This window comes from Rhinopithecus bieti, unplaced genomic scaffold (genome assembly GCF_001698545.2).
Source record: "Rhinopithecus bieti isolate Rb0 unplaced genomic scaffold, ASM169854v2 scaffold_22522, whole genome shotgun sequence".
Lineage (NCBI taxonomy): Eukaryota > Metazoa > Chordata > Mammalia > Primates > Cercopithecidae > Rhinopithecus > Rhinopithecus bieti.
Genome location: NW_016811454.1, coordinates 787,708 through 931,886, shown reverse-complemented (window position 1 = coordinate 931,886; position 144,179 = coordinate 787,708). Strand labels below are relative to the sequence as shown.

The window sequence follows — 144,179 nt, the reverse complement described above, 5'->3', positions numbered from 1 at the left end:
TGAATTGGGTTAATTCAAAGACTTTGTCTTCAAACTCTGAATTTCTTTCTTCTACTTGTTCATTTCTATTGCTGAGACTTTCCAGAGCATTTCACATTTCTATAAATGTGTCCAAAGTTTCCTGAATTTTCTGTTGTTTTTTCTTTAAGCTACTATTTCCATGAATATTTCTCACTTCACTTCTTGTATCATTGTTTGGATTTCCTTGCTTTGGGCTTTGCCTTTCTCTGGTCTCTCCCTGAGTAGCTTAATAACTAACCTCCTGAAATTCTTTTTCAGGTAAATCAGGGATTTCTTCTTGATTTGGATCCCTTGCTGGTGAACTAGTATGATTTTTTGGAGGGTGTTGAAGAGTCTTGTTTTTGTCATATTACCAGAGTTGTTTTTTTGGTTCCTTCTCATTTGGGTAGGCTCTGTCAGAGGGAAGGTCTAGGGGTGAAGGCTGTTGTTCAGATTCTTTTGTCCCACGGGTGTTCCCTTGACATAGTACTGTCCTCTCCTTTCCTATGGATATGGCTTCCTGTGAGCTGAATCGCAGTGATTGTTGTCTCTCTTCTGGGTCTAGCCACCCAGTGAGTGTACGCAGCTCCTGGCTGGTACTAGGGGTTGTCTGCACAGAGTTCTGTCATGTGAACCATCTACGAGTCTCTCAGCTGTGGATACCAGCGCCTGTTCCAATGGAGGTGGCAGAGAGTGCAATGGACTCCATGAGGGCCCTTAGCTTTGGTGGTCTAATGATCTATTTTTATGCTTGTTGGCCTCCTGCCACAAGGTCATGCTTTCCGGAAAGCATCAACTGTAGTAGTGTGGAGAGGGATTGGCGGTGGGCAGGGCCCTAAAACTCCCAAGATTATATGCCCTTTGTCTTCCACTATAATCACCTCTTCAGTTTGTGTGGGAGTTGCATGAGGCCTGTGACTGCTGGCTTTCCCCCACTTTCCTGACAACCTGCATGACTCAGCAGAGGCAGCCATAATCCTCCTAGGTCGGGATCTGGGAATCTCACCCCCATCCCCCACAGCAACCACAGCAAGACCCGCCCAAGGAGAGTCTGAGCTCAGACACGCCTAGTCCTGCCCCCACCCGATGGTCCTAGCTTCAAGAAAAAAGGGCTTTGGTTCTTCCCCGGCCTGTGAAGTCTGCACACCCAATTGGTGCCCTCCCCCGAGTGATGGCCAGGAGGCTTCTCACCCAGTTCAAATTGTTACAAAGTTCAGCTAGAGAATTCCTTCTCCCTGTGGAGTTTTACCCCTGCTCCTCTGGCCACCCTCCCTATGGATCCCTGTGGTGTCTGGTAAGAATGGGCTGCTCGGGGACCCAGTGAACTCCTGAGCCTTTCTGCTGCTTCCTCTACCCCTGTATTTGGCTCGGCTCTCTAACTTGACTCAGCTCCAGGTAAAGTCAGAAACTTCTCCTGCAAACAGACCTTCAGCTTCTCCAGTGGGGGTGTGTGTTCCCCCTTCCGCAGTTGGGGCACTCACAGTATTTGGGTGTCTCCTGGGTCCTGCAGGAGCAGTCTGCTTCCTTCAGAGGGTCTGTAGGTCCTCTTGGGATTGCTGGTTTGTTCTTGCAGTCGATCTGGAGCTAAAGTTCACACTGCAGGCCTCCGCATGCTGCTCTGTCCAGAGCTGCAATCTAGTCCTGCCTCCTGTCCACCATGATCCCTGTCACTGGTTGCATTAGTTTTAGAGTGAGTGAATAATTAATGATAGTTGATTATTGAGAAAGTGATTGCATTTTGAGTGACTCTGGATGGATGAAAGAAACCACAGGGATTTCTGCTTTTGTGTAGTTGTGTATTTCTGCTTTTTAGTGCTGATCCCTTGAATACTCACCAGATTGAAAAGCTGTGGCGAATGAAACTTGTATGAGAGTCAGTTATTCTTTAGAAAGGTGTAGAACCAAAGCATTTGCCTTGGAATGTTAGGAAATTACTGCTTCTTAGGAATGCTAAATCAGTTCTGTTATCTTTCTGTGGTGAACTTGATAAATGGCTCAATATGTGCAGCATAGAATAACATAGTGGTATCTGGTTATTGGGCCATGCGTTTATGTTCTCTGGCTGTTCACAGTACTTGCACACCTGCCACATGCGTCGTGGTGTTGTAGGTAATAGGGCAGCAGTAGGAAACAAAACATAGAATCCTGCCTGCATGGAGCTCATATTATGATGGGGCAACAACGAACAAACAAGTAAGTAAGACATGAATTGTCAGTTCGTGATAAGTGCTTTGGAGAAGAAAAAAACAAAAAACAAACAAAAAAAAAAACAAAATTGTAGACTTCTCTAATAATAATAATAATAATAATAATAATAATAATAATAAAAAGCCCTTAAAGCCCTTATCCTAAATTGGCACAGCCCCAGAGAGTGCCAACATTGGAGGGGCTGCAGCTTTGAAGAGCATGGGTTCTACGAAGGCCTCTTTGGGATGATGATATTTGAGCAAAGCTCTAACAAAGGTCAGGGAATGAGCCATGCAGAAATCTGGAGTGACAACGGGAAAGCAAAGGCAAAGGCTGTGGGTGGCAGCATGCCTGGTGTGTCCACATGGAGTCACATCAGCCATGAGTGAGCAGAAAATGATGTCTCAGAGATGACAGGATGTGAGAGTTTAGGAGCAAATCATGTTGAGCTTGTAAGGTTGTTGAGTAAGTTGGGAAACAGAAGATCGATGTGATTTAGTATTTACCTTTTTAAAGAGATCACTCTGATAGCAATGTAAACTCTAAGGTGACTAGGGTAGAAGCAAGGGACTCAGGTGGAAGGCTGTTACAGTAATCCAGGTGAGAGGTGGTGGTGCCTTGGACAGGGTATGAGCAGTGGGGGTGGAGAAAAGGGGTCAGATTGGAATTATATTTTGAAGATAGAACTAGCAGGATTTATGGACAGACTAGATGGAGGGAGAGTGAGAGAGGAGAGGAATAGAAGATGACTATGGCCTTTGGCTTGAACAATTGGATGGAACATCATTTACTGAGAAGGTGAAGACTGAGGGAGGACCTCAGTGCACACTGCTGTTTCTTATTTATTTGCCATGCCTGCATATTTTTTTCTTTTTGTATTTGTTTTAAACACTGTAGCAGAGCCTTTGACTTGACCTTTTTACATTCTCTTAAATGTGGTCAATACAATGTACAGAGAGTAACTTTGGAGGGAAATGAAGTATTTCTTTTAAAAATGATTTGATACATAGACCTATAAAAAGCAATAACCATCACATCACAGACTGTTCTAGTAACATGTCTGTAGTTTGAAGAGGTCAGAACTATTAATATAATGGAGATATAGCACTTACTTTGCGTTGAAAGGCAAAGTATTTCTTCTGTTTCACTAAAGTAGCCTATAGGTAAAATGTCATGATGTCAAATGCAGATTTGACATTTTCAGAGAGCTGAGCAAGTTCTTGTAAATTAGTTTCTTGAATGTGTCCCTTCCTATGTACCACGCTGATTCATTTCCTTCATTGTCCATTTTAATCTCTTCTACTTTTAACTCTGTAGGCAAGTGAATGTGACTTGTTATTCTGGTCCACCTCACTATAAACAGAAGAAACATATAAAATGCATGCACTGTGTGGCCCTTATTTACGTATTTTACCAATAATAGCATAAATAATTGGAATTAATAATCTATGGAGTTGCATGTGTTTTTCTCAATGTTTCTAGTTATATATATCCACCATGCTTGCATTATATATAGTATACACATTATCTGAAGGTACCTAGCATGCTGAATATTCACTAAAAAGATAATATTTTGCAGTGCCCACCAAATCTTCATAAGCAAGACGGATATGCATGCAATCAAAATCAGGTATGCTGGGCTATAAATTTTAACTGTAATTTAAAAAGGATTCATTGGAAATTTTTTTCCTTTTTTGATCAGTATTAATATAACTTCAAAGGGAATTTTACTCAAGTAAATGATTATAGTGGGATTCTAATTTAGAGTTGCTTCATGTGATGCCAAATATTAAATATATTTACCTCTGGTGACAAATTGCCCAGATTAAGAGAGAAAAAAAAAAAAAAGAATGTAATGGCTGAAGAACTGGGAGTCTCATTTATTGAGTTGTGGCCATCTTTCAGTAATTTCAACCTGCCTGGTGTGGGAAAGAAAATATGACAATCTGTCATGAGTTTTTTTGTTCCCTGAAGCCATATTATAACCTACAGGTAAGTATCATTATGTCAGATGCAGAGCAGATTTGATGTTTTCTAACCATCCATACACAAAAGAACCTAAAAATCATTTTGGTTCTCTCACAGAAATATACCAATTTTTGTTTACTGTAAAATTTCAAATTTTAGATGTTTAGTTTACATTTAGAGAGCTGTACAATGAGTTCTGTTTAGAGTTTTAAATTTTTAACTGTTATTCTTAAGATGTTTGTGATTCTTATTGGTCACTATAAAAATATTAGAGTATGAAATGAAAAAACTTTATCCAAGTGAACCAGAAGGAGACATTGTAGTAAAAAGATTGGGGAAAACAAACTGACTCTGTGTGCCTCACATGTGTGCTCCTGTCCCCAGGGCCGCTGCTACAATGGCGAGTGCAAGACCAGAGACAACCAGTGTCAGTACATCTGGGGAACAAGTAGGTGGCATCTCCTTGCTTGGTGGTTACACATACCATTTTCTCTTATAGTGTTCTTCTCTGCCAGTCTTGCTGGGAGAGATGCACAGCTTGGAGTGATGTTTTTAAAAAAAATCTAGAAAGGATGAGAATAAAGAGAACTGTGAATCTTAGTCACAAAAACTATAGAAAACAATTGCTTAAGCTAGGCACTTGTCAGAACTGAGCAGTGCCATTTAGTGGCTGTGGCTCTCAGAGAAGGGGTGTTGCATTCATTTGCGAAGTTTGGGTTGAGTACAGTGTGATTATCCAGCCACTTGTGTGATTTATTTTGTACCTTGGCTTTAACATTTGACCCCCTTTTTTCCATTAACACACACAAGTTAGCTTTCTGGTTTTTACCCTGGGAAAATACCAGACTTATTTTTTAAATTTTATCATTTACTGTCTCACTTCAAAGTGAAGAGATGCATGTACTTCCTGAGATGCAGACAGGTACATGGCTATGATTCTTAGTACATTCCCTTAAAGTTCATGCACATATCCTCTTCCTGACATTTACATTGCCTTTCTAATAATATCAGTTCATGAGGGCCAGACGGGGGGAAGAATGAGAAATGAGTCTGCCTTTCTAGCCAAGGCCGGATTCACCCCAAAGGAAAAGAAAGCACACAAAAGGAAAACGGGGCTCCGGCACGAGTGATTTTAGAGTTTGGCAAATATCATTTATTTGACTGATTTACATTCAGTACTTTAGTTTTGACAGAGAAAAGATAATGGAGACATTTGTATTTTGAAAGATTTAATTATCAAAACTCTGGTGCCAACATAAAATCTCAATGGGCTACAACTTTGTAATAAATTTCCTAATATTGATATAAAACAAGATTAAGAATGTTAGTTGCCTGTGTGTCACTTCACCAATTCCTGCTGATAATAATCATTCGCACCTTCCATCCTCAAACTCACCAACAAGCATTGGAGAGAAATTTGTCTCAGGCTAAAACCAGTGTTGTGTTGGAACTTTTTCGTATTAGCCTGCGAGAGCCAATTGTTAAATTTTTAGGAATTTTGCAAGCCCGTGGACATCACGTTGAGTGTGAAATCAGCCATGGAGAATTTATGCCATGGAAACTTGCAAATGCTACAAATCAGGATGTTCTTTTTCCTTGTTCTGGAGAATCAGGTGTTAAACACTTACTGGCACATTACTGGTTATGGATAACAAAGAAAATGAAAATTAATTTTCTTCTCTTGCCTATCTCCAAAAGAGGCTGCAGGGTCTGACAAGTTCTGCTATGAAAAACTGAATACAGAAGGCACTGAGAAGGGAAACTGCGGGAAGGATGGAGACCGGTGGATTCAGTGCAGCAAACAGTGAGTGGTCAGCGCTGAGGGCGTCATCACTGGACTTGGAAGCCCTTATTATGCAAGTGCAAAATGAGCACAAAATAAATGCTAATGATTTTTTTCTAAGTGTTCACCTATTCAAAAATTTAAAGTATTTGTTTGTAATAGATATTATTATATCTAGAGGCAAATGGCTATAGATTAAACTGTTACTATGCTACAGAGTCATGCCATTTCTACAAAATTCAGAAAATTTCTCAGGTGCCACATTTTACTTCATTTTTGTTCTGACGAGATACTTTGCCAGAGCATTACAAATTAATACTAGCTTTTAATTTTCTACTTTTACTAGAATATATGGCCTATGAACGTAGTAGTATACATGTAGTTTAAAAGCAAACTATATAGACCATATATATTTTTGTGACGAACATGAAATCTTACTATTTTTTTTTTATCTTTTCACAAGTGTGGTAACATTTGATTTATTCAGATAGCTAATATTTACACTGGAGATTTTTTTCCTTTCCAAAAAGCATCTAGTTAGTACATATTAAAGGCATCTTTACTCAGGAAATGAAATGCTTTCAGAGCACATTGATATTTCTTTCTTTCTTTCGTTCGTTCGTTCGTTCTTTCTTTCTTTCTTTTCTTTTTTTTTTTTTTAAATCGAGACTGAGTCTCGCTCTATTGCCCAGGCTGGAGTGCAATGGCATGATCTCAGCTCACTGCAACCTCTTCCTCCTGGGTTCAAATGATTCTCATGCCTCAGCCTCCTTAGTAGCTGGGATTACAGGCACCTGCCACCACGCCCGGCTACTTTTTGTATTTTTAGTAGAGATGGGGTTTCACCATGTTGGCCAGGCTGGTCTCGAACTCCTGACCTCAAGTGATCCACCCTCCTCAGCCTCTCAGTGCTGGGATTACAGGTGTGAGCCACCATGCCCAGCCTGATATTTCTTTGATTAGTTGAAGAAAGTTAGAATTCTCATTAATTAGGTTATTAAGGTTAATTCAATTACTGTGGAACAATGAAATCATCCCTTCTAAAGCAATGAAAATTCTCCTAATTTTGAAGCAGAGCAAGAATTTAAGGGAAGCTTTATTCTCAGTTAATGATCTCTGTTATATTTTACGAAACTTTGCAATTCCATGTAGTCTTTGATGATGAATGAGGCCATAGTAGGCAACAAATCTTTGACTATAATTTTTAAAAAATTAAACCAAAATAATAGAGAACAGAGCTTCTTATCTGATGTCTCATGAGTGAAGCACAGATGTTCCAAGGTGTTGATCCTCAGTCCTTGAGGTGTCAGGGGATAGGAGCAAGGGGAGCCTGAAGTAGTCAAAATCCATGGGATTGGACACCTTGATTTTGATTAGCGTTATTCATTCACTCCATGTCCTAGAGAATCTGATTATCTCTCTCTGTTTCATGACCTCAAAAAGTTTGACAGGAATTGGATTAGATTATTGTAAAAGATAGCTTTTTAGTGTCTGGTAATAGAATACCCAGTCCCCAATAAGGTAAGGGAAATTCATGTGTTTGAAACTTGAAAAAATTGTGAAATATATGGCCAGACACGATGGCTCCTGCTTGTAATCCCAGCACTTAGGGTAGCTGAGGCGAGTAGATCGCTTGAGTCCAGGAGTTCAAGACCAGTCTGGACAACATAGTGAGACCTCATCTCTGTTTTTAAAAAATTGTTAAATGTATAAACATAAAAATAAACAACACATAAATATACATTTTACCAAATAATTATGAAGCGAACTCCCATGTCACTCCTACATGGGTCAAGAAATAGAACATTGCAGCATCATCCCAGAAATAGTGCAGATACCTTCATCCTGACTTTTCTTTAGAGTTTTACTGCCTAAGTTTTCATCCCTAATGCTTCATGTGTTATTTTATATTTTGTTTCTCAAGTCCAGCATTTTAAGAGTTTTCTGTAGTGTGTATAGCTGTCTGTTTTTCATTTTTATTATTTATTTATTTCACTTTTATAAATGTACAAATAAATGAATATACTATACTTTAGTTCTCCATTCTGTGTTGATAAACATTTAGACTGTTTTCATTTTTTGGCTATTAGGCATCATGCTGCTATGAATATTCTTGTATATGTAACCTAGTGCACATTTGTACCTCTTTCTGTAAGGCCTGTACATTAGCAGAAAATTTGCTAAGTCATAGGGGATGTTATCAGTGTTACCAAATGATGTCAGACTATTTTCTAAAATGGCTGAACTAGTAAATTCTACCATCAGTATTATGTATATAAGAATTTTGTTATACCATATTTCACCAACACTTGGTATTATCAGACTTTTAGCTTTTATCTGTTCTGGTGGATGTGACCTGCTATATTAGCATGGTTTTAATTTGCATTTCACCAGATTACAAGTGGAATTTAGCACATTTTTGTACATTTATTGGACATGGATATCCTTTTTTTGTGACTTGCCACTTCAATTCTTTGCCCATTTTTTAGGAGTCATTGTTTACTTAACAGATAGACTGGAGGTAGAGGTCCTTATGGTGCATGAATTTAACAAGGTCACCAAAGACCCAGATAATTTCTGCCCCTCCATCCTGCAACCCTTAGCATGTTGGCTTTTTGTCCTTATGCTTTGTGAACTCATGATTGTGAAGAGGATGCAAAAGCTACACATTCAAAGCTAGGAAGTAGGGATAGGAGCAAAAGGTCTTCTCCTTGTCAGTCTCTAACCTTTTATCCCAAAAACAAAATCCTCCCAGTCACTCCCTAGCCAGCTTTTACTCACGTCTTCACAGCCCAGGGGCCACTTTTAACTCTAAGAAGAGGAGAAGGGGGAATGGATAGGAAAGTGGGTGTCGAGAATGGGAGTACCAAGAATAGATGAGACAGCAGTCATGATCCATCTTTCAGGGCTGGGCACTTTGCTGTTCCAAACAAAGCTGTGATCCTCTTAGCAAAGAAGGAGGGGGTTATCACCTACCAATGTTATATGATCAAATGTTTTTGTTTAGAAAGAAAGAGAATATTTTAAAAATTTGAATAAATGTGGACCGAATCGTTTGGATTTTTTGAGCTTGATTCCTCTTGTCTGGTCTGTTTGTTTTCTTTACACATGTTCAGTGATGTGTTCTGTGGATTCTTACTCTGTACCAATCTTACTCGAGCTCCACGTATTGGTCAACTTCAGGGTGAGATCATTCCAACTTCCTTCTACCATCAAGGCCGGGTGATTGACTGCAGGTAACATATTAAATGTTGGAAGACCTAATAAGCCATGAGAATTACAAATTTCAGAAAACCAAATTTCAAAAAAATCAGAAATCAAAGATTTTCTAGTTTTACAAGAGGAAAGTTAATTTAGATTTTGTTATCACCTTTCATGTTGACAGTCACTTAAAAACAACAAAGTTGTATATTGACTTGCAGCTTACATTTGCTCAAAGTTATACTAGTTAGTAGTAATATACCCTTCTTTGTCATCATAATTTTAAGAGCAGAATTATGGTGTTCATTCTAACCCATTATTAAAGTTTTAAGCATTAGAGTATGTCACTATTTGAACACTGTGTGTGTGTGGTTTTTTTTTTTATGACTGAAGAGAAAAAGAATTTAAGCTACAGTTTATGCAGTTTATGTCTGATTTGGAAGATGGCTTAACAAATACCTAATCACATATAGAAAATATTTATTAAAATAGTAGGTATACCTATAAGCAAACATTTGATATCCAGTTGTCTGTGAGTACAAGGCATGTAGATACGAGGCTTATTTTTGTTTATCCAGGGAGTCATACTATATTCCAAGTAGGTATTGTTTCCTTCAAAATAGTCATAATTCTAAGATACTAGTCTCTTACTCAATGTTGTTGCTAAAACACTTTTGGCCTTCCCCCTACAGAATTGCCTTCAGTGTCTGCAAACTTTTAGTATCCTTAGAGTACCATATCTTCACCTTAAGTGAGATAATACAAGATTTGGGATGATCCAAAAGTAATTTTAGGAAATTGATTGGGTACTAAATTGGATAACACTATCTAGGTCAAATGGTTACTTCTTTTCTGGCTTTTAAATGGCTCTGAAGACAATTCTAACAGGGTCTTATACAGTGAGAGCCCTCCTGGAATAAATTTGTAGTCTCTAAAGCTAGTTACTTTGATGTATACAAGCTTTATTTGAATGTGTGTTTTCATGCCTTTAGATAAAATAGCCTTGTTAAATTATATTGTTGTATATACTAAACTAGCATATTTGTTAAATATTCAGCAAGATATTCTGTTCGTGACTATAGCATTATCATTCAAATTCAAATTATTCCCAACTTTGAAATTTTAGAAGTAAGCTCTAAAACACATGAAATAATCTTATGAAACCGCTGTCATATATGAGGACTGCCATTGACTGAAATTTTTTACACAATGGTAAGTACTTGCCTATCTAAACATATCTAAACATAGAAAAGTCATACTGCCCCTTTTCTGTATTTACATATGTTTACATAGGCAAGTACTTACCATTGTTTTATAATTGTCCACAGTATGCAGGACAGTAACATACTATACAGGAGTTTAGCCCAGCAGCAATAGACTCGACCATCTAGCAGTGTAGGTGTATAGTAGGCTATACCATCCAGGTTTGTGTAAGCTCATTGTATGACATTTGCACAAAGACGAAATTGACTAATGACACATTTCTTAGAATGTTATCCCCATCATTACGCTAGGCATGTCTGTAAATATCAATAGGAAATAACTGGTTTGTTTATTTTTTTCAATTATGGATAGTCAAATCTTCTGAAGTAAGGATAATATTTTTCAAAATATTTTTTATTTGCTGTTTTTGTTCATCATCTGCTTTTTTTTTTTTTACTATGCTACGTCTGAAAGCCTTGGAGAGCTACTAATATATTTGCTTCTTTTGTTCTCATACAGATACTTCTCCTTTAGTCTTAATGTTGGGTCTTGAAAACAAGTGAAGATTTAGCATATACTTTGTGCAAATGACATTTTTCTTGTTGATGTGTTTTCGAATAATGGTAATGAGTTTCTTTTTCATGCTTTTTTATTAAGGAAAGGTAGGGAAAGGGGAAGAAGAAGAGGAGTAAGAAAATGCTAGGAGAAATCCACATCCACTGACAGCCTCTTGAGTTTCCTGAAGAGCAAGTCTCATTCGTGTTGATGTTGTATTTCTAAGTGTGGTGCGAATGGTTATATGGATATCTTTCTTGTTTTAGTGGTGCTCATGTAGTTTTAGATGATGATACGGATGTGGGCTATGTAGAAGATGGAACGCCATGTGGCCCGTCTATGATGTGTTTAGATCGGAAGTGCCTACAAATTCAAGCCCTAAATATGAGCAGCTGTCCACTCGATTCCAAGGGTAAAGTCTGTTCGGGCCATGGGGTAAGTAGGTATCAATGTGACAGCTGGAACCTTCATGGTCTGGCATGGTCACAGTGGCTGGACTTTCATTTCAGCCATTCTCCTAGCCAACATGGTGAAACACCATCTCTACTAAAAATACAAAAAATAGCTGGGTGTGGTGGTGGGCACCTGTAGTCCCAGCTACTGGGGAGGCTGAGGCAGAAGAATCACTTGAATCTGGGAGGCGAAGGTTGCAGTGAGCCGAGATCAAGCCACTGCACTCCAGCCTGGGCGACAGAGCGAGACTCCATCTCAACAACAATAACAACAACAGCAACAACAACGAAAAGGCCACATTCAGCCTTGTTAATCGCAATCATGGTATTAGAATATTTCAGATTAAAAAGCTTCCTTGTTTGATTTTATCATCTCTAGTAATCTGTCCCTGAATGTATTTCTCAGGGAGATAAGGGTTTAAACATTCCTGTCTCTAGTTTGCTGATTGTTATTTATTTCATCTAGATTACAGTTCCATTCCAGCATGCTGGCGGGTCCCTGGAGAAAGAGGGAGGACACAAAGATCACTCTGGGGTCCTCAGCTTGGCTGACTGAGAAAAGAGGGTTACCAGGGTCTAGGGGTATGGGGATGGGGCTGGGGGGAATGCTTGTTGGGCAGGGAAAGTGCCACCAAGTGAATTTGGTGTTGGACATGGTGATAGTGAGGTCATACAAGGCATTGGTGATTTATATCTCCTGGCCTTTTATCTCCAGCAATGCTTTTGAGCCCACTATCTATTAATTTATTGAATGAAGTATTTATGTTTTTAAAGTATGTTCCTAGAAACAGCTACTTCTGAACAAAGTAGGAAAAAGTATCTTATCAGACATTTGTATACTTAAGTAATAACATGATTCAGTTTAAGAATAACATGAATAATTCAATTTAATTTGAGAATAATAATAAATAAGATAAATAATTGAAGAATTTCTTCCTTTTAATCTTTTTCTTTAATTAATGGAAAAAAATGTTACACAATATGATCTATGCATTATTACCTCATGTCTAGTGATCACAACCATGGGAAACTTTAAAAGAAATTCCAAATAGTTTTAAAGCTTCCTCCCTGCTCCCACGTCTCTTTTACATTTATCACCATTATTCTACAAAATACAGTGAAAATGCCATATCTGTTCCTTTTTCTTCACAGGTGTGTAGTAATGAAGCCACCTGCATTTGTGATTTCACCTGGGCAGGGACAGATTGCAGTATCCGGGATCCAGTCAGGAACCTTCACCCCCCGAAGGATGAAGGACCCAAGGGTTTGTGTGATTTCGGTTTCAATTCATGGAATACTGAATTCATCGACACTGTTCCAATGCATCAATATAACATTCTCATCGACTTAAGAGAAGACATATAAGGATATCTCTTTTTGCCTTTAAAGTACATAATTTATGTTACTGCAGAATTAAGGATTCTGTTATATCATATTTTTAAAATGTGTTTGAGTTACTTCTTAGTCCAGAACTGAGACTGGGAAGAAGTAAATACACACATTTTCTTTAATACAGTATTCTTTTTCTCTTTCAACCTTATTCTCTTTCCATAATCGTAAATTATTTTGTAGTTTGTCTAAGCTATGCCATTTTTCTAATAGATCAAATCTTTTTGGCTGCCATGAGACTCTGGTTACTTTTCAATGTTGGAATCTCCCCAGAAGGAAGTTGTCACCTTCCAAGCTCTTTTTGAACACTCTTTTGACTAGGAAGGAGTTGGAATTCTTCACAGAACTTTCATTCTTCAAAGAAAATGTGAAAGATCTGGACCTTTTGTTTTAATCAGTCATTAAGAGGAGATAAATTAGAATGTGGGGATTAGAAAGAGAAAGCCACTTAGGACCACTCTCTATTTTTGCAGATGAGAAGGCCCAGACCCTGAGGTCAGGTCACTTACTGTAGTCACCGACGTAGTGAGAGACAAGGCTGGGACCAGGACCCAAGTCCCAAGTGCCTGATCTCAGACTCTTGTTCTCTGCCCATCCATTATATCATTTTTTTTTTTTTTTTTTTTTTTTTACAATTTTTTTTTTTCTTTGACAGGATCTTGCTCTGTCACCCAGGTGAGAGTGCAGTGGCGCAATCATGGCTCACTGAAGCCTCAAACTGCAAGGCCCAAGAATCCTGCCACCATGCCCGGCTAATTTTTTTTATTTTTTGTAGAGAAAGGGTGTTGCTATGTTGCCCAGGCTGGTCTTGAACTCCTGGCCTCAAGTGATCCTTCCGCCTTGGCCTCTCAAAGTGCTGGGATTATAGGTGTGAACCACTGCGCCCGCCCCTCTTACATCATCTTTTTTTTGGGGGGGTGGAGGGGGAGACAAAGTCTCACTCTGTTGCCCAGGCTGGAATACAGTGGTGTGATCTTGGCTCACTGCAACCTCTTGCCACCCGGGTTCAAGCGATTCTCCTGCCTCAGCCTCCTGAGTAGCTGGGATTACAGGCACCTGCCACTGCACCTGGCTAATTTTTGTATTTTTAGTGGAGACAGGGTTTTACCATCTTGGCCAGGCTGATCTTGAACTCATGACCTCATGTTCCACCCACCTCGGCTGGGATTACAGGTGCGAGCTACCGCGCCCGGCCTCTTACATCATCTTATAATGTAGTCTGTGTTACCAGGAGTATGGTAATCATTTTTCATTATTCTCCCGATTCCCAGCCCCTCATACAATTTTCAAAGATCTAGAAAACCTATGAGTCACAAACAGGCTTACTATAGCATCTGTTACATTGTACCTGAGAAGCCAAGGAAATACTAGAACCAGTTTTTATATACAGGGATGACATTGTACATCAGCTTCTTTATCATGGTACTGCTAACAGTTTTTTTTTGTAAGTAACTGCCATGCTTTTCTCTGACAGGTTGGAAAATGCATATAGGATTAGTACTATTTTGATCAGCTTAGTTTTGGATGAAAATTTATTGAAACTCTCTGAACTTCAGTATCGTTTATGTGGGAAAAGATGATTTCAGATGCAGATAAAACTCTGTAGTCCTCAATTCCTGAAGAGATTTAGGCTGATTCAGACGCATGTGAATTGTTCAGTAATAGTGGGTGTGTTAAAACACATTTTATGCATTTGCTTAATATGCCCATGATATTAAAATTCTGTAAGAATCATAATCACACCATCACAGTCTATTTCTGTTTTCTTCCTTCTATTTCTAAAAGGGAACGTATTCCACTTTTACACTTAGTCTTTTGTTACTTTAAAACTAGAACAAAAAATTCTTGGATCCACCTTCTGAAGTTAGATTTAGAGAAGATTTAAGCTCTAACAAGAGAAGCCAAGGTTCATTCTTTCCAAATTTTCTCTCCACAGTGTGTCTGTGATTTTTTTTTTAAAGATCTAGATGCTATTTCCTCAAGTGATGTATAAAGATGCCTCAAAGGATGAGCAGAGCTAAATTTACTTAGACTCTGCCTTTTTTCTTTAAGTAGGGTACAGGATTATTAATTGTCTGGTTCTATAATATCTATTCCCTGTTCCTTCACGCACCCATGCCTAAAAATCTTTGGAGGCATTAAGTAAAGAAAGCCACGTGCTAGAGAAAGAGTACCCACAGCTGCCTTTTGTTTTGTTTTGCTTTGCTCTCTCCATTTAATGTGGTAGCATCCCACACTATCTTTAAAAACAAAAACAAAAAACTTTTTTGATCCTTCAAGGAATACGTACATAACTTATTGAAGAAAAATTTGAAAATACAGAAAATATTAAAACTCAGAGGTGCTCAAGATAAGCATTATTGGGCCTGGCGCAGTGGTTCGTGCCTGTAATCCCAGGACTTTGGGAGGCCGAGGGCAGGTGGATCACCTGAGGTCGGGAGTTTGAGACCAGCCTGGCCAACATGGTGAAACCCTGTCTCTACTGAAAACACAAAAATTAGCCGGTAATGATGGCATGTGCCTATAATCCCAGCTACTTGGGAGGCTGAGGCATGAGAATTGAGCTTGAACCCAGAAGGCAGAGGTTGCAGTGAGCCAAGATTGTGCCACTATACTCCAGCCTGGGTGATAGAGTGAAACACTGAGTCCCCTACTCATCCCCCAAAAAAGAGGCCAGGCACGGTGGCTTACACCTGTTATCCCAGCACTTTGGGAGGCCCAGGCAGGTGGATCTCCTGGGGTCAGGAGTTTGAGACCAGCCTGGCCAACATGGTGAAACCCCATCTCTACTAAAAATACAAAAATTAGCTGGGCGTGGTGGTGCATGCCTGTAATCCCAGCTACTCGGGAGGCTGAGGTAGGAGAATTGCTTGAACCTGGGAGGGGGAGGTTACAATGAGCCAAGATCATGCCATTGTACTCCAGCCTGGGTAACAGAGTGAGATTCCATCTCAAAAAAAGAAAAAAGAGATAAGCATTCTGGTATGCTGCTTTCCTGTTGCATGTTTTCTTTTTTCTTTCTTCATGAAGACAGTGTAGTCATTGTAAAGGTATCCATTGGTTCTAAAATTATTAAAAACCTTATGAATCTCTAATAATTTTGATTAAATTGAAAATAAGTCGTTAAATGAAATAAATGACCTAGTTATTTTACAAATGTTTAGATTTCCAGAAAATCAAGCAGTTTTAGTACAACTAAATAATGGCTTTTATCTATAATAGCTATCTATATCTTTTAACCTCTTTTAAAACTCCATTAATCTACTGGTAAAACAGAAACTAAAAAACTTTGTTGTAGATTATATTGTTTTGTTTTGATTGTCAGGTTAAAAGAAGATTCCAAGTGATAAATTATGTGCTTTTCTTTTTATTCAGTTAGCAAATATTTATTGACTATCTACTATTTAAAAGATAACATGCTTGGCACACAGACACTCCATAAATATTACACTCTTTCAAAACATGTAAAGGAAATGAGATGCAGCATGCTAGTGCCGCTTTTCAGTTTGTCCATATTCATTTGTTTTGTTGCCTTGCTGAAGAATAATAGGTAACGGACTCAAGTTATTAAAACAATCAGTGTTTTATTGACTGTAGGTTCAGCAGTGTGTGGGAGACTAAGATTTTTCTCAAAAACTGTATGTTGTGGCCCGGCGCGGTGGCTCACGCCTGTAATCCCAGCACTTTGGGAGGCTGAGGCGGGCAGATCATGAGGTCCGGAGATCAAGAGCATCCTGGCTAACACGGTGAAACCCCATCTCTACTAAAAATACAAAAAATTAGCCGGGCAAGGTGGCGGGCACCTGTAGTCCCAGCTACTCGGGAGGCTGAGGCAGGAGAATGGTGTGAACCCAGGAGGCGGAGCTTGCAGTGAGCCGAGATCACACCACTGCCCTCCAGCCTGGGCGACAGAGCGAGACACTGTCTCAGAAAACAAAAACAAAAACAAAAAACTGCATGTTGTGTCTTTTTTCTCATGATCCAACTGGTTTGGTTGGCACCTGCCTGATTGAGCACAGTGTTTGGGCCCTCCCCAAATGTTTGCCGTTTATAATGGGCACCACCCACAGTGGCCAATCATATCCATAGATGAAGGTTTTCTGTGTAGGTGCAGTAAGAGTATTAAAAATACTTAGTTTTATTTAATTTCAATGTGCTCCCATTACATAGAGAAAAAAATTCAAGAAGCAATATGGCCTTTTTAAAAATCGTGAACATGGACGTAAAAGATAAATTGTACCCGACTGCCCTTTGGATCAAGACCAAATTAGTAAAAATGAAGGCGAATTCTATGACTCCATCTTCGTTGATTTGAGAATGTCAGAAATGAACTGACATGTTTTGGGTATTTATTTTAACTGTAAGTTCCTGGAAGAATAGGAAATTCAACCTCTCCTGTTTGGGGACTGAAAGCATACCTGAAAGCATTGCCACTGTAGTCACCCTGTACTTGCTCTAGTTGTCCGCTATGGACCCATAATTTAAGGCATGCTGGATTATTCACGCCAATTTCTCAAACCAAACTATTGAAAGACAAGAAATAGGATCTCAAAGTGCAAACCATGTGAGCAAGGATTTTTTAAAAAGGATTTTTGTCACATTACTTTATTTATTTTTTCTACATTGTTGTTTATTTCACATACAAAACCCTGTCTTAATTTTATTTTAATTTTTTATATTTTAAAGCCTAGTCCTTCTCTCAACTTGTTTCCACTGAAATCATTATAGAAAATTATTTTGCTTTATTCTACAAGGACAGAATGTATTTTAACTCTGTTTAAAAGACCTAGAATTCTCTCCTGTTACAGGGAGATCCACATCAAGTACCCTAATTGTTGTCTGTATATAGACACCTTCTCAAGGTACTTACTATAGAATACAGTGGAACTTTTCTCATGTGATAGTTTACATCACCATTGTAAGAAGGAAGAGAAACTGGGACATAGCTGATGTTTTCAGTGGTATGTATGGGCAGAGATATTATTCCTGGGAAGCTTTGGTCAGACCTTTTTATCACAACCACACTCATCAAATCAGAGATAAAAAGGGCCTTAGAAACAATTCAGTCTAGACCCCTTGTTTTACGAATGAAAAAACTAAGTTAGTTTTCAGGGTTAACAGTGAGTGAGTGGCAGAGCCAAGAATATAGCATAATCACCTTATCTTGAGCCAAATGCTTTTTTCTGTTATTTCACACTCCTGTTTTGAAGTTGAATAATGAGGCTAGGCACAGTGGCTCATGCCTGTGATCCTGATCACAACACTTTAAGGAGGCTGAGGTGGGCGAATTGCTTGAGCCCAGGAGTTCCAGAGGCTCATGCCTGTGATCCCGATCACAACACTTTAAGGAGGCTGAGGTGGGCGAATTGCTTGAGCCCAGGAGTTCCAGACCAGCCTGAGAAACATGGAAAAACCCCATCTATACAAAAAAATAAAAAAATTAGCTAGGTGTGGTGGCATGTGCCTGTAGTGCCAGCTACTTGGGAGGCTGAAGTGGGAGGATCACCTAATCCCGTGAGGCAGAGGTTGCAGTGAGCCAAGATCACACCACTGCACTCCAGCCTAAGCAAGAGAGTAAGACCCTTCTCAAAAAAAAAAAAAAAAAAAAAAAAAAAAAAGCTGAATGTTAAGTTATTCTACTAGTTCTTATAACATAATAGCTAGTAGAAAGCAAAACAGTAACTAGGTAGTAATCAGGCTTATTAGCTGATCCATTACTTGTCAGTGGTGCTTTTTATGGAATTAGATAAGAAAGGAAGTATTATATTATTAGCATTTAGTATTTTTAAAACAATAGTTTTGAAATCTTGCTTTCTAAGGTATTAATCTTGAGGAGTATTTAGTGTTTACATTTACCTTTTGCAATATATCCTTTTGGTGACTGTCAGTGCACAAATCTTTGATTTTATAGTTTAGATGATTTGATATGAGAAGTTATCCTTATCATATATGATTATGCTTATGTATAATTATGTGCTACTTGAATTTTTTTTCAAATAACAGTGGCCTTATCAATAACCCAAGGATATATTCAGTTTAAAATTTTTTTAATAACTGTGAATTTATTTTGTTTCAGTTCAGAAAAACTATTTTCATTGACAGCATAAACTGAAATACATCCTTACATGAAATTATTTATTTTGCATCCTTTTAGACATTTGTCAATGTGTCTAAAAATGAACTTAAGTTTTTTTCTTTTTTGGAAAAGAGTAAGGAGATCAGATTGTATGTATAATGTATTGAAATATGGAGCTACATACCAATATTATACACTAGTACATAAAGAGTTTATTTAGTATTTACTTTTCTAGTCTTGAATTGTAGTGAAATAATAAATCCCTGAAGAAAGAACTTTGGTCCATGGAATACAAATGATGACTCTGGTGCCTCCTGCCTGTGAAGTATTAAATGATACAGGATTTTAACCCCCTTTGGAATCATGTGGGAAAATAATGCACCTTCTTATTTGAGAAACTCTCTAAAAATAAGGGAAAAAAACCCCACTCAATTTCAAAACAGCACATTTTCAAAATGTCTGAAGCATGACTTGTCTATAAAGGAATTCTACATATAAAGTAGAAAATCTTAAGAAAAGGATAAAATTTATAGTTTTGATATTTTATACTTATCAAAATTCTACTTTTAGCACAAGTAAACCTAGATAGCAGGGCCCAAGACTAAAAATAAACCAACAAGTAATGGAAATAAGCAAGTAAACAAAAATGAAAACATTCTGCTAGGTAATAAACAGATTCCACAAACACGTTATACTGAAAAGTAAGTGTATCAAAGAGTTAGGGAGCAAAGTTAAGTTCCTAATACAAGGATTGTGTTGTCAGCTAGAAGCTGTAAGAGTTCCGTCTCCAGGTTTGGTAGGATGAGAAGGAAAATAAGATATATCATCGTGTGTCCAGCATAGTTCCTTGAACAACAAAAAAAAGATATTTAGTAGGTAATGAATGAGTGAATTAATGAATAAATTACAGAATAGATAAATTAGTATAGAAGTAGATTTGTTTCAATGAGATCATAAATTCTTTGTAGCTATGAAAAGTAGCTGCAACCTTCATTTTCAAATATGTCCCCTGTAAAAATCCACCCACCCATGAGCTACTCAGTTAATTTATGTCGAGATGATGCACAAGTTCCTACTTGCCACAACAAAGTTCAGCGCTCTCTAAAGGAAGAGAACAAAAGCAAAGCAGGATAGACAAAAAGAAAATCTTCACATCTTTAAGAGATAACCATGTTCAGTACAATGACAAAGAATCAAATGGCACTTTACATGTATTTGCAGGATACTGTGTAACTCAAAGTAGTGGGAGGGAGAGAGAACAGGGAGGGTAGGGATGCTTTTGAGAAAGCTTTTTTTCCCACTTTTATCTTGCTTTAGCGTTGAGTACTTATCAGTTAAGAATGTAGAGATAATTATTCTTTCTCATTGGAGATTACAGACTATATCTGTTCATCTTGAACACCCATTTGAAGCCTCTGTAGAAATGTCTTGTTCCTCTGGTTGTATTTCGAAAACCTACATGATTTTGTCTTGTTTCTGCAGTGAGAAATTATATCCATAGCAAAGACAAAAGTCTTTTTAAATTATTTGTATTTATCTTTCATGTAGTTCTTACAATTTCTAAAAAATTAACATTCATTTAGTATCACAGTTTATGGGAGAGGGTTTTTTTCTATTATTTAGCATACGTGGCTTATATAAAAATTGCAGAAGTCACAGGACTGTCATGTATTGCAGCTCTGAGAACCAATGCCTAAAACTTAAGCAAAAAAAAAAAAAAGTTATGGCCGGGCACGGTGGCTCACACCTGTAATCCCAGCACTTTGGGAGGCCGAGGCGGGCAGACCACGAGGTCAGGAGTTTGAGACCAGCCTGGCCAATATGGTGAAACCCTGTCTCTAAAAATACAAAAATTAGCCAGGCGTGGTGGGGTGCACCTGTAGTCCCAGCTACTTGGGAGGCTGAGGCAGAAGAGTTGCTTGAACCCGGGAGGCAGAGGTTGCAGTGATGCAGTGAGCTGAGACCGTGCCACTGCACTCCAGCCTGGGTGACAGAGCAAGACTCCATCTCAAAAAAAAAGTTATATGTATTTTTAGTATTCTGAAAGCAAGGGTTTTCTAAGGTCTGTTTAAAAATGAGGCTTCATATTTGGAATACCTTTCAATCCCAGTATTTGCCTCCGTAACTTGAAAATCAAAGTAGTCCAGGTGATTTTGAGTCCTGACATATTGTCATAGTGGGGACATTGCTGCCACCCTCAGTGTTGGTCTTCTTCCCTTAGCCTTCACACTCTCAGGGGACTCTTCTGTTCTCTGTTGTGTCCCCATCTTTTTTTGTTTGTTTGTTTTTTTAAGAACCCAGGTTGTGCTTAGTCAATGATAAAACTAGAATTTCTCCCTCACATTATTATCTTGTGATAAGATGAAGCAGTATACAGTTGCTTAACAGGGTTAGAAATCCAAGATTCTCTCTCTCCCTCTGGGAGAATATTTAACTAAAAATGTCAGTGAGCCCAATTGTAAGCCTTAAAAAATGGTGGCTTTGAGTCGTGGATCTTTGTTTTGTTTCACTGTCTCAGAGCACGTAATACACGTGAAGGGCAGCCTTGTTGAAGCCAATCTCCGTTTTCATGGAAAAGGTGATCTGAATTTGATTCCTATAGAAATACGAGATAAAGTGTATGTATGTCCACACACTTGTGTGCACACAGGCACAGACACACAACTGCAAACAATTTGTCTTCCAACTTTAACACCAAACTTCATTTTGCCTTTGTAGGGGGAACCTTGGGGACCCCCACTCATTCCAGGCCCATTTTCCAGGATAGGAAAGGTGTACACAGAAGCAGTGACATAAAGTTATTCAGAGTGTCACTCTGGTAGTCATCTACCACTTGGTGGTCTGAAGCAATTAATATGGTCTCCCAGAGACCCTAACTTTCTATCACAGCATAGTTTATCCACTTGAGACTACTACTAAACAAAAAACAAAATGTCCAAATACTATGACAGAAATCCAAACATTGCAGACTTATTTGAAATACACTTTTCAATAACTTCCCAGGTAAACATGTATTCACTTTTAAAGCTATTCTGTCTTGAATTTCTAAGGATCTTCACAAAACTGAATGATATATTCTGACTTTTGAAAAGATGTAGCTTCTTAGGCATATTTTACAGTTTGAAAATTTTGTAAACAATTACCAATGGCTTATTACTTTTGTAATTAAAATACAGATTTGCTGTTATGCAATTTAAATTACTTTTTAATTTTACCTCACATCTGGTAGGAACTATAACAGATTGAATTATTTGTGTGTTTATAAGTATGTATAAGATAATTATGTTTTTTAAAAGTAGGGTGTGCGGAGTTTGAAGGTAAATTCACAGTTATCCTCAAATATCTTCAATGTGTATGTAGATCTTAATTTCAAATCTTATAGCAAAAAAAAATCAATATTTAGCCAACTTTCAAAGCATGTCCTGAATAGATTATTTTGTATGTTAGTGAAATTAGTGTGTAATTTCCTTTGTTAAAAAATCTCCGTTTTCCCTCCACACAGTGAATATGGCCACAAGCAGGCTAATAGGGGCCGTGGCGGGCACCATTCTGGCCCTGGGGGTGATTTTTGGAGGCACAGGGTGGGGAATAGAGTAAGCATCCTTGCCAGTTTCAGAGTGTTTCTGTGTGGTGCCTGGTGTGTGAGGCGATGCCTGTACCTGACCCCGTGTCTCGTCCTGTTGACCGTGTTTCCTGTGGTAGTGCACCTTGTGGTGTGACTTGGATATTGCTTGTGTCCTGTGGTTTTCTTGTGTCATGTAGAACCTTCTCCTGTCTGGAACAATGTGGGGCATAACATAACACTGGGTGTGCTTCCGATATCTTCACAATTAAGGCAAGAGTCCCAACACTTCCATTGCTCCTCCATTTTGTAAAAGTAATTTTAAAATACAGACTTTTTTTTTAACCATTTATTGGCAAAAATGCTTTTATGTGTGTGTTTTCTTAGGATTCTTGTAATAAAGTTAATCTGTGCCAGTCAAATAAACTTACATATATAACTAGAAATTATCAACAGTTATAGCACCTTTTAAAGTTGATAAAAATGATAGCTACTAATGTTTTCTTCATTTATTTAGAATGACATAGGAGACTGCAGTTTAACTTTTTAGAAAGGAGATATTTAGCATACTGTCTTCCTATTTTTCCTGTAAAATAGGTTAATACTTCAAAATTGAAGTCTACATAAGTATTTGGAAGCAAGGAGCATTAAGAATGAAAACATATTTAATCCAAACCTGTATAACCATAAGTGAACAGCTGCAAATCACCTGGTGGGTTGGTCTTAAAAGTAGCCAGGGTGTAAATAAATATATTGTGTGCCACTTGCCCATTAAGCTGTCACAGAAATACAGTTCTCCTGATGCTTTGATTTAGGGTGCTCTGTACTTGATCCACATCCTCAGAATAGCTGTCAGTTCTCCATGGGACACTGCTTCCTGAGATTGCTAATCTGTAGATTAAAATATTATCATGATTTTTTTCTTCTCTCTCTAATTAGAAAAAGAATATTTAAGAATGGCAGACATAACCCTTTACACAGTCTTTTCTATCTACTCTGGTGGTGGTAACACTTCAAAGTTGCCCAGGAGTGAATTACTAGTATCTTCAGGAATCACTAGATATCTTTTACTCAGCCACCCCAAATCATGGGCTTATTGTGAATATCAGACAAGTTTTTCTTTAGTTCCATTGGTTAAAACAAATGGGTGCTCCTCTTACGTACTGGAGTTGGGAGACCCAGGCACCAAAATAACATTAAGAGGGAAGCAGGTTCATAGTTCACACCTTGTGTTGAAGGTGACATGAGCCTTCTTTCTCCTGGATTCAGGGACTTTGACCAGACTTTGATCTTCCAACTCACATCTCATCACTATGGACTGTGAAGCTGGTTAGCACAGGGGAAGCTAGAAATACTAGAAAAGAGATTTTGTTTCTCCTTGTGTGTTAGAAAACAAAGACCATAACAGGGATAAAAATATTTAGAGACAAGAAGTTTGTCCTGTAAAATTTTCCCTTGGATCTGTTGACTGGGTTATATACAGAAGAAACAGTCCTTTTTCAGGGCCAACTCCATGCATGCATTTATGTGAAATTCCTCCTTGACGAATGGTAGTTTTCTGAAAATCATCCCAAATGCATTTTTTAACATTATACATTGACTGTAACTTTGGTGTCCTTAAATGTACTAATTGAAAGGATGAATTTAATAATCCTTCCTTTAAGTCTTAGAGATAGGTAAAATCAAAGAGGACTTTCTTGTAAAATATAGTCCTTGTTATCAGCATTTGTTTTCATCAGTCATTTCCAGTTTTGTTCGTTTGTGACTATTTCTAATTGTGACAGGTAAGTCTGTGTAAGTGTATATATATTTTTTCTAAAGATAGATTTGTTATTCCTAGTTTATGAGCACTAGTTGTCTCTTAGCTTACTGATTTTTTTCCCTTCAAATTCCAAGTTTTAGCATAATTGCTCAAGGAGTAAATACAGTTTTTTAAAAAATAATGTAATACAATATAGATTGTCTTAACATTTCTTAGTCAACATTTCTTAGTTTAACTGACAGAGTAATGTGCATCCAGTCACTAAGAATTCCATGGGCAGTTTTTTGTTTTTGTTTTTTTAATTTCTACTCCTTAGTTTATAAGTCAGGAATCATTTTTCATGAGTTATGTATTGATTCTAATCCTAGCCTCTGTTTTCTGAAGCTAACTAAGTGCAAATCATATCCAAAGCATAGAGTATGTACATGATTATATATTTTTAATGTTTGTTTTGAAATTTGATTCTCTGTTGAAATGTGGGGAGGAAATACATGTAAATGGAATAAAGTTTCATGAAAACAGAAGTTAGCAAACTTTCTGTAAAGGGCCAGATGGTAAATAGTTTTAGCTTTCAGCCTACAAGGTTGTCTGTCACAGCTTCTCAACAATGCTGTCTTAGCATGAAAGCGGCCATAAACAATATGTAAATGAATGCACATGGCTGGGTTCCGATAAAACTTTTTTGCAAAAACAGACAGTGGGACTAGATTTGGTCTGTGGGCTCTACTTTGCTGATCCTTGACTTATGGGATATGTTTTAGAGTCAAACAAATCTGTGTTCACATCTTGCCACTATCACTCACTAACTTCTAGAAGCCTCTGTTTCCTCATCCATTAAACAAGGATAGTCATAGTTCCCACCTCATATGATTTTTGTGAAGATCAAATGAGATACTATATGTCAAGTGCTCAGAACTGTGTCTGGCACATAGTAAGTGCACAATACAGTAGCTAAACTATTTTTATGGCTCTCATTATTATTATTATTGATGTAGCTCTAAAGGCAACTGGGATTCATTCTCTAGATGGTCAGCGGTTAGTCTTAAGAGCATGTCACAAGCCCAGGAGCCTGAAGAGACCTGCACCCCTGAGACTGTATTGCAGCTGTCCTCTACCTGCCTGCCAAGCCCTGGGTGGTCTCTGAGTAAAAACACATTATGCATATGCAATTTGAGTGCCGCCAAAAGTGACATCCATTTATGTACACAGTTGAGGGCACTGATGTGAGCAGAAAAGAGAATTTTTGTACACAGAAATTAATGTATACACAAAACTCAGGGATTTTAGAGAAACTGGCAACATTGACTTTGTGATTCCTGGAGCAAGGATAGATAGGACTGAAAGTATTTTGTTGTTAGGGGACGTTGTACCTGCATATTAGCATCCTGAAGGATGGGATATTTAAAGTAATTATTATACAAGGTTTAAAGTTGTTTAGATTTTAACATGCTGAGCTTAAGGAGAGGAGTGAGCAAGTGGACAGGAGTTACTAGAATATGGATTAGCTCTTACCCTTAGCAATTGATAGAAATGCCACCTTGTCTTTTCTTTCTTACTGTCCTTTGGCTCTCTGCTTTTTTATATCTCTAAGCCTCAAAGTTCTGTTAGTAACAGTGGGAACTTTAAAGCTATTATCAGTTGAATCTAAGGAATCTTTTTACCATTTCCCCAAAGTTACGCAAATGAGATTTATGCTTCCTTATATCTTGCATTTGGAACCCCATTTTGGTCTTTACCACTGTAAGGACCGTGAAGAAGTGTATCTTTGAGAGCAAGGCTTCAAAAGTCAGATCTGTAGTGATGACTTCCTTCTGACTGTTAAATTTTAACTGTCTCCAAGTGGGGAATTAAAAAGTTAGCATTCAGACCACTTTTAGGTGCTTTTTGGAAGGGCATTGTAGCAGAATGTGTTTCCTTTCCTCCGTGCCCCCGTTTGTCAGTCGGATGGAGCTAATCTGAATGCAATGGTGTTCTCTATGTGCTTTTACTTATTTGATACATGATACTTGGAAAAGGGAAGAGAAGAAGGATGTGTAAAGACAGTAAGTGGGGCCTATTTGCTTCAAATTCTGTGAAAGGTGAATTTAATGGAACTGAATTGTCAGTGGTACATAAACTTTAGATTTAAAGGCATGTAAATCCAAGTAACGCTCACCATGGCATCTAAAGTGCAATTAAGCTAAGTAAATAAAGGCAATTTTAAATGTTTAGCCGTCTTTTACACAGGATATTTACTTCCTGAAACTGCTTAACTGCCTTTGCCTTGTGGTAACGAAAGTGGTTGGTTCATATGACTCTCTTCCCATGATCCTTTGTCACAGGTCCTAGTGCCACCAATCTCATAATAGGCTCCATCGCTGGTGCCATCCTGGTAGCAGCTATTGTCCTTGGGGGCACAGGCTGGGGATTTAAGTAAGCAATGCCGCATGTCTTCTTCTCAGTGGCTCTGGCACTTCTCTTTTCTGCTTACATAACCAAGTTTTGAGTTCCTGCTACAAGAGCTTAGGTTCTATCAGTCAAACTGCAAAATATAAGTCTTTTTATTCAGAAATGGGTTAGAAATGAAGAAACACGGACCCTTAACTGTCATTTTCAGGCAAGTGGGAAATGTAGAAGGAATTCATATACACTGATTTTTAAGGAGAACAAAGAAGTTCTTCAGTAGAAGACAGTCCAGCTTATAAGACCAGGCACTCTGAGATACATTCATTTCTACACAGGAAATCGAGGAAACCATGTAGTTGGAAATAAATGGATGTAAATTGCTTGTATCTGTTTAAAACTTGTTTGTAGTCCACTGATATTTTGAAATTTTCACCACCTGAGTAATCACGCAATCATTACTTGTATTTTTCATATGTAACATAGTATATGTAGCTTTGTGATTTGAAAAGCTTTATAGTTTAATAAAAAGAGATTTAAAAGTATTTGTGTAATCCTCAATCAACTGAATTGGTTTTAAATCAGAATTTGAAAAATATGGCTTTGTGACAATATTTTTAATCAAGGACTAAATATTGACCTGACAGGTAGGCCTGGTGTGTTTTCTTAGTGACCTTTTAGTTTGGATTGCACACTGCTTACTGAACTAAGATTGTTTAAATAGACACACTGGGTATTCACAAATAAACTTTAACTGTGATCAAAATTTTGAAACCTGATTTATCCAGGCTGGGATTTCTACACTCCAGAATCATTGTATAATTGCTTTTTATACCTTTTCATGCTATAGTGGCTTGATGATTATGATTTGTATGTAGGGCCTCCTATGCCTTCTGTGATAAATTAAGTTTCAGCCAGATTTACAGAAACAAATTTAAGTGGGAAATAAGACCATTACCCAAATTCAAAACCCACTTTGCCTCCATCTGGTTACTCAAAAGAGGAAGTTTTTGCCCTGAGCTATCTGAATAATTGCCTTAATTATAAACTTTATATGTTTTATATTTGGGATTTTGGATTCAATATGTTTCAGCCAGCTAAAGTGTTGTTTTTAGAAGCTGATTAAAGAAACCAAAGATGATTTAAATACATTCAACATTTTCTGCTAATTTGTTATCATATTAAGATTTAATGAGTAAGCCTACAGTTTTTGAGTGCCTTTAACTTGAAATAGTATTATAAAATTATACATCTTTTCTCTTGGTATATTTATAGAGTTGAACTTGTTTAGTGAAATAGTTTTGGCATCAGTTTCTTTTCAAAAACACACACATAAAATGGACAACTCATATTTACATTTATTGTTTTGGTATTAATAAAATATTGCCCACATAGTAAGTCACGGATGTGGCATCTAGTAAGAAATATGTTTTTGTTTGGGCGGACCTAATTCAAGCAAAATTTTTCTTAGTGTTCTACTGCTACAAAAGTCATTGAACATTATAGTACTGTCATACTCTTACTTTATAATGCTTCCTTGAACTTTTTCATAAGTATGCCTCAAGAAAAATAAATTTGGATCATGCCCAGGCTTATGCCTCATTTGGCATTAAGAAATCCCGGTTTCAAAGGCCTGGAAAACAGTCTATTACACATCTTTGCCATCTAGCCACATGCAATGCCAAATTTATCATTGCAGTGTTTGGAGAGAAGAGCACACTTTCTGTAGCAGGACCTCAAAACAGTGGCCTGGCCTAGCTCACAGCTTGAATTGCATGTTTCTTTGGGGAAAAATGGAAAAGCCTTTATCACTGTGTATATAAGTGGATTAGGCCCTGTAACGATTATTTATATCTGAGAGAGAGAGAGATCTCATTATCACAAGAGCAGAAAACAAAAGGTGGGGGGATCAGCACTTGGTGAGATGAGAAACAGCCGTTGTTGACTGCTCCCTGGTTGTTGCTGTGTAGGGACCTGTACTGCTGAGCTAAGCCAAAGCCCCTTCCTGTGCCCTATAACTCTAAACAATCACTTTCAGGGAGAATTATGTGGAAAGCCACACAATAGGGTGAGGTATTTCATGCCCTGAAGCAAAGAAAACGATGAAGAATAATTCCAGAACATGTAACTTTAGGAGTTTAAATTTGGAGAATGTGCTACTCCTGGGTGACTATTGGTTGCTACGTGAGGATCTTAATTTGCTTTAGATTTTAGTAGTAGCTATGTGGTTTGTGTTCAGCTTTAAATAACACTTCTACCTTGTAATAAAAGGCTTTTGGTGCTGAATGATAATGTTTAGATTTTCCCACCACTTGGACAGTTCTGGAGATTACTAGTCTGGAGATAATTCATAAGTATAATTATTTGCTATTTGAACTGAAAGTCTTTGAGCTCAATGTAAATGTTTAATAAGAGATTCCTTTAGAATCAGAAGTTGAAAATAGTTTGTACAAAAGATTGTTCTAAATATTGCTATTGGGAATCCCTTCTGATATCAGGTTTTTGTTTCTAGAAGAAAAGTTGGTAAGGTAGCCTGAACAACTTGAGGGCATGTCAACTTTTTGATTAAAGGAAAATATAGTAACTGCTCAGGGAAAATACTAAGTTTTCCTAATGTCACATTTCTATAGGTGTACTAGTAAGTAGTTTAGATGTAGAAGTATCATACTATATGTGACCTGCCTAAGTATAAATGAGAAATACAGCTATGCTCTAAGCCATGACCTTGTCTGCCATTCTTTAAAGTTCTTTCCTTAAACCACTGTTTCCTCCGAAATAGGTGGTAAAAAAGCATGAAAATGTGTGCATGTGTGAATGTGTGCACATTTATGTGTGTGATGTTAAAGATGTATCAAGATTATTATAATCTGAAAATAATACAGATTTAAATTACATACTTCCTTTTAGTAGAGTAGTTGAGTCAGAGAGCTTTGGTTAATGCAAGCAAGATTTCCACAAGCAAGGTTGTGGATTTCCTGAAGAATTTTCAAATGCTTTATTTGGTAGATTTTAAAAAATATTCTGATTTTAAAAAATATTGTGTAATATTATGGGTAGTAACTTTGCTTAATTTCTTTTCTTTTCTTTTTTTGAGGCGGAGTTTCACTTTTATTGCCCAGGCTGGAGTGCAATGGTGTGACCTCGGTTCACCGCAACCTCTGCCTCCCGGGTTCAGGCAATTCTCCTGCCTCACCCTCCTGAGCAGCTGGGATTACAGGCATGCGCCACCACACCCAGCTAATTTTGTATTTTTAGTAGAGATGGGGTTTCTCCATGTTGGCCAGGCAGGTCTGGAACTCCCAACCTCAGGTGATCCGCCCGCCTCGGCCTCCCAAAGTGTTGGCATTACAGGCGTAACCCACTGCGCCCGGCTAACTTTGCTTAATTTCATACTCCAAAAGTATGAGGTTACTAAGGGTATGATTAGTCTGTAGAGTCCCAGGTATTGAGGGTCTTAGGATTTTACCTATGAAATCCTGTGAAAAACGAACATAGGCATGTGGCACACCAATTTGCTCTACTTCTATATCTGCATTTATTTTCATTCACCCCATGTTCCTGTTCTTCCCCATCACCCACACACACAGAATAAAGTTATGAGCTGTGGTGAAGAGGATTGCAAACCTCTGTCCTAGTTGACTCATGGAGACTCATGATACCTACCCAGCATGAATAATAATACTGCTTGATTCGACTGTTAGAGCTGTTGCTTTTACTGGACATTAGAAAAAGCTGGACCATTTTAGTAGCATCTTCCCTAAAGCTTAGGAAAGGTGAAAAGTGTATGAAAAGAGAATTTTATATCTCCATTTAAAAGTGAACAGGATTGCCTTCAGCGCCTTAGACGTTGCTATTTATCTGATATTCCCTAAATTTGAATGTAGGGTTTTAGATGTAAGCAAAGTCATTTACACACGCATTAGTAGATGATGGTAGTAGGAAAAGAGAAATTCTAGGTGAAGGTGGGAAAAGAAATGAAGGTAGTAGTGACATGGTTTGTTGAAAATTGAAATGAAAAGGACTACAGGATGAACACGGAGCTCTTCCAATGATACTGTAACACCTCAGTCTGTGGAACCCCATCACCACATCTTACTCTCCCACTACTTGCCCTGTCCATGGGATTCAGTGGCAAAGTGGATTTCAACAGTGGCCGTACTGGCCTGGCATAGCTACTCCTTACATTAAAGTGTTAGTTCTCTGTAATTATCATACGTGGTTTCTTCTCTCTGAGAAGTTATTTGTGTTAAAAGTTCTTGCTGAGCCTAACTCTGGATTTAAGAGATTCTGTCTGGCCTGTGTTCCATTTTATTGGACATGTTAAAGAAAAGGCTATTTATGTTCTCACACAAAATGAAATTTAGAGAGGTATATCTAGACTATTACCAGCAAAGTTAAGAGTTATCTGAGGCCGGGCATGGTGGCTCATGCCTGTAATCCCAGCACTTTGGGAGGCCGAGTTGGACGGATCGCCTGATGACAGGAGTTCAAGACCAGCCTGGCCAACATGGTGAAACCCCATCTCTACTTAAAATACAAAAATTAACCGGGCATGGTGGTGCACACTTGTAATCCCAGCTACTCGGGAGACTGAGACAGAATCCCTTGAACCCGGGAGATGGAGGTTGCAGTGAGCTGAGACCTCACCATTGCACTCCAGCCTGGGCGACAAGAGCAAAAAACTCTGTCTAAAAAAAAAAAAAAAAGTTATCTGAATTCAAGTCAGATAAAATTTGAAAGGAACTTAATATTGCTAATTATATTTTCTCAAAAGAGTAAACACCATTTTTTGTGGGGCCTTTTGATTTTATAGGATTAGGAAATGGAATTAAATTTGGCTAGTCTTTCCATGAGGAGGATAGCCAGACTGCTGCTTTTTTGAATTCCATGATTATATCCCTGTCCAAAATGAGAAGCCTAATTCCCTTAATGCCTGGGACTCCTGGGTTAGGCACTTTCTCTTTCATGGTGCCAGGCTGGCCAGGAAGATCGGTGCATTTCCCTGCCCCAGCACCCCAGGGAAGTGAGCTCAGTGTATGGTGGCCTAGGAGGGGTTGGGCTGGGGGCACTTCATCAGGGGGTGACTCAGCATAGAATGATAAGAATGTGCTAACCGTGGATAAATATATGCCCTTGAAAGAGGATCTAAAGGCTTTACAGCTTTGAGATGGTTATTGTTACGCAAAGAGTCTTGCTTTAATTTTGTGTAGATGTTTATGTGTATAATGTATATTGTAGCCAAAAGTCCAGATTATTTCAGAAGTAGTAAAAATTGATGAAAGCTGTGACAATGTAAGTTTTATGGATTATGCTGGTGTTTTATAATGATCCAGCAATACCTTACAGGTTATGAGAAAGTTAATTACCTTCAGAATCCTAGTGAGCAGAGGGTATTCAGAAGAAACCGTTATGGAAGAAAGATAGCAAGGACCTGCCCACAGTAGTTGTACTTTCACATTAAAATTGAACTGAAAGAATATTTTTTTCATAGAGAAAATTCAGACCGTTCTCAACATAGAGCGGCCATGGTGGTTTTACAATTGATGTGTGAGGCACCTTCACAGCCCACTTGCCTCCGGAGTGTTCATCTCTGTCCTCATCGTGGGGTTGCTTCCCTTGTAAAGGAGCTCACCTTCCCCCTGCTGGGACATCAGTGGAAGAGCTAAGGTCCTGGAATACCCCATTGGTGTTCAGAGTCCATTTTCATCCAGAAAGATACAGTTCTACAGGATGGCTCGGCCTCTCAGTCTGACCTGGGAACCCAGTGATCCTATAGAGCCATATTTCTGTAAAAAGGTGCAACCTGAGCTTCAAAACCAACTTTTAAAAGAGCACAAGCTTTTGGACACCAGCGGTTGTCTGTGTGCCAGGGTGAAATGGAAATGTCCTATCTCTGTTTAAAAGTGGACTGCATTGCTGTTATGACCTTGGACATGGCTACTTATGGGTCATTCCCGAATTTGAGTAAAGGAATTTAGATGTGGGCAATATAGTCATTTACATGCACAGTGCTAGTTTGGTTTGCCCTTTCCTCTACATTTGGATTTACTGAGGAAACTTTAACATTTATCTTGAGTTCTAACAATACATAGCTTACAAGATTGCAGCCTCTGGTCCTTCAGGGTCACTTCACAAGGTCAAGCAGTCTCAGTTTTTCCTCCCTGACTCGCAGACTATGGCTCCTTAAACCTCTACCTTCCAGGGATATGAACATAGGTGGCAGATGGAGACCCTGTGCTCTGCAGCAAACTAACTTGGTGGAGGATACATTATGGGATACTTGCCTTTTGGTCTCACACTGGTTTCTTGGGCAGCATCACCAGTGCCCGCTTTCAAGAATGTTGACTTAAAAGAGGGCTGGGTGGGAATGATGAAGAAAAATAAACAGCATCGTTGCAGATAGTGTTTGCTGCAGTGGTTGCCTGCTAGGCCAATGAGTCACACACTTAGGTCACTCATGAAGATGTTTTAATGTAAACTTTTAAGAAGAAAAGACAAGTTTTCTTTAAAGACTTTTATGTTGATATTTCAAAAGAGAAGCATCAAAGTGACCATCTTGGGAAAAATAAGAACTTTGCAGGATGCCTTTATACTTATTTTGAGCTTTGGTTTTGTTTTTATTTTGAATTACTTGTTGGGGAGGAGGAATATATTGCAATGGCTTTGATACTTAGGGCCTGTAAGGGTATCCAAGCTGGCCCTGAGTCAGTGAGCAGGGGAATGAGGGCTCTGGGGACTCCTCAGTCTCCAGTTTTGCATGATGCCTCGGTGGCAGCAGCGTTGCACCCGCCCAGTATGCAGACTAAATGCATGAGCCCCTTGCTTGATGCCCCACATAAAGCCAGACCATGGGGAGGTTGCAACCAACTTTTATTGTTGCCTTGTAGTGTCTTGCTGGTTCTTTCTTTTCTCTTTAAACATAGGAGCCACTTTTTAGGAGACTGGACACTGTGAGCAAAGCATTTTAACTTGCCGATTTTCAACTAAGCTAAATTCTGCATTTGCTTAACTAACCTGAACCTGTGTCCACTCTCCTTTGAGTGCACTGTCTTACTGTGCACTCTGTTTTCCAACTTTCTAGATATGAAAAATGCTTGTTCTGTAGTAGGGTAAGAGCTCACACACCCAAGGCAGCAAGATAACTGAACAGAGCAAGGCTTTTTTGCCACTTTGGCAAAGGCCAGTCCACTGCTGTAGAACTGGTATAAGCCTGAAGGGAAGTAGCTACAAGACTTTCCATTTTTCTTAGTTCTCCCAATAGGCCCCTTCACGGAAGAGGCCTCCCTGTAATAATTTTCACCTAATGAATTAGCAGTGTGATTATTTCTGAAAGAAGAGACAAATGGGGCCGCAGAGTCTTCCTGTGATTTAAAATGAACAACTCAAAGTTTCTTTTGGTCTTCACCAAAGGACATACTCTAGGGGGTATGTTGTGAAGACATTCAAAAACGTTAGCTGTTCTATCTTTCAATTTCAAGTTATTCCGGAGACTGCCTCCGTGTGAGTTAATTACTTTGCTCTGGAACTAGCATTATTGTCATTATCATCACCATTCTCTCATCATCATCTGATTAATATTGTGGATTTTCCCCCTCTGCTTGCATCTTCTTTTGACGCACTCTGGAAGAAATGTCAAGAAGAGAAGGTTTGATCCTACTCAGCAAGGCCCCATCTGAATCAGCTGCGCTGGATGGACACCACCTTGCACTGTTGGATTCTGGGTATGACATACTCGCAGCAGTGTTGCCGAAACTATTAAGTTTGCAAACAAAACCTTTGGGTGGTAATGACTACGGAGCTGGAGTTGGGGTGACAAGGATGGGGTAAAAGAAAACTGTCTCTTTTGGAAATAATCTCAAAGAACCCCTTTCACCACCTGTCAATAAAGGGGAGGGGCAAAAGACCATGCTATAAAAGAACTGTTCCAGAATCTTTTTTTTCCCTAACGGACGAAGGAACAACACACGCAAAAATTAAGTGCAATAAAAGAATCATTAAAAAACATAGTAAATGATTTTTTTCCCTCAGCCTGCTGGCACTTAATATCTTCTAAATGATTTGGCATGATTTTTTTTTTCTTTACTACCGATGACAAACTCCAGTGGCATGAAGATCTAATTTTTGAAAGGGTAAAAACTGCATGGCATATATACAACAAGCTAGCAAGCCAATTCTCAGCAAAACCTGCAACAGAATTCCTAAGGTGAAGATGGCAGATGAACACACAGAAGCTGCCTGGGCCTCTTCACTTAAACGCGTCCCCACACCCCATCCTCTCGGAGCCCCACTACTTACCCCCTACCTCCCACCCTCTATAATCCCCACTCCCCACTGGAGACCAGACCAGGGCAGAACTCCACGGCCCTTGCTCTTGTTGATTCACTTTCCCCATTGTGTTTTCTCCTGGACTGAGCATCCTTTGGAAATGGGAGCTGGAATTTGAACAATGATGCTATTGTATAGTTCTTTTATAAATGTAAATATGGAAATAAGAGATTTTGACACATCATTTCCACTTGTCTGTATTGAGGTATTTTCCTTGTAAAGGGTCTCTGTAAACTTGAGTTTATTTTTTGCTCCCCATCTTTTTTGTTTCTTGTCTCTCTTTCTCTGTCTCTGTCCTTCTCTTATAACATGTTATACAATGACTCTTGGGCTTGCTTAAAAAGACAGATGTAGCCACAGATGCAGGGAGTTTGGGCACAAAACAAGTGCAGTTTAAAGTTGGTGTGCATTAAACCAAAAATAAACAAAAGGGGGGGGGACACAAACAACAAAATAACCCATATCAAAGACACAAAATTATGTAAATGGAAATATATGTACTAAGTCTCAAAAGTTTTGATGTCGTTATAAACCTATGTATATAATGTAAGAAAGTAGACACCCTTTCAAATTAATCACAGAAGTGCCAAGCTCATGATTTTGGTTTTCGGTTTTGACAATTTTCTTTCCCTGTCTTTAATGTGAAAGGAGGATAAACTTAAAGCCTTAAATAAATAAAAAAATTTAAATGTTAAAAGCTTGGAAAAAATTAAACTTTCCATTTTATTTGTATTTGTTAGCGTCAATATTTCATCCATGCTTATTTTCCTTCCTCAAAATATATATGGTAGAACCCTATTGGAAAAGTGGTGATGGGAATATATATAGAAGGAGCAGTTACCTTTGTATCCACATTGTTAAAATAGGCTTTTATGCTGTGCCGTGCTTTCAGGAAACCTTGTTTGATCTCTGGCATTTTACTGATCAGTGGACCGTTGTACTGGATTATAATGGGATTCTACTATATACAAATCCACATTCTTCTTCTCCCTCCAGCCAGATTTGCAGATGTAATCTGGGCTTTCCAAGTCCCTCTGAGTTTCCTTCACTTTTACTGATTTTTTTCTTCTAAATATGGTCAAGATAGCTTCTGTCACATGTTAAATAAATAAGCTAAAGAAATTTGGTCCCAGCTTTGTTTTAATGTACAAACCTGTACGTGATCACTTCAGTGAGCACCCATCTATAGATGGACTTTAGTAAAGACTGTCCCAAAGAACCCCTACTTCTCTAATGCCCTTTTTTTTTTTTTAAGGAAAAGGACATACAGTTTTACTCGTCACTTCTTTATGACACCAAATCCATTGCTAGATTTAGCTCTTGGTCCCTTTTCAGCAAGATTCGTGTTATCAGTCTTACAACTTTGATTTTGGAAAGTTGGAATGCACTGCTTAACACAGTGGATTTTTTTCCCCCGAGGTGTCTATCATTGGGGAAGTACCACAGTCATAAGAGCAGAAACTTTAATTTCTGTTTTCTACATTAGACCATCACCAAACATCTTACCATGTTGTTGCTTTCTGAGTAATAGGTGCTACACAGGTAGGCGGGCTTTCTCTAGGACTAGCTGTACATTTATATTGTAATAACAGGGCTATCTACAAGGCCTCTCAGCGGATGACACAGGTAGCATCCCTCTAGTTAGTGGCAATGGCTCTTTCAGTTCGGAGGAAGCTTGGAGGAAACTCAGATTACTTGGTATCTTTTCCTGTTGCTGCATTGCTTAGTGTTTCCTTGTTGCTGGTTCCTACTCTCTAGTAGATACTAAGCTGCTGCGAAGTACACCATACACATTTCACTGAGATTCCAGAGGCACCATGGTGACTTAACAGAAATAAAATCATGGTGGTTACAAAACAACTTAAATCTCTATTGTTAACTTTTAAGCATTTCACAAACAACATTGTAAATGTGCGATGTTATGTTTTAAATCAGACCACAGTGGTCCCCAAATATTATGTACATATGGCAAATGTCAGTGTAACTTTTTGTTACACTGGCAATTTCATAGGTAATCGAACCTATGCTCCAATGTTAAATTATTTGTGTATATGTAAAATACACAAGCTTTAAGCTATGTGTGTATGAATATGAAAGATAATGCAACCATATCAATTGTAAAAATGGATTATAATTATTTTTGATGGTATTAGGTTATGTAGTTTCAAACTCTTTGCTGTATTTTCTTTTGCACATGCCATTCATTTGCTAATTTTGTGGTGTGGAGATTCCTTTTATTAATTTGAGCTCAAAGCACAAGTGTATCACTGTTTAATGTTACCCAACAAGAGTTAGTGTTAAGTGATGACCAAGTTCCCATTTCACCTCCTCTACTTTTGCTGCGTTAATTAATGACACCTGGATGAGGAGACATGCGCTAACTTCATTGCTCATCTGGGATAGTGCATGAGCCCATTAGAGCTACTCCTACTAGATAACTGAGCAGTACACATAAGTGCATGTTATGAAACATGAATCACATAGAGCTGTGGAGTTTTACCAAGTGGTGTGTGTGGTTTTTGTTTTTTTACTATGCAATGGTGGGAAATGCACAAACTTTTCAAAGACTAGTGTCTGAAGAACTTTACAAACAATACTTGAATCCTTTCTTTAAAGTTATCCCATCATGTTTTATAGTCATTGTTGCTTCCATTGTTAATTTCCATTTTTAAGTGCTTTGTAATTTTTTTAACTGCACTACCTGAAGTTTTGTTTGAAATTAATAAACTCATTCATATCTTGTTGGCTGCCTATGAATGGAGATTCAGTAGTCATTGTATGCATCTTTAAGTCAAATGTGTATTAAAAGTTTCATTAACATAGAATGTTGTAGCTTTATACTTTAATCAGTTCTTTTAAACCCCTTTTCTGTGTCGTCTTACATTGCTGATTAAATGGCTGTGTGCCTGATATCATCAGGGTTTTAACATGGATCCAAAGGCTTACTGAAAATTTAAGCAGTCAATGGCACAAAATAAAATCTCTGATTAATGATAGATATATGCCTGATTAGGATTCAGTTTCAGTGGATTCACTGGACTCTTTTGCTTCTTGTAAATCAGAAAAAACCTACCTTAGGATCGATTATAGGTTTTTTTTTTAGTGTCTCCCTTCTGAGTTTTAAGAATGGATAGCTAGTAATAACATCCACACTTTGAACCTGGTACCAAATGTATGATCAAGCAACAAAGAAAGTAGAAGGAAATCTGGTTATATAAATTGTACTATAAAAAACATTCTAAGGAAGGCATTTCTTCACAGCTCCCATGGAATTGGTCACCAAATTATATCCCTTCTTCAAGAATGTCTTCAATATGTCTCCTCTCCATCCCATTGCCATGCCTTGATTTGGCCTTAACAGACACATATATCTCACATATATCTACAGCACTGACACACAGTTGCTAATCTGACCATATCACTCCTTTGATGAAAGCATTGCAAGGCTTTTCATTTCCTGTAAGTTAAGGCTCAAACTTAATAACACAACATAAATTCCTGCCCACCTCTCATGATCTCAAACCTGTTTCTTTTTGTAGCTTCATTGACTCATCCTCTTGTAGTTGCCTTAAAGGCCCCCTAGAGGAACCTCTTGTACTCAAGGCCCAACAATCTTATTTAAATGTTACATCCGTTACCCATAATTCATTTGTTTCTATGTCATTTCATGTAATAAATATAGAAACACTTTAAAATAGCATAAATATTATACTTAAAATTAGAAAACTTACTAGAGTATTTGAGTGTTGTTTATGTTTGACTTTAAATGATTTGTTTTTGTGTGTGTTTTCCTTTAAGTCATTCTGTTTTTGAGGATGACGTTGAAATGAGTTCTACTCCATGCTTCCTTGGTAACTGGTTGAGAAAGGTGACCCAGAAACTCCCTAGATAATAGAGCAGCAAACCTAGAGTTAAAATTTGATGTGAATAAATAGATAATCCATATGCTTATGCTGGAATTCCCAAGTAACTTTTAAAATTTAAAATAGGTGCCCTTTAGTTTAATGTGCAGAGGTTAGGGAGTTCCACTCACTAATTTATTCATTCAGCATGTTTATTATGTCTCTATGCTATGCCAGGAACTCCTAGGAACTGAAGGAACAAAAGAAAATTCTTGGCTTAAAGTTGCTCACAATTTAGCAGGAAGAGACATGTTTAAAAAAAAATTTTCTAGACCCAAGGTGATGAGTAAACTAAGCTACTCTTGTGCTGGGAGTAAAAAGCAGAGCAGTGATGGATAGGTGGGCGAGGGATGCAGAAGCCTTTCTAAAAGAAGTGAGTTTTGAACTATATTGAAACATGACAAGAATTCACCAGTCTAATAAAATGGGAAACATACTCAAGGCACAGGAAGCAACAAGTGCAAGACCCAGGAGGAGGCACCCAGACCCTTGGGTAAGTAGAGCTAAACGTCCCATCCGTTCAGCCTCAGTTTCCTCCCACCTCAGTTCTCTCCTTTCTTTCCTTCCTATCTTTCTACAAACTCTTGATCTGTAAGAATCCTACAGTAGTCAGGCTCTAAGGACACATAATGAGCTCAATCTTGTGAGCCAGATGCAACGTGCAATACAATGTGGCAAGTGCCATAATAAACGTAAGTATAAGGTGCTTCAGAAGAAGAGAAGAGCAAGGCTTTGTCCCTGATCTTGGGGTCAAGTAGAGTTTCACAGAAGAGGTGGCAGTTGAGCAAGAAGCTGTGCCTGTGCACTTGGGCCTAGTACTGTGATCCCTTATTGTGAGTGAGATTTAACCAGGGCTTGCTCATTTTGGTGGTGGGACTAGGGCAGTCCATTCATAAATGCCTTGCAAGAACAACAATGCGTAATGCTCAGAATTGTCCTCACCAGATTTCTGAGTGTCTTTTGTTTGTGTGAAGATTATGATCTCTTAAAACCTTACATTTTTAGACAGTTTTCCACTGATGTGCTCATGATGGATCAGTCTTAAGTGCTTGAGGCTGTCAGTAATGACCAAGAGGGCTTCTTGACCTGGCCTGTGAGCCTCTAATATTTTCTTAGCATAAAAATTCCTAGCTAATCTCAGTCTGGAGTGAAGGGGTGGGTAAGAAGAACAATAAAAGGTTTTAAAGCATCACTTAGTGTATCCTTCCACTAATTAGGGGTCAACATTTTCTAAGTGTAGTTGAGCTTCTGGTGAACCAAAATTAACATTCGCCTATCTGCTAAGCTTTGGAGAGAAAGTTATCATTCCTCAATCTTTTCAGAAGCCCATCCACAGGTCTGGCTCCCTGACTAGTACAAGTTTTTGGCCATGTATGTGACTTCTGGAGAGAAATGAAATGCCTTGATTCTTCTTCACGTGGAAACAGATTTCCTGCTGATGCTCCTTTGGCAGTTGATTGCTTGTGCACACACGTGTCCTGGTGTAATTGTAAGGACTGTACTTGTGGCCCTATGGAGTCCACCCTTAGGAGAACATTTGTCTGACTGTGAGATCATTGAAAGCCAAATTCGCCCAGCAAATCAATTGGTCCTACAAAAACAAGGCAAAACAAAACAAAATCTGAATGATCAAGAGTATATGAAGAGTTCTTCAGATCTCTTTGGAGCTTTAAATAGCTTCCAGCCTTCAGGAGGTAAATGAGGTTGCAGCAGAGGTTCTTGCTTCTTTAGGCCCAGAACTCAGAGTAAAAACAGAAGAAGGTAACTTGGATTATAAATGACATCAGGGAGGCCTCTTTTCCAGCAACAGACACAACCTTGTAGAGCCATTGTAACTCCTGTAGAGACAGCAAATGGATTGTATGCAGTAGCTTTAAACTGCTTTTCCTATATAGGTGAAGTGGCTACAAACCAAAGGTCATAAATGCTAAAGTCTACAGGAGCCAGTCAGTTACTAAAATGAGCCAAACAGGGCAATGGAGGAGACGAGAGGGCTGAGGGAGGCTGAGCTGAGTTGGAGACCATACAACTTGTCCTGAAGGGAGTAGTCTCTACTCAGCTCTAGAAAATTGTCACTATGAGGAAAAGTGGGCCAGTCATTGCCCATTTCATTTATTTTTCTAGAGAAGCCAGAAATCCAGGCTTTTATATAAAATTTCCTTTCTAAAAAATGGTAAAACTCATTTATATTTTTTAAACACTGTGGATCAAGATGGTGAAAACAGAACCTGTCTTCACATAGGATTGGGTCTACTGGCACCTAGTGGGGTAGCTTCTACATAAGATAATAGGACATTTTTATGTCTGCCCTCTGATAGCTCCAATGAGTATGCAGACATAGTCTTGCTTCCAGTCAGGGTTACAGGGTGCGCTGTGAAGGCTAGGACAGACGTTCTCATGAATTGCCACTTACAGTGTTGACTTAACTATTGTTTTGTGTGGATAGAAAGCAGTCACTGAAGGCCACCAGTATCAAAGAGAGCGTACCTAAACATACTTTCTTATGGTGGTGCTTTGTGTAATAACTAAGCTTACTCAGATATGCTAATTTATGGGAGATGAACTAAACCTACATTGGCAAATTGAGGCTCATTCCTCAATGGTCATTGAGGCTTTGTCTCAATGTTCACTAAGGCAGTGTAGTGGCTGCCTGGATCCTGAGCCAGTGATGAGAGAAAATGCTGTGGTTGATTTTGGTTGTCTGCTACCTGGCAACCGGAAGTACCTGACTAGGTCCGCATAAATCTTAAAATGGTGTTCCTTTCTGTCTTTGATTCTCAAGGATAATTGCAGATAGGGATGAATCAGTAGAGCTAACTAATCCAGAGGCCCACATAGTATACTGGATTCAGGAAAATAAAGGATTCTTGAGCAAAGAAATACAGAAGCTGAAAAATCCAGCAAGAAGGAACGACTTTATTTATTTTTTTGAATTATTGTTGTTTTCTGATAATTATGAAATCCTACGTGTTTATTGGAGCAAATTTGAAAAACCGAAAAATTTAAAGAAGAAAATTGAAATCATTATCATCACCACTTTATAATCTCCATTAATAGTATGTTAATTTCTTGAACTCATCATTTTCTTGGTTTTTCCCATGAACACAAAAGCAACCTACAAAGTAGGCAGCCAGTGGTTCTTGCAGGATTTGTGTTGACTCCCTTGCTCGTGTGTGTGTGTGTGTGTGTGTGTGTGTGCACCCGTGCACATGCGCACTCGCGTGCCATGTGCCATGTTCTGTTGGCTTCAAAAAAGGATGGGACAGTATCTTCAGGGCAAAGACGTACTTTCTAGCCTCTTGGTTTTTGGCTTAATCTGTTTATACTACTAGGAAGACTGCTCTTGCCCACCACGGCCCAGTCAAATTCTTATGCATCCCCAAGTGTCACTTCAAATATGTACTACCTCCTTCATGAAGTCTTTCCTGATCTTTTTAAAGCTTTCTAGAGAGCTTTAAAAAGCTCTCTACAGAGAACATGGGAGCTCCAGTTAGTGGTAGAGCTGGGATGAAATCCCAGGTATTTTAGGCTCCAGAGCCCATCCTCTAATTACATCAGTTTATTGCCCTTCTTTTATTCCTGTTTTATTGATTGGTTGATTGAGACAGGGTCTCATTCTGGCACCCAGGCTTCAGTGCAGTGGCTTGATCATAACTAACTGCAGTCTCAAATTCCTGGGCTCAAGGGATCCTGCCACCTCAGCTTCCCAAGTAGCTGGGACTACAGAGCACACCACCGTGTTATAGCCAATTACAGTTGAAAAAACTCACAATTGGAGAGGTTTAGCACCTTTTTTGAAATCACCATTCTAGTAAGTGCCAGGGTCATAATCATGCCACCGGCAGTCTGAATTCGAATCCTTTTCTGGACCCAAGAGAACATGGAAAATAGCACTTATGACACCAAAACATGCGCAGTAAGGGAGGAGCAGTAGATCCTCAGAGAGAATCTCTTGCTGCCTACTTTTATGAGCTGATTCTGCTGGAACCATTATTGTCACCACCAGGAGATCTGTTTTGGAAAACCTTAACTCTCTAAATGTAAATTCTAGCCTTTTGTTAAAACAAGAGAGAGTGGGTGTGTGCGCACAAGACCCAAGGAAGGCTGAAAATTTATTCGTAGGCCACTCCACCTGAGAGGGAATTTGTTAAGCAGCTTGAAATGTCCCTAGGGATCATTGCGAGAAGAAATGGGATTTTTCTGTTACCTCTGATGAGTGAAAAAGTTTTCTGTTACAAAACTGATGAGTGAAAAGTCACAGGAATGCCACTTTCAATCTCGTATTAAAAAGAACTTCATTCAGTCAACAAGTAGGAAAGATACTTACCAAGTAAACGACTCTTTGCTGCACCTGGTGGGTCAGAAAATATTATACCCAGATGTCCTACCAGATATTACAGCTTGGTAAAAGGGCTAAGGAATAGGCGAAGAATTTCATTTATGATGAAAGTGTCACTCTTGGTAAGGAAAATACAAATAAATAATTATGAAAAGTCAACAGAGGAACCACCTCGATATTCCCACTCTAGGGGTGCAGGGATGAGAGCAAAGAAATTCTATGGAGGAGGTAACATTTGAACAATTGGTATACTATAGGTATAAGGAAATGGAGAGAAAAATGTTGCAACTTGAGCTAGGTAGGATACGCAAGTTCAGCTGATGTAACGATGACCAAAATAACCAGAGGTTTAAAGAAGAGTGAAGATTTCCTCTCCAGGCTGAGCAGTCCAGAGCTGGTAGGGAGGCCCCACACACCTGCTGGCTTCTTGCTGTGCAATCCTTTGCACCAGCCTTCACCTCATGGAACGAATGAGCTGTTCCAGCTCCCCTCACCCTGTCTGCCTTCCAGGAATCAGGAGGGAAAGGAGGAGACACAGGAGGCCTACCAGTTCCTCTGGATACCAATCTGGCAGTTGAGAATATCACTTTTTATCACATGGATTGCTTAGAACTTAGTAACATAAGCACATCTAGTGCAGAGAGGCTAGAAAATGTAATGGGGAGGAAGGGGTATTCCTAAAGAAAAAAAGTTTAGAAAGGGGCATTGAGAGACAGCTAGCAGCCTGCCACTGAGCTTAAAGAAAAGTGCCAGTGTGAGGTTGTGAGAGTGGAAGGGGGTAAATGGATAGGTGCCATGATGGGCTTATTTCTCAGGCCCACTTTTGAGGAATGAAGGAGTTATATGGTGTTTATTTCTCTATCCATTGGGAGTGTCAGGAAAAGATGGGCATCTGCAGTTGGCCCTTTTGGGGAATGCCTCTGTTGAAGAAAACTGCCTTCCTCAAAGTAGACTGCACCCAATGACTATCAACATGGGGGTCTCAAGGCCAAGCCCGCTTACCCCAACTCAGGACATCTGTGAAAAGACATCCCAGCTCCAAAAGCTCTTCCTTTGCCAACAAATTTCCTGCATGGAAATTCATCTCCCTCCACCCAATCCTGCCTCCTTCCTTCTTTTCCACAGCTGTAGAAAAGCACTCCCAATCAACACTGCTTGCTAATCTCTGCCCCAGAGACTGCTTCCTGGGAAACTCCATCTGGAACAATCACCAGTTTGTTTTTATCACCAAATAGTGTATAAAGAGGGAAGGAAGGAAGTGAGGAGTGAGCTACTGTACCTTTGAGTAAGGTTGTAGAGATCCTGAACAGTAGTGTGGACTTGGTTCTGCAGGCAGTTGTGAGCAGGTTTCTGAGGATCAGAGTAATGGAAGCTATCTGGCAGTCACATGTAAGATGGACTGTGGGTAAGAGAGGCAAGAGGTGCACAAAACAGGATGCCAAGGCCATACCACAGGTCCGAGATAATGAACAACTGACACAGGGCTCTGGCAATGCAAAATGAAGAAGGGAAAGATCATATGAGTAGAATCGACAGAACCGTGCATTGATTTTGGGAAGCAAGAGGCAGGGAAGAGTAAAAGATAAAGGCCAGGTTTGGTATCTGGTGATTGGGCTGATGGTGACTTTATGGAAGAGATCCTGATCTAGGGAGCAGAGATAGATTCCATTTTGATCTGTTGGAGTTGAAGGGCTAAAGGGAATCTAGGTGAAGATGTCCAGCAGGCTGTTGAAAGGAGAATATGGAACTCATCAGAGGGGTTAGCACAGAAATATTTACTTGAGAACCATGTATAGATTCAAAAGTTTAAGTCATAATTTAAGCCATAATAATTTATGGCATAAAATAATTTAAACCAGAAAAACTTGAGGCAATTTCCAGGGGAAGTAGCATAGAAAGGGAAAGCAAGGGAGAGGTGAAGAGAGGGGACTGAAGAGACTGAGAAAAAATATAGAAAAAGTGACCTGAGAGACCATTATTTCCGTGAGACGGGCACTGTATACTAAAAGATTATTGACAGCAGAACTGAATTTTGTTGGTTCCAAGAACAGAACTGATGAAGAAAGGATGAATCAGCTCTTTTCATTGTAGCCATGATTCCAGTTGATGGGGAACATATGACCCAACTACCAAAGACCTGGGAACGTTAATAGGATGGATACCTAAAACACTTTCGAGGGAAACTAGGATGTCTACACTTAAAGAAGTGTTTGATAATATCTCTGTGTTAGAAAAGAATGATTTTTAAAAAGAAACATTTACTTCCCTTACTACAACCACAATTGTACTTTCTTGAGGCTGAAGCTGAAATTGCAAGATTTTTGGTCTTCCAGGAACAAGAGATGAGAATTACACTCCTGTACTTATTAGAAACCAATTTTGATTTATCTGCAGACTAGTTGTTTATCAATAACTTCCTAATAGCTTTCCACAGAAAAATCTTATTCCTGGGCCACTATGACAAAAGAGCAGAAGGTCATCACAGGTAGAACACAAAGAAAGTTGTGATTGTTCTCAAGTCTCCAAATTGTATGCTCAGTGTCATACAAAAAAGAGGTGAGACACTTAAGACATTTCATCAAGCGTTTAGTGTTTTCAGAAGTGTGAGCTGAGCATACGAAATGAAAGGAGGCAATCCAAGTAGGAAGAAATGGGTGCAGCTAACCAAAATGGCTCTAGTTGTTATTCAAGTTCTCAGAAAGTTGTATAACATCTCCTTTCTTGGCAATGTATTGCCTGGAGACATATTTAATTTGTTGTGATTAGAAATAAATAAATATTTCTTTCTTTATTAAAGTTAAAAATATGAGGCCTTGTATTCACATATTTATATAAGACCAAATACTCAGATGAAAGGAGGAAAAATGTAGTCAATTCAGTCCATTTTGCTTTGTTCTCAGCGTAGATACCGAGTGGGTAGCTGCCGATATGGAATAAAAGCTTTTGCTTTTCAGATGAGTGAATTACAGATGAACATCTTTGAAGGAAGTCCTTTGACTACATGTATGCAATTTCAAGTTATGCAGAAAGGCAAGCAATTGATATATCCACAAGTCACATATCACTTATATTAGTGGACGATTATGAATATTTTATAGCATAGGTCATGTCTCTGGCTGACTCATGTGCAATATTTTGATAGTTAACTAAGTAGCTTTGCAATTCATTTGGTTACCAAGTCTTGCATGTGTTTACTTTTATTATAGTGCAAGATAAAGATAAATTTTGAATTGTTTGTACAAAAAGTGGTCAATATCTGAAACAGAACTCCTTACAAAAAATGTGACCGACAGCTAAAAATAATGGTGAAATCTTGCTTTTGAAAACAAGCGATGTTTTCCACCATGGAAAAATTAAGTCCTGAAAGCATCCCAAAAGAATAATCCCATCCCCTCATAATACTCTTCCTGCCTCCAGATACGGGGGCCTGCGAAGGCTTCCATGCCTGCTATTCAATGTGAGAAAGGTGGTTCTATAGAATGTGTTGTGGGGCTGACCCTTATCTTGGGAACAATTTTAGAGAAAGGGAGAAGTGTGGTATCTGGAAAGCTGCCAGGGACTGTGGGTCTCTACAGAGTGTGCTTAAACTACAGTGATTTAGAAAGCGGGGGGAGGGGTCACACCTCAGTCAGTAAATATGACTTCTCAAAAGTAACCAGAGAAAGGGGACTTAGATCTATTAGCAGATGAGCATGGCTTTAAGTCTGTTTGCTGTTTTAATTTCCTCCCCATTCTAGACTTTTACATCGTTTATAATCGGAAAAAGTAAACGTTCAACAGTCTCACAAACCAGCACGCACAAGCTATCAGCCAACACCTGCTGGGTGTTTATGGAATGCCTAAAGCAGATGCTTTTCTAGTGTGGGTTTATTGTGTGTAGCCTTTCTGGTCCTGAAAGGGGTTTGATGCAATGATTGTGTAATAGATCCGCCTGAAGCAGTTCCATCACTTGTGCTTTTTACCCAGTAAGGGAGAGGTGTTGACTAAAAAGTCAAGAAGCTTGTTCCAAAATACTTTTTTTCTACTGGGGAAGATAAGCTATGCTGTATATCAAGGGCAGATGTTGTGTTTGAGAGCAGAGGTGGTCAATTTTCTCAGAGTAACTCTAGATCAGGTCTATGAATTGAAAAAAATTACAAACTCATATATCAGCAGAAGATATATAGGAAACTTCTCACTAAAACTTAATCAGCACCTTGGTTGATGTCACAACTCTGTTAAGAGTCTAGAAGTTTCTGCATGATTATTATTATTATTTGAGACAGAGTCTCGCTCTGTCACCCAGGCTGGAGTGCAGTGGCTCGATCTCAGCTTACTGCAGCCTCTGCCTCCCAGGTTCAAACGATTCTCCTGCCTCAACCTCCTGAGTAGCTGGGATTATAGGTGTCCACCATCACGCATGGCTAAGTTTTGTATTCTTTTGGGGTTTCACCATGTTGGCCAGGCTGGTCTCAAACCCTTGACCTCAAGTGATCCACCCACCTTATTCTCCCAAAATGCTGGGATTACAGGTATGAGCCATCGTGCCTGGCTCTGCATGATTATTAAATCAGAGTGACATATGGATGGCTACCTCAAGATGTGCATTAGGTATGAAACTTAGTCTCAATATAGCATACACAGATAGGATGGAGATTATTTGTATGAATATTTGAATATATATTATAACATATCTTTGAATATGTAACTTGCCTTTAAAAATCTGTGCTTATGTATATACACACACATTTAAATTATCTTAGGATATAACCCTCAGACATGCAAGAAGCATGGCCCTGTTGAAAGAAATTGACTCTTCTTCAGTAGCTGCTAGCTATTGCAGGAGAGTGGGGGGCACCAGTCATCCTGAAGGTTTTCAAGAAAGGGGAGGGTACTAAACAGGAGCCTGATTGCAGAGTGGCTGAATGGTGAAGAGGTTTAAGTTCTCCACGTACACTTTGGTTAGGTTTCAGTGGTTTCAGATGTGCATGCCTAATGACACTTCAATTTGAATAATACAAAATTCAATGTGGATGATCCATTTTATAAACAGAAGGAGTTGTGATTTTGTTCAAATGAGCATCGATACAATTTCAAAGCCAGCATGGAGTGAAGATCTTCAAAAGTTAGGAGGACTGAAGTTGTTTCTGCTCTTAACGCAATGTTTTTCTCCTTGATCTCTATATAATACATGCTTGTATTGTCTTTGTTTCACTTGTGCTGTTTAAAATTATCTTGTTGATCTATTTGTTTATTTAAATATTTTTAGTTTTCTCCAGGAGAAATGGAAGTTCCTGGAGAGCAAGGACTTTGCTAACTTTATCCATTGATATATTCCTTTACGTCCATGACAGACGGCGTGTGTGTGTGCATGTGCACGTGTAGTATTAAACAAGTGAATTGCTTTTGCTTGTGCATGTCTGTCATTATATTTCAGTGCCTTGTACTCTATCTGCTCTTGTCTGCTGTGTTCTCCATTAGCTTGTGGATTCTTCAGTGGTTTAAAACATATCTTGATGATCTTTGATGGCACCCAGTAGAGAATGTGCTTTGAAATAGCAAGTATTTGGTCATCTCAACAATCTTCTCTTTGCTCAGAAAGATGCTATGGATGACCCCTCACATCTCACTGTCCTGACCTCACTTCGGTGAATGAGCAGGGGTGAGACTGGTGGTCACAGAAAATAGACAGTGACTGTTGTCTTCCCTGTTGGCATCCCAACTAGAGTTCAGGACAGTACGTGATATATTTCCGGTTTCCCTCCTTGTTTTATTAACACGAGTTAAATGACTAGGCTCTTTAATAGAAGACATCCTAAATAGCCAAGAGAATTCTACCATTTTTGGTGAATTAATGTTTGCACCATCTGTTTTACATGAGGAATGAAGAACATTAGCTGAGAATAAAGATGTTCCATGGGCAATATGGACTTCTATTTTTTTTACTTGAAATATAGGTGCACAGAATGGATTTAATCATTATCCCTATCATTGATATACCCTATATTTTGATATACCCTATCATGATTCCATTGGCCTTTCATATGCATATATGTATTTATATACTTACATATTTATTTAAAATCATAAATATCCATGAGTCTACCACTCAATATAATAATTAAAACATTGACAGTAACTAATATTGCCTATGTCAAACTCCTCTCTCATGTTCTTGGCCTCCTCTCCCCTAATGTAATTAGTACCTTGATTCTGGTAACAATAAACATACTTTTTAAACATAATTTTTATTATTCTTAATAAATGTGTTATTAAGTTTTAGTTGTCTTGACTTTATAAAAAGGGTATTGACATTCCATATATAGTCTTTGGGGACTTATGTTTTCCTTCTCAATATTATATTTCTATAATCCATCCATGGTGTTCCAACTAGCTGTACTTCATTCATTTTAACTGCTGTGAAATAGTCTATTGTGTAAATATACCACAGTTTATTTATTCATTTCCTACTCTTGGAGCATTTGAGTTCTTCCCTGTATTTTCCATATGAATAGTGTCTCTGTGAATGTTCTTGTGCATATTTCTTAGAGTACAAGTGTAAGTATTTCTCTCTCATTTATATCAAGGAGTGTAATAGATTCTCATGAGATATATCAATGTTTAACTCTTTTCTACAGTGATCTTACCACTCTAGTTCTTAATTTTAATAATTTGCTAAATACTAGGATTTCTAGGCATTTATTGAATTAATAGATTAGTGTCACAAATCATGGAATAATAAATTGATAAAGCAAGAAAAAATTCTGAGATTACCTAATTGGACCCACTCAATTTACAGAGGAGAACAATGATGCATAGAATAGATGAAATGATCTGCTTAAAGTACTAGAAATGATGGACTTTCACATGTAGTCCCAAATAGTTTATACAACCATCATTGCATTCTTACCAGCATCTTCTATTTCTCAAATAAATAATGTTTGATAAGTAATAATAAACTTTCATTTTTAAGAGAATAAGTCAAGCCCTAAGAAAATTTAAAAAAAAGCAGAAAAGAAATTATCCTAATATAGGGTTAAGCTTGAATTTATTCAATGCATTGTTTCCCATCAGCTCACATTACCTTGTATTAAACTTGCTGTCTCCAAAGAAAGCCATTCTCAGCTCCTTGGACAAAGTACTTTACTTTCTCCCACTGTGTCTTTTTGCCTAAACTTGTTTGCATCTCTTAATTACCGTGTGATTTAGATATAGTTCATGAATTTCAAGCCTATGTCCACTGTTGAGGGTTATGAAATGCGTTTACTTTCTTTCTTAAAAGGGAGTAGATGTGGCTGGGCTGGAGCAATCCTTCCACTTGCTTCCCGCCTGACATATAGATTTTATGTCTGGAGCTGTGGCAACCAACCTATGGGTTTAAGAAGGTCAAGAAAATTATGGAAAGGTAGGGCTAACCTCCTTGGACCCCTGAACTAACATCAGCAGCCACATGTAGTCAGTTTTTCTGTTACTTACAGCTTAATGCATTCCTAGCTGATGCACCATGTTACAAAAATGATCTCAAACTAGATTTAAAATATTTCTAATTTTCTAATGACATAAATTTAATATCTTATCATTGGATATGAATTTTTTTTCTTCAGAGAAAAAAGATTTTATACTTTTTTTATACCTGCCATCTACTTTTCAGATGATAGTCTTTCAATCAGAAACTTCATTTTAGAAAATGTGTTCCTAATCACATCAAAGCAGCATCCTCATTCAGCAAAAGTGTAATTAACATTTTGGGCACTGGATGAAGAAAAAAACCTCGATTAATTGACTGACGTTTTTACTTCACTGTCCAGAATTCACCAAAGTTCATTAATGACACATCTCCAGCCTCAGATTCAAGAAGGGGCAATTCTCATATGTAAATTCAACCAACATTGAATAGGACATTATCATACATGTTTTGGGCTCTAAGACTGAGAATGGTTAAACATGGCTCCCACTAAGAAGGAGTTCATAGTTTAGTTTAAGTAGCAGTGGGAAGGTGAGGTGAGACAGATAGGCATGTATAACAATTAGAATACACTAAGCAAATAATGCAAGTATGAACAAAGTTGTATGGTAACATAGTGCACAGCAGAACCAACCCCCTTAGACATACATGAATCAAGGAAATCTCCTCATCCCGGAAGCCCTGCTCAAACTGTAAGAGGTTTTATGCATTCAACATATAGGTCTACATCCTCATTTTTCACAGACGTTTTCAGCTTGGCAGAAGTCCATGACTGCCATTGGACCCCAGGCTTTGTGAATCCTGCTTCCTATATGTTAAAGTAGAAATTTTATGGTTTGTTTTGGTTTGGTTTTTGTTTTGGTTTTTTTCCTACTGCATCATAATTTAAGCCTTAGGAAAAGGAAACTTACAATTCTAAATTCATAGACCTTTGTCATTGTTGCCTTGGTATATAAACCAAATTGAAAACGAATTAATTATATTGTAGTCTTTTTTGGAAATCAGCAGGACAAAAAATAGGACAATTCTGAAAGTCAATGTCTGTAATAGCCACTCTTGAACTGCTGGGATAATTGCAAAAGGAAAAACCCAACTCTTGCAAAGCCAAAGGAATCCCTATGGGTTTTGAAACCTGCTTGAAAGAATGGTCAAAGAATGCAAGTATCTTGATAAGCACCCTGGGGGAAAAAAACACTACTACATCTATTATTACAACTACAGTGTCTTCAGTTGGACAAGCAGAAAAAACATGAATGAACTCTTCTTGTATCCCCAAGTAACTTTCCTTTTTCACACATTTTGTAATCAATGTCCGATACCATCGAACTACTTCACTGCAACTTGTCCATATAAATTTGATGACACTTTAAGAATGACTCATCCACCTACCCCAATGAGCATTCCAGGAAATTGTCCTTGTTTATTGCCATTTCCAAATGATGGAAAAGCACAAAAGAATGGAGAAAATAATTATTTTGCTATCTGATCCTAAATGTTAAAGAAGCACCCAATTCTTAAAGGTTGTCCCCATCATTTGCAAATTAATGCACCGCTGAAGATGCAAACTATCTATATAACTGCTCTCGAATTTCATTAAAACTAATCAGAAGTCCTTTTTAATGTCTTTGAGAATTGCTTCAAGTGGCAAAAATCAGAAAATCTACCCATGGGGCACCTTCAGCTAATTGCAATTTACTTTTCAACTAGTCATCCTAAGCCCTAGGCTGCAACTGCACAAAGCTGAAGCAACTCTTTGGGTGACAAATGCCAGTCAAACCAGTTATTTAGCATCATGTAATTTTAAAATGACCATTGGTTTTCTGAATATTTTTTAACAAGTCAGGATGATGTTGTGATGAACTGAGTTCAGATGAAAATTGTTAAAATTATTTTCTCTACAGTTGAGACTGCCCTATGCTCCTTCTTAGTTGATATTGGGGGACAAGTAGAGGAATAAGGATAGACTATATGCTAAAGTTAATAGAGAGTGACAGACAATGCACATTATTTAGGACAGATAAATGACAGTGAATCAAGCTAAGTTTTAGAAAAAGAACCATCACTCTTAATCAACTAAGTGACCCAATGAAAATCCCTTAATGGGAAACAGGAAGGAAAAAAATGGTGTTTTCTTTGACATCATCTGAGACCACGTATATGAAAATAACGTTTTGTAAAATGTAGGTGCCATCCAAATGTTAGCCTTTGCTAGAGAGTCTAATCTGTGAAAATGAAACCACAAAGATAAGACATCAAACTAAGCATCCTTATGTGTTCCACAGAATATGGAGTGTTTCAATTAAATGACTTGGTGGTGGCTTTCTTTTTATCTAAATGCGGGAATTGGAATGCCACGTTCCTCTCGCAATTATCAAGTTGAGAGTGGGGATCCGGATTTAAAAATGTCTGGACGTGGTGTCTCGGGCCTGTAATCCCAGCACTTTGGGAGGCCAAGGCAGGTGGATCACGAGGTCAGGAGTTAAAGACCAGCCTGGTGAAGATGGTGAAACCCCATCTCTACTAAAAATACAAAAAATATATATATCTGTTAGCCAGGCATGGTGGCAGGTGCCTGTAATCCCAGCTACTCGGGAGGCCGAGGCAGAGAATTGCTTGAACCTGGGAGGCGGAGGTTGCAGTGAGTCGAGATGGTGCCATTGAAGTCCAACCTGGGCAACAAGAGCAAAACTCTGTCTCAAAAAAAAAAAAAAAAAAAAAAAGCCAAAAACAAACAAACAAAAAAACCCACATACATTCCCCTTCCCAAGAATCTTGCCAAGTTGCCCCAATAACCAATAAATATAAATAGATATTACAACAGAGTATGTAGTGGTTAGGTTCTTATTCTAAATTTAAAAATTCAATAAGCTGATTAGTTAATTGACAAGTGCAAGTTGGTAACTTATATTTATGAGAAATGTTTAATCAGGACATTATACTCCAGGGTGGCAGTACAAAAGTATACTGAAGGTCAAAACTTCCTGTCCCAAGTAATTACTGTCATGCATTACTTAACGTTGGGGATACTTTCTGAGAAAAGTATAGTAAGGCGATTTCGTTGTTGTGTGAATGTCACGGAGTGTACTTATACAAATCTAGATGGCATAGTCTACAACACAATTAGGCTATAGAGTATAGCCTATTGCTCTTAGGCTACAGACTCGTACACCATGTTACTGCACTGAATACTGTAGGTGATTGTAACACAGTGGTAAGTATTTGTGCATCTAAACACAGAAAAGGTACAGTAAAAAATGTAGATTATAATTTCGTGGGAACTCCATCTTATATGCAGTTCATTGTTGACTGAAACATCATCCTTATGCAACACATCACTATTATATTGAAAAGAAGAAAAAGCATATGAGCAGATATCAGCTAGAAATAAAAAATTATCTTTTAAAATAATTTTTATTCCCATTGTCAAGAGCTGCTCTAGGCCATCTGATTAGGATGGTGATGTCACACACCTTCAGCTTCTATGAAACAGGACGACCACTTCAATTCATTATTTTCAGACTTATAAGAAAGGTGGAGCTCAATTACAGTGGGCTTTATCACTTCATCTTAGCCACTTATTTCAGTGGTTGTGCTTAGGATTCACAGCACAAAGATGGGAAAATCTCCACCTCTGAAATCTGAATCATGAATCTCCCTCTCCTGCCTTTCAGTATCCGCCTCTCCTTACTCCACTTACACCTGTTTTCTCTGCCTTCAGTAAGACTTCCAGTTCCCCCACTTTCCTCCCAGTCTTTCATGTCTCTGCCTGCAGTTGCTCCTTTTTCTAACCTGCTTACACCCTTGATTCCTTTCATCAGTGGCATAATGACCATTCTTTTCTCCTACATTCAGTCAGATAAGCATTGTAGAAGGAAAAAAAATAACTAATATTTGTCTAGTCTTGCTACATTTAGCACCATTCTAAGTGTTTTCTGTATATGATCTCATTTTATCCTTACTAACCATGAGGGACATTTCTGCCCATTTTACAGGCAAGAAATCTGTTTCACAACGATTAACTAATGTGCCCAAAGCATTATATCAAATCAAAAGCACTTGAGTGTATCAAATCGTAGACATTTAATTATTTAAAAAAAAAAAAACTAAAAGAAAATGCTGCAATTCTAGTTACAAGGTGCCATCAGTTGACAGATACATCCTGATTTCAGTGGTGTTAAATGTGCAAAAAATTGCATCTAAGAATCAATGACATATAACAAGTGAGGGATCCGTGGCATGATAGTCTATCACTATTTTGTTATTTTACCTCATAAAAGCCATACAAGCATGCAAAATGATTTATGACAAATTGATGCAAACTTTACCTGGGATTTGAGTACTGTTCTTTAGTCTATCTCCTCTTTCCTCTCTCTTCTCTTCTTTCCTTCAAGGATTATTCACAGCTTTTCTGCTCTTTTTAAGTTTCTTACTTAACACCTACCCTCATTCACTTTTTTGTGGATCACTATGCATCTTCATTGAGAAAATGAGACCATTGATCACGTGTCTCTTAACTTCTGCCTCCCTACCCACCATACTACCTGCAGACATATCCACATCAACAGAGAGCCTCCCTTTCTCCCTCTGTTTTCGAGGGCAAGTGTTCTGCCCTTGTGTTATAGGCTGGCTCCTCCTTATCCTCTTACCCCTGTTGCTTATTGTTTCCTCTGAGGTTACTAGTCATCCTTCTCTCCTAATCTGCAACCCCTCTCTCTCTATGAGTTTCTCTCCCTCAGCCTGTAAACATGGCCCAGGCCCAACTCCTAACCTTCCACTACAGGTTTTCTCCCTCTTATTTGAACTTCACGGAGAGTGCTCCACAGGCACTGTCTTCATTTTCTCACCTTTCATATCTGCTTCAGCCCACCACAACTTCTCCTCCCTTAACATTTAGTTGAAATTGCCCTTAACAAGTTTCTCAGTGACCTGCTATTTTTTAGATCCAATGGAATTTTTTGTCTTCATTTTATTGACCCCCTTTGCTGAGTTTGTGTGATATGGTTGATTTATTCTTTATGCGAGAAGCTCTACCTTACTGGCTTCCAAGGCAGCACACTCTCCTGATTCCTCCTATCACTTTCTTAATCACCCCAATACTGACATTTTCCAGGTTCTATCCCAAGGCTACTGTTGTAGCCACTTTCTACACTTTTCTCTGATGGTTCAAAATATTGCCTACATGTTGACGAAATCCCAAATCTGGACCTCTTTCCTGAGCACTGTATCCCAAATATTTAAGTACCCCCTTCTTCCCTACCTACTCGGAATTTCCATTTGGATGTCAGTCATCTCACACTCAACATGTGTAAAACCAGAATCTTATTTCCCTTTCCTGAACCTATTCCTCAAACCATTTCTCCTTCCAGCTGATGGAAATTCAAATTTCCAATTACTTAGTCCCCAAAACTTGGTGTTATCTTCAACTTCTCTCTCTCTGTTGGACCTTACATCCAGTTCATCAACAAGTCTTGTCCCTTCTACCATCAAAATATATTCAGAATCTGACCACTTTCACCCTCTCCACTGCTGCCACCCTTATCTATTCCACCATCTTACCCACCTTGATTACAAGCTCCTATATGAGCTCCCTGCCTCATCCCTTGCTCCCCTCTGGTCTGTTCTCTACTGAGCAACCAACATGGATTTTTGGTCACTTCTCTGACTTCAAGTCCTACAACTATGCTTCAAAAACATCCTTCTCACACCACACTTGTTCCAAAGCCATCAGACTTGTTTTCCTCAACCCCAGCCTGAAGCATTCTTTTACTATGCATGACTCACGCTCTCACTTTTTTTGGGTCTTTGCTCACATATCTTCTTCTCAGGAAGGGCTTCTCTTAGTATTCTATATAAAATAGATCTTCTCCATCATCCTTTTCCCTGCTTTACTTCTTGTTGATGACCCCCCCCTTTTTTTTTCCACAGAGACTCGCTTTGTAATCCAGGCTGGAGTGCAGTGGCATGATTTGGGCTCACTGCAATCTCCGCCTACTGGATTCAAGTGATTCTCGTGCCTTAGCCTCCTGAGTTGCTGGGACTACAAGTGCGTGCCACCACACTAAGCTAATTTTTGTATATGTATTTGTATTTTATTTTTTATTTTTTAAGTAGAGACGGAGTTTTACCTTGTTGGCCAGGTTGGTCTTGAACTCCCAACCTCAGGTGATCCACCTGTCTCGGCCTCCCAAACTGCAGGGATTACAGGCATGAACCACTGTGCCTGGCTGACCCTTTGTTTTTCTTATCACATCTGACATTACTCGTATATTTTTTCTTGGGCTTCAGAATGACAGATAAACTTTATTGACTCATGCATGGCACTACTTGTTTATTTAATTAGCTAGTTGTGTGTTTATTTTTGATAGATAGCTGTAAACTCACCATTCAACATAGAACCTAGAAGCCATAAATCATTTTATATATGTGTGTGTGCACGTGTATACATGTATATGTATATATGTGTATAGATATAATTTTAACGGTGCGGTGGCTCATGCCTGTAATCCCAGCACTTTGGGAGGCCGAGGCGGGCAGATCATGAGGTCAGGAGATGGAGACCATCCTGGTTAACACGGTGAAACCCCGTCTCTGAAAAAAGTACAAAAAATTAGCCGGGCGTGGTGGCAGGTGCCTGTAGTCCTAGCTACTCAGGAGGCTGAGGCAGGAGAATGGCATGAACCCAGGAGGCAGAACTTGCAGTGAGCCGATGTGGCACCGCTGCATTCCAGCCTGGGCAACAGTGCAAGACTCTGTCTCAAAAAAAAAAAAAATTAAAATTAAAATATAAATAAAATTTTTTTTCACTGCCACTCCAGACTCAACTAGCATGTAAGCTACATGTGTCCAAGGACTTTGTTTTGTTCCTTCTGTATACACAGCATGTAAAATAGTGTCTAACACATAGGCACTTGAAAATAAAGTAAGCACTGCATATTTATATATTAATGTTTTCAACAATAATGTAACTATTGACATGTCCCAAACCAGGGGACACATCTTTACCTCTGTTCTGTCCGACCTTCCCTCTCTACAGTCCTTTCTTTGACTTCGCTCCCTAGAAGCATGAACTGCGGTGAGCACTTCCTCCCTGCCTTTGCTTGTACTGTCTTCTACCCCTGAAATTGCACCCCCAACCCTTTGGCTTTAGGATACCGGTACAATTCCTTTTTCCAGAGGTTCATGAGTCACTTCCAAATGCTTTCTCTGTCAATCTGATGATTATGTGTCTTGGGGTTGATCTTGTCATGGAGTGTCTTACTGGGGTTGTCCGGATTTCCTGAATTTAAATGTTGCCCTGTCTCGTTAGATTGGGAAACTTCTCCTGGATGATGTCCTGAAGTATGTTTTCTCCAAAGGCATGAACTCCTCGAAATTCAGGAAGCAAGTCCAAGACTTCACCCTGGTCTTATTCCACAGCCCTATAGGGTGAATAGAAGCAGGCATTAGATACCCAGCTCACATGTGGAGAAACTGAAGTACACTCTCATTTCTGAGCAGGAGGAATAGCTCAGAGCCCCCCAGAACTCCTCTTCAGACCTCCTATTTAATGGTACCTTGGGGAGGGGGCTGGTTCTCTGTGGCTTCAGCAAATCTTACTATAAAGCCTTGTGCCCCTCCGAAGGTAACCATGGATACTATTGAGCTGGCACAAAAGCCTTCAGTTAATGGAGACTACAAGTGGTTTTCAGGGGCTGAAGGAATTTTCAGGGGAGGGACAAAACCTGGAAACACTTGCAAACAGAAGACTTTTGCCTCAGGCCCCTTGACTGGGTGTGTTTCAGTTAAGGTGGACACTTACGTTCAGAGGAGCACTGGAGCAGTGACAGGGCTCTAATCTGGGACTAAGATAGTAACTAGCTGTGAGGTGAGAATCAAAGGGAATCCCAGGCGCTTTTTTTCTTAGGAATCGGGACTCTGCTGTGAAATCTGGAGCGTGGTTGTTGGGGGGTTGAGGGGCTGACCAAAGCGATGCCAGCAGCAGCCCAGTCTCCTGAGTGACCCAGGCCAGGGTCTGCAAACAACCGGGTGTCCTGGCCCCAGTCAGGGGGAGCTTCCAGCAGCGCCAAGTCCCTATCCTCATCTCTGCCCTCGGGGGTGTTTTTCTCCTTTCAGCCCAGGGCCACAGGCAGGCAGGAGAAATTCACGCCCAGAATATCTCGAGAAGGCGCCTCATTTCCTCTGAGCCCTTGCTGAGTGTCGAGAGGGTGCTCACGTCCCTCCTCCGACCCCGAGAGTCCACAGTCTTCCCTCACACCCCTTTATTTTGAGACGAGGCCCATGCAGTGAGCGGGAACCCCTCTGTTCCCCGGACCCGCGCGGAGCTGAGCCCTAACTTTGCAGTTCCCGCCGCAGCGGCACGCCCCCCCGAGGTGGGAGCGGGAAGCCCAGCCGCACCGAGGCTCAACTCCGCCAGGTGCAGAGTGGGTGCGGGTCAGGGCCGATGAGAGAGTGTGTGGCCAAGCCTGCTGCTTTCCTGAACCGAAATTCTCCGGGGAGGGAGAGAAGAGGAGGGTGCGGGAGATGGACTTGGAGGCGAGAGGTGGCGGCAGTTTCCAGGAGCTTTGACGTAGACTTGGAGAGGCGCCGAGCACTCCCACTGCTTAAGTAGAGGCACGGTAGCCTCCAGGACGCGGAAGCTGGGGACAGCCACTCGCTCGGGAGCAGCCTGAGCGTTTCCTCTCCGCGCGCTCGAGGGAACTCTCTCCACGCGTTCGAGGAAACCCGGAAGGGGCCAGGCGGGTGAGTGCGGAGGGAAGCCCTTGTGCCATCTGGGAGTAAAGCCGCCGAGTCAGGAGGTGAGTGGGGCCCAAAGGACAGAGCGGGTCCCTGGCAGCTCCGCTCTGCGGAGGGTGAGGCTGTGGAATCAAGTGCGGGGCCGAGACTCAGCGCGGGGCTCGTAGCGGGGTGCACGGAGGACTCCAGGTTCAAGGAACTCAGAGAAACATCTTTCCAGGGTCTGGGAAGCCTCTCCTAAAATTTAGAAGGGGACCTAAAGGAGCCAATTTGAGCGCCGTGGCGCCAGCAGACAGGGAGTCCCGGATAACGCCAACTTCAGTACCTTGGACAGAGTTCTGCCCTCTGAAAGCTTAGACTTGTCTTTTAGGAAAACCACCCTTCAAGGTACCTCGATATTTTAGTTTGGAAAGGGACACAACAAATATGATTTCAAGTAGAGATAACGCATATATGATGTGAAAGATAGAGGAAATAGTTTTTGAATACTCTTGTATCTCTAACATGCTTCTTCAATATAGGAACATGCATGTTCAAAGACACTTTCTGAAATATTTATTGAACAGTAGCCAAACATGTCCTACTGCTGTTCAGAAGAGACAGACTATCCATCTTATAGTGTTATCATTAAATGTTCCAATATAAGAGTATTCCCATAAGCTGTATTTTGCTTGCTTTCATGATACCAACGTCTAAAAGGTTTGGAAATATAATACAAACCTGAAAGTAAGCAGCATGTGCCCTTCTTATTTTTTCTTTATGTTAGAGCTGTTTAAACGTGATTTACATTTTGTATAGTCTGTGAGGGAATGGATACACTTTTTCTGGCAAAACGTGAACTTTTAGATTATTATTATTTTAAGAGCATTATTTATCATTGCACTTGTCTGAAGTGGTAGCAAAAGAACAATTTCAAAGTGGTCTGTGGACGCCTCAATTTTATGGCAACAGACACTGGAAGTCAGAAAAGTTGAATGAGAGTCACATTTAAAAAAAAATCCTTGAGATTCATAGCAATAATAGAGAAATTATAAAACATTATCTTTATGAAGGTTATATCAGAATTGCAGAACATTTTAGGTATTTGTAAAATGCTTATTGATTCTACTCTAATTGGTTGAATGTATGTCTCTTTGTTTCCACATATATTCATCCATACTTTTAGCACATTGTCTTGTGTTAATTTCACTGTAGCATTTGACAATTCTAATGTATTTTTTAAAAAATTAAAAGTCACTGTGAACAGGAATGCATCTAAAGATTAAATATATTTAAATTCTTAATTACATATAAGTCCTAGATTAGGAAAGCCAGGCTTCACTAAGATATTATGGAATAGTTAAAGCCATGCAGCAAAATTTTAAATGTTCACTTAGTATTCTTTTAGATTACATTTTTCTGTACCAGGGAAAAACAGATTAGCAGATTAATTTATTCATCTTGTAAAGGAACACATCTTAGAGTGAATATTTCTTGGCCTATCTTGGATTTATGCTCACTCCCTGGCCTGGACTGAGTTATTTTAGATAGAATGGAGCTTGTGATATGGGAGCCTGGCTAAGATTTCCCTACTTGCGACAATGATGTGTTTCCTTTGCTGGAATTAAGGTTCTTAAGGGCATACTTATTTTCTTTACCAAGTGGAGCACAAGCGGGGACTGATATGAAATATTTCCATCCTGTGCAGTTTTAGGGCCATGGCTGATCCTGGCAACAGAGGAGGGATCCACCACCCCTTGAGCTTCACCTGCTCCCTGCTCATTGTGGGAATGTGCTGTGTAACTCCTTTCTTGTGCCATAGCCAGACAGACCTGCTGGCTCTTAACCAAGCTGATCCTCAGTGCTGGGAATCCTCCTCAGTGCTTCTCCTGGAAATGCGGAAGCCTCGCATTTCCAACACTGTTTCGGGCTTCTGGGATTTTATGATCTACCTGAAGTCATCTGAGAACTTGAAGCATGGAGCACTGTTTTGGGATCTGGCTCAACTCTTCTGGGACATCTATGTGGACTGTGTGCTCTCTAGGAACCACGGCTTAGGAAGGAGGCAATTGGCTGGAGAGGAAGAGAAAATCTCAGCAGCACAGCCACAGCACACAAGGAGTAAACAAGGTGGTCAACCCCAGCTCCCATGTCTTTTGAAAGGGTCAATCAAGTATGAATGTGCTGAATTGTGAGGAAGAGGGAAATGGCATTAGGGGAATCCAATGTCATATATATTCCTCTCAAGAGGTGAACCCCAAGAGCACACAACTGATAGGAAGATAGATAGTACTTCTTTTTGTACTGCATAGTAGCTGTTTATATCAACATATTGTCCTTTTCCTCATACTTCCTGTGAACAGCAGCAAGGAAGAGTCAGAAAGAAAAGACAAAAAGCACGATTCCCAAAATACAACAAAAAAGTATAAACAGATCCCCCAAGATCAACATTATTTTTTACTATTAGCCTGAACACTGGCAGTCATAACCTGGTGTTTACTTGCCGTGGAATTGAGAAGACTTGAATATAAGCTTAGGAAACATTTGTAGCACATAAACTCTTGCCCTTGTTAAACTGAAAATAAACATTGCTTTCATGTAAATAGAGAGGCTCTTTGAGAGGCATTCGGTTGAAGAAATAAAGAGTAAAAAAGTCAGCTGGCACATAGATTCACTTCATGTTGCTTTTTGAATGACTCTCAAATAAGTAATTAACTTGCAGCAATCTGAGTAATTAATTTTAGTAAGTTGGAACTGGCTACAAATTTAGAGTTTTCATTGAAGTAAATACTATATTCAAAATAGTCTCGTCTGAGGGCACAGAAAAAAAGTCCCTTATAGAATTAGAATGAGGTTGAGTAAGCCTCTTTGAGTAAGCAGAGAGATGCCTGAACCCTATACATATTATTTTTATCCTTTTTTGATGTCATTTCAACCAATTGGTTGAACGACATCAGCTTGGTTGATGTCATTTCAATGACATCATTGAAATGAGCATTGAAACCTTGTATCAAGGGCTGTTTGAGTGGCAATAACTCTTTAGAATTATATGAACAACTAGAAAACAGGGGCAAAACTAATTTTTACATTTGTACATTTTAGTGTTAGAATTGTTACATATTCCTGTAATCTCCGTATTAAAATAGCAATTAACAATGGTAGTTCTAGTGCTACCATTTCCCAAGGTATTTTAGAACTTTTATATATCTAGTTTGTTTTAACCTTAGTAATTAAAAATCCTCGTGATTTGCTGATCCAAAAAACCCAGATAACTCATGGCTATTATTGACAGATAAGTTTATTATTTTGGTGTTATTGTAACTCAAACCAATTTCATTTTTAGAGGAAATATTATTTCAGCAGCCTTGCTACTAAAGTAGAAATACCAAATGAATATTTTAAATGTTGATCACCCATATTTTAAAATATTTTGAACAGAGGCTGCCCAGGCATCAGCACCAGTAGGGACCATATATTTTTAAATTCTGTACTGCTGAGGATGATCTGTAGGGCCTTCTCTTCCATATTTTAAAAATCATATTTAGCTGTCTTACTCAAATCACCAGCAATATTTTTTCTATCTTGCACTCACTTTGAATAACTCAAAGAAATGTCTACTAAATAAATGAAAATATTATTGGTATTTGGCTGAACATGAAAATGTTACATATATATGTGTGTATGTATATATATACATATATATACACAAAAAAAATAAGTGTATATATATACACACTTATTTTATAAAGCTTTTCTCCAAAATGTTATTTATATATATATATATATACACACACACACACATACATACACACACACATTTATTTTATAAAGCTTTTCTCCAAGACAACTTCAGATTTGGAAGCCACTTCCTTCGTCTTGCTACAGAGTTGTTAGTGATTCAGCTGGTCTGCAAACTTTAGGGAGTTGGTATGCAAGTAGCCAAATAGCAGGAGTGAGCGTTTCACTTTATTGAGGTTATTTTAATGTTTGACACAAACAATTGTTTGCAGACCAAGAAACAAGACTTTCCATTTGGTTTGTATAATCACAGTCAAAGAGGGCCTTGGGTCAAGGAAATACCACGTCCAAAAGTTAAATAGTTACAGGAACATTGAGATTTCATCTCAAGAGGCTTGCTTAAATCTCTAGTGGTTCAACTGGGCTCTGAATGTACCTGCATGGATCCTCCAGTATGTTTTTCTTTTGTCCCTGGGGGATAATATGTTGTTAGGTTGGGACAGGAGAGAAGGTGAAGCAGTGCTTGTCTCTGTAGTTCTCAAGGAAATCACATCATCAGGGCAGAAGACAAGAAGAACTAAAATAAGTGTCTACGTAATATGCAAAAAGGTTCTTGTTATTTTGATGTCTTCAAATCAAATAGTTTAAATGCACTTGATAAAACTTACTATGAATCACACTTCGTTAAAAACATAAAACTCCTATATAATTTTGCATGTTAATATATCATATTTGTTAATACTGAGTCAACAATATGAAAACAAAAAATATCAAATAACTGTGTAACCATGAGCAAGTTAACTAACTAATTTAGCCCTCAGTTCTTTCCGTTGAAAAAGAAGTGTATAGAAAGTAGATGACACACAAAGTCCCATCTTTTCTGTTCCAATGAACTGTGATTATATAAAAAAGAAACATACAAAAGGCTCTTATTTAACTGTGAGAAGAACCTGGAAGAGCTTTACCCCAAGGACAGTTGACGGAGCTGTGTGATGACCTGAACACCATGGCTGTTTGTAACAATGATGAGCAGGAACAGACGAGGTTCAGAAATAAAAGGGCTACAGATGTCATTATGAGAAAAGCCTCTAAAGATCATTGTTATTTAGTCTAGAAAGATATGGGCTAATAGCTGAAGGTTGAGGTATCCAAGAGAAGGTATGAAGAGGATGTACCCAGAGTTAACTAGTTAACCACTAAATTTTGATGGGTTATGTCATGGGAGAAAGAGCGAAAGGGTGAGAGAGAGAGAGAGTTAGGGAAGGAGCATACTGATGACTCCTATATAGAACATAACAGAATTGAGAGTAACTCGTGGGTTAGTAAAGGCTTCAATGCAAATGAAGAAATTTTGTGTCAAAAATGGTGGCTCCTCCTTCAAGAAACCTTGCTATGCCACTGGGAGGGACAAAAAGCCCACTTTCCTGAGCCTGGCAGTTTGTATGTTCTAGAAAAATAGTGAGTCTTTGTTTTCCTCTGTGATCAGAAAATTAAAATTTAGATTTGTAATCTGATGGTGTTTGCAGCTGGTGTTTCACTAGCTGGCAAATGCTCATAGTGCTTATATTTTAAACACTAACTACAAGAGAAAACAATTGTTCAGAAACATAAATAGACTCTCAAATGCTTGATTTTCTACTTCACCCACTCCAAGAAATTTTCTAAGCCACATACTCAGCAATTACCCACCTAGAAATCTACTGTTAAGAAACATTTAGAGCTGCAGCCAATGATGCAATCCAAGGCTATTCATTGCAATATTATTTATAGTAACAGGAAACCTGGAAGTAATCTAAATGTCCCAAGATAGAGTAGTGGTTAAATAAGTTATAGTATAAAGTGTGCATACACAAAACTATGGTTATCTCTAAGAGGTTATATTATGGGTGGTTTATATTTTTTTCTTCATATTTATATTTAAAAATATACAATGACTTCACTTTTTTAAAATCAGGCAAATATTTTAATGCCTATTAATCGACAAAAAAGTATTTATTATAATGTATTTGTTTTAGATTATATACCTAAACTGCATAGGACACAAGACTTTGCACAAACACACATTGACATATATTCTTCTGAAATCAGTTTATAGAGAATTTTTATATTGGAGTGGCAGAAATATCAAACCTGCCTTTTAAAATAATGTATTGATATTTAATTAACCTGAAACTAATTTGGTGATCTTATGAAGTTCCACTTTTCTACTTTCAGGTACATATTCTCAGCAACTAAGGACCTCCTTACTAAAGAAGAAAGAGTTGATTGAAGATTTGATAAGCATGCATGTGCGTAGAAGTGGGTCTAGTGCTATTGGAAAAGTGAACCTGGAAATAAAGAGAGAATAAATTGAACTTGGAGCTAATTCATGCCTTGGAATTAAATATACAAATATATAACATTTTTCTTAACTATTGATTATTTATTTATTTTAAATGGTGGGAATGCCCAGAGATAAATATGAACCCAAATTCTCTCAGTGTCCTTATTTAAAGCTGCTTTCTATTATTTATTTATTTATTTTAGGCTGCTAGCATGTTTCTTCAAATGGTGACATTACTGCCAGTCTATCCCACAGTCTAAAGGAGTTAAACGACTTCCAGAGATGACTTGGGGATTCTTTGTATCCATTTAATAGTTCAGTTTGGGATGCTTGACATGTTAATAAACTAGTGTGCCATACTTTTAACTTGAATACACTGCATGGCTCCCAAGACTTTAACCACTGGATTGCTTATGCATAGGCACATAAGGGACGATATTTATTAATTACTAGCTACTGACAATCTATGATACCTGAATCTTGTTTGAAAGCATATTTTTGAATACTGAATGAAGCAAAAAGCAAAGCAAAACAAAAAACTGGCAAATAAAGCATTCTTCTAATGAAAACAAAATTAATAAAATCTCTGGACCCCAGGTAATGTTATTGGAGTCTCTTTATTTCAATATTTAATGTTACCACAAATGACATCCAAACTCTAATAAAATAATGTTTAAGTGTAAACAGGTACAAACTATTTCCCAATAAGCACATTTGTTATTTGATTATATATTATAACTCTATAAGTGTTTACACTTTGCATTGAAAAGCAAAATAAAAGGAACAGCATTATAAGAGAAGAACCCATAGATAATTATTTCCCTGAAAAAGTGACCAGGCCTGAACAAGGTTTACAGCAGAGAAGTCCAATTAGCAAATGTATGTGAGTTCAAGACACAATGCTATTTTTATCTCTAATTATTCCCAACTCTCCAATCATTCTATTATAACCAATATATAGGATTGACAGCCAGTTTGAATTTCAGATATGTTAGCAGTTCCCTTGCTTTTTTCAGGTCCAAAGGAAGCCTCAGTAAATGTCTTCATTGAATGATTAGGGCCTCCTTAAACTAGAAATTGCATCTGAAGGGTTATTATCAGAAAACACAGTTTCATTTGAGGATTAGCTGAGTCTTGACAACAGGAAAAAGGAGCTTGGGGAAAGAGGTGGGGGAGAAGGCCCAGCCTCAGCTTTTGGCTTATTGGGAAAATTAGTATTTTATTAAAAGCTGTCACCATTTGACTACCTTTTCTACATATGGGCTCGTGATTTTGCATTGATGATGCTTTTCTAATGTTTTCATCATATTCTTCAGAACTATCACATAAATTCATTATCTCTTATAAATCATCAAAGAGACACTACACTTGGAGAATGAACTTGCAGAAGACCCTGCCCTTTGTTCTCCCCTCACCTTGGTACCCTATGACAGGGATTGGCAACCGTTTTCTGAAAGTCTGATAGTAAATATTATAGGCTTTCTGGACCATCCAGTCTCCACTGTAATTAATCAATTCTGCCTCGGCAAACAAAAGCAGTTATCACAATACATAAATGAATGAATATGGTTATGTTCCGATCAAACTCTCTTTACGGACCCTGAAATCGGAATCCATACACTTTTCAGGTGCCACAAAATATTTTTCTTTGGACTTTTTCAATGTTTTAAAAAGATGTAATAACCACACTTAGCTCATAGCCTGTTCAAAACAGGGAGAGAGCAGAATTTGGCCCAGGGACTGCAGCTTGCTAATGAAGCTTATCAAAAGTGTAAGGAACAGGCTGGGATGGAGTGAAAAGAAGAGTAACTATGCTAAGTGACAAAACTGAAACCAAAAGTTTACAATAGGCTGAAAAGCAGATTAAAAACTGTTAGGATGAGATGGAACAGGGATAACCTAGTCCTAATCCCATCCAATGGGACGTTATTTCACTCGGTAAACAGTTTCAGGAATTACAGATCATATGAAAATCCACAGCCTCTCTGAATGTAACATGGCCTGCATCTCACGATAATAGACAAAAACATTGAAATCACCACAATATTTATTGAAAGGAAGTACAGAGTAGTAGTTAGAGTATAGGCTCAGAAGCTGAGTTCAAATCACAGCTTCATCAAGAAGTGGCCAAATCAACTTTGGACAAGTTACTAAACCTCTTTGTGCCTCAGTTTCCTCATAAAATGAGGAACCTACTACCTAGGTTTCTTGTGAGGATTAAATGAGTCAGCACATAGAAAGTGCTTAAAAACTAAGTGCTCTAACAGTCAAAAAAGGTTAGCTATTACTTTGTTAAGTTAAGTATCTATAACCTAATCCAACATAATAAAAGAAAGGAGGCACACAGATGCTTTGGTGAAACTTGTTGGATGTGGAGATTTTAGAGAAAAACATTCATATATTAAATTTTTTTATATTGAGATACTTGATTCATATACAGTTATAAGAAATAATACAGAGACATCTGTATGACCTTCATCTAGTTTTCCCAGTGGGAACATCTTGCATAACTATGGTACAATATTACAAATAGGAAACTGGTAGTGGTATAATCCAAATTTATTCAGATGTTACCAGTTTTTTTTTTTTTTATTATACTTTATATTTTAGGGTACATGTGCACAACCTGCAGGTTTGTTACATATGTATACATCTGCCAAGTTAGTGTGCTGCACCCATTAACTCATCATTTACATTAGGTATATCTCCTAATGCTATCCCTCCCCCCTCCCCCCACCCCACAACAGGCCCCAGTGGGTGATGTTCCCCTTCCTGTGTCCAAATGATCTCATTGTTCAATTCCCACCGCGCCAGTGAGAAAAAAAACATGTGTTTTTGGGTTTCTTCTGAAATAGTTGCTGAGAATGAATGGGTTTCAGCTGCATCCCCCTGGTCCCCTACAAGGAACACAAAAGTCAAATCTTTTTATGGCTCAAATAGTATTCCTGGTGTATATGTGCCACATTGGGTTCCTTAATCCAGTCGTCATTGATGGACATTTTGGTTGGGTTCCAGTCCTTTGCTATTGTGAATATGCCTGCAAAAACTACGTGTGCAATGGTCTTTAATAGCAGCCAGGATTTATAAATCCTTTGGGTATATACCAGTATGGGATTGGCGGGGACAAATGATATTTAATAGTTCTAGTTCATTGAGGAATCACACACCTGTCTCCAATGGTTGAACATTTTACAGTCACCAACAGTTGTAAAAGTGTTCCTATTTCTTCCCATCTTCTCCAGCACCTGTTGTTTTCCTGACTTTTAATGATTGTCATCTCTACGGTGAGAGGTACTCATTGTGGTTTTGATTTGCATTTCCCTGAATGGTGAGTGGTGATGAGCATTTTTTTCAAGTGTCTGTTGCTGCAATAAATGTCTTCTTTTGAGAAGTGTCTTTGTTTCATATCCTTTGTCACTTTTGAATGGGTTGTTTTTTCTTGTAAATTTTGAGTTCTGTAGGTTCGGATATTAGCCTTTTCCAGAATTGAAAGATGCAAAAATTTCATCCATTTGGTAGGTTACCTGGCTCACTCTGATGGTAGATTCTTTTCTTTTGCTGTGCAGAAGCTCTTTAGTTTAATTAGATCCCATTTGTTAATTTTGGCTTTTGTTGCTGTTACTTTTGGTGTTTTAGACATGAAGTCCTTGCCCATGCCTATGTCCTGAATAGTATTGCCTAGGTTTTCTTCTAGGGTTTTTATGGTTTTAGGTCTAGATGTTACCAGTTTTACATGCACTCAGTTGTGTGTGTGTGTGTGTGTGTGTGTGTGCGTGTGTGTGTATGTATTTGCTAAGCCTATTCTCCAGCAGAAACATCAAGATAGAAAATTAGGCCATAGATTCAGTAATTTACACGATACTTGAAGAAGACTGTTGCATGCATCCATGTAGGTCACACACTTGAATGTTACTCCGGAGGTATTCACAGTAAGAATGGCCCTTCATGCAGAGATCTGACTCTGCCATTTGCTCCTTCCTTCTTCATCCTCTACTCACCTCCCTAACCCCCAGCCTTTACTCTGAACTGCAGAACTAAGACACATAAGTAGGGAGGGAGATCAAAAAACAAAACTTGCTTTCTTCATAGACCATTCACACCAAACTATTAAAAGAAAGGTAAAAATCTTAATTCTTTTAATACAGTTGTGCAACTGCATTTTGTCATCACACCAAGAAGCCTTTGAGCCTGGACTCCATTTCACTTCAAATTGGGCAAGGTGATTTGATCAACAAGGGCAGAGAAGGCCCTACACACTTGCTGAGCTCCACTGTACAGGTCCATGTTTACTGAAGACTCTGGGCCTGAAATCAACAAACAGAAGAGTCTTTTAGAGGAACATACCTGTAGGTTCTCATGAAGATCTTGATAAAGCTCTCACATGGAGAAGAAACAGAATCCATTTTTCCTCAGTTCTTGAGGACAATGCCCTTAAGTTAGCTAGCAAATAAGATGGCTATTATTTACCATGATCGTTACTATGAATTCAGCCAGGAATAAGTTCTTAAGAAGCACTTTCCCACAGCTCCTTGCACAAATTGGAGTTGCCAGAAAGCCCACTATTGAGCAGTGGCTCCAAAACTCTGGTGTATATAAAAATCACCTGGAGAGTGTTAAAACAGATTGCTGGATCTCACCTACAGAGTTCAGATTCTGTTCAGGTGGGACGGAGACTGAGCATTTATATTTATTGTTAAGTTCCCAGGTAATATTGATGCGGCTAGTCCGGACACCACATTTTGAGAAGCAGTGCTCTATAGTTACCTGATTGATTAATGGTTTGAGTGGCCCCTGTGATCTGTCGTAATAGAGATTGTGGTGTAGAAAGATCTATGATTTGGCAGGTATCAACTAAAATTTTGATATGCATAATCTTTAACTTAAAGAGTTCTGTTTTTAGGAATTGATCTTACAAACATATTTACATTTGCACATAAAGATACGTGTTATAAGGATACACACCAAAGTATTTTGTGATAAAATTGGAAGCAACTTAATTATATACCAACAAATAAATTACAGTGCATTTCTACCCTGGTATATTATGCAGCGTTTTAAAAAATGACATGCTCAATGTCTAAGAAGAAAGCAAAAGCATAATATGATCTAACTTATGTTGAAAAAATAGAGACATACATATGTGCATAGAAAACAGTTTGAAGGAAACTCACTAAACTGTTAATAGTGGTTACCTCTGAAAAACAGGTGGGAGAGAGGGAAGACCATGATGAGGAATTCATTTTTTAAAAAATCTGTGCACTTTGCATTTTAATTTACAATTAACATGCAATATTACATTATTTGTGTAATTAATAAAAGTAAGCTCACAGGAAATGAAAACATGCGGAGATTTATTTAGTTAGTTGTTTACTTTTTAGCTACATAATTATATTGTGGGTCCATCTGTGCTGTTTTTTGTTGAACATAAGGCTAGAAGGTTCATGCATTTTTTATCCCACTTATTCTCCAATATCACTCTAGAGGACCTTTACTAAATAATATTTTATTGTCTAACTAACAAACCTTGTCCAGAGGCAAACTTATTTTAAGACATTGTTTCTCGGGCCACAGTGATAAAAACTTAAAATACAGCAACAAATAAGTAGGAAAGCCATAATCAACCTCACATACTGTAATTTTTCTTATTGTTATTCATTGTTTTCTTTTTCAGCTCTAGTCCCTTGAAATACTAAAAATAGCCAAAGATATTCACCTAACACCTAGCATGTTGCTTGGCATATACTTGGAATTAAATAAATGTAAGGACTGAATTAATATAGCACATAGGTAGAGACCTAATGAGATGTTAGATGGAATACTTGTGAAATTGGCTGTCCAGAGAAAATCACAATGACGAAATAATTCACTTAAATGTAATTAGAAGTCTATCTAGTCTTTGAATAAATCAGAGATGTGAGAGTAGACTACAAGAATGATAGATGTAGAAATGAAAAAGTATTAGGTTTTCAGTCTATGTTCACTCTTCTGGGCAACTGAAATACTGAGCCCATATCTTATTTACGATAATTAAAGCAAGCCAATATGTATTGAATAGCTACTCTGTACTAAGACCTTTCCCTTGAGCTCCAGATTGTACATGTTGATTGCCTCTGTGATGTCTGCATTTGGATGTCTCTCAGGCAATTCACAATATGTTCAAAACAGAACTCTTGATTTGCCAACCGCATAACAGTTTTCCCAACTTTCCCCATTGCAGTAAGTGTATCACCACTCATTCAGGGCAACACTGTCATCTCTTGGCTAGACTACAGTAGGCTTTTACCTGGTCTCTTTGCTTACCCCTTACCTTTCTCTAAGTCACTCACCACACAATGCCAGAACATTTTAAAAATAGAAACATACCCCACTTCAAAATAAATGCCCAGTGCCAAGCACAGTGCTCGGCACATAACAAATGCTTGATTAATAGTTGTTGAATGAATGAGTTAATGATTGAATGGTGAACCAACTAGACTTTTTTTCTGCCTTCATGGAGCTTAAATGCTGGAAATCTATCTTTTCCCATTAATTACTTCTGTGTATATCTGTATATCTATCTATCTATCTATCTATCTATCTATCTATCTATCTATCTATGAATGAAGCAATGAATATAGTTAATCCTCGAACAACATGAATTTGAACTGTGTGAGTCCACTAATTTGTGGATTTTCTTCCACCTCTGCCACACCTGAGAAAGCAAGAGCAACCTCTCCTCTAACTCCTTCTTTTCAGCCTACTCAACGTGAAGATAATGAATAGTAAATATATTTTCTCTTCCTTATGATTACGTTAATAACATTTTCTTTTTTCTAGCTTACTTTATTGTAAGAATGCAATATCCGATACAAATAACATACAAAATATTTGTCAATCAACTGTTTATTTTACTGGTAAGGCTTCTTCTGTTCAACAGTAGGCTATTAGTAGGTAAATTTTAGAGGAGTCAAGAGTTACATGCTGATTTTTGGCAGCATGGAGGACCAGTGCCCCTAACTTTTACATTGTTCAAGGGTCAACTGTGTATCCATTACTATTCCAGTAAACACTTCTAGGATTCCCAGGCAACATTTGAGATTACCTTCTAAACAAATGAGATACAAATAAAGCATTCTCCTGAGCTTGGTCATTTCCTTAGAATTTGCTAAATTTGAAGTTTTAATTTCTGATTACTTAATACTTTTGAGTGATGGTTCTAGATGGGGAAGAAAGGAACAGGAATAAACCTCCTGCTCCCTACCCTTAACCATGCTCTTGTACATATAAGATCATGGCATATGCAAATAAAGACTGTTTTACTTGTTCCTTTCTGATTGGGATGCCTTTTCTTTCTTTTTCTTGTCTAATTACTCTGGCTAGGACTTCCAGTACTATGTTGAATACATGTAGTGAAAATAGGCATCCTTGCTTTGTTACTGATCTTAAAGAAAAAAACTTCAGCTTTTCATCTTTAAGAAAAAGGAATATGATGTTAGCTGTGGGCTTTTCATATTTAGACTTTATTATGTTGAGGTAGTTTCCTTCTATTCCTAGTTTGTTGAGAGTTTCTCATGAGAGTATATGGAATTCTGTAAAATGCTTTTTTCCTGTATCTATTGTGATGATTGTGTGATTTTTTTTTTTTTTTTTTTTTTTCGAGGACAGAGTCTCTCTCTGTTTTGCTAGGCGCGAGTGCAAATGGGTGTGATTTCCTTAGCTCACTGTAACTTAGCTCACTGTAACTTTGAACTCCTGGGCTCAAGTGATTCTCTTGTCTCAGTCTCTTGAGTAGCTAGAATTATAGGCATGTTTCACCATGCCCAACTAAATTTTCTTTTTCTTTGAGATAGGGTCTTGCTCTGTTACCCAGGCTGCAGTGCAGTGGTGCAATCACAGCTCACTGCGGCCTTGATCTTCCAGGCTCAAGCCATCCTCCTGCTTCAGCCTCTTGAGTTAGCTGGGACTGCAGGCATGTACCAACACATCCAGCTAATTAAACAAATGTTTGGGTTTTTTTTTTTTTTTTTTTTTTTTTGTAGAGATAGGGTCTTGACAAGTTGCTCAGGCTGATCTCAAACTCCTGGCCTCAATTGGTCCCCCCACTTCAGCCTCCAAAAGCACTAGGATTATAGGCATGAGCCTCTTCACCTGGCCATTGATTTCTTCTTTGACCCATTGATTGTTCAAGAATGTGTTGTGTAGTTTCAACATCTGTATACATTTTTAAGTTTTTCCTTCTGCTATTAATTTCTAGTTTTATTTCACTGTGGTTGGAAAAGATATTTGGTATGATTTCAATCTTCTCAAATTTGATAAGACTTGCTTTATGCATTAACGTATGATCTATCCCAGAAAATGTTCCATGTTTGCTGGAGAAGAATGTATATTCTGCACTATTGGGTGAAATAGTCTTTGTATGTCTCTCAGGTCTATCTATTTGGTTTACTGTGTTGTTCAAGTCTATTTCCTTATTGATTTTCTGTCTGGAGGTTCTCTTCATTATTGAAAATGGGTTATTGAAGTCCCCTACTATTATTATATCACTGTCTATTTCTCCCTTCTGTTATGTCAATGATTGCTTACATATTTAGGTGCTCTGATGTTTGGTGTATCTATTATTATAATTATTGTATCTTCTGGGTAAATTGACCCTTTTATCATTTTATAATGACTTCTTTGTCACTTGTGTGAGTTTTTGACTTAAAGTCTATTTTGTCTCATACAATTATAGCCATCCCTGCCATTTTTTGAATACCATTTACATAAAATATCTTTTCCCATACCTTCATTTTCGGCCTTTGTGTCCTTAAATCTGAAGTGAGTCTTCTGTAGACAGCATACAGTTGGGTCGTTTTCTTCAATCCATTCAGCAACTGTATGTATATCTTTTGATTGGAGGCTTCAACCCATTTATATTTAATAATTATTGATAGGGGAGGACAATTTTGCCATTTTGAGAGTTGCTTTTTGTCTTTTAGTTGTATTGCCCCTCTTCTCCTAGTTTGCTGTCTTCATTTTTTTTATATTATTTAATTCAATTTTTTCTTTTGTGCGTCTTTGACAGCTATTATATTTGCACTTACTATGAGGCTTATATAAAACATCTTACAGTAATAACAGCCTATTTTGGCTGATAATAACTTCACTTCAATTACATTAAAAAAGTTTTCACTTTTAGTCCCCATACACTTTTCTAAATAGTCTTTTTTTTTTGAGATGGAGTTTCATTCTTGTTGCCCAGGCTGGAGTGCAATGGCATGATCTTGGCTCACTGCAACCTCCGCCTCCTGGGTTCAAGTAATTCTCCTGCGTCAGCCTCCTGAGTAGCTGGGATTACAGGCGCATACCACGATGCCTGGCTAATTTTGTATTTTTGGTAGAGACAGGGTTTCTACATGTTGGTCAGGCTGGTCTTGAACTCCCAATCTCAGGTGATCCGCCCACCTAGGCCTCCCAAAGTGCTGGGATTATAAGCATGAACCATCTCACCCAGCCATCCCCATACACTTTTCTTTTTGGTTGGTTTGTTTTTGTTTTATTCACTGTTTTGTTGTTGTTTTCATTTTAGAGATGGGATCTTGTTGTCTTGCCCAGAATGGAGTGCGGTGGTGTGATTAGCTCATTGTAACCTCAAACACCAAGGCTCAAGTGATCCTCCCTCCTCAGCCTCCTGAGTAGATATGACTATAGGCATGCATCCCCACACCACACATCTTTACAACAATTTTTTTATAAAGATGTGGTCTCACTACGTTTCTCAGGCTGGTCTTGAACTACTAGCTTCAAGCAATTCCCTGACTCAGCCTCTTAAAGTGCTGCAATTACAGATATAAGGCACCACATCCAGCCCCCATTTTGTTATTGACATCACAATTTACATATTTTTGTATTGTATATTAATTAACATATTTTAATATTATTTTTAATACTTGAGTCTTTTAACTTTTATATTAAAATTATTTAAATACCACTGTTTTCATATTATAGTATTCTGTATTTGCCTGTATATATTTACCTTTACTAATTAGTTTTAGACATAGTATTTTGATTGATAGTCTATTTCTTCTTTCAGCACTTTGAATATATTATCCCATTTCTGTGAGGTGTCTGACGTAAAAACTGTTATAATCTTATAAGGGTTTCTTTCTACATGGTAAGTCACTTTTCTCTTGCCACTTTCAAAAGTCTCTTTTGTGTTTGATTTTTGACAATTTGATTATAATGTGTCTCAGTGTTGAAGTCTTTCGGTTCATCTAATTCAGGGTCTGTTAGGATTCTTGGATCTGGGTATCCATTTTCTTTCCCAAATTTGAGAAGTTTTTGCCCTTGTTTATTTGAAGAAGCTTTCTGACCCTTTCTTTCTCCTCTGCTTCTACAACTCCCATATTACAAATATTGGTCAGCTTAATAGCATCCTATATGTCCCTTAAACTTTCATCACTCATTCTTCTTTTTTCCCCTCTCATCGGATAATTTCAAATGGTCTGTCTTTGGGTTTGCTGATTTTTCTGCTTGATCTAGTCTGCTGTTGAACACGTCTATTGAAATTTTTAGTTCAGTTATTATATTCTTCAGCTCCAAGACTATTGTTTGGTTCTTTTAAAATTTTCTCTCTTTTGTTGAAATTACAATTTCATTTATGCATTATTCTCCTGAGCTCATTGAGCATTTTTATGATGGTTATTTTGAATTCTCTGTCAAGTAATTCAAATATTACTATTTCATAAGGGTCCATTTTGGAGCTCTGTCTTACTTCTTTGTTGGACTATGTTTCTCTGTTACTTCTTCTTCTTTACTCTTTATGTTGGTATCTGTGCAATAGAAAAAAATAACTATCTCTCTTAGTCTTCAAGACTGGCCTCATACAGAAGAAGACCCTCAGCAATCAGCCTGGTCAGAGATTCTCGGGGGCTCTTCAAACCTTCATATAGTCCCAGCTGCCTTTTGTTTTTAAGCATCTCTCAGGCGTCTAGAATATGATGGGTCTTGTCAGTAATTTGAGACAGGTTAGACAGAAGCCCAGTCCCTTGGACATGCCTCAGAAGAGTTAGAAAGTTGGATGAAGGGTCCAGTTGTTTCCACCCCAAAGTGAGAAGCTGAGATATGGGTTTTATTTTCCTATTTGCTTTGCATTGAGCCTTTTGGAAAAAATATGGTAAGTGTTTTCATGCTAGTCCAAGATACCATCTTTGTTCTCAAACCATGCCCTCCTAATATCATCACTCTACACCTCTGTCTTGACTTCTCATCACTGAAATCTATAGTGGCAAATGAATAGTAAAAGGGATGGAAAAGAAGCTAGAAAATAACTTAGTAGATGTATGCAATAAATTTTACCATCAAATGGAAAAAAAAAGTTTAATAATACAGTAAAACAAGAGGACTGTCTTTTTTTGCCACAACAGAGGCAAGGAACAGCAGACAGTTTTCCAAATTTATTTTTTACTGCAATTTTTAGGCACATTATTCACTACTAATTTTCAATCCAAGTTTGGAATTTAAAGAGGTTTGTGGAACTTCTATACAACTTTCTCTTTTTCATGAAGCTCTCATAGTCTCTCTGTTTTTTTTTTGTTTTTTGTTTTTTTTTTTTTTTGAGACGGAGTCTCTGTCGCCCAGGCTGGAGTGCAGTGGCATGATCTCGGCTCACTACAAGCTCCGCCTCCTGGGTTCACGCCATTCTCCTGCTTCAGCCAATATTTTCGTATTTTTTTAGTAGAGAGGGGTTTCACCTTGTTAGCCAGGATGGTCTCGATCTCCTGACCTTGTGATCCACCTGCCTCGGCCTCCCAAAGTGTTGGGATTACAGGCGTGAGCCACCACGCCTGGCCCAACAATTCTCAAAAAAAAAAAAAAAAAAAAAAAAAAAAACCTGGATCAGTAGAGTGATTAGAAACTTCTTGTCATTATCTGATGCATCCATGATAGAGATAGAGGCAAATGAAAATACTTTGATTTTGCTTGTTTCACTTTCCACATCTTCATCCACGTGGTTATCATAGTTCTGGCTCTGATTAAGTTTTGTATACTTCTGGTAAGTATGCGTAGATTATGTTTAAATCATAAAGTGTATTTTAATAATCCACATTGCCAATGACTAAGTGAAGTTTGAAAATAGGATCATATTCAATATCAAAATTAATAATGATATAAACATAATTAGAAATAATTGGGTGAGGGGTGATATATAATGCAAAACAGTAGCCATGAAGATGATTAATATAGTTTCTCATGTTTAAATGCCTCAAGGTAATAAAACTAATATAAAAGAAGTGAAAGTGAAATTTTAAATCTCAACAATTAGTATTTGTTGTATTACTATTGAAGAAATCTTATTTTTTTCTGTACTTGCAAAGTATAGAATACTATAATAAAAAGAGATATGTACCATTCTGCTCATATCATAAGCACATTTGTATAATAAAGCATACTTCCTGCAGAAACATCTCAATGGTTCTATTGAGATTGTGAGTGAAAGCATTAAGGAAATATTTTGAGACTTCTAAAAATATTTTCTACAAGATTTGATAATGCTAATTGCATATTTATACATTATTGCATCAACTGAATTTAGAAGTATACTTCACCTTTTTATAATTTTCCTTTTAATGATATAATGACTTGTATATATATATCTCTCTCTCTCTCTTGAAAAGGTCACTTGGAATATGAGTTAATCTTTTAGCTTTAAGTATTAAACTGCACAAGTATTGGGAAACTGCCTTCCAAATATGTGTAGCAGACCTAGCCTACGAACAATCTAAAATGTGCAATACACACCAGCATGGCACATGTATACATATGTAACAAACCTGCACATTGTGCACATGTACCCTAGAACTTAAAGTATAATAAAAATAAAATAAAATAAAATAAAATGTGCAATACAGCCACTACATCTGTGAGTGCTGACCCACACAACATCGTAGAAATTATCAGCTTTCTCCAGCTCATTTAGAGAAACAAAAATAAAAAATAAAAACATTAATATGCTAAAGACTAAAAAACTTTTCTATAAAGTGCAAACTTCTGTTGAAATTTTTCTAAAATGGTCAAGTGGATATTGACTTTGCTTTGAATACTCGTCATGACCCCAAAAATGTTTAGATGGAAATGCAGTGGGTGGAATTTTGCATCAGCTTAAGAATCAGGCACAAGGAGTTCCCATCCCTTGCCTTTTGAACATACTTCTGGCATCTTTCTGAACTTGTTTTTGTTAATACAAAGATTATAACTCCAATTCAATTTACTGTAGAGCATTTTAGAATCACCAAATAATTAGTTTATTGACTTGGTTCTACCAAGTTCTATGTAAAGCTGACATTATTATGTACTCAGTTGATAGCCCTCCAACAGCCATGGGCTGAAATGTGCCCTGCTCCTATCCCAAATTTATATATTGAAGCCCTGACTAACCCCCAGTGCCTCAGAATGTGACTATATTTGGAGATAGGGTCTTTAAAGAGATAATTAAGTTAAAATGAGGTTGCTAGGATGGGCCCTAATCCAATATAACTGGCGTTCTTATAAAAAGAAAAAATTTGGACATAGACATAGACATACATAGAAGGAAGGCCATATAAAGGCATGGGGGAAGACAGCCATCTGCAAGCTCAGGAGAGAAGTCTCAGAAGAAACCAACACTGCTGACACCCTGATCTTGGACTTCTGGCCTCCAGGACTGTGAGAAAATATATTTTGGTTCTTCATTTAAGCCACGGAATCTGTGTTACTGTGTTATAGCAGCCCCAGCAAACTAATACACCAACTCAGAAATATTTTCAGAAGGCCTCCTCTGATGCATAAACACGTGAGTATTTTATCCTCATTTTATCACAAGTCTGTAGATGATCACTCCAACATAAGACACCTTAGGCTTTCTTAGAAAGAAATTTATATATAGTTGACTCTTGAACAATACAGGTTTGAACTGTATGGGTTCAAATCCACTTATATGTGAATTTTCTTCTGTAAAGAAGGATCTTATAGTAAAGAAGGATCTTTTTTAAAGCCTTCAAAATTTAGCAATGAATCATAGCTTATGAAGAAGATAATAATGATGATACTACTTATAATATAGAAATCGTAATCAATTCTCTTATAGAAAGAGAGTTACAATACTATCCCTATTTTTAAATGGTGACGTAGGCTGCTCAGGTATATATTGATTTAGGGATACTGATAATAATAACAATATTTTATAATAAAATAATAAGCATTTACTGAATGCTCACTATATGCCAGGTTCTATACTAAAGTCTTATATGGTTTATCACTTTTAATACTCACAACAGCCCCATGAATTAGGTAATCCTAAAAATCAAGTTCAGAGATGCTACTGATAACCAATAGATTCAGAGCGCTGCTACATACTAGATGAACTGGAGCTGTTGGGCTGTTATAAAATCAAGTTTTTAAAAAGGCAGCTTGAATCCTTGGCCATCACGATGTCTATGGATTGTGTAAACCTTACCTGATGGCATTTCTAGATTGAAGGCATCCATAAGTTTTGACAATAGTCCTTGCAGTTCCTCTTCCTCCAGCTCATCCTTTCTCTCCTTGATGTTACCTGCCTCTTTCTTTTCCATGGCTGTCAGAGCAGGACTGCTCCTTTCAGCAGGAATCATTTTGGAGGTGTCCTGCTTCAGTTCCTCCTGACAACTGGGTAGGACGCTAATGACTTTCCTCGGCATCTTTTGCATTTGGCTTTGTGCCCTGGTGCTGTGCAAAGTGGTCTCTGGTGATTCTGGATTTCGCAGAGCATGCTCTCCATTTGTGTGACTTCTGTGACTTCTGTCAACCTCATCAGGGTTAGGAAGAGGTTCCCATCTTGAAGCATCTTCAGTGGCATTCTTGATCTGCAAATAATCCCCTCCCTTTGGAACCTTTTCAGTTGAAGAATGTCCAAACTTGGTCCCCACACTTTGAAAGGAAGAAGGTGAAGGACGGGGTGGCTGCAACTTTACCTGGGGAAACAAAACTTTATTTATGAAGAAATTAACGTTTATCTTACTTTTTCATAAATGCGTTACACTTCAACATTCCAACAGAACATTCTAATGCAAGACTTTTCTTTCTCCTTTGTAAATATATTATCATTACTATTAATTTTAATTTATTCTGCTAATTCTATATCAACCTAAAACTCTCTACAAGAGTTGGAACAGCTCAAGTTCTGAAATAACAGAGGGAATAATTACAAGAAATTTAGGAAAATCCTGGGTTCTAAAAAGCCCAGGTTCTAAAAAATACCATAAGGAATTTCTGAAAACATAAGCATATGTTGAACTGACAGATAAAAATTATTACAATAAAGCATTTTATAATAGTCTTTCTCGTAGGTGTGTTGTGAGGGGCTTCAGAGTAAGCCACAGGGAGAAAATTCAGGGACGTGCTCCACTTGAAGCACAGTTCTCAATGTGTGGCCCACAGAGCCTAGGAGATCCCCAAGACCCTTCTAGGGTTTGTGATGTCAAAATTATGTTCATAAGGATACTTAGATGTTATTTGTTTATTGTATTGACATGTACACTGATGATGCAAAATCAGTAAGTAAAGCTGTTGGTGCTTTAGTGTGAATCAAGGCAGCATCACCAAACAGTGCTAATAATCAAGGTATTCTTCACCCTCATACACTAGCAGTGAAAAAAAAAAAAAAAAAAAGCCAGTTCTGCTTAAGAACGCCTTTGATGGAATAGAAAATTCTTAGTTTTAAAATACTAACACATGTCTTTTAAATATTATGTGTGACGAAGTGGGAAGTGTGCATAAGACACTTCTGCTGTGTACTGAAATAAAAAAGGATTGCCTCTTGTGTCAAAGAAAGGCTGACAGACTATGGTTATTCAGACTTGGGTATTTGTCAAACAGTTTCTCAAAAATGAACAAAGCGAGAATGTCTCCGCAAGGAAAACAATTAACAGTATTTGCTGTCAGTTATAACAGTTAAGGCTGGGCACAGTGGCTCACGTCTGTAATTCCAGCACTTTGGGAGGTGGAGGTGGGAGGATTGCTTGAGGCCAGGAGTTCAAGACCAGTCTGGACAACATAGTGAGATCCCCCTCTCTACAAAAATAAATAAATAAAAATTAGCTGGGTGTGCTGGCATGAGCCTGAGATCCTAGCTAGCCACAAGGTTGAGGCGGAAGGATTGCTTGAGCCCCAGGAGTTCGAGGCTGCAGTGAGCTATGATCCTGCCACTGCACTCCAGCCTGGATGACAGAGCAAGACTCTGTCTAAAATGTATATTTACATACATAATCAACAGGGTTTCAAACAAAAATTAGAAGTTTGGAAAACTTGCATCCTACCACTATGAGCTTTATAGCTTTCCAATTCTTGCGCAATTTTTTAGTGAGATTGGCAGTGACATTAATGAACGTGAATTGTTTAGATCCTGTATAATAAAATGGATGAGCATTACGACATTCAGCATAGCTCAGTGAACCAATATTTTCCAAATGATCAGTGTATAATGTTACACAATCACGCATGCTAGGAGACCCACTCAAAGACCGTGTAAGAACACTGGATTTTAATGAAACAGTGTGACATAAATATGGTTGCAGATTAAAGTCTCCTTTAAGAAGCTGTCATAAATCATGTCTTGGTGTAGTATTAAAGAGAAGTATGCCTCGGTAGCTGAAAGGCTATTAATATAGTTCTCTCTTGTTTAACTGCAAATCTGGGTGAGGCCTGATTTCTTCAGATACTTCAACTGAAACACATTGCAGCAGATTGATTGCTGAAGTGGTTACAAAAATTCATCTTTTATTAAGCCAGATATTTAAAGAGATTTGTGGAAAATATAAAGCAGCGCCACTCTTCTAAGGTTTTTTAGAAAACATATTGTTTAAAATGTTATCTGTATATTTAATGGGTTTATCATTTTATGTTTTCGTTAGTGAATACATTTTAACTTCTCAGTTTTAATTTGCATTAATTTTATTACTTATTTAATTTATTTAACAACTCAGTTTTGATTTTCAGTAATTTTATTATGTATTTTATTATTAATTTAATTTTCATTAATTCATTTGCATTTTGTTTCTGTGGTTATATCTATAACAATCGATATCAATACAAACATATAACCACAGAACAAAAATCCTCTCCGGATTCTCAAATATTTTTAAGAATGTACAGGGATCCTGAGATCAAAAGGTTAAAAAACCGATGCTATAAAGAATCACTTTGCCCCAAAGTCTATTGTTTATAAATATTACAGATCCTGTTGTCTTTCAATGGCACTACCTTCATGGAGGGATAGGATATAGCCTGTATGAGGAAGTGGGGGGTCAGGATACGGGGAGAAAAGGCTGATCAAAGTAAGGTGGGAAGCTCCTCCCTTGGCTGAAGGACTCAAGGTTAGACTTCAGGCAGTCCAGATGGCCAGTGTCTCTCACATTTTATACCTGTAGGTCCCGTCTTATCTGCTGGAGCTTGCTCCATAGACTATCCTGGTTGGTTTTGAGTTTGTAAATCTTTGTTTCAAATCGGCAACTTCTTTCTTCCTGGGAGGTGTTTATAGCTTGCAACTTGTCTTTGTATTGGTTTAACTGTTTTTTAAGGAGCCTGAAAAGAGAATAAATTTGAGTGGTTTGGAAGGGCAAGGGGCCAGCACACTAATTAGAGCCCTGGTAAGATGTATTCCAGTCCTTTTTGTGGAAAAAGATGCTGGAAAACCATGTGTCTCAACTGTGTGGTTGTTTGTTTGTTTGTTTGTTTGTTTGTTTGTTGAGGTGGAGCCTCACTCTGTCACCCAGGCTGGAGAATGCAGTGGCGCGATCTTGGTTCACTGCAACCTCTGCCTCTTGGGTTCAAGTGATTTCCTGCCTCAGCCTCCTGAGTAGCTGGGATTACAGGCACCAGCCACCATGCCCGGCTATTGGGAAACCTGTGCCTCAACTGTTATCTCACATTGATCAATATTGTTGACACTGTTTGTTCACCATGTGCAGCTGCCTTTGCGTGTATTATGGATATGATTCCACTAAGCATTTCACTGGCTTTAGAAGTATTTCAGAAAACTCACCAGGCATATTACAGATTCCTTTGACAGTTTGCCTCTACTGGCTACTTAAATAGGAATATTGACTTTATACATTATCCTTTTGTCTAGAAAAACTCCATTCAGAATGATAGTACACCTGTCATGGCTGAACACCAACACTTCACCAGGAACACAGGGGAGGAAGAATATTGCAATTCATGGATTATAGGTCTGCTTTGGCTTCTCTTTTTGTCTAGTTGTTCATTGGTTGAAGAATGAACTAAGAAGCTGGGTGCACTCACTCGTGTGTGTGTGTGTGTGTGTGTGTATCTTAGTGCTTTAGGAGGCCAAGTTGGGGTATCCCTTGAGGCCAGGAAATTGAGACCAGCCTGGGCAACATAGCATAGCAAGACCTCATCTACAAACACACACACACACACACACACACACACACACACACACACACACACACACACACAAATTAGCTGAGTGTGGTGGCACCTGTAGTCACAGCTACTTGGAAGGCTGAGGCAGGAGGATCACCTGAGCCCAGGAGTTAGAGGTTACAGTGAGCTATAACTGCACCACTGCTCTCCAGCCTGGCTGACAGAGAGAGACGCTGTCTCTAAAAAAATATGAACCAAGTCGTCAGGGTAATCAGGGCAATTCTTTAAAACAAAAGGCAGGCTATGTTGCTCTTCTGCTCAGAATCCACCAGGGGCTCCCTCTTCATTTAGAGTAAACAGAAGTCCTTACAGAGGTGGACAAGCCCCACAAAGATGGCACAGACGCCCTCTTCCCTCTCTGAACTCATCGCTTGCTTTCCGGCTTATTCACTGCCCTGTGGCCATATGGAGCTCCTGGCTCCTTTTTGAACACCCCAGGCCTGTTCCCCACTTAGAGTCTGCTCTTCCGCTCCCTCTGCCTGGACGCTCTTTCTTCTCCAGGTCATTGCTCAGTTCCCTCCCCCACCTTCTTCAAGTCTTTGCTCACAAGGCACCTTTTCAGTGAGGCATTCTCTGACTGCCCTATTTGAATACACAAATGACAACCCCAACCTCTCCTCCAGCATGGCCAAACTCTTCCCTTCTCTATTTGTCTCTGTGGCATTCTGCCATGTCTAATTACTACAAAGCCTGAAGAGTCCAGCCTTCAAACTTCTAGGCAGCCATACACTGTGACATACTACAGGCTTTACTTATTATTTTACTTATATATTACCTGCTCTACTCCCTACTTAATTGCTTATTGTCTTTTTATTCTGGCAACTTTGCGTGTGTGTGTGTGTGTGTGTGTTGCCATGTCTTCTGCACTAGGCCTAAAATAGTTCCTGTCATATAATAGTTTACAACTAAAATTATCTAAATAAAGTAGTTTTATTTGATCACTGCTGTTAGCATATTTGTGGAATTTGTGGAAATTGGCTGTCTGGTATGAAATGCAACATGTCTCAGTGTTAGAACCTGCAAATTCCTAATTGCATAGAGCTTGGGGAGGTCTTGAAATTTAGTTTGGGCTCCCATGCAAAGCAGGCATCTCTGAAAGATAGCCCTCTAACTTCCAGACAGTCATACTCAGGTGAAACAGGAGTCTGACTCTAAAATCCTTGCTCGTAATTGGAGTTTCAGGTATATCTTTATGTGGGTTTCTCAGAAAGGAGTCAGCCCAGGGGTTTTCACAGCCAGCAACAAAGAAACATTCTCAGACAGCCTGTCTAGATGGTGTTCTCTGGACCCAAAGTGTTGTGCTTATTATGACCACTAATGATGTCAGGCTCTCTCTTTTCCTGATGTCCACCACCCATGTCCACTTCCTCCTCTCTGGCCCATCCACCAGGCCTGGACAACTAGAAAACATGCATCCCTATCCTTCCACAATCCAGGTGGGAGAAGGTGGGAGTCTGCCAGAAATCCAGTGCTTTTCTCCTTCTGCATCTTTTTAAAGAAGAGATGCTTACGGGTTGTTTCTAGTAAATACAATTCACATGGTGCCAATATCTTCAGCAACTGGGAGCCCAGGATTTTCCAGGCAATTATCTACTCATAACAAACAGTTCAGGTTATCTAAGACATAATTCCTTTCAAACAATTTGAAATCTGCCTTTCTATACTTTTTACATGTATTTCTGCTTTCTGGTGGGGGCTAAGCAGCTTGAATCTCCCATGTATTACTGTTCAAATGGAACACAAATACTCCCTAGGCAAGCTAATCATGCCCAAAGCAGTGAAATGTTACTTACTTTGTCCATTACTGATGTGGTTTGGCTGTGTCCCCACCCAAATTTCATCTTGAATTGTAATCCCCATAATCCCCACGTGTCAAGGGCAGGACCAGGTGGAGGTAATTAAATCATAGGGGCAGTCTCCCCCATGCTGTTCTTATGATAGTGAGTGAGTCTCACGAGATCTGATGGTTTTATAAGCATCTGGCATTTCCCCCGCTTGCACTCACTCTGTTCTGCCACCCTGTGAAGAAGGTGCTTGCTTCCCCTTTGCCTTCCACCATGATTGTAAGTTTCCTGAGACCTCTCCAGCAATGCGGAACTGTGAGTCAATTAAACCTCTTTGCTTTATAAATTACCCAGTCTCAGGTATTTCTTCATAGCAGTGTAAGATCGGACTAATAAATTTACCTAGCACAGTGTAGATTAATAACAGATAACTAGTAATTTAATAGTACTCTTTCTGTTAACGTGTCTGAGACTGTTGCTTTTAAAATGATCAGTGACATAATTGGCTATCACTGAACTTGCAGTTAACTATCATATATATCACAGGTCTTTTTCACACTACTTGTGCACATGGGCCTGCAATTGTGGGATTTTCCTTTAATCCCTTAAAATTTGGTCTTTATTAACTGCCTCACTGTTCCAGTCTATTAAATCTCAGTGATCCAAGACTGTAATTCAGTTTATTACCTAGGGGTTTTGGTATCACGTCACACATGCATTTGAGAATTGGGCTCTCTACAGTTTCATCCAAATTATTGATAAAAATGATGGTGTAGACAGGAACAAAGATAGAGCTTCATGTCATATTTCATTCAATAATCAGCCTTACACTTTGGTACACTTTGTAGTGATAAATACTTTGGTAGGATACAAATGGTATAGATAGTAGACATGGATTATATCGAAGGGAATATTTAGTTTAAAAGAATTCATTTTAAATAATCATTTTAAGAACTAAGTTAAACAAACTAAATTTTAAAATTTGCCTTTATTTCTACATTTTCAAGTTTAATATAGCCTTTCTATTGCTTTACTACTTTAAAATGTTTTCTAATTTCTTATTCCATGAAAAGACTAAAACTACTTTTAAGATTTAAATTATTTTGGTACTTTAAAAGTGTTTATTGAACTCCTTTTCATGAGTTATCACAGAATTTAGAAAATGTTTTATATATTCTGTACATTTAGATTAGGAAGCATATCTCATCATACACATATACATAGAATTGCTAGTTTGTTGGACGTCTACTGGATATTAAGTATTGTGCCTGAAAACAAAGTTCTTCCCTCAGGGGAAGCTTCTTACTGGGGAGCCAGGAATTCTGTCTTCTAAAGGAATAACAGCAGGAGCTAGGAGCTCAAGAAGTGATTAGTTCCTTAAGACACAATCAGAAGATGATAAACAGTTTCCATTCAGCCTAATAACCCTAGTAGAACGTTAGATGCTGTTGGGTAACAAGAACTAATTTCTTTAGAAGTAGGTAAAACACATACATAACACAAGATACCCACAAGAATCAATACTTCACTAAAAGTGCTTAACCAAATTCCAAGGAATAAAATCAGGCAATCAAAAGTCAGAACTTAGCCTGGTGATTTTTATTATGCTTAACCGCTCAAATAGAGTCAAAGCTCCCTTTTACTTTCATATTGGAATCACAGGATTTCTTGGCTTAAAATTTTCTCCCAAATTAAAAAAAAAAAAAAGGTAAAATTTTGTAGAAAATTTTCTATAAAAGCAAAGGAAATGCTGTGGATTTCTCTCTGCGGTCGGTATTTGCACATATTCATGTGGCTCCTACCTTCTTTCCCTGTGGAGAGCATTAATGGATTCGTGAGTCCTCGGCAGTTCATTCCTAGCGCTGACCATGGTCTAGAGAAGGAAGAAATAAGAAAATAAGTTTTTGGTTTGAATTTAACCCACATTCCTAAAAATCCAGTATAAGAACATGATAATGATGTTTTCAAAGAAATTCAATCTATTTCAAAAAGTGGCTGCTGTTTGGGTTTACATTCATGTATGATGATGCCGATGTTTATACACTCAAAGTGTATATCTAATTTCACAAAAGAAATTAAAACAGTTTTATGTTTTAGAAATAACATCACATTAGTCTTTTGTTCAAGTTAAGTTGCTACCCTGAATGTCTTCTTCACTAAAGGCATTTACAAGAAGCAGTTGGGTCACTTTCCTTCCCTTGGTTTTCGAAGTCTCTTGCTTCTACCACTCACCTTTAACTTTCACTTTCTTGTCTTTCCTTTGCTTTCTACCTGCGTGTGCACTAGAGTCATCATTATTTTTCAAATCCACCAAATGTTTTGAATGAATAATGGTCAACTTGGCTGTCACTTAGGATTTCCTCACCAAACCTTGTCTCTTACATCACACTCTGTGCCCTGAACTGCAACCACAGGGCAAGTACTGACCTGACCCAGTCTGGCCCAGGCTCCTGGGGCACCATGTTCCAGCCCTTGGCTCCCACATGTCTAGATGAAAGATTGGATTTCATTACACTCCATTTATAAACAGCTGTGGCTACAATCTGCAGCCTTCTCCCATCCCTGCAAATGATCTGAAGAGGGGCTGGCCATTTTAGGAATATTGTTCCACAGGCACAGCCTGAAAGAGCAAAAGGGCAGTAGCAGGAAGAAGAAACTGAGCTATATACAGACTTAAAGTCACATTCTCTGGTTGGTGTGTGCCCTTTCCAGCCCCTTTGAGTGAAATGTGCCATTGCCTCTTCATTCAAATACTTAAACAGGCCAGGCACCGTGGCTCACGCCTGTAATCCCAGCACTTTGGGAGGCCGAGGCGGGTGGATCACGAGGTCAGGAGATGAAACCATCCTGGCTAACACAGTGAAACCCCATCTCTACTAAAAATACAAAAAAAAAAAAATAGCCGGGCGTGATGGCGGGCGCCTGTAGTCCCAGCTACTTGGGAGGCTGAGGCAGGAGAATGGCGTGAACCCGGGAGGCGGAGCTTGCAGTGAGCCGAGACCGTGCCACTGTACTCCAGCCTGGGCGACAGAGTGAGACTCTGTCTTGGGGGGAAAAAAAAAAAAACTTAAACAGTTTCCACATGCATAGCATAGTCTTTGAATTAGTGAACTTTATATTATAGTTAAAATAATTACAATTTAAATAACAATTGCAGAATATCATGGCTTTGTAAAATGACTATACTCTCATAAGCTATTTTTTACCTCTATTCATTCTCTATATATGGTGGAAATAGAGTAGGAAAGGTGTATACATATGCTATAAACTTATTTATGTGTTCTAACGCTTAGGGAGAACAATGAAATACCTTAAAATTGTCAAATAAAATAATTCAGTGATTTAATATATATTATTAATATGAAGAAAATCTTTAAAAGAATTTCTTGCACCAATATTATATGGTACATATTTTCTGCAATTGAGAAGCATTTCAGGTTAGTGCAGATGGTGGTATATCCATGGAATAGATACTATGGTTTATTTAGTTATTCTCAATGAAAGCATAAGCTGTTTCCAATATTTCAAAATTTTCAAAATGAAAAGCCATGCTGCAGTAAACATAGCTGTATGTGCCTCCTTGTGCACATGTGCAAGATTCTTGGGTTTTAAGTTTAATAGACACTATCCATTTGCCCCTTTGGGCAGGTGTGTGCACACACACACACACACACACTTGAAAATTCATAGAAAAAGTTATACTTCAAACAGATTACCTCTGGGGAATTAGGGACTGGACCTGGATTGAGAATTATGGTTGAAAGGGACCTTAGATGTATCTATAATATTTTAACATCTTATACATCAAACAGATTCATGTCTTATTTCTATGAAATGCATTTTAAATAAAATATGTGATATACCTAAGATAGGATGTAGCAACTTTAAAAATGAAGGTGAGAGGGAAGTAAAAGTGAAATAAAGGAGCAAAATCGCTTTTAAATTTCTTCCCTCTGAATAAATGGATGCTACAGTGAGGAAAAGCCTGCATTGTGAAAATGTTTTTCCTTCTTCTTTTGTTTGAAGCAGGAAATACAGTAGCTCCTTATTTGTCCTCGTATGTCGGTCCAGCTCTCTGTCGTGCACTCTAGCATGATGCCTGTGTCTTGCCAGGTATCCCATGAGGGGTGTCTCCAGGTGTCCCAGTCTACATGAGCTGATGAGTAAAATGCAGACAGACCCAAGCAAACATCACACACAGGTGGCTGCAGAGGCCACTTGTCACTGGATGGTCACAAGACTTACTCTCCACCCACACTTGACTGCAGTACGGAAACTCTAGTTTTTCTCTGATGACTATTACAGATGACCGTATTCTGAAGACCTTTCTTAAGCTCAGACTGTACTGATGATGATTGCAGGCAAGTTTACAAGTGGAGTTACACATGTGAGGGCAAATAAACAGCTGACTGAAAACATGCTAAAGTATTTGCAGAATGTACACTTAAAAAAAGATAGCATTTCTAATCCCTTTGAAAAAACTTCACTGGGATATTTTAAGTTCTCTCCCTCATCTTATTTTTCTTTTTTAAAAAAACTTGCATTTTGAGTTCAGGGGTACATGTACAGGATGTGCAGATTTGTTACATAGGTAAATGTGTGTCATGGGGGTTGTTGTACAGATTATTTCATCACCCAGGTATTAAGCTTAGTATCCACCAGTTATTTTTCTTGATCCTCTCCCTCCTCCCACCCTCCACCCTCCGGTAGGCCTCAGTGTGTGTCGTTCTCCTCTATGTGACCACGTGTTCTCATCATTTAGCTCCCAAGCTCCCACTTATAAGTGAGAATATTTCTTTCTTATCTCTTCCCTTTTAAAATTTCTGAACATTTTACTTACACATGTATTGGTTCTTCTATTTTTTATTTTTGAGACGGAGTCTCACTCTGTCACCAGGCTGGAGTGCAGTGGCACGGTCTTGGCTCACTGCAACCTCTGCCTCCCAGGTTCAAGTGATTCTCCTGCATCAGCCTCCTGAGTAGCTGGGACTATAGGTGCATGCCACCAAACCCAGCTAATTTTTATATTTTTAGTAGAGACGGGGTTTCACCATGTTGGCCAGGCTGGTCTCGAACTCCTGACCTTGTGATCTGCCTGCCTTGGCCTCCCAAAGTGCTGGGCTTACAGGCGTGAGCCACCACCCCTGGCCAGTTCTCTGATTTTTTTTTTAAATAACCTAAGATCTTCTGATACTGAGTTGGCAAGTTAAGGCCCTATGGGCAGAAGGAAGCCTTATCTGTAAGTTACAATCAGAAGTCTTGGGCAGAGACTTCATATCTATGGACACTGGAGTAGTTTAAATATGTCAGGGTTGAAAGGAACCTATCTTACAAATGGTCCCCTCAAAGCTGAACTTTGTCCATTAACGTGGTAAACAACACAGTTCATTGGTTGCATATCAGAGGTGGCACATATTGTTGTGGTTAGAATTGCCTATTCTTTTGGGACAATAGATTAAAGAAAATTCATGTTGCTCAGCCATAGGTAAATGAGAATAGGTTTTATGTCTTCTTAAGGACATCACTATTGAGTCTTCTAATACATGCCACAAAGGAGCAATATAATTTATATTATAATTGTGTACACCAGCACACTACTGTTGCAATTAATTTATAGTTCTTACATGGATAGACAACTTACAATAGACTTTTATCCTTACAAACATCCAAATTATCTGGTCTACTCTACTCAAAGAAAAATTATGCAATTGGGCATATTAAATAGACCAAAGGCTAGCCAGTAGTTGTGTATTTTGAGGATATTATAGATTTTCTTAGCAGATATTTAGAAACAAAAATGATCCTTAGGAAAAAAAAGACTTGATTTCTGGGAGTAAAAGTTGAGCATATTTGAGTTGAATTAAAATAGATATTTGAAGATTTGAAAAATAAATAAAATGATAACACTTAAAATATTTTTTCATAACTAATTATTTTCGAAATCTTGATAAAGGAGCTAATTCCTTCAAGAAATTAAATTCCTCCAAGTTGATGGAAGAAAGCATGAACAGACTATTAGGTCTGACAAACAAAAAATTTATGAAACCATTATAAAGCCTCCAGGCCCAGGCTTTACTCTTGAAATTAGCTAATTGTTAAAGAAAAAAACGTCCCTCTGTTAGAAAAGTATTCAAACACAAGAAAAAGATGAAATATGACTCCATTGTTTAATGTAACCCATTACAACCAAATGCTCAAAACTGATGCAGATAAGATGGAGTGGGAGATATTCTGATTCATAAATGCTGCAATTCTAAATAGAAAACAAAATTTAAAGGACATTTAAAGAATGATCTATAAACAAGTCATAAGATTTTAGTTGCAGCAATGCCAGAAATGTTTACTATCCATCGTACCTATTATACAATACTTCCAATAAGAAAAAATGTTGAAAATGTTTCAGTTGGTGCCTGAAAACAGATTTTAAATAGGTAGATCAAAACAGCTTCCCCCAAAAAAGTTTTGTAAATGGAGGACAAGAAAAAACACTCTCCACTTAAAAACCAATCTCAGCCAACAACTAAAACTGTAATCAGCTAATGGAGAAGCACTAAGAAATGCCCCCCACTAAACACTCTCATTAAAAATAGTTGACCCATTATCTCTTGAATTATCTAATTTGGCCCCATTATCCTTGAATTATTGCTATACACGCCCTGAAAGATGTGGAGTTTTTCAGGAATAAAGACCCGAAATAAGAAATGAGAGGTTTAATGTTAGCGGAAAAGACATATATAATACTTTTAGAAAATATATATATAAAATTATATTTGATATGTTGATATTTAAATATATTTAAATATATATATTTTCAAATTGTGTGATTGTCTACCTGGAAGCAAGATGTTCAAAACAAACCAACATTTGAGTTTCTAAAAGAGTTCATTCACAAAAATTTCTCTTTGCAGAATCATAGCTTTCCAAAATATCATCGTCAATAATTAAGAAAAAAATACAGTGGGAAAAGCCCCTACTCACAATATTATCACAATATGACAGGAAATCAGCTATATATAACCTTTTACTGAGAGACAGAAAAACACTTGAAAAAATATGTTTGGGATTTTTTAGGTGTTTGATGTCGAGCTTGAATGCTTTCTTAATTGATGGCTGCTTTTTGGCCAACTATGGAGATTGAATTTTTTACTCTCTATACAAGGTTTTTTTTCCTAGTGTCTAAAGAGCTGTCCCTCTTTAGACTAACAATTAAATTTACAAGGGGATTAGGTGATTCTGTAGGTAAATATCACAAAGATAAAAGATGTTTCCATATCAACATATAGGTTTAATGCAAAGCTAAACAAAATCCTAATAGGATTAATTTTGGGCACCTTACAAATGATTTCAAGATTCTTTTAGAAGAATAATTGTGTTATACAACCCCATTAAAAAGTGGGCGAAGGATATGAACAGACACATCTCAAAAGAAAATGTTTATGTGGCAAAAATATATATATATATATGAAAAATAGCTCATCATCACTGGTCATTAGAGAAATGCAAATCAAAAGCACAATGAGATACCATCTCAAGCCAGTTAGAAAGACGATTGGTAAAAAGTCTGGAAACAACAGAAGCTGGTAAGGTTGTGGAGAAATAGGAATGCTTTTACACTTGGTGGGAGTGTAAATTAGTTCAACCATTGTGAAAGGCAATGTGGCAATTCCTCAAGGATCAAGAACCAGAAATATCATTTGACCCAGCAATCCTATTACTGAGTATAAACCCAAAGGATTATAAATCATTCTGATATAAAGACACATGCACACATATATTTAATGCAGCACTATTCACAATAGCAAAGACTTGGAACCAACCCAAATGCCCATCAATGACAGACTGGATAAAGAAAATGTGCCACATATACACTATGTAATAGTATGCAGCCATAAAAAAGAATGAGATCTCCTTTGGCAGGGAACCACTGGATGAAGCTGGACACCATCATCCTCAGCAAACCTAACACAGGAACAGAGAAGCAAAGCACTGCATATTCTCAGCTCATGAAGTGGAGTTGACAATGGAGCACACATGGACACAGGGAGGGGAACATCACACACTGGGGCCTTTTGGGGGGTTGGGGGCAAGGGGAGGGAGAGCATTAGGACGAATAGTTAACGCATGCGGGGCTTAAAACCTAGATGATGGGTTGATAGGTGCAGCAAAGCACCATGGCACATGTATATCTGCACGTTCAGCACATGTATCCCAGAACTTAAAATTTTTAAAAAGGAATAATTGTGTTATAATAGCTAATATGTAAAATATAAAATAAAAGGGAGAAAATGGTTAATGGGTATAAAGTTTTAGTTATGCAAGATAAGTAAGTTCTGGAGGTCTACTAAACAGCAGTGCCTATAACAACATTGTATATTGTGTACTTAAAATTTGCTCAGAGATTAGATCTCATAGTGTTCTTACCACACGTACAAATTAATTATAATAATGATAAAGGGAGGAAATTTTAGGAGGTGAGTTGTTTATGACCTTGATGGTGGTGGTTTCACAGGTGCATATTTATCCCCAAACTCATCAAGTAGTATACATTAAATATGTACAGCTTTCTTTTTCTTAAAAAAAAATTGATTAAATGGTATTTATGTATTTATTTATTAAGACAGAGACTTGCTCTGTCACCCTGGCTGGAGTGCAGTGGCGTGATCTAGGCTCACTGCAGCCTCCGCCTCCCAGGTTCAAGCGATTCTCCTGCCTCAACCTCCCGAGTAGCTGGGATTACAGGAGTGTGCCACCACGCCTGGCTAACTTTTTGTATTTTTAGTAAAGATGGGGTTTCACCACATTGGCCAAACTGGTCTTGAACTCCTGAGCTCAAGTGATCTGCCCCCTTCAGCCTCCCAAAGTGCTGGGATTACAGGTGTGAGTCACTGCACCTGAGCATGTACAGCTTTTTGCATGTCAATTGTATCTCAGTAAATGGGTTAACAAAATGAAATAAAAAGGGAAAACTTGCTTTATGTTAATGGCTATCAGAAAGCTAGAATAATTCAAATAGTGCTGTTTTTATGTAAAATAAAATGAAAAGCCATTGAGCTGAATAGATAGCATTAAAACACATTCTAAAATGATAAACATTTTGGTATATACTACAGGAACTATCACAGAAATTAAAAGGAAAGGATTTATTCAAGTAAAAGGAATAGGGGACTCTCTTATCTTACCTCTTATTGTGCATCAGCATAAAAACCAGAGAGATTTAAAAGCTATGTGTCAAGATAATCCAATCAAGTTAAAATAAAATACAGCTAGAGTCCTTTGATTTCTTAATGGATAAATTTTTCCCAGCACAAAACTGTGTAAGAAATTACAAAGAAAAAGAAAGAGACTGATAATGTTTTTAGGCTGAGCATGGTGGCTCACGCCTGTAATCCCAGCAGCACTTTGGGACGCTGAGGCGGGCGGATCATGTAAGGTCAAGAGTTCAAGACCAGCCTGGCCAACACGGTGAAACCCCATCTCTACTAAAAATACAAAAATTAGCTGGGTGTGGTTGTGAGTGCCTGGAATCCCAGCTACTCAGGAGGCTGAGGCAGGAGAATCACTTGAACCCGGGAAGCAGAGCTTGCAGTGAGCCGCGATAGTGCCCCTGTGCTCCAGCCTGGGTGACAGAGCGAGACTCCATCTCGAGAAAAAAAAAAAGACTAACCCTTTTATAAGAATTGAAAGTTTATATGTAGGAAGTCATATTATCAATAAGACTAAACGGAAATAAGTAGGAAGAAAGATTTCTCCAGTCAAAATATAAAAAGTTTAAATACATTGGTAAATCAAGCTGATTCATCAGTAAAAATGGCAGCAGGCGCTGACACAGGAAAAAAGACAATTGCCTCATACGCTATGTGGGGAAAAGCTTCTTTTCACTGTGAGTCAGAGAAATGCAAATTAAAGCAAATTAAATATATTCTGGCAATAAAAATTATCAAAAATTAAAACAAGGTAATAGTCAATATTAGCAAGGATCTCGTAAGAAAGGTGCTACGTTCACTGGAACCCTAACTTGGTATTCCTTTCTAAGAGGCGATTTTGCAATAAGCATGAAGAGCCTTAAAAATGTTTGCACTTTTCATTCTTGTGATTCACTTTAGAAATGTATCCTAAGGAAATAATTGGAGATCTGTGTACAAAGAACAATGTATAAGAATTTTAATAGTGAAGTTTTAAATTATAGCAAAAATTAGAAATAATCCAAATATCAACAACAGTGGAGTTAAATCATATTATGCTTATTTAAATAAAAATTATATAACCATTAAGATGTTTTTTGAAGAATTATAATGACAATGGAAAATGCTCATAATCTAACTATAGAGAACTATATAATGAATACATTTTACGGTATAATCTAAACTAATTTTAAAATGTTTATAGGAAAGGAAGTATACCCATATATGGACAGTGGGGTAATAATGGATTATTTGCCATTTTAATTTTGTTCTTTGTTCTCTTTTGACTTTTTGAAACTTTCTATAATAAATGTATAGCACTTTGTGATTTGAGATAAAAAGTTACTCAGTGAAAGAAGGTTTTAGATATTTCATTGGTCATATGAACATCTTCAAAGAATCCCCAAACTAGGGAATGGTTCACTGAACCTCGCTACAAAATGGTCCAGATTATTTGTGCTTTAGCAGCAGTTCCTTTCCGTTTTGGACTCACCTGGTAACGTAGGTTGCTGTCCTCAGTTTGTTGACCCCGAGACATTCTTTCAGGTACAGGTGTAGGCTTGGAGGCACCTGTGGCTGCTGTTTCCATTGGTCTAGTTGGCCTTATATCCACTGTTCCTTTAGAACTCTTGTACTGAATGGAGCCCCTATTACCAAGTTTTATAAGAAAGTTGTAGCAACTTTTAACTATCAGGCATGACATTGAGGAAAGCCTTTTTAGAAAATGTAAGTCAGATATTGAAGGTTTTACTCACCCACCCCCACAATAGCAATAAAGTAGGCCAACTTTTCTTTCTGTGTTCTTTTCCAGACAATTTTGTTGACAGAGAGTCAAGTAGCCAATAATAGAAATAAAAATTCTATTTTCCTCCTCCTTGACAATCTAGACATGAGAATGCAAAGAATTCAGGGGTGACAACAGAAAATCCCCCGGGTCATCTTGTTCAGGTCAGACATTAGGGGCTATAAATGCAGGTATGTGTTTATCACGTCAAATGGAAAGAACATAGAATATATCAGACTAGTTTAAGGTCAGGTATATTCTATGTTATATAATTCCATTTGGTTTCATTCCTTTATTAAAAAATTATTTTTAAACATCATCTCAAGTTATGGCAGATATAAAACAAAAAAGCAGAGAACTCCTAATCCCAGATAATTCACATCTAAAGAACAGGTAAATATACAATCATTTTAAACATAACATTATACTTTCTACAAGACACAATGAGAACATAGGGAAAGACATGACTATTCTGTGATATACTTAATTATACTGGGGTGTGCATTTTGGGGTAGAAGAATAGGATGACCCACAATTTCTTTGTAACAAACCTTCTGAATGACACACTCTATTCCTACCCCATCTGAGATCACTTTAATATCTTGGTATTGTTCTGCTCTGTCTTCATTTGCTCAGGATGCTGTAACAAATAGACTGGGTGGTGTAAGCAACTGGCATTTATTTTCTCACAGTTCTAGAGGCTGAAAGTCTGAGATCAGAGTGCCAGCATGGTCAGTCATACACTGCTGTTAGTCAGTTTTCATACTGCTATGAAGAAATACCCAAGATGAGGTAATTTATAAAGAAAAAGAAGTTTAATAGACTCACAGTTCCACATGGCTGGGGAGGCCTCATAATCATGGCAGAAGGCAACAGAGGAGCAAAATCACGTTTTACATAGCAACAGGCAAGAGAGTGTGTGCAGGGGAACTGCCCTTTATAAAACCATCAGATCTTATGAGACTTGCTCACTCTTATGAGAACAGCATGGGAAAAACCTACCCCCATGAGTCAATTACCTCCCACCAAGTCCTTCCCACAACACCTGGGGATTATGGGAGCTACAATTCAAGATAGGATTTGGGTGGGGAGACAGCCAAACAATATCATACACACACCATTTTCTGTACTCAGATATTTACAAACATCAATATGTATTTTAAATTTGTTTCTTAAAAAGCAAGGAAATCATTCCACACACATTATTCTGCTACTTGCTTTTTTCTCTAATGCACGATGGTGAATTCCTTCTAGTATAGCAGATAGCAGCTAAAACTTGTTCTTTTAAGTGGATTCATCATGTTCTGCAGAATGTTCGTAATCATACACATTCCACCACTTTTCTACGAAGGTACACTTAGGTTGTTTCTGGCTTATTGTCCTGTACTGCAAGGGCCAAATCTTATGTATATTTTATTATCTAGTAAATACACTATTGTAAAGTCAATCCTTTCACATGTGTATCCCACCCCCTCTTTGCTGAATGACATTGCTCCAATAATTCTCCCCTGTTGTACCAGTTCATCAGTGTTTCTCTCTATGAATTCATTCCCTCAAACATGCTATTACTTTCCTGGATTACTGGATAACAAAAATGTGGTATATATACATGAAAGAATACTGTTCAGTGATAAAAGGAATGAAATCATGTCTTTTGCATCAACATATATGGAACTGGAGGCCATTAACTGAAACAACTCACACAGAAAGTCAGATACGACACATTCTCACTCATAAGTGGGAGCTAAATGTGCACACATGAACATAGAGTGTGGAATTACAGACAACGGAGACTCAGAAGAATGAGGGGATGGAAAGGGGGTAGATGATGATAAATTACTTAATGGGTACAATGTATGTTTTTCAGGTGATGAACACCTTAAAAGCCCTAACTTTACCACTCTACTATATAGCCATGTAATAAAATTACACTTGTACTCTATAAATTTATACAAAAAAGCTATGCTGTTACTTTTGCCATCACAACAACATGCTATCTTAACCTCAGTGGCCCTATCACCTACATTATCTCTTTGCTCCCACCACAGCGAAAAATCCTGGAATTTCTTATTTGGTATCTTGAGTTCCTCAGCTCCCCTTTCTCTCTGCCTCCAGTCAGACTTTTTCTACTACCACTGTCCTGTGATGCTGTTTTTGGAGGTCATTAATGATCTCCTTATTGCTAATTCAAAGGTTAATTCTTTTTTTAAAGAAAAAAAAATTTCAGTTCCAGGATATAAGTGCAGAACGTGCAGGTTTGTTACATAGGTATATGTGTGCCATGGTGGTTTGCTGCACCTATCAGCCTGTCATGTAGGTTTTAAGCCCTGTATGCATTGCCTATTTGTCCTAATGCTCTCCTTTCCCTCACTCCCCACCCCACAACTGGCCCCACTGTGTGTTGTTCTCCTCTCCGTGTCCATGTGTTCTCATTGTTCAACTCCCACCTATGAATGAGAATATGTGGCATTTGGTTTTCTCTTCCTGTGTTAGTTTGCTGAGGATGATGGCTTCCTGCTNATTGCTAATTCAAAGGTTAATTCTTTTTTTAAAGAAAAAAAAATTTCAGTTCCAGGATATAAGTGCAGAACGTGCAGGTTTGTTACATAGGTATATGTGTGCCATGGTGGTTTGCTGCACCTATCAGCCTGTCATGTAGGTTTTAAGCCCTGTATGCATTGCCTATTTGTCCTAATGCTCTCCTTTCCCTCACTCCCCACCCCCACAACTGGCCCCACTGTGTGTTGTTCTCCTCTCCGTGTCCATGTGTTCTCATTGTTCAACTCCCACCTATGAATGAGAATATGTGGCATTTGGTTTTCTCTTCCTGTGTTAGTTTGCTGAGGATGATGGCTTCCTGCTTTATCCATGTCCCTGCAAAGGACATAATCTCATTCCTTTTTACAGATTCGTAGTTTTCTATGGTGTATATGTATGATATTTTCTTTATCCAGTCTATCTTTCATGGGCATTTGGGTTGGTTCCATGTCTTTGCTATTGTGAATAGTGCTGCAATAAAAATACGTGTGCATGTGTCTTTATAGTAGAATGATTTATATTCCTTTGGGTGTATACTCAGTAATGGGATTGCTGGGTCAAATGGTATTTCTGGTTCTAGATCCTTGAGGAATCGCCACACTGTCTTCCACAATGGTTGAACTAACTTACATTCCCACCAACAGTGTAAAATGTTCTGTTTCTCCACAGCCTCACCAGCATCTATTGTTTCTTGACTTTTTAATCATCGCCACTCTGATTGGCATGAGATGGTATCTCATTGTGGTTTTGATTTGCATTTCTCTAATGATTCAGCTTTTTATCATATGTTTGTTGGCTGCATAAATGTCTTCTTTTGAGAAATATCTGTTCATATCCTTTGCCCACTTTTTGATGAGGCTTTTCTTTTTCTTGTAAATTTGTTTAAATTTCTTGTAGATTCTGGATATTAGACCTTTGTCAGATGGGTAGGTTGCAGAAAATTTCTCCCATTCTGTAGGTTGCCTGTTCACTCTGAGGATAATTTCTTTTGCTGTGCAGAAGCTCTTTAGTTTAATAAGATCCCATTTGTCAATTTTGGCTTTTGTTACAATTGCTTTTGGCATTTTTGTCATGAAGTCTTTGCCCATACCTATGTCCTGAATGGTATTGCCTGGGTTTTCTTCTAGGACTTTTTATGGTTCGGGGTTTTACATTTAAGTCTTTAAATGTATGACTCAGGTTTTACATTTAAGTCCTTAGTCCATCTTGAGTTAATTTTTGTATAAGGTGTAAGGAAGGGATCTAGTTTCAATTTTCTGCATATGGCTAGCCAGTTCTCCCAGCACCATTTATTAAATAGGGAATCCTTTCCCCATTGCTTATTTTTGCCAGTTTGCAGAGGATCAGATGGTTGTGGATGTGTGGTGTTATTTCTAAGGTCTCTGTTCTGTTCCATTGGTCTATATGTCTGTTTTGGTACCAGTACCAGGCTGTTTTGGTTACTGTAGCCTTGTAATATAGTTTGAAGTCAGGTCACATGATGCCTCCAACTTTGTTCTTTTTGCTTAGGATTGTCTTGGGTGTATAGGTTCTTTTTTGGTTCCATATGAAATTTAAAGTAGTTTTTTCTAATTCTGTGAAGAATGTCAATGGTAGTTTGATGTAAATAGCTTTGAATCTATAAATTACTTTGGGCAGTATGGCTATTTTCATGATATTGGTTCTCCCTATTCATGAGGATGGACTATTTTACCATTTGTGTCCTCTCTTATTTCCTTGAGCAGTGGTTTGTAGTTCTCCTTGAAGAGGTCCTTCACATCTCTTGTTAGCTGTATTCCTAGGTATTTTATTCTCTTTGTAGCAATTGTGAATAGGAGTTCATTCATGATTTGGTTCTCTGCTTGTCTATTGTTGGTGTATAGGAATACTTGTGATTTTTGCACACTGATTTTGCACCATGAGACTTTGCTGAGGTTGCTTATCAGCTTGAGGAGTTTTGGGGCTGAGATGATGGGGTTTTCTAAATACAGAATCATGTCATCTGCAATCAGGGACAATTTGACTTCCTCTCTTCCTATCTGAATACCCTTTATTTCTTTCTCTTGCCTGATTGCCCTGGCCAGAACTTCTAATACTATATTGAACAGGAATGGTAAGAGGGGGCATGCTTGTCTTGTGCCAGTTTTCAAAGGGAATGCTTCCAGCTTTTGCCCATTCAGTATGATATTGTCTGTGGGTTTGTCACAAATAGCTCTTATTATTTTGAGAAACATTCCATCAATACCTAGTTTATTGAGAGTTTTTTAACATGAAGCGATGTTGAATTTTATTGAAGGCCTTTTCTACATCTGTTGAGATGATCATGTGGCTTTTGTCAGTGGTTCTGTTTATGTGATGGATTGTGTTTATTGCTTTGTGTATGTTGAACCATCCTTGCATCCCAGGGATGAAGTCAACTTGATTGTGGTAGATAAGTGTTTCGATGTGCTGCTGGATTCAGTTTGCCAGTATTTTATTGAGGATTTTTGCATTGATATTCATCGGGGATATTGGCCTGAAGTTTTCTTTTTTTTGTCGTGTCTCTGCCAGGTTTTGGTATCAGGATGATGCTGGCCTCATAAAATGAGTTAAGGAGGAGTCCCTGCTTTTCAATAGTTTGGAATAGTTTCAGAAGGAATGGGTACCAGCTCCTTTTTGTACCTCTGGTAGAATTCGGATGTGAATCTGTCTAGTCCTGGACTTTTTTGGTTGGTAGGCTATTAATTACTGCCTCAATTTAAGAACTTGTTATTGGTCTATTTAGGGATTTGACTTCTTCCTGGTTTAGTCTTGGAAAGGGTGTGTGTGTCCAGTAATTTTCCATGTTTTCTAGATTTTCTAGTTTATTTGCCTAGAGGTGTTTATAGCATTCTCTGATGGTAGATAGTATTTCTGTGGGATCGGTAGTGTATCCCCTGTCTCATTTTTTATTGTGTCTATTTGATTATTCTTTATTTTCTTCGTTATTAGTCTAGCCAGTGGTCTATCTATTTTGTTAATTTTTTTCAAATTAATCCAGCTCCTGGATTCACTGACTTTTCAAGGGTAAAAGGTCAATTCTTATTTGACCTAGCAGTGGCATTTGACAGTAGAACACCATGCCTTCATCCTTGAACACTTTCTTCACCTGTCTTCCAGGATTCCTCACTTTCTTGGTTTTCTTCCCTCTCCATTCTTTACTCTTTCTCAGTCTCCCTTGCTGGTTTTTCTTCTCTGCAGCTTTGTAAAGGGAGTGTCACAGGGCTCAGTCGTTGATCCTCTTCTCTTTCTCTTCTACGTTCTCTCTTTGGTGATCTCATATAATCTCATGACTTTAAAAACCATTAACATGCCAACAACCCGCAAATTGGTATCTCCAGTACAGACCCTTTTTTCCAAGTTCCAGATATGACTAGTCAGCTGCTTGGTCAATATCTCCCCAGGGACATCTCAGAGACTTTTCAATCTTAGTGTGTCCCAAACTGGACTCCTGATTTCCCCCACAAACCTTCTCCACCTGTAGCCTCCCCATCTTGGTTGATGGCAATCTTATTCTTCTACTTACTATAGAACGACCATGACAATACAATTTAGTGCAAATGCAAGAATAGACACATAGATCTAAGGATGAGAATATAAGTTCTATTAATCCAAGCATACAAGGGAAGCTAATACATGAGAAAGCTGTCATTTTAATTAAGTGGGAAAAAGATCACATAATTGGCTAAAAGATCACATAATTCCTCACCCCAGGAAAAAAAGTAAAGTTAGACCCTTGCTAAAATAAATTCCAAACAGATTGAAATTATACATTACAATTTGTAATAGAAATATTGGAAAAAATTTAGGAAAATGTTTATAGAACCTTGCTTTTAACTCTTGGCCCTCTTTAGTCTATTCTCAACATAGCAACCAGACTGAGAGTTTTGAAACCTCAGTTAGATTCTCTACTCACAATCCTCCAATGTTTCCCCAGAGTAAAAGCCCAAGTCCTTACACTGGCCTTCCATCTGCCCCTACTTTCTCACCTCTTCTTTTTTCTTTTTGTTTTTGAGATGGAGTCTTGCTCTGTCACCCAGGCTGGAGTGCAGTGGCTCTATCTTGGCTCACTGCAACCTCCGCCTCCCAGGTTCAAGTGATTCTCCTGCCTCAGCCTCCCAAGTAGCTGGGATTACTGGTACATGCCACCACGCCTGGCTAATTTTTGTATTTTCAGCAGAGACAGGGTTTTACCATGTTGGCCATGCTGGTATCCAATTCCTGGCCCCATGTGATTTGCCCACCTTGGCCTCCTGAAGTGCTGGGATTACAGGCATGAGCCACCACACCCCACCTTATTTCTTCTCTTATTACTCTCATTCCTCATCCCACTCAACCATGCTAGCCCCCTTGCTGTTCTTTGGATCCATTAAAGTTAATGGCAAAAACCACAATTACTTTTGCACCAACCTAAGACCAAGCATGCTCCCACTTGGCGCTGGCTGTCTCCTCAGTTTGCAGTGTGCTTCTCTTACTCCCTCATTTCCTTCAAAACTTTGATCAAATATCACCTCTCACTGAGGCCCACTATAACCACCATATTTAAATTTGCTACCAACTCTCCAAGTCTTTATTTTTCTTATCTGCTTCTCCTTTTTTGAACTTTAATACTTAAATATTTTAACGTATGATATAATTCCCTTATACACCATTGTCGTTTGTTTGGTCCTCACTAGGATGCAAACTCCAAGACAGCAGAAATCCTTCTCTCTTTTTCTTCATTGATGTAGCCCAAGTGCCTATAACAGCGTTCAATACATTTATTGAATAAATATTTTTCAGTGTATTTTCTGAAAATTCTGTAGCCATTTGTTCTACCAGATTTCAAGAACATCTATGTTCTTCCCTCCTCACCAGCAAAGGGTGTTGCCATTCATTTTAATCTTTGTCTTTTCGATAAGTAAAACGATGATATGTCATTGTTGCAATTTTCTTTTTTCTGTTTCAGATAGGGTCTTGCTCTGTCACCCAGGCTGGAGTGCAGTGGCACTATCATGGCTCACTGCAGCATTGGCCCCCTGGACTCAACCGATCCTCCTACCTCCCAAGTAGCTCAGGCCACAGGTGCACACCACCACACCCAGCTAATTTTAAAATTATTTGTAGAGATGGGTCTCCCTATGTTGCCCATGCTGGTATCAAATTCCTGGCCTCAAGTGATCCTCCTTAACTTTGGGAGGCAGAACTTTCAGCCTCCCAAAGTTCTGGGATCACAGGCGTGAGCCTAGCCTATTTGCCTTTTTTCTAACCAATAGAGAGGTTGAACGTCTTTTTGGGTGTCTAAGGGCCATTTGGAACTCTTCTTCTGTGATTGCCTATTTATGTATTTTGTGTATTTTCCTCTTCACTCACCTCTTCTTCCCCATTTTCTTTTCTTCTTGAGTTTTAGTTTTTTTCTTAGAAAGTATGGCTTCTTTATTTTCTGCTACTCAGTTTGAACACATCATCAAATACAGATAGTTATTAATGTCATATGAGCATAAAAGAAGATTTATAAACCAGAAATGTATTTTCTGAGAAGCAACTTGCAAATGACTCAGATAATAAGTTTTATCAGTTTAATTGAAGTCCTAAGATAAAGCATTGCCTAAATCAGGTTTGTTTACCCTCAGCATTGAAGGCATATAATGTAGGGAGCATTACAGATCACCAAATGCTGTTACAGGACAATGGAAGTACAGCCTGGGAGGCTTCAGCCTGAGCCTGCCTTGCCCAAGCCTGCCCAAAAGGGCGACTATGAAGGAAGGGCGATTACTGTGCAAAGTAGCATGGCTTATTTATTTATTTATTTATTATTTTTGAGATATTTTCACCCAGGCTGGAGTGAGTACAGCAGTGCAATCGCGGCTTACTGTAGCCTCGACCTACTGGGCTCAAGCAATCCTCCCATCTCAGTCACCTGAATAGTGGGAACCACAGGCATGCACCACCATGCCCAAATAATTTTTAATTTTTTCTGTAGAGACAGTATCTCCCTATGTTGCCCAGGCTGGTCTCGAATTCCTGGGGTCAAGCAATCCTCCCATTTCTGCCCCCCAAAGTACTGAGATTATCGGCATGAGCCACTTAGCCTGGTCACATAGCTTATTTTTGAGATCCTGTTCATTGTGGACCAACAAAACAATGATAGGGTTTGAAGGAAGAAATGTTTTGCAACAGACTCATCACTGACTTTGAACCACAAAGGGAGACTAAGGAAACACTGGCTTCAAGTCAAAAAACCCTGGATCAAAACAGGTCCCTCAGGTGGGTGAGGGGCAAGCCAAGTTCATCAAGTCAGGGACATTTTCCTGGCACCACCCTGAGGAGAGGGGCCTTCACCAAGCCATCCTGGGCACGGGGCTCCTGCCATTCAGAACCCTCCCAATAGCAAAAGGAGCACACACTCATTTTTTCCCCTTACATAATTTTGCATTTAAATATATTCCCAGAAGATGGCAGCATGAGTTCTTATGACGTTCTTGAGGGTTCAGAAACACGCCAGCACCAGCCAAATCTCCTCACTCCTATAAGAGCAAGGGACACTTTTTTCTCAGTTGCCTAAAAATTTTGAAGTTATAGTGAAAATGTTATAAAAGAACTACAGAAATGGAGTGGGTAAAAAAAAAAAAAAAAAATAAAAAAAAAAAAAAAAATAAAAAAAAAAGCTACACATTTCCAGTGGATGCCACTTTGCATTCTTCCTTGGAGGGTACCTACAAACCTCATAAGCAATGCACCTGGCCACAGACCCTTTGCTGTGGGGAGTGCTCAACTACTTTCATTATTAGTGAGTCAGAGAGAAGTTTCCTTTTGTCCCCATGATCTTACTTTCCAGCACAGCTCCAACGGCTGTTGCAACAGGTTTTCTGTGCCTTTTTTGGTGCAAACACAGGGAGGTCATAGGAAACGTTTTCTGTGAAATGATCTTGCAAATAGCATTAAGAAATTCTGTTGAATTTCAAAGAAAAATCTGATTAAAGGTGCCTGTTGGAAGTAGAAGCCTCAAGGAAATGAGGAAGAAAATAATTGTAATTTAAGGAGTCCACTTCATTTCTGATACAGAATAATCACAAAAACAAGTATATACTGCTGGCTTTTGTTCCCCCATAAAAGATAACCAGTGGGATATCCATAAGTCCACTCCTGTATTCTGAGCTTCCCTCCTCCTAGGCTGAATCCTGCAGAGCTGCAATGGGAAGTCCTCCGTGACCAGGTGGTCAGCATGAAGATGCATGTCGATGGTGGCCTTATATTCCACTTTGAAGTTGGTCTTCAGCATAGGGCAGTAAACAGCCTGGAGAAGACCATGTATATAGGGACAGAGAGGCCCCTACAAATGTCCCCATGGCCATCTGAATATATGGAATCTCTGTGGCACGATGGGCATAGCTTTTTGCACACCCACAGGTCTCCACCTGCACCAGCTGCAGCCCCATGCCTTTCTACCACCAGCTCTCCTGTAAGCAGCTGCACGATGACACAGTTCATTGAGTTGAGGTGTTCTCGGATGAGAAATCTAGAGAGCAAGGCTCTCTTTGATATTCTGTAAGGTTGCAGGTGTAATCTGTGAAGTCCACAGGACTTGGAGTCAACTTCCCCTCCTGAGGAGCAGAGTGGATGGTAAATTCACCAGCCTTTGTCAAGTCCTTGGTCAACAGAGACTACCTCACGTCACAGCACAGTGTATACTGAATGTCTGATAATAAGTCTCATACAGAGTTTTGTTACCCTTCACATACAGAAGAAATGCCAAATAAATTTGTTTTGCCATCGGGAAATTTCCCTGGCTTCATCCTTTCTATGGCACTGTTGATAATCTGGATAGGTTTAATGGAATTATAAAAAGCTTCAAACACACCCACGCTTTTGGCACTGAGCAGGGGGATTGCAATTCCTTCCGTTGTCAAAGACATTACTCGACGTGGGACTGAATCCTTACAAGATATGACCACCACACTGGAGAGTATTTCTCCAGCATGAGAAACTATTTGCTCTTCCATCTTGATGGCCAGGGAGGTCCCTGTTTTGAATTCTCCACAGCAGCCAACACTTCTGGCCTCACATCAAGATTTTCTTATCAATTTTCAGGGACCCTTTTGATAGCATCATTTGTCTTATTACCGAAAATATTTTTCTAAGTCTAGGGCTAATTTTTAATTTTGTTTATAGTATCATTTACCATAGCAAAATGTTTAAAATTGCATGCTATCATATACATCTGTTTATTCCTTCATAATGTTTTGTTTTTCTCTCTTCCTTAGGAGATGTTCTGCTATTCTCTAATATTTATTTTAAATTCTTTTTACATTTAAATTTCAATCAATTTGGAATGTATTTAAGTATATGGTGCAAAATAAGGGCCAATTTTCCTTTCAAATGGATAGCCAATTATGCATTGTTTTTCCATGAATTGAAATATCACCTTTATCACATATTAGGTTTATCCCATATATGTTTACATCAGTTATTATATTTTGTATTCTCATCCTTAGACCTACGTGTTCACTCCTGTTTTATACTATATTATTTGGTCATAGTAGTTTTGTAGTAAGTGTTAATATTTGTTATATTAGTATCTGTTCTTCAGATATTAACATCCCTTCTCATTATTCTTCAGTTTCATAATTTTACTATTCTTGTACAACTATTCTTCCAACATACCTTCAAAATTATTTTATCCTATTTAGAAAACATTGTGATTCTATCTGGAAATGCATTTAATTTAAATATAGTAGATTCTCATTATTCACAGTACTTATGCTCTATAAGGCCACCATGAACACTGAATTAGGAAATACTGAACCCATTGCTCCTAGAGGAAATACAAAGTTAGGTTCCTACAAGCCTCTGGCCACAATATTTTTGTCAACCAATCAATGCACAACCTTGTTTTATGTGTTTCTGTATAAAGACACTTTTAAAATACATATTGTTGATTCATTAGCATTAAATTCATGGTCAGCAGCAATATAAATCATACCTGAATGAGCTTATTTAACACGTGTATTTTTTCATCAAGGCACATCGCAGCCTTGCTGTACTTAGGAATACTAGATAGCAATTTAGTACCATGCTTTGGGGCCATTTGCAAAAGTAAAATTGCCAACGAAAAGCACAGATATGCAAATATCATGACACAAAATAGACACAAAAAGGACACTTGCTTATAGTACGAGGGCTGAAACAGTGACACAGAGCACTATCCCGTTTGACCTCAGCTGGGAACATGTGCATCAGGCAACTCAAAAATTTTTCGCCACTCTGCTCATGTCTGCAAAAACTGAAAAGCACCATGATTGTTAATTTTAGGGTTACAAATAAATTTTGCAAACAGGCAAATTTGTAAGTATTGAAGCAAATAACAAAATCAACTATTAATTTTGGAGCAGGTACATTCTTACGCTAGTCTTCTCATTTAGGAATTTGGTATTTTTTCCTTTTGGTCAGGACTTGTTTTCTGTACTCAATAAAATACTATACTTTTATTTAGGTCTTGTATCTTTTTTGTTAAACTTTTGTAGTTTCTTTTAAAATAATTTTACATGTATTTTGAATGAGGTTTTATAAAATTTCTAGCTGGTTATTGCTAGTACAGTGAAGAATTTTGTATATGTTTATTTTATTTTCTGCCATCATTTGAAGTCTATTAATTCTAGTAATTTTGCTAGAGTTACTTGGGGTTTCTTGGTAATTCACAATTAAATTAGCTACAAAGAGAAGTACTTCTGTTATTTTCAGCATTTTATTTTCTTTTAACTATATTTTCAAGAACTTCCTGAAATATTTCATAAGACTGATGATATTTGGCATCTAACTTTCAATTCTAGTTTTGTAAATGAAAGTATTCTCAGTGCAAACTAGCATATGTAAAGTAAATAAAACCACATCAAAAGGGAGAAGGCTTATTACCATGCAGATTATTTGCTGAATCATTGAATGAATTCAATATTATCATTTGGCAATAACCATTAATCTCTTAGAAGATGGTCAGTGCTAGTGTGCCAACATAATAGATATCAAAGATGTGTTTTTTACTATTATTACATTGTGATTTAGTAATATTCCACATTCTTTTCTCCTAGATCAGCCACAAATCAGAATTTCTGAACTCATCAAAGTCTAGGGTACACTGAAAATTATTACATAAGAATGTTATTTTGGGGAACAACTCTATTGTACTTGGGGTGGACAGAGTACAACACATTGACATTTAGAGAACCTTGGCTTTGTACAGCCCTTGCAATTCCCTTTCCTCATCTCACCTCCGGAAATACTACTCTGGGAGTAGAGAGGAGAGGTTATCCCAGTTAACAGGCAAAGAAACTGAGCCATAGAAAAGTGAAGTGACTTCCTCATGCCCACACATATGGTTAGTTGAGGGCAAGGCTTCTGTCTCTGTTCCAGGTTCAGTCAAACTTCATTACCTTGTTCCAACACTCCTTGACTCTTTCCCACTACATTCTAAAAGAGCTCATGGTTCACCTTATCTATCCATCCATCAATCCCTCCATCATGCACCATACATTTTATTATTCATTCAGTCGGTCTGTTATTCAACAAATATTTATTGCGCATTTATCGTATTCAGACATTATAGATGCTGGCAATACAACTGGAAACAGTGGACATTCCCCCCCTCATAGAGCTTACATTATAGAGAAGGGCACAGCAATAAATAATAAATAAGTAAGACAGAGGATGTCAGAGGGTGATGAAGTGCTCTGAAGAAAAATAAAGCCAGCAAGGATAACTGGGAGTGCCAGAGTGAGGACAGGGGTTGAATGGTAAATGGTTGTCAGGAAAGACCTGCAGGATGAGCCTGCATTTGAGCAAAGACCTCGGTGGGTCTTTGGGAGGTGAGCAGCCAAGCCATACAGGGAGGTGATCTAGGGGTGCCAATCCCCTGAGGTGGCAGCATGCCTGGTATATTCATGGAGCAGCAAGGAGAGCTGTGAGGCTGAAGCAGAACAAGTCAGGGAGAGGTGCAGAGGAGGACCAAGAGCTGGTGGGGAACAGCGTTTATAGGGCCAGGCTAAAGGCCACTGGAAGGACTGTGGCTTTCTTGGAAGAGGGAAAGCCACAAAAAAGTTTGTGCAGAGGAGTGACATGATCTGGCCAAAATTTGAAAAGTGTCATCCTGCCTGTGGCACCAGGATTAGACCATGGGGAGACCAAGGAGGAAGCAGGGGAACCAGTTAGGAGGTCATGTGACAATGCGGGAGAAAGGGACCACTAAGGTGGTGGCAGTGGAAATAGAAAGACTCACTCAGAGTTCAAATCTATTTTGAAGGTACAACCAACAAGATTTGCTGATGGATTGAATGGTTTGCATGACTTTATGAGCTAGGTGGTAGAGTTGCAAGAGGGAGTGAAATCAGGTTCCTTGATGGAGCTTTTAGCAAAATGAGAAGGCAGACAGTAATCAGATAGTTAGATAAATAAATGTATAGTTACAAACTATGACAAATCCTTTATAAAATAAAGGTGTAAGTCTTAAGGGTGGGATAGATCTGGCTTAGTCATGTGTGGGGCAGAATCAGGGCTGGAACACAGAGAACTGTGGAGGAGGAATGAAGCTGGAGAGATTAGCATGGTGGACCAAAAGGACCAAGACTAAGTCATGTTACAACTTTTCATTTTAGCCTAAAATAATGGGAAAATGATGGAGGAATCTGATTTAAGGAAGGCACGAGGGTTTGGAGGGGATGAGTGCATGAGACGTGCTGTCATGTTTGTCAAAAATGTGTAAAAGATCAGTCTGGCTTCAGTAGCCAAAAGAAATGCAAATAAGAGTATGGAGACTGAGCACAGTGGCTCACATCTGTAATCCTAGCACTTTGGGAGGCCAAGATGGGCAGATCACTTGAGGTCAGGAGATCAAGACCAGCCGGGCCAATATGGTGAAACCCTGTCTCTACTAAAAATACAAAAATTAGTCGGGTGTGGTGGCGTGCACCTGTAATCCCAGCTGCTCAGGAGGCTGAGGCAGGAGAATCGCTTGAACCCGGGAGGGAGAGGTTGCAGTGAGCCAAGTGGCGCCATTGCACTCCAGCCTGAGCATTGCAGCTAGACTCCATCTCAAAAAAAAAAAAAAAGAAAAGAAAAGAAAAGAAAAAAAAAGAGTATGGATCTTTGTGATGTGACTATGGGAATATAGAAATTTAGGCAAGATCTCAAGTAGCCAATATATACAGATGATTAACATTTTATCAGTACTTTCCTAGTGAAAGGTGAAAATAGCTGGCTTTAAGAATAAAGATAAACTGGAACCTGATATCTTTGCTTTTATTTTCAAATTTAAATTCTATGTGCAAAATTAAAGATATACATCAAGATGATATCCAAATTCTCTAACTTTAATCATATATTGATAACAACCTGATAGGTAAATGTGACATAGGAATAATAGATAGCATCTAATTGTGAGGTCATTGTGTACTTTATCCTTTAAAGAGTCATAAAAACATATTTTAAAATACAGCAATCTTTAAAGCAACAAAATGACCACAGAAATAGGGGTCTGGGACTGAAATGGAGATTTGCTGCTGGATGTCTGAGAAAAGTTTAGAGAATTACAAAAGAAATTAACAAATGAATACCAATCTGACTTAAACTAGTCTACTCTTATACTCCCGGTAGGCAAAATGGAAGTGAATAAATATTTCTTTTTCTCAAAAGTATGATGAGGCTGGGCATGGTGGCTCGTACCTGTAATCTCAACACTTTGGGAGGCTGAAGTGCGACATTACTCGAGGCCAGGAGTTTGAGGACCCCACTGAGTAACACAGTGAGACCCCATCTCTATAAAAAACAAATATAAAAATTCAACGCGAGCATGGTGGTGTGTGCCTGGGAGGCTGAGGTGGGAGAATCGCTTAGGCCCAAAAGTCCAAGGCTGCAGTAAGCTATGATCATGCCACTGCACTCCAGCCTGGGCGACAGAGTGAGATCTTGACTCAAAAAAAAAAAAACAAAAAAAAAAGTGTTTCCTTTGTCTTCTGCTATTTTAAATTACAAAGAAGTGGCTACTTCAAAATGAAAGTCACAAAACCTTTTAAAAGTCATCTTTAGGTTGGTGATCAGGTATGTGATGCATATACTGGAAGTGGCAGGCTGTGCCCCTCTGGAGCACAATTTGGCATTCAACATTTTGAGGATTAACCAAGTTTGCAATTTTTTATTCAATGATTTTCACTGAATGAGTTTTCCCTTAATAAAAACATAAAAATAATCAGATAAATGTATGCATAGGGATGTTGACTCTAGAATTTTGGGGGACAACATTTGGAAATAGCCAAATGTTCAATAATGTATTGCTTTTGAATTGTGGCATTTTCTTACAAGGAAGAGAGTAACGCCGTTAAAAGCGATGTTTTGGGAACTAAGAATGAAAAATTGTATCTATAGCATAATTCCTGTTTTGGTTAATCCCTGTTTCACACTAAAATGTGAATAGCACTCATCTGTCAGTGGTGGAAGGCTGAGTGTCTTTCTTTTCCTTTTTTTTTTTTTTTAATAAAGTATTAATTCTGGATTAGGCATCCAAAAGCAAACCAGCAAAAACTAGGAATATAACAAAGTTATTCAAATATTCTAATATTAAATATCTTCTTTGTCTTTCTGATGGTTTCAGTTGTAGAAATAACTCTGAACATCTGGATGAGTCACCAAAAGATCTTGTGGCCTCTTAGTTCTACTTTGAAATTAAAGGCCCTTTTTAGAGGAAAAAAATATCTGAAGTCCATCCCTCACCTGCCTCCTGCCTTGTCTAGGACCTTCAGCATTAGACAGATTGCTGACTGGTTACCATAACACCCAGGGCCCTGGTCGGCTACTCTGCGGGACCGGCCGATCCTCGCAGCCACTCACCTGGCCTGTGCATGGTGAGGTACACCCTTTGGATTCACCTGGTCCAGCAGCTGCTGCCTTCTCGCCGCTTCTTTCTTCCTACAGCGCCCCTGAAAAAGGTTGTTTCTGAGGGTCCTGAAGAGAAGTTTTGTATTCTGCATCGCTGACATCTGCTGAAAGAACCAGCATTTTTAAAAAGTGTCAGATCAGTCTATGTATGGTCTTCTTTCCTTACTTGGGTGGACTGGCCACCATGAAAGTTTTTGGAATTATTTATCTTAAGTCCTCAGGAAAATAATCTTACCTCCTTCTTGTCCCTGAATTTCTTCACATTCTCATAGAGATAGCATAAGTCTCCAAATTAAATACCCCAACCCCCTCAATAAGTCCTCTTCCTTAGAGTAACCCAGCCATTTGGCATTCTACACCTAGAGGAGGGCATCAAAGAGGATTAAGCCTGTGGTTGCTCACATTTAGGATTGTAATAACTCGTGGGTTTATCTCCAGTGAAATACTCACACATTCCATTCTGTCTACAATTTCAGTGGACTCACAGGCCACCTGAAATCCATTTATTCACCCCAAGTTAAGAACCTCTGCCAAAAGGAAGCAAAGAAGGGATGAGATGTCTCATTTTAAGGGTTTCAGCACTTGAAATTTAAAGCATAATAACAAAGTGGCCACATGGTGTCACTCTAACATCAACAAATCCAAGACTTTTAGCCATAGGAAGGTAGATCCTAGGCCAGTGAACCTGAGGACCTGGGTAAGGAAATGCCCACTGGAAATTATTTGGCAAGATTCAGGCACTTGACCTTTGCGGGCCATTCATGTAAAGGAGAGAGGGAGGGAAAACTATCCTTGGCAAAGTTAATTAATCAACATCCTTCGCTATTGTGGTATTTGAGGGGGTTGCCATCTGTGTGAAGAAACTTACTCACTGGAATTTAGTAATGAAAAGAAAATGTTCTTTCTGGGAAAAAATAGAATGCTTTTTGCTTAAAATGTACTATGCTATTTCTCTTCTTACAAAGAACTGAATTCACTTGCTAGGTATTTCTAATTTTAAAAAATTTGAAAGGCAGCTGTGAAGTTTTAGCTCTATACTTTTTCAGTCAACATTGAGATAATAATCTTTCTTTTTTCCTAAAGAAGAAATAATTGAAATTTAGGGTTCAGGAAAAGACATGTTAAAAAAGAAAATTCTCCAAAATATGTTAGTAACTAGAAGTCTTGCTGCATCATTTTTGCCACACCAGAGCCCATCTCTTTTCCATCTGTACTCATTTCCAAAGCTTCTCCCTCTAACTCTTCACTGACATTTTCTAGTCCAGAGTATCTGATCAATTACTGTAGACTGAACTCTGGACTTTTCTTGTGCCCAAAAACTTTCATTGAGATGTACAACGTGAAGAAAGCATACTTATATTGAGAGATATTTAAGGTGGAGTTTGCCACTTGCTTAGTCTTAAATATTGTAATGTATGACAGGAGCAGAATCTGTGGTTTCACTGGAGGGAAAGATTTTTTCACAGCAATAGCTTATACTGAATTGATTAATGAATAGTTTAGTATGTGACATTAAATATTACCTGAACACAGTGCTCAACGACAGGATGAGACTTCTGATGGGACTTGCTGTGAAGACCAGATAAGAAACACATCTGGCAGATGTCGAAGTTGAGACACTTCAGACAGCGGTATCTGCCAATTAAAATAGAAGCATAGCTTACATCACTGGTAGATGAGAAAAAAAAATCCAGGTGGAGAATGAGCACCCTAAAATATACAGAAGATGTCCGAACTACCAAATCAGTGTAAAGTTTCTCCTAAACTATAGGATTATTAAATGACTCTAATGCATTTATTTACTCAAATAAATCTTCATTTTAAAGTATTTTCAAATGGCATTATATTAATGCCGCATACGCTATGGTATAGAGGTCTATTTCCCAAAATACGAAGTGCCTTCTACATGCAGGGTGCTGTGCACTACAACCTTTAGGATAAACCCTTAAATCTGCAGCCATGTTTTCTGCAGCTGCACAATGGACTCAAATGCTTTGAATTTAATAGCTAAGTTTAAAAAATAGATTTCAATAAAATCAAATTTTGGCTTTCCTTAAACTTTTGGAGGATATGATAATATTGGGCCTGTATTCCTGCATGGTGTTGGGGAAAATTAAGCCATAGATAACAGATTTAAAAATAAGCACTCATCATTTTATAGGAGTCTGTATGTAGGAAAGATGTAAGTGGAGGAGGGGAATTCCTCACCACACCCAAGTTTCTGGACCCATCAACATTGGAGATTTTTTCCTGATGAGAAATGACAACCTTAAATGCCTTTGTAGTCAGAAGGAGAGGAGAGAGTCTTGACACACTCTGGTTAGGAGGGGTGTCCCATAATACTCAGGAAACTATTGCGATGTTAGTGGGGAGCTAGTGAGACCTAGCAAACATCAGTTAGTAACTTTTAAGGATATTTGAGTGGGACCATGTTGTTTGTCTACAAAATAACAGGGAGCTATACATTTTTCCCCGATATGTAAATTCTCTTCTCTAACTGCAGTGTGTGAGGTATAAAGCTCTGTCCTCATATGGTGATAGTTGGTGAGAACCAGGCGGCAGCTACTCCTTTTAGACTGGACATACAGTTCTGAGCTAGCCATAGTCTCTACCTGTCCTATTTCCTTCATGTACACCACTTGCCTTGCCTCTGAAGCATCTGGGTTTTCAACCCCTATCTTAAAAGTTACAAAAAAGAAATATGACAAGATTCCAGTGCTCTTAAATTTCATATCTTGCGGCAAAACTTTGACATGGAAGGTTGAAACTTCCAGAATTAGGCAATGTGTGATTAAGTGCCCAATGAGAGGCATGGAGCAGAGGGTTATAGCAGGGAGGCAGAGGGAGAGCCCTATGGGCTGGTGTGGTCTGGAAAGTGAGACTCATGCTATACATGGAAAGCTGGGCTGGAGATTAAAGCAAAAGAAATCCCAAGTAGAAAGAAGAGGAGGAATAAGGCAACGAAGATTGGGATAAGTAAGAAGGGTTTAGAGGGCATTGAATCTATCAGACCTGCTAATTGCCCTGAATAACAGCAGGAAAAAACCTTGGAAAGCTTCTGAGGCCAGATGGCAGAAGGTTTGATGGTTTGATCCATGTCATTTAGAGGCAGAGCAAGAGAATGTAAATACCTTGAGATCGCCCCTCAGCTACCTTTGTTCACTGCTGTACTTCCAACCCTGAGTCCCATGGCAGGATATTAATAAATAGTGTGGGATGATATAATAGCAGCTAGCATTTTTGTGCGTGTTCTATGTGCAGGCAGTGTACATGTGTTGACCCAGTTAATCCCCATGGAAATTCTGTCAGGTATTCTCACAATTACTCTCATTCTGCAGATGAGGAAATGGAACTAAAGAGAGTTTATGTAACTTGCACAAAGTTACACAACTACTTAGTAAGTAGTAGAAGATTTTGAGTCCCAGGTTACTATCTGAATTGATGGCCTGCCATTTTAACCACTAGAATAGACCACACTATTCTAGAATAGACCACCACTCCTCAAGGCAGGAGCCCTGAGTTTGAATTCACGTACCATCATTACTACTTATAGCAGTTCTAATAGTTGAATTGGAAACTTAAGCTCACTTAAGTTTAGGAGAATGCCTGGTGCATGGTAGGTTTTTCAATGAACGTTAATTGAATGAAGTTGGATATATGACTTAGTTTCTTCAACTAAGGAAAAATGGAGCTAGCAAACCCTATCCTCCTGGCCTTGCAAAATTTTTGGAAAACTTTAAAAGTTGTTTAACATACATTAATGGGAAGACATTCACTTTTTCAACGAAGTGTACAACATAATAAACTATTGTTATAAGGATTATTTGATGAGCCATCCATGCTGGCTGCTTTATCAAGCATTAACTAGACGGCTGTGACTGGCTTATCTAGGATAATAAGCTGATCTATCCTTAAATTTGTTCCTCTGTGCTCTGCAACTACCTACAGGTGTATGAGAATGGTTATTGTGGGGGGTAATGAGATTGGCCCGTTGTTGATGTTTTTACCAATATAGAACCCAGGTTTTTCCCCAATTTCATTTCAACCTTCCATGGCTATCACAGAGCAAAAATGTCACATGTCCTTCCAGAATTTAAATCTTGGATTAGGGCCACTCTATGGTCTTTGCACCTTCTTTTTCTTTAGAAGGCCAAATCTTTGTCCTCTTCCTGCTACCTGCACATCTGCAAGTGCTTCTCCTCTAACATGACTTTCTTCTTCTCCCAAGAAACCAAAGCTACTAGTTGAGTTTTTTTGAGATCCCAAAACACAAGTTTAAAGCTAAGATTATAATATATCCAGGCAATTGTTAATAGAATCAGAAGTTTAGAGCTAAAGAAGTCTCAGACATCATTTGTTCTACCCTGCTGAATTTTACTAAACCAAAACAAAACAAAAAACAAAAAACCCAAAACTGAGGTCCATAGAGGTTAAATACCTTGCCCAGGTCTCCCAGCTCTTTGTATATAGGACACCTGTTTATTGCCTTGGGTGTATAAGAGGAAAGATGGTTTACATGGAGGCATTTTAAAGAAATTCTGTTCTCATTCTCAACAGATATGTGAGGTATAGCATTTCTTGGCCTCTAGCCTTTGCCATTTTTAGGGGCGGCTTAAGTAAGTCACTCAAATTCTTTGAGACTCAAATTTTATCATCTATAGAATACAAATAGTATCTGCTTTATGTTACATATAATAATTTTGAAAAATATGTCGACGTAAAAGTTGTGTTTTATATAATTGCAAAGTTAATCTTGTACTTGACCTAGGGCAGGACTGGCAGTAACTCCTTAACTAATACTTGCTTATTGGTTAAATGATTATAATGTATTCATAACGTGGTAAATCATATTCAGATTTCCCCATTGTCCAATATAAATAATTTATTTTTCATTGTTGTAAGAAGATTTCCTTGTCCCTGCTTGCTTGGTTTCCAACAGTCCTGTTCATTTATATGTGTTATTGTCTAAAGTTCAGTTACTTGCAGAATTTTTATGAATGAAGTTTTACTGTGTCTTGCAAATTCTCTGCAAACCCAATTCATTTTCTTGGCAAAATTAAAACCAGATCTCCAGTTTTTTGGTGTACCAAGCAGACCTAGTTTATCTCCATGGGGAGCATATTTCAGTTCTGGGTTAGCTAGGGTCAGAAAGCATGGGAAAGGAAAAGGAACAAAGTGAGCAGGAGCTGAGGCCTGAGGCCTCTTGTCCCCTTCTCCTTCCGGGCACCCTCAGTTTTGCCTTGTATTTAGCTGCCTGATGTCCCATAGCTCTAGTCTTCCCACATTCCCGGCCCCTGTTCACTCATCGTGAATAATGGCATCTTCCATGCCTGGCCTACACCTGGTGGTTTCTTTCTCTTCTCCCAAGCTTTAATGATAACCTATTTAACTTCCTTATGGTTTTATTTATGGGAGACCTATAACACTCTTTCTCCAGGATGGGATTTTGACTGTTCTCCTCAAAGCTATGGAAATATTTGCATCTCCCACCTCCAAATCTAGCTCTCTAATCTGCTTTTAGCTCCAGGTGGAGAGAAGATCAGGCCTGAGTTGCTCTCATGAATGCTGATCATCTGTGTGAGCATGAGGCTCATTTGCAGTTGTCTGCACAGGGAGGCAGCAGAGCATCATGGCTGCAGAGCAGAGACTCTGGATTTAGGCTGCCAGCCTCTGCGGCTTGCTAATCATGTAGGTTATTTAACTTCTCTGCAAATTGGGGATAATAATACAACCCTTTGCATAGGCTTACAACACATTTTAAATGAAATGGCCCATGGGAACTGCTCAGCTTGGCATTTGTCTAACAGTTAACAAAAGTAGTGTTGTTAGGATGATGATGACGATGGATGGCTCAATACTTAAAAGGTTTCTTTGGAACAAAAGACAGGCCAGGTGCAGTGGCTCACACTTGAAACCCAATGCTTTGGGAGGCTGAGGCAGGAGGATCACTTAAGAGCAGGAGTTGGAGACCAGCATGGGTAACACAATAGGATCCCGTCTCTACAAAAAATAGAAAATTAGCTGGGCATGGTGGCCTGTGTCTGTACTCCCAGCTACCCAGGAGGCTGAGCTGCAAGGATGACTTGAGTTTAGGAGTTTGAAGCTGCAGTGAGCTATGATAGTGCCAGTGCACTCCAGCCTGCGTGACAGAGACCCTGTCTCTAAAACAAAACAAAACAAAGACAAAATGTGTTCCCCTTAGAGGAAGAAAAATGTCTATTAGTCACATTATGCATCAGTGGAAGAATTTAATATTTCATCCATTATAGAAGATAAAAGACAATTTATTATCAACCAGGATGCCTCCTGCCAGGAAATCATTGAGCCAAAAAAGTCAACTGAATTTCAGATGTGCAAGGAGGACCCCAAAAAGAATCTGAAGGGATGCAGCTCCAACTGAGAACCCTACGGAGAATGATAATCCGAGAAATGCTGCTGATGGCTGTACCTGAGTCCCGTGATTGGGAAAGTCCTGCAGATGGTACACCGAGCAGGGTGAGTGACTCTTTCAGCAGCTGATAACCGGTGGCAGGTCGGGAGCCACAGGAGGATGGAAGGCTCAGATTGGACCCAAGACAGGAATTTCTCTTCTTTGATTGCTGGGCTCAACACCTGAAAAACAGTGGCACCCTAGATGTGTTTTTAGGCATGACTTGATATTTTCATTTTCTTTTCTGACTCCAATTCTGTCAGCTCTGCTGAAGAAGTTTATCATAGGAAAAGCTGGAGGTGAGACTACCTCCTAAATTCAGTTATCTGAGATGCTGTGTGGAGTAATAATAGGTCTGTAATGTAAATCAGTCAGCAAACTATCCCAATGCACCATGTCTGTCCCCATCTCCAGGGACATTTGCAAGGCACTCACCCCTTGGAAACAGCTGCGGGTGGCACTTTCCACAGGGCACAGAGCACGACTCTCTCCCACAACAGTTGGGATCTGCAAGAGACAACCTCATCTTAGCTGTTAGAAAGTGGAGAAATATGTCGTCTCCGGGAGCAGCAGGGCTGAGAGCTGGTGCTCACGGCCGTGCAGTCACAGGTATTTGGTATCTGAGACCAGGTGAACTGTCTCAATCCAAGAGAACAAAGCAACGCATAGGTTTTGTGCAATGTTTGGGTTAAGACAATGAATAAGCAAGTGGGAAAGGGAGGAGGGAGGAGGGTAAGGGAAGGAAGTCTGCCAATGGGGTGATAAACTGCTTCCTTCTGTTTTATTTTCTCGTGATTCCAAATTATTTTAACCTTTCTTTGCCTTTTTTCACATATGAAATGAAATTAACAATAATACTGTCTTAAAGTTTAGAGTTTTAGAATATATATACCTTTTTTTTTTTTACTTTAAGTTCTGGGATACATGTGCGGAACATGCAGGTTTGTTACATGATATACATGTGCCATGGTGGTTTGCTGCACCTGTCAACCTGTCTAGGTTTTAAGCCCTGCATGCATTAAGTATTTGTCCTAATGCTCTCCCTTCCCTTTGCCCCACCCCTTGACAGGCCCCAGTGTATGATGTTTCCCTCCCGGTGTCCATGTGTTCTCATTGTTCAACTACCACTTATGAGAGAACATGCAGTGTTTGGTTTTCTGTTCCTGTGTTAGTTTGCTGAGAATGGTGGTTTCCAGCTTCATCCATGTCCCTGAAAAGGACATGAACTCATCCTTTTTTATGGCTGCATAGTATTCCATGGTGTATATGTGCCACATTTTCTTTATCCAGTCTATCACTGATGGGCATTTGGGTTGGTTCCAAGTCTTTGCTATTATATATATGCATATTTTTAAGACTAGTCAAGTGCAGTAGTGAGAAGCAGGAAAGAGCAGATCAAGAAGTTCAATCTGTAACTGACTGTAAACAATCTACTGAGATAACTCACTACCTTTGGAAAAGCTTAGAGTGGCTTTGAGAAAAACCTTTCCAAACACTTTCATATTATGTCATTTAAGAAATGCCAATTTCTGAGGTAGAGTGGCAATCACTACCTATGTTGAAAGCAAGGGATGAAAGGAAAGGAAATCAGTTTGTCAAAGAGACATCTGCACTCCCATGTTCACTGTAGCACTCTTCATAATAGCCACGTTTCTGGAACCATCTAAGTATCCATTGACAGATGAATGGAATAAAAAATGTGGTACGTAATATACAGCGGAATAGTACTCAGCCTTAGGAAAGAAGGGAATTGTGTCATCTGCAGCAACATCAATTGAACCTAGAGGACAATATGCTAAATGAAATAAGCCAGGCACAGAAAGACAAATACTGCATAATCCCACTTACATGTGGAATCTAAAAACATTGAATTCGTAGAAAGAGAAGAATAGTGAATATGCCAGGGGCTGAGGACAGGGATAAATGAGAAGGTGTTGATTAAAGGGTAGAAACTTTCAGTTATAAGATGAATAAATTCTGGGGATCTAATTGCAGCATGGCTACTAGTAATAGTACTGTATTGTTTACTTGAAAACTGAGGCCAGGCACGGTGGCTCATGCCTGTAATCCCAGCACTTTGGGAGGTTGAGGTGGGTGGATCACAAACAAGGTCAGGAGTTCGAGACCAGTCTGGCCAATATGGTGAAGCCTCGTGTCTACTAAAAATACAAAAAAATTAGCTGGGCATGGTGGCACATCCTGTAATCCCAGCTACTTGGGAGGCTGAGGCAGGAGAATTGCTTGAATCCGGGAGGCAGAGGTTGCAGTGAGCCGAGATCGCACCACTGCACTCCAGCCTGGGTGACAGAGTGAGACTCCATCTCAAAAAAAAAAAAAAAAAGAAAAAGAAAAAAAGAAAATTGGTGCAAGAGCAGGTTTGAAGTGTCCTCAAACCCCCCACCCCCACAAGACGGTAATGATGGTGGTGACAGATGGGTTAATTAATTTGATTGTGATAATCACTATACAATGTATATCTATCTCAAAACATCATGTTGTACACCTTGAATATATACAGTTTCTGATTATCAATTAAATAGTTTTCAAGAAATAAAGCAAAGAGTAGTTGAGATTTGATATTCTGCTGAAGGTCAAAAAAGCAAGTTAGCAACAGAATTGGGGTCTCACTCCAGGACTCTTACTCTTTCTTGAGGAGTTTCCATGAAGCTTTGTCACAGCCCGACCTTACATGTATTTCAACGGCTCAATCTGTGCCACCACACTCAGTAGTTTCCACCTTTCAGCCACAGTCACCATAAGGCGTTCAATTAAGGCACTAAGAACCTTTTGTGACTGCCAAGATGGCCAGGGACTTGGCTCTGACATCATCTATATGCACAGATACATGTACCTGTCACCTCCATTTATTCCCATTTGGTCACGGGTCCTAATTTCACATCTGATGTCTTCTACAGCACAGGCTGTCAGCAGGCATTGCCCGCAAGCTCAGAAGTAATCTTAGAGACCCTCCTGCTGAGTCCATCAACTCGAATAAACGTTCTTCTAATCAGGAAAGTGGCACTCAGAACCTCTTTGCTGACAATTAGCCAGGCAGAAGTCAACAAACATTTGCGTAATAGTGACAAGATGGCTTGTACTTTAAATTGATAATAATCCTGTCGCCAGTTGAATGTAAGTAACTACTCCCTATGTTATTTAGCCTTTGTCTGAAAGCATAACTCATTACCCATCTTTTGGCTTGGAGTGCTGATGAACTAACTGAAACACTTATTTAGACTGTGTTGCTGATTCAACATTCACCCTCCTCTGATGTCCTTGAGCTCTGGGAAAGGAGTTTTACTTCATTTGTAAAATAAGGTGGGTGGATAACATAGGATGACTCTCACCAGCTCTGTGATTCTAACACAAGTACAAAGAAAATTCACTTCTGTAGTGGGTTTTCAACCTACATTTTTGCCTATAAAGATGTGCATAAAGATTTTGTGGATGAATGGCCCAAGTAGCTAATTTTTTGCAGGTGCTCTAGGAAGAATTAAACATGGCTAGATGGCACACCTGCACAGGCAGACACCACTTGAAGTGATCATTACGATGCTTAGGGGAGGATTCGAATCATGTAGTGGGGCCTGGAATTTTTTCTGGGAATCCATTTCTGAGTCCATAATAGCAGTCAATGGGATGATCATTTCTGTGCAAATCTCTGCCTTCCTAAGACCTTCTCAAGAGCATACTAATGCCTGGGGTGTGGGTAGGGGCGGAGTGCTGCGGGAGCTTCTAGTTCAGCAGCTCATTGACCTCAATTGAGCCTGAGACAAGGGCAGATTTTTTGAGCCTGTTGGACCAAGTAGTCAGGAGAGCGCAAAGAATTCTCTAAAAGGAAAATGTCCCTCAGTCCATCCCCTTTCATCACATCTGCTTCTAAGCACCTATCTAGTCTCACCAGTCTGATTGCATAAATCAGGCCCCCATCAACTCAAGTCTTGTGATATGAGATGGGTGGAAGTGAGCCTGCAACTTATGGTGGCTCCCGGAGAAATGCCTTAGAATCAGCAGAACATTTGGTGGTGGGATCTATGTGACTGCTGCAACTACCAGGACAGCTTGGAAGTATCTATGCCTGATATTCTAACCTTACAAATTAAAAAAAAAAAAATCATTGCTCCATTTAAGAAATAAATATCTTAAATGATGTTTGGAATTTAAGTTAAATATTAATTATTGTGATCATCATGAACACAAAATTTTAATATTAAAACCAAATCAAAGCAAAGATAATTTTGAATAGGTTTTTCCAATCCATACTCCCTGTCCTAGAGATTTTTATTATCTTTCTCCTTATCCCTCCCTGCTCCCATCATGGCTGTCCTCAATTCAGAATTCTTGGTCCAGACCCAGGAAAAAAATGACAGAAAGTTCCTAAGTTGTTACAGTCCAAAACATCTAGTGTGGGGATTTTGTAGGAGCTGGAAGAATGGAGATATCCTTCAAAACAAGGGAAAGGTACAGCAGGACAACAGCATCTACACGCAAGACAATCCAGAGCCTGTTTAATCCTTTTGCAGAAGTTCTTGCTTGGTTACACCAATTTACTTCATTTCAACATTTACAAAACATCTTTGAGGAGGTTAAATTCCCTTGCCTAGTAAGAATAAAAACCAAATCAAATTTACACATTTCTAAAGCACAGGAAATGATGGAAATAATTTTGAGTACTTGACGTGGCACTCCATCTATGCATTCTTTAAGCATTTTTTGGATGTCTTTTAGTATCAGGCACTGTTCAAGGCACTGGAGATATAAAAATGAAATAGTCCAGTGGGGAAGTATCTACCACAATTTGACAAGTGCTACAACAAAATTATGCATAGGAAGTCAAAGAAGTTTTGAGTAGGGAGGTGACAAATAATTGAGTGATATTGAAAGACAAGTAGTGTCTGTCAAGTGAAAGGATAGGCAATTTCTATTAAGTGGGTAGATAGAAATGCGGAAGTCAGGCATGGAGAACTTAGTGCATGTCAGGCACAGATTTTAATACGTAGGAGTGAAAAAGGTATAGGAGCATAAGGAAAAATTAAAACACTTTGGAATAAGCAAAAGAGACTATTGGATATGTTTTCAGTGGTGATTATCTGTACCTATAGAGAGATACATCATTGTCTTTGCGAGGCTATTTTACAATTCTATAGAGAGTAAAGTTAACTTGTAGCAAACTTATAGCAATGCAAATAATTCTTATCTATAGACCCCATTAGCTTTAGCCTCATGAGTATGAGTATAATTCATAACCTTCTACTCATAACCTTATGAGTATAAGTTAAGTTATACTCAAGTAACAGCAATGGCTATGGAGGAGAGAGCTTGCATGGAGATATATATAAAGATAGACTTGACACTGAATACATCAGATTCTTTAATAATAAGTGTGGCAAATTAACTGAAACAAATGTACAGTTCTTAAGTATTAGGGATTTACCTGCTGTAGATCTGTTAGTAGTTTTCTCAAAACCCTTCGCGTCATGCGTGGCCCAGAATCATAACCTCCCCTGCTATTTTCTGCGTAGAGCTGAAAAAGAGCTAGACATGTAGGATGAAAAATCTTTAAAATGAATACTTGCAATGTATCTTTGAAGAGTACTTGCTTTGAAGTAGCAGTCTCTTTGTGGCTATGAAAGGAAAGAGAAGGGAAAGTTATGTTCTTGATTATTGGCTCACTATTTTGAAGGCCTCCAAAACTATGTTTTTATGTGTGTGTGTGTGTGTGTGTGTGTGTGTGTGTGTGTGTGTGTGTGTTTGTTTTTGAGACGGAGTTTCACTCCTGTTGCCCAGGTTAGAGTGCAATGGCACGATCTCAGTTCACCGCAACCTCTGCCTCCCGGGTTCAAGTGATTCTCTTGCCTCTGCCTCCAGAGTAGCTGGGATTACAGGCGTGCGCCACCGTGCCCAGCTAATTTTTTGTATTTTTAGTAGAGACGGGGTTTCTCCATGTTGGTCAGGCTGGTCTTGAACTCCCAACCTCGGGTGATCCGCCTGCCTCGACTTCCCAAAGTGCTGGGATTACAGGCATGAGCCACCGCGCCCGGTCACTATCGATTTTGTAATAGCCATAATTTGATAACTAATGGAAATCCATTCACATTTCAACCTCTTGATCATTCAGTGAATCTAGGATGAAGATCATGAGGTTGGTAAACAGAAATGTGAGAATCCTCCCAGGCTTCAAACCAACAATGATTACGGGTGTCTAGGTAATCCCTAAAGAAATAAATATCAAGAACAACTAAGTAATTAGGAAGTGTAAATTTTGAAAAATTCCAAATTCCTCAAACGGTAAATATTTTTCTTCAATAAACACACAAGCCATGCTGAGTACATGCTGAAGAAGAAGGCCTTGTGGTGGGGATACAGAATACCAGGTTGGGGATTTGGGGCTCACTGCACTTTAGAACACCCATAGTCCTCCGCATGTTACCTCGGTATTTCGTAAGAGGGCTGTCTCCTGAGAGGGTTATTAGGGCAGCGGCTGCAGGCATAAGCTGGAGAAAACCTGTTCCTGTGCTGCACGGTGACAAACAGAGACAAGAATGGGGGGCCAGGGTTACTTTTGGTGTCATGGATGATAAAAACCATAACTATTAATAGGCATTTTTGACATGATGCTCTAAGTTCTAGCTTTTTTGGCCTCTTATCCTATACCTAGAATTTACCAGAACAGAGCATGGAATTAACGTATTTCACCAGTCATTTATGTGTTCCTGCATTCACTCCAAAGTATGTATTGGATGCCTCCTCTGTGCTAAGCACTGTACCAGGCACCAGGGATGCAGGGATAAACCCTGTCTTCATGGAGCAGATAGCATCACTTCCTCAGGCCTCAGTTGCCTGGAAACCAAGCAACAGAGACAAGGAAGGACCAAAAGGCAGGCAAAGGAGGAAATATTTATGCAAAAAAAAAAAAAAATCTAGTTCACAGACCCTCACTCAGAGCCTAATCATCCTTGCCCACTTGCTGGCTAGTTTACAAACCTACTAAACAATTTCTCAAAGGCGGGGGAATTGTTAGAGACACGCACAGATAATAGAAATGACAGTCAAAAGCTTAACGTTTAAGGAAGCTGAAATGAAAAAATAACTTGAGAATGTGTATGTGTATTGTTTTGGCAGTTAAAAAAATTTAAAACAAAACAAAACAAAACAAAAACTAGAAAAGGAAATAACCGTAAGGAATTTGCCCAGTGGTTAAAACGGTGCTTGCTTCTGGGAGGCAGGCTGATGGGTAATAATGTATTTCTTCTTCTTTACTTTTTTCCTCTATTTTCCAAATGTTTTGAATTCACTATGATTTTTGAAAAGTTTATTCTAAAGGATGAAGTCTACTGAGTCAAGGATATATAAGGTAAACCAAATTGAGGAGGGGGCAGAGGAATTGAAACCTTACAGCTCAAAAAACACACCCACCCCTACCACACACTAGCAGAACTACTGACTTCAGAGCATATGTAATCAGCCCTTTGACATGGTCTACACTGGTTTATAAGTTACTCATCCATGCACAGTATTTTCACCCTTATTCTAGCTAAATAAAAAATTGATAATAGTTTACAAAGAAATGAGCAAAGAAGCTAGCAGTAACAAGAATCAAGTGTCGCTTTTCACATGTATGTATAGAAGTGAAAACACCCTAGCAAAAGGTGTGTATGCTTCTCTGGAGTAGGAATGAATTTGTATGAAGGAAAGAATAATGTGGAATTCTCCCCCTCTTTTTGCTATCCATGAGTCATTTATATTCGTAAAGCCAATGGGCATTTACTCCTTTGTTCTACTCCTGAGGAATAAATCAGTGAAAAACAAAGAAGGCTTCTTATATATCAAACCTCAAGCAAATATCAGCCAGCACCAAATGGTAAATGACCACTGGCAACTAAACATTGCCTTTGAGGTCACAGCACGACATCCACACCCTTACCTGTTGCACATTGTCGTGAGAAGGCTCAGAGTGAGTTCGGGAGCTCTGGGATGCACCTGCCCTGGGTTTTCCTCCCTGGCCTTCTGAAACAGCTCTTGGAGTGCCTGAGAAAGCTGCTGCACAGAAAGGGAGCGCTTGCGAGCTTCCCAGAAACTTGGATGCAGTAGGACCTGCTGAATCCGGGAGCTGTCAATCAAGTCCACTGTAGGAAGCAAATGAAGAATTGAGCCTTATTTTCTGATGGGAACAAAAGACTTCAAATGAAGCAAATGTCATTTACTGTTTTATAATTAAGAACTTTTTATGGTCGCTATTTTCTTTTAATGGGAATGAAATATGACTACTATTTGGACATATATTCCTTGTGCATAATTCAGGCGTTACTAGTCTACCTATTCATTTGATTTTGGAAAAGTGCATCTGTTAGTAAAGCATAGTTGTAACATTATTACAGTACGGTTTCGAGGATGTTGTTTTATAGAAAGAAGTTAAAAGGGAAGTGAGAAATGAAAATACGCTTTCCAAGAAAGTTATGACACGGTGATGAAAAGTTGGGGAAAACATTTTTATACTCTTCATTAAGTGGATTGAATAAATTTACCTTTCCTGTTCAAATATAGTTTTTCTTGTCTGCAGCCTGGCTTCAGAAGCAATGTGGTGTGTTAAAAAGCAATTGCCATAGTTAAATAAAAAACGGTGATCTTTATAAAAGAGCAGTTTACTCTTCTATAAAGATCTTTAGGCTAAAGAGTCTGAGAATTCCGCAACTCAGTAATATCACTTTTAACAATCTTGGTTCCATCAGTATTATTATCTAGAGAAGGCACTTAATAAAACTACAGCAGCTTACAAAAAATAATGGTTTATTTCTTATACTGAATATTTTTTGACCACCTTCTCCTAAAATTTTTACAAGGCAATGAATAGAAACAAGAATGTAATAGAGCTAACCCCATAGCTTCTTGCAGAGAGAGGATGACAGATAAAATTAATAAACAGCCACTGGCGCCATCTGAGAGGTGGGGATGTCAACAGCGCCAAGAGCTCCTGGCATTTAAAACACTTCAGCCTGTGAAATCATAAAACCCTGGATTTCTCTCTACTTTGTAAATCAACCTCAGATAAGAAATCTAGCAAGTATAATAAAAAATTTTATTTGTTCTCTGATATTGCTTTTAAGGGGAGAGTCTAAGGAACAGAGGAGCAAGTTTCAGAATGTGACTTAAATAAAAACCTGGCTGCAGGTGGTGAAAGCTGTAAACTCTTTTATCATTAAAACCTGTCACCTGAGCCAGGCATTCTGAACACAGGCTGATTTCATCTCCTGCTGAGAGTTCTATATTACACCAAACCAGATAATAGTGGTGTCCATTAATCTCACCACAAGATTTATACAGCGATGTGTTCCAGATCTTCCTATTTGGAGCTCATGTTATGCTTTATCTTGGTGTTTGGGATTTTCTGTTTTTAAATTTTTGTTTGGATATCTTTTCTAGGTAACATTTTTCAACCACTGATTTTGTGTGTTGTTAATATTTCCCATGAGTATTATTTATATTCACTGTTTCTGATGCCAGAGATAACAAAATGTTGAAAACTGTGCATCCTCAAATTACACTGTGGTACATACTCAGGCGTTCATGATGGGGACATGTGAACAATTGCTGCTAACTTTCTCTGAGAGAGAAATTCTCAAGGAAAATAGCGTAATTGGGGAAATATTTTTAGCCTTTTGTTTGTTCCTGGAATAATAAATAATAGTTATGAGTTTCTTTATCTAGAGCAGTAATCTACATAAAACTGTTTTTAAAACCAAAAATTTCTTCTTCAAAGGAACCTGATACAGAAACATGGCATGAGGCCAGGCATGGTAGCTGATGTCTATAATTCCAGCACTTTGGGAGGCCAACATGGGCAGATCAGTTGAGCTCAGGAGTTCAAGACCAGCCTGGGCAACATGGCGAAACACCTGTCTCTACTAAAAATACAAAAAATTAGCAGGGTGTGGTAGTGCATGCCTGTGGTCTCAGCTACTTGGGAGGTTGAGGTGGGAGGATGGCTTGAGCCTGGAAGGCAGGGGTTGCAGTGAACTGAGATCTCGCCACTGCACTCCAGCCTGGGTGACAGAGTGAGACCCCCCCAACTTACACACAGACACACACACACAAGGAAACACAGTATAGAAAATAGAGAAGGATGGAGCTGTTTCTGTTGAGGATGTGGTCTCCAAATCTTCCCACCCTGCTTGCAACTCCTCTTCCCACCTGGCTAACTCTTTTGTGCCCTACCCCACATTCACATGTACTTTGTGAAGCCCAATTTGAAAACCACTGCTCTATGTAACTTTTTAGGCAGGAGGAAAAATATTTTAAAATGTCAGCCTTCAGTAGAAATGTCACATATATAACATAACTTAGGTCTGATATGATAAATTTCAGAAATCATTTTACATGAAGTGATTTTTCTTTCATGCAGTGAGAAATCAATAACTGTAGACATGCTGAATGCCTGGTGTTTTTCATAGCTTGGATCCAGTTTATTTTCCACCTTGGAAAATTTTCACAGGATACATGTTTTTACTACATTTTACCTTATTTTGCCTAGATAACAGTATGAGAAAAGAAAAGAAAACCATACATTCAATCAGATATAAATTTAATGCAAAAGGGACAGTTCTCAGGGAATTCTCGAGATAATTTTAAAATTCATGGTCCATGGGTTATTTATTCATTTGTACCTACTTTTGCATGTTCATATATAGATTACAGGTACAACTTGAAAACGCAAATCTTATGTGGTAGATGGAATTTTGCATTTTTATGCTTAAATCTAAAAGTACAGATTTGAAACTACCTTTTTTTGGTAATTTTATTTTGTGTCCATATTGGTATCCTGAAAAGGAAACCAAAACATTTTCTAGAAGAAGCCAGGGGAGAAAATATTTAAAAAATTAAAATCCTCATCCACAGTCATTTCTATCGCTCATCAGCAAAACTACACATGGGTTGCAAGCACGCAATGTTTTCCCATCCCTCCACCTTCTCTGTTGCGAATGGGCTAAATGCACAAATCCAGACTTCCAGAATCCAGCAGTCCGCTGCATGGGGGAAGTGTTTGTTTTCTCTATGAATTTTACATCACATATCAAGCTCAGATTATTTCAAATATTTCAGGAGAGCCTATACTTACACTGGCACAGAGTTTGCACTGATCGTAATTTGAAGGCTGTTCTGTAAATGTAATTCTCAATACTATTAAGAGCATCTGTAAAGAAAACATAAAATATTATGAATAAAGAACTGTCTCATTATATAAATCCCACATCCTGGAAGGAAATCCTAGAGATCAGATAAGCTTACTTTATTTTGCAGGTGAGGAAATTAAGGTTTAGAGCTCTTTTTTCTTTCTGTAAACAAATAATAATAGACTTACATTATTCTAGGGCTATGGGTGAACCTAGTTCACCTTCTCAGTCCACCAAAAAGTGGGGAATACTCCATCAATCTGTCCACTTTTATATAAAAGTCAATGGCCTTTGAAACAAACAGGATAGAAAAACTACATGTAAAATATAAATTCCAGTTTACAAATATATTCTAGTTATACGTGGACACATGTATTTATGCATAAATGAAAAAGACCCCAAAGCTATCCATCTATTCATACATTTAGCCAATATTTATTGAGCCCTTACTATATGGCCCTGGCATGATTCTAGGCCCTTGAAATATAGCATTCAACTAGGCAGATAAAGATGGCCACCCTTGTGGAGCTTAACTTCTAGTACCATCCACCAAACTGGTAACAGTGGACATCTCTGAGTGCTTGAATTATTAGTGTTCATGGTTATTTTCTCTCTACTCAGTATCACCTAAATTTTCTATAAAAAGTATATGCTATTTTATAATAAGAAAAGAATTATTAATATACCTTCTTTTGAGAGTTACCACCAGCAATAGCAGTACAACAAGAGCGAGCATTCCTGAGCCCTTCTAGGCACTGAGTGTGTATTTGCCCATTTCACAGTGTAGAGGAGGGGAGAGAGCTCTGGAGCCAGCTATACTTAGTTCTGTTCCTTCATTTTTCTTAAAATGAGTTACTTTTGATCTTCAGTTTCTTCATCAGATGAATGGGAATTACAGTGCATTCCTCAAAGGGTATTTGCACATTTTAAATAAGAAAGTATAGGCAATATACTTCCTAAATTGTTTCTCTTACCTTTCTTAAGGACCCACAATTTTAAATTTTTTCCATTGCTCCAAATTCGATTGTTATTTAATTTAAGAGATTATAACAACATTACAATAGAGCTTTCTGTTGCTTGACTGAAGTGATCAGTGTTCATATCTAGAAAAAATAACTATAGAGTAGATCTCCCTATTTAGTCATATTATCTTTAATGTTATTCAATACAGCTATATAAGATCATACACATTAATAGCTTAGTTTGTTTTAGGCAGTTAAAATGGCGTGTTCTAACTGATTATTGTGGTATAAACCAGTGGACCTTAAAGTACAGTTCCTGGACCAGCAGCAGCAGCAGCATCGCCTGGGAACTTGGGAGAAAAACAATTTCTAACAAAAATCTAAGAAGTCTCTGACACCAGAATCTAGGGGTGAGAATCTAGGGGACAACCTGAGTCTTAGCAGGCCCTGGGGGTAAATCTGATGCAAACGAAAGTTTGAAAACTACTGGTATAAAGGGAATTTATTGCTTCTGCTTTTTATGACTAGTTTGATTATTGAAGGTCTTTGTGACAGCGGTTTCAGTGGAGTCATGGGGGTCAAAATCCAATTGCAGAGGATTGAGCAGTGAGTGTAAGGTGAGGAGAAAACATACAACCAGACAACTTTTTCAAGATCTTATAATGTGAAGGGAAGACAAGAGAGCCACAGCTAGAACAACACATCAAATCGAAATTGGTTTTCAAAGGCAGGAGAAATTCCAGAATGTACGTATAGGTCAGGGAGGAGGAGCCAGGAGAGACAGAGTGGGGTTGAGGACTCAGGAAGTAGGGAATCCAGGTAGTATACGATGTAGCAAAGTCCCTCTCAGAGGGCACTTGTTCCCCTAGCCACCCAGCATCCATTTTTCTTTCTTCAGGCGAACCACCTCCCCTAATCTGAGTCCATGAAATGCCAGTAGTGTCAACTGCAACTCTCCCACTTCCATGGGGGCACGTGGCCCAGGTCCAGCCCATCGATGAGAGCACCATCGCACTCCCCAGAGGTAGGTACACACCAAAGTCAGGTGAGGAATGTTCCAATGAATCTGGGTTCAAGGACTCTTGGTTCAAGTTATCAGGGAAGCAGACTTTTTTTTTTCTGGACTTGAATTTGGAATTATAGATTGGAGCAGCAATCACTCTCTTGTCAGGTTGTATAAAAATGTGAAAGTTAGCCTTTAGGAAGTGGGTCTAGTGTTGGCTTACCTGGGCTCCTCATTCATTTTCCATGTTGCACTGTAGCACAGCTTGCCATATTTTCTCATTTTCATTGAGAATGAAATCAACACACAAAGGTGAGCAGAGATGAACTTAGAGATGGAGAAAAATTGCTTCCTGGTGACAGTGTCCCAGCCCAGGAAAGCTAGTTCTTCCTTTGGTTATTTAATTTATTTTCATTTGTTTTAATTGACAAATATTGTATATATTAATCATGCACAGCATGTTTCAAAATATGTATATCTCTTGGAATGGCTACATCAAGCTAATTAACATATATATTATGTCACATATTTATTTTTTGTGGTAAGACTATTTAAAATCTATTCTCTTAGCAATTTTGAACAATATAATACATTGTTATTAACTATAGTCACCATGCTGCACGGTAGATCTCTTGTTTGGGTTAGTAACTTTATAAGGTAAATAGCCTCTTTGAGGTAAGTTTGCTGCCACAATCGCTGAAGTATTGCTAACTGCTCCCATCGCTGCAGTAGAGAGGGGAGGAAAACGCACAGGTGAAGGAATTAGCTTTGGTAAGAAGCCGTCTCTCGTTCCCTGAAAGGACTTATAAAAGGAGACGATGGGCTGGGGAAATGGCCATGTCTGAGAGCTTCTGTTTTCTTTGTAAAGTTGGGGGCATGTTCACACATTTAGAGTTAGGAGGAGGTGGTGGGGTAGAAAACTTGAGGAATAGTGAAGATTTGCACGGTGATAGTGAAGGGTGAAAGAGGAAATCAGTCAAAAACTTTGGAAAGAACTGCCAAGCAGCAGTGCATCTCCAGTATTTCCGGTGGTAACGAATTCCAATTAGAGTTTACACCCAGAAACACTCATTCTGAGGCAAGGATTTCACACACAAGCAAGCTCTGAGGCCAAGACTTACTTGTATAAATATGATGCCCAGAGGAAGAAGTCCTGAGGAAAATGAAACTACTTTCAAATGTAATGTTAGCTGATTAACATAAAACTCAGGCAATAAGGTGTTAGCAGGGTGTGCTGGGGAGTTTTGTGACTAGAAACACAGCCTAGAAACAAACTGAAAGAGAGAGAGAGAGACAGAGAGAGAGAGAGAGAGAGAGAGAGAGACAGACAGACAGGCAAAGGAAGAGAGTAAGACAGACACAGTGAGACAGTGAGTCTCCAGCCTTGGAATAGGCCCTGAGCAAAAATGAAACAAGGAACTGCTTGGTGTATTTCTTTGATTCAAACATATGTGGCAAGGTAACTTGTGGTAACATTCATTTTTGTCTTGTTCTTGCAGCAAGGGGGAGAATTTAAATAATGGAAAGGCAATGTTTCTGTGTTCATCCTGTAAGTCTAAGCTGTTTTCACTTCTCTGGGAGATCTAACAATGTCTCTGTGTTTAAGGGCCACTCTTTTTTTTTTTTTTGAGACGGAGTCTCTCTCTGTCATCCAGGCTGGAGTGCAGTGGCACGATCTCTGCTTGCTGCAAGCTCCGACTCCTGGGTTCACGCCATTCTCCTGCCTCAGCCTCCTGAGTAGTTGGGGCTACAGGGGCACACTGCCACGCCCGGATAATTTTTTTTTTTTTTGTATTTTTAATAGAGATGGGGTTTCACCGTGTTAGCCAGGATGGTCTCAATCTCCTGACCTCGTGATCTGCGGGCCTCAGCCTCCCAAAGTGCTGGGATTACAGGCGTGAGCCACCACATAAGGGCCACTCTTAAAGTCACCTCCACTCAGGGCTTCATATGAAAAGATGGACAGGCCCATGAAAGAATTAATCTGGAATTTTCCTGGAGGTGGAGAGAGGCTGATGCCTGGACAAGAAGCTGGGAAATGTCTGACTGGGTTTAGGAGGTGTTTCCAGGGCTACCCTTCCTAGCAGACCCCTGAGTGGAGGGATGGCTGCATGGTGTAGCCAGGGAGGCCAGCCACAGGCGTGATGAGGACTTCTGTGTCCAGTCTTGATATGGAGTCCCATGTCTTCAAGTGGAATACAAAGCCAATGGCAGAGAGCATCACAAGTGTTGGTCACAGTGGACTTCAATCAGGGCCCTGACCAAGGTTCAAGGTAGCAGCCTTAGAGCTTTCTGTTTGTCTCCCAGGGATAGTTCCCTCCCAAACTTAGCCTAAATTTCATATCAAGGTACAGTGACTTGATTTTGATTTAGGAAATGATGTTTCTTGCCCTTGAGTGTTGTGGGGTAAAGTCCTAGCTGTTACACATAAGATACTGAGTGCCAGGCACTATGCGGAGCCACAAAGGGGATTACAGTGCTGAACCAGGCCAGAGCCATCCCAAAGTAGTGAGAGCATGCCACAGGCCTCTCTCTGAATATATATTGATCCAACAGTCAGCATATGATCATGAATTAAAGATCCCTATCTCAGGTGAAGCGGGCTGTGCCTAAACATTGTCACCCAAACAAGAGAAGTGGTTTAAAAACCCTCTACATGTTTTCCTTTCTTTTTCAAGAGGTGCAAACATAAAAAATAAAAAAATAATAAACTACAATTTGCTCTAAATCTTTTGTTATTCACCATTTCCTTAGGCTTTAAAAATGCTTAGTTTTCAGATAAGACAACAATGTTAGAGAATGGGAGATGTCAGAAATTCCTCTGTCCTATGTCTGGAGAAAAAAAAACAAATTGAGAGTAGGCATAATAGGGTGGAAATAATTTACAACAGTGTAATGCCCAACATTTCTTTCCTCTGGAAACTGGCCAGTGTTTGTGCCCTGGTTCCTCTCAGATGCACCAAGCAGATACAGAGAATCAGCAGACAAGGGGCTCTGCAAGTTCCCAGATGCTGCTATCGGTGGAGGAGCAACTCTGTAGCTGCTCTACCATCTGGCCATCACTCTCCTGTCAAGTTATGCTTTGCAGCGTCATCTGATGAAGTTATGCAGCATAACACAGCAAGCTGTGATACAGTGCAACATGGAAAATGAATGAGGAGGCCAGGTAAGCCAACACCAGACCCACTTCCTAAAGGCTAACTTCCATTTTTTTTCTGATGATACAAAAAAAAAAACAACAAAAAAAAAAAAACAAACTCAAGAAAGGAAGAAATTACCAAATGTATCACGCCCAAAGCTATGAACAAAGTAGTTTTAGATGCTTAAAGAAATAGTAACACAAGCTACATGTTCTTGTTCATGGAAGCAAAATGATTGGGAAATATCTTTTGACCGGGATTCTTGTTTTTGCTTAGCTCCATCAATATATTTATTTTCCACAGATACTAAGGTGGATGTAATACAATTCTTTCAAATGTCCATCATCTACTTTGATGATCCAAAATAGATGCTTTAGGCCAGTGGTCCTCAGAGTGTGGTCCCAAGTCAGCAGCATCAGGTCACCTGGGAACCTGTTAGAAATGCACATTCCTGGACTCTTCCCCAGACCCACAGAATCACAAACTTTGCAGCATATTAACAAACCTTTCAGGTGATTCTGATGTGTGCTAATTTTGAGACACATTGTCTTAGAAAAAGTAAATTGAGAGTTGAATGGATTACCTACTGCTTTGTGTAAAGCATATTAATATGAGAGCCCAAATTTGGAAAACCCAAAGGTATTGGAATCATTTATAATGTTGTTTTAGATAAACAACTAGGGATTGTACAGAATTTCATATAAAACAAGCAAGGTAACAATGTAGATTTCGGTTAGGGGAGTAAGGCTGCAAATAGATCCAGCAATAGAAATGCCACAGATCAGTTCTTGGCATTCAGCGAAGTTAGAAGAAAGGGGAACTAGTTTCTCCATATCCACTTATAAAATTTTCATATAGTGACAACCATGAGGCCTTTCTCCCAACTTGAACCACACAGTACTGTGAACTTACCCATGACATTAAAATATATATGATAAGTTCATTTTAATAGTAAACTATGAATATACATAAAACTAAGGTAATAGTTTCTGTGTATTTGAATAGTAATTCAAATGTAATTATGCTGACATCAAGTCTTTTGTTAGATTATTTTTGGTGCTTTTGAGACAATAGACCAAATATTCTTCAGTACATGGTGGATTTCTGTTTAGAAGAGAGAGAAAGCCACTTTAATCAAATAACAGTTTCTTTTCAGCCAGAAATTTGCCAAATGTTTACTCTCCTTCAAATCAGAGGTCTGAAAATATAACATCTGTGCCTAATTTTTCTGTTTACAAACTATGCTCAGAAACTTGACAATAATACTCACCTTGTTTATCTGGATCCATTTCACAAATTTCTTGGAATGACAGATGGCAGTTGGGTCCCTGTAACTAGAAATGAACCAGTATTTTAAGCAGAAGGTTTTGCAGCAGAGGAATGAGGCCAGGGGAACAAAAAGGCAACTAAACAAATCGTTTTACCTGTGGAAAGTGACTGCAAAGTGTTCAAGGAGACTGAAATATCTCGGGAGGAAAAAGCAAGGAGAAACATAGAAGTAGAGGCTCTCGATACTGGCCACGCTTCTCAGAAAACTGAGAACAGCTCCTGAAACTAATACCGTGATGACTTAGAGCCTTTGAGGCATTATAATTTTAAGAGTGGACTGTATTCTTACTTTAAGATGATTCAATTTGCTTGAACTTTAAGAACAAAATTTGAAACTCTCAATTCTTAAATTTCTAATGACACTATGCTAAATAATTCTACATATTAAATTTCTAACAAAAGCTATCAATTTGTCACATATATGCATATATACATACATTATGTATATGTATACATAGGATTCTGTTAATAATTTTTAAAAGAGTAGTCAATTAGCTACCTTTGTTAATTGTTTCATGTTGCAACTATTGTTCAAACAACACACACACATGAAAGGTTTGTGGAAAATGTATACTTTGAAAAAATTAGGCAAGGATTTCAAAATGTTTTTTTGTACCAAAATGAACTCACACTAGCATGTTGAAGCATGTCTAAACAGGCTTTAGTCTGAAGCACTAAGAAGGATAAGGTATCAGTTTGAAAATAGCTCTTAGAGCAACATGAATTCTGCTAAAATGGAAGCAAGAACAAATGTCAAATTTATGGTGAAGCTCGGGTGGTAAAATAGTGAAATAATTGATGCTTTACAAAAAGTTTATGGGGACAATGCCGTATGGGGACGATGCCCCCAAATAAATCAGTAGTTTACACCATGGAATACTATGCAGCCATATAAAGGAACAAGATCATGTCCTTTGCAGGAACATGGGTGGAGCTGGAAGCCATTATCCTCAGCATACTAACACAGGAACAGAAAACCAAAGACTGCATGTTTTCACTTATAAGTGGGAGCTGAACAATGAGAGCACATGGACACAGGGAGGGGAACATCACACACTGGGGCCTGTTGGGGGTGAGGAAGAGGGAAAGCATCAGGATGAATAGCTAATGTATATAGGACTTAATACCCAAGTGTTGGGCTGATAGGTGCAGCAAATCACCATGGCACACATTTACCTGTGTACCAAACCTGCACGCCCTACACATGTATCCCAGTACTTAAAATAAAATAAAATTTTAAAAAAAGAGAAAACAAAAGAAATCAGTAGTTCACAGAGAGAGAACTCATTTTGAGAAGGGATGAGATGATGTGGAAGATGAAACCCACAGCAACAGACCATCCACATCAATTTGCAAGATAGAAATGAAGTTTTTCTTTAAAGAAAAGTGAATGCTGTAATTTAAGAGGACAAACAACAGAAGAAACAATAGCCAACTCCATAGATAGAATTGTGTAAGCTGATTGAGCTCACACAATTCTAACTGAAAAATTGAAGTTGTGCTAGCTTTCTACTAGAAGGGTGTCAAAACCATTACCCATAGATCAGTTACAGACAAAAGCAGAGTCAATGGAAATTTTAAACATGTGGGACCAAGATTCTGGAGCCTTTCTTTGAAGAATTGTAACAAGAGATGAAACATGGCTTTGCCAGTATAATCCTGAAGACATAGTACAATCGAAGCAATGGCTACCAAGAAATGGAAGTGGTCCAGTCAAAGCAAAAGCAGACCTATCAAGAAAAAAGGTTCTGGCAACAGTTTTCGGGATGTTCCAGGTATTTTGCTTGTTGAAGGGCCAAAAGAACAATAACATCTGCTTATGATGAGAGTGTTTTGAGAAAGTTAGCCAAAGCTTTAGCGAAAAATACCCAGGACAGCCTCACCAGCGAGTCCTCCATGACACTGCTTCTGCTCATTCTTGTCATCACATAAGGACAATTTTGCAAGTGATTTGAAGAGAAATCATTAGGGATCCACCTTACAATTCTGATTTGGCTCCTTCTCTCTTCTTTTTGTTTCCTAATTTTAAAAAATCTTTAAAGGGCACCTAGTTTTCTTCAGTTAATAATGTCAAAAGGACTACACTGACATGGTTAAATTCTCAGTACCCTCGATTCTTTAAGGATGGACTAAATGGCTGGTATTATCACTTACAAAAGTGTCTTGAACTTGATAAGGCTTATGCTGAAAATAAATTTGTTTTATTTTATCTTTTAATTCCATTTTCCATGAACTTTTGAAGTCTGTGTGTGTGTCTAATATTATATATATATATTCATTTTCAACAAAAAGAATGGGTTATGGTATAAGAAAAGGCTTATTAGTTCTCAGAAAAAGATGTAACATGGGTACATAACTACCTGTGTTATCATGGGTAGTTTAAAACTGATTTTAGAAGTTATATGATAATTAAATTTAAATAATACTTTACCCCCCTTCTAATGAATGAATGGATTAGAGCACAAGTTATTTGGGCAGATAAATAACATTTTACAAAAGCAAAGTTAAAGAAAATCTGATTACTTTCATTCTTTAAAAATATAACAGCGGCCAGGAACAGTGGCTCTCACACCTGTAATCCCAGCACTTTGGGAGGCTGAGGGAGGCAGATCACCTGAGGTTAGGAGTTTGAGACCAGCCTGGCCAACATGGTAAAACCCCATCTTTACTAAAAATGCAAACATTTGCCGGGCGTGGTGGTGGGCGCCTGTAATCCCAGTTGCTCAGGAGGCTGAGGCAGGAGAATTGCTTGAAGCCGGGAGGCAGAGGTTGCAGTGAGCCGAGATGTACCACTGCACTCCAGCCTGAGTGACAGAGCAAGACTCTGTCTCAATAATAATAATAGTAATAGCAATAGTGGTAATCTAAGACTTCCCAAAACCTAGCAAGTTTCCATATATATTCAAATATGATTTTTTAGAAAAGTTGTAGCATGAGAAATCAGTTTGGAACTCTTCTTGGTGTAGAAATTCCTGAAGTTCCCAGGTAGGCCTAGAAGCGTGCAGCCTCCTGGCCAGTCAACAGGACAGTTGAATATATGATTTATCTGCCTCCACGCCAGGTCCTTACCTTTCTTAGTTTCCCCAGAGAAGCCTTCTAGTCGAACCTCCATAAATATGACTCAGCAGTTCTGGAAGACAGAAGCTGAGTAAAATCAGGTTTCCAGATATAGCATTCCTATGCAGAGTTGATTTCTTGTTCTGGCTGTCTAGCAATTGTATGCAAAACAGTAATCTTTGAGGCTGCACTATTTTTAAGGGCTCGCAGAAGCACATTCATTAACAATAAAGATCCTGAATAATTTAAGGCTACTCCCACATCTCTTATTTCAAAGGGCCATTTTCATATCAGCTTCATGTGTAGGAGAGGCAGGTAAAACTTCTGGGTGCTATTGAGAGGAGGGTATATCACAGAGAGCAGCAAGCAGTCAGAAGGGCTCCATGTCCCACATAACCGCCACCTTCCAAACCAACTTAGATAGGAGTGATCTAGGAGTGGAACTGAAGTCATTTTATTCTTTCATAAACACAGAGATGTGGTTACACATTTTTAAAAGGCATTAAATATAATGCAGGTCTTGGAAAGGATAGTAATAATTTGTTATGAATGTACAATTCCTCTTAAATTTAAGTATAATCTGAAAACATCTTATTTCTAAAGAAGTTTAGATTAAAAATGAATTTGTTCTAATCCTATTAGGATTTTTAAAAGGTGATGTCACCTGAACCAAATGTATTACAACTTCACCATTAATGACTTCAAGCTGTTGAAAAGGTAGGGAGTTGATATAGTTTGGCTGTGTCCCCACCCAAATCTCACCTTCAGTTGTAATAATCCCCATGTGTCAAGGGCAGGGCTGGGTGGAGAAATTGAATCATGGGGGCTGTTTCCCCTATACTGTTCTCATGGTAGTGAATAAGTCTCATGCGATCTGATGGTTTTATAAATGGAAGTTTCCCTGCACAAGCTCTCTTGCCTGCCACCGTGTAAGATATGCCTTTCCTCTTCCATTGCCTTCGCCATGATTGTGAGGCCTCTCCAGCCGTGTGGAACTGTGAGTTCATTAAACGTCTTTCCTTTATAAATTACCCAGTCTGGGGTTTGAGAATGAACTAATATAGGAATCAATTTTAACATGTCTTTCAAAAATGTTTGAACTCCAAGCATAGGTATTTTACTTCATGAGAAGCACCTGGAGAGCTGAAATATCTGAGTGTTCAGGTCCCAACAGATACACTTAAAACAACTCTGATAAGTGGGCACAGACTCACTCTAGAATGTCCCATAATAAAATCAGCTTTGAAAAGTTAGAATGACATCCAATGATAGCTAATTTATTATTTTCTTTTTGAAACATATTAATATCACATATTGGTTTCTTAAAAACTGAAACTTGAGACATTTAAAAAAATAAAAATTGATAAGTTGTGGGGCAAGAATGGAATCAAGTGAAGGAGAAAATAATCTATCATGGGTCTTTGTCTAGATAAATGACTGATTTTCTGGGAACAGATAAGACAAAAATCTAGGAAGAAAGTCAATCTATTGCACACAAAATCTGTATCTGTTTGAGTACTGCAGACTCAAAGCTGAAATTGTATTTAGAAGTTTTATATTACATTATGTCTGCATTGTGACACATCATAGTGTCTGAGATAGCAGCAATAGAAGGAGGTTTGAACATTTTTCTGAGTGCTGACATTTTTAGATTTCATCAGACATCTCTGGCATTGACTAATTCTGTGGAACAAGGATCTCGGTGCCAAAAAAAAATTGTCTGAAGTTTCAGTCAAAATAACATAACTAAATAGACAAATGTTTAAGTACCTAAGAATGAACCAGGGTATGTTGGAAAGTAATCTAAGCAAATGGGCAATTGATAGTCTTAAGCTCTTAGCATGGCTGGATTTCAGACAGGCTTAGAGAAAAGATCTGAGGACTGTTTTGGTTTCACTTACTTCTGTCAACTGGAACTTTGTAGTTACTGTTGCAGCCCCCTGGCTCAAGTTCATATAGTCATATTAAGACTTTTCCTTTTCTTTCCGTAAAATGTTTTGGATTATAAATCAAAACCAGTTTTTTCTTCCTATAAATGTTTTGGGTTATAAATCAAATTTATGATCTTATAATATCATAAATAACTGATGAGGTGGCATTTTTTGCTAGCAAGGAAGTAGTTTCTATAAATCCTAATTGGTAACTGACTCTGTCTTTACCTTGAGAAAGCAGGTAGGAAGAAGGTGCAATCTTCCCACAAAATCGCAATTTGCCCTGGTTGGGACACAAATGTTTCACACCAGCCAGAACCTGGGCAGCCACTCCTTGTGTATAGGCACTCTTTCTGTTCACTCTCTCTCTGATGGCTCTTTACACATACATTAGAAGACTATAACTCCCAAGAGAGAAAGAGGATTTACATGTATTTACATACATGATGAATAATCTCAGAGAAAAAAATAAGTTACTAAAGTTGACTCAAGAAAAAAATAGAAAACGTATACCAAGGAAGACAGAACAAATGAACTTAAAATATCACATTTTGAGCCCAGATCATTTTATGGGTAAAGCCTTCAAAGCTTTAAAAAACAAAAGATTTTTATACTTTGGAAATGCTTAGAAGACCGACAAGGTTACCAAATTTGTTTTATAAAGCCAACAAAACACTGAATGCCAAAAATGACAAAGCAATCATATGTTTCTCTCTATCCCACACATACTCTCACATAAAAACATATGGGCCAGTGTAATTTAAAAATATCAATGAGAAAATCCTAAATAAAGAACTTAGAAATCATATATTAAAAGAATAGTTTACCATAACTGAGTAGGTTTTATTCTAGAGCTACTAAGATGTTTGACATATGGAATTGATAACGTAACTATTAATAGGCCCAGTAAGCAAAATCAAGTGATAATTTCAGTAGATGTTACAAAGACATTTGGCATTATTATTAACTATTTAAATGAACAAAAATGGTGTATGCTTATTGTACATATGATATTTTTATTTATTTATTTAGAGACAAGGTCTTGTGCTGTTGCCCAGAATGGAGTGCAGTGGCGTGATTATAGCTCATTGCAGCCTCGAACTCTTGGGCTCAAGGGATCCTCTTGCCTCAATCTCCCAAGTAGCTAGGACTACAGGTGCATGCTACATGTCTGGCTACTTTTTTATGTTTTATTTTTGTGGGGGCAGGGTCTTCCTATGTTGCCCAGGCTGGTCTTGAACTCCTGGCCTCAAACAATCCTCAATCCTCGACCTCCCAAGTTGCTGGGATTACAGGTGTGAGCCACTGTGCTAATGGGATATTCTGAAATATATATACATTGTGGGATGACTAAATTTATCTAATTGGCACATACTACCTCACATACTCACTTTTGGGATGAGAACACTTAAAATCTACTCTCTTAGCAATGTCCAAGAACACAATACATTGTTATAAACTATAGTTGTCATACAATAGATCTCTCCAAGTTACTCCTCCTGTCTTACAGAAATTTTTGTATCCTTTGACCAACATCTTCCCAACCACCCTCCTCTCTCAGCCCCTGGTAACCATCAATCTAGTAGCTACTTTTATGAGTTCAACTTTTTTAAGATTCCACATATAAGTGAGATCATGCAAATATTTGTCTTTTTGTGCCTGGCTTATTTCACTTAATGTAATGTCCTCTAGGTTCATCCATGTTGTTGCAAATGACAGATTTTTTTTTCTTTTTGAAGACTCACTAGTATTCCATTGTGTATATACACCACATGTCCTTTATCTATTCACCCTTTGATGGACACTGAGGTTTATGCCAATCTTGGCTGTTGTGAACAGTGCTGCAGTAAACATGAAGGACAGATATCTCTGATATAATGATCCATTTCCTTTGGATATATACCCAGTAGTGGGATTGCTGGCTCATATAATTTTATTTTTAATGTTTTGAGGAACCTCCATATTATTTTCCATAATGGCTGTATTAATGTACATTCTCACCAACAGCATGAAAGGGTTCCCTTTTCTCCACCTCCTCGCTAATACTTGTTACTCTTGGTCTTTTTGATTATAGCCATTCTAACAGGTCTAAGGTGATATCTGATTGTGGTATTAATTTGCATATCCCTGGGGATTCATGATAGTGAACATTTTTTTCATAAACTTGCTGGCTATTTGTTGTCTTCTTCTGAGAAATTTTAATTCAGGTCTTTCGCCCATCTTAAAATCAGATTATTTGTTTTCTTGCTATTTAGT

General features: G+C 38.5%; 3 protein-coding genes and 1 pseudogene across 5 annotated transcripts in view; 2 read left to right on the top strand and 2 right to left on the bottom strand.

Annotated features, from left to right (window-relative positions):
• Window positions 1-37,670, top strand: part of ADAM23 (ADAM metallopeptidase domain 23) — a 177,287-nt gene extending 139,617 nt beyond the window's left edge. The window contains exons 19-26 of one of the 3 annotated variants that reach the window (XM_017893939.1): window positions 3,767-3,817; window positions 4,540-4,603; window positions 5,854-5,959; window positions 9,055-9,174; window positions 11,164-11,332; window positions 12,502-12,613; window positions 26,460-26,550; window positions 34,148-37,670. In XM_017893939.1, the coding sequence (XP_017749428.1) occupies window positions 3,767-3,817; window positions 4,540-4,603; window positions 5,854-5,959; window positions 9,055-9,174; window positions 11,164-11,332; window positions 12,502-12,613; window positions 26,460-26,550; window positions 34,148-34,196 (762 nt within the window). In that variant the 3' untranslated portion in view covers window positions 34,197-37,670. Of the gene's footprint in view, window positions 1-3,766; window positions 3,818-4,539; window positions 4,604-5,853; window positions 5,960-9,054; window positions 9,175-11,163; window positions 11,333-12,501; window positions 12,614-22,316; window positions 22,408-26,459; window positions 26,551-34,147 lie in introns of all 3 variants that reach the window. The other 2 variants (XM_017893940.1, XM_017893938.1) reach the window with 2 other exon arrangements.
• Window positions 37,671-59,160: 21,490 nt separating this feature from the next.
• Window positions 59,161-65,345, top strand: FAM237A (family with sequence similarity 237 member A). The gene is made up of 3 exons (XM_017893899.1): window positions 59,161-59,325; window positions 60,951-61,372; window positions 65,195-65,345. Exons 2-3 carry the CDS (start codon window positions 60,961-60,963, stop codon window positions 65,326-65,328), a joined length of 546 nt encoding a protein of 181 aa, XP_017749388.1. The 5' UTR covers window positions 59,161-59,325; window positions 60,951-60,960; the 3' UTR covers window positions 65,329-65,345.
• Window positions 65,346-69,305: 3,960 nt separating this feature from the next.
• Window positions 69,306-137,012, bottom strand: DYTN (dystrotelin). Its single transcript, XM_017893923.1, has 12 exons — window positions 136,877-137,012; window positions 130,447-130,521; window positions 127,258-127,459; window positions 125,764-125,849; window positions 124,768-124,868; window positions 119,769-119,840; window positions 119,352-119,515; window positions 114,427-114,538; window positions 112,856-113,004; window positions 82,697-82,856; window positions 79,756-80,248; window positions 69,306-69,607 (listed from the first exon to the last, which is right to left on the bottom strand). The coding sequence occupies exons 1-12, from the start codon at window positions 136,893-136,895 to the stop codon at window positions 69,504-69,506; spliced, it is 1,737 nt and encodes a 578-aa protein (XP_017749412.1). The 5' UTR covers window positions 136,896-137,012; the 3' UTR covers window positions 69,306-69,503.
• LOC108543425 (Down syndrome critical region protein 3 pseudogene) lies at window positions 106,020-108,941 on the bottom strand (annotated as a pseudogene).
• Window positions 137,013-144,179: the final 7,167 nt, after the last annotated feature.

What these genes read in the sequence shown, in the direction of transcription:
- FAM237A (XM_017893899.1), top strand. Translation starts at nt 60,961, where the DNA reads ATGGCTGATCCTGGCAACAGAGGAGGGATCCACCACCCCTTGAGCTTC. An exon ending in GCACACAAGGAGTAAACAAG is followed by an intron (nt 61,373 to 65,194) that starts GTGGTCAACCCC and finishes TTCTACTTTCAG; the next exon opens with GTACATATTCTCAGCAACTA.
- DYTN (XM_017893923.1), bottom strand. An exon ending in TACTAACAGATCTACAGCAG is followed by an intron (nt 119,841 to 124,767) that starts GTAAATCCCTAA and finishes TGTCTCTTGCAG; the next exon opens with ATCCCAACTGTTGTGGGAGA. An exon ending in CCCGCAGCTGTTTCCAAGGG is followed by an intron (nt 119,516 to 119,768) that starts GTGAGTGCCTTG and finishes ACTGTTTTTCAG; the next exon opens with GTGTTGAGCCCAGCAATCAA.